The 105,000-nt window shown below is 45.6% G+C and overlaps 2 protein-coding genes across 3 annotated transcripts; both read left to right on the top strand.

The window, feature by feature from the left end:
- Nucleotides 1-22,458: 22,458 nt before the first annotated feature.
- Nucleotides 22,459-25,382, top strand: LOC123762674 (uncharacterized). Of its 2 annotated transcripts, none has more exons than XM_045749337.2 (4): nucleotides 22,459-22,785; nucleotides 23,844-23,970; nucleotides 24,252-24,330; nucleotides 24,468-25,382. In XM_045749337.2, exons 2-4 carry the CDS (start codon nucleotides 23,848-23,850, stop codon nucleotides 25,217-25,219), a joined length of 954 nt encoding a protein of 317 aa, XP_045605293.1. In that variant the 5' UTR covers nucleotides 22,459-22,785; nucleotides 23,844-23,847; the 3' UTR covers nucleotides 25,220-25,382. The 2 variants fall into 2 exon arrangements, with proteins under 2 accessions (XP_045605293.1, XP_045605292.1); XM_045749336.2 differs by lacking the exon at nucleotides 22,459-22,785 and adding an exon at nucleotides 23,311-23,348.
- A 162-nt stretch (nucleotides 25,383-25,544) lies between these two features.
- Nucleotides 25,545-74,964, top strand: LOC138369095 (putative uncharacterized protein ENSP00000383309). The gene is made up of 4 exons (XM_069332029.1): nucleotides 25,545-25,668; nucleotides 41,566-41,889; nucleotides 53,059-53,658; nucleotides 74,351-74,964. The coding sequence occupies exons 1-4, from the start codon at nucleotides 25,545-25,547 to the stop codon at nucleotides 74,962-74,964; spliced, it is 1,662 nt and encodes a 553-aa protein (XP_069188130.1).
- Nucleotides 74,965-105,000: the final 30,036 nt, after the last annotated feature.

The following is a 105,000-nucleotide window of genomic DNA, read 5'->3' on the forward strand; positions in this document are numbered from 1 at the left end:
AGTTTGTTAGAGACACGGAGTTACCAAGACCTGGAACTAGCCGGAAACGCATTAACCGGCTGGTCAGTTACCCGGAGGTAGAATGAGTAAAGGAGGAAGTTACCTCACTCTCGTAACCTTTAGCAACTGTTTTACACTTAGGCAGGACCATCCTAACACCCTAACACCACCCTAACACCACCGTAACACCACCGTAACACCACCCTAACACCACCGTAACACCACCGTAACACCACCCTAACACCACCGTAACACCCTAGCAGCCTAACAACACTAACACCCAATAACAAATGAAACCCTCCAACAACACAGTTTAAATACAAGTTAGCTTTACGACAGATTTAACATTATAAGCATTAGATTAAAACCTCCCATGAATAATGGATGTTATATGTCGCAAACTTCTAGGAAAAGGAAGAGGGGAGAAAGTGTGAGAGATTTTGGAGAGGGAGAGGAAGTAAGATGAGAGAGAGAAAGAGAAAGAAAGTAAGATAGGGAGAGATAAAGTGAGAAAGAGAGAGGGGATATGGTGAGTGAGAGGGGCAGAAAGAAAGACAGAGAGACAGAGAGAGAGAGACAGAGACAGGGACAGAGAGAGTGAGAGAGAGAGAGAGAGAGAGAGAGAGAGAGAGAGAGAGAGAGAGAGAGAGAGAGAGAGAGAGAGAGAGAGAGAGAGAGAGAGAGAGAGAGAGAGCTGCTACCACCAACACAACCCCAACAAAAGACCATAGACTGATGCAAACATAAACGCTGCCATCACATGATTTAGATTTTATTCTAAAATTCCTGGATCAGAGACTGGGGAGTGAAGCAAGAGAAATTATATCCTAATACTCGTTCTGGTTGGGGACACGACTAGGGACACGACTAGGGACACGACTAGGGGACACGACTAGGGACACGACTAGGGACACGACTAGGGACACGACTAGGGGACACGACTAGGGACACGACTAGGGGACACGACTAGGGACACGACTAGGGACACGACTAGGGGACACGACTAGGGACACGACTAGGGGACACGACTAGGGACACGACTAGGGACACGACTAGGGACACGACTAGGGACACGACTAGGGGACACGACTAGGGACACGACTAGGGGACACGACTAGGGGACACGACTAGGGACACGACTAGGGGACACGACTACGGACACGACTAGGGGACACGACTAGGGACAAGGAGCCGTATTCTTCTCAGCTCTATTGAGTCCAAACGATTTAGTGCTCACAGTAGAGGGGGAATTAAATGAAACATTATACTCTGGACCCTCGAGTATTGGTCATTAACCTCGAATCGCCCGGGAAGGAATAAATGTCAATTAGGAAAGCTAGGTCAAGAGGTCAAGGGGAAGGTCAGTCCACTACTACGTTGGACTGATACAGAAAACACTCTAGGTGGGGAAGGGGGTGTTAGGAGTTTAAAGATTATTTAATGCCTCAAATGAGGTATCCTAGCTATGATTCCCCAATCGTGGTAAATAGAAGTCATGATATCTAGTTGACAAGGACAAGATAGCCGTATGTATGCCCACAGAGAACTTCACTCTGCATGATGTTCTTCATGTGGCACTCTCACAGGTTCGTGCACTACACACACTCCTAATCACAAATCACAGAATGCCAATCCTCACTCGGAAGGCCATTCTCTCTACTTCCATCATTTATATAACTGCTGCGGGTAGTGTAAAGGTCCTCCAGTGTGTCTTTTCATGTAGGTTGGTGATCACAAGCGGATTAGCAAGGCCGCAATACATCTGATAACGTCATTATCTCACACACACACTTGGCCTGACCTGACCTGACCTGGTCGCTGTTAGCACTTATAGGAGGTGTGGTCATTGTTTCTACTGATAATCCGGTGGTCAATGACACCATACGTGTTCTCCCCTGTTCTACAGTTGTGCTTAGAACAGGGAGGAAAATGTTCTCTTATTTTAACCACAGCACCTTAACAGCCTTCTGACACTACCCAACCACTCTTCATATCACACTATCACCCTTGAACACTAACACCACAGCACACCTTAACACACTATCACCACCCTAACACCACAGTACCATCCTGGCCCCTCTTACCACCCTAACATCAACTAATATTATTAAAAAAAAAACACCCAGTATAAACAATATGTCAATTTAAAAGAAAAAACGATAATAATAATAATCAAAGCGAAGCCTACTTAGCCATTAAGATGGAGCTGAGGCAAGGCATTATGGGTACCGAGGAGCCATTACCCAGAGCCGGAGCCTACCGCCTTGTATAGGTTTCCGATATTCATTAAGATATAAGAAAATTCAATAGAAAGTTGGGTTCAGAGGAGAGGGAGAGAGGTAGCAGTAGCGAGGCTTTCCGCGGGTGAAACAGAACTAGCAGCGAGGTTTCCCCTCGGGTGTTTACCTCTCCATTAGTTTACCTCTCCTCTGGGCGAGGCAGCGGAGGTTTGAGAGGGTCGGGACTTTCCTTCCCGTAGATGTCGAGTCCCACCTACCCGGAGCAGCTGGTTGTAGGGTGCCAGAGGCACGTTGAGCTCACACACGAGGACCTGAAGGGGTTTCATCAAGCGATTGCTACCGGGAAAGGCAATGGTTAGGAGCAACGGTAAGCAGGTCATATTGGGCAAGTAAGATGACTGCGCCCACACGCACAGCAAGCAACAATTATTGGCTGCCCTCCCCTCGTCATCAACAGATGGTTGTCCTCCTCTCGTCATCAACAGATGGCTGCCCTCCCCTCGTCATCAACAGATGGCTGCCCTCCCCCTCGTCATCAACAGATGGCTGCCCTCCCCTCGTCATCAACAGATGGCTGCCCTCCCCCTCGTCATCAACAGATGGCTGCCCTCCTCTCGTCATCAACAGATGGCTGCCCTCCCCTCGTCATCAACAGATGGCTGCCCTCCCCCTCGTCATCAACAGATGGCTGCCCTCCTCTCGTCATCAACAGATGGCTGCCCTCCCCTCGTCATCAACAGATGGCTGCCCTCCTCTCGTCATCAACAGATGGCTGCCCTCCCCTCGTCATCAACAGATGGCTGCCCTCCCCTCGTCATCAACAGATGGCTGCCCTCCTCTCGTCATCAACAGATGGCTGCCCTCCCCTCGTCATCAACAGATGGCTGCCCTCCCCTCGTCATCAGTGGTGAAGGGTCTTGCAGATAATTAAGACCCTTCCTCACCCTAGTACACTTTTGGTTCCCCATTTACGACTTTCAATTGAAACTTTTCCAGTAACGTTTCAATTGTGTCGAGATTTACAGCCTTATCTGCCGGCTGGTGGCACTGTGTAGTGTGCTTGTTGGGCTGGTGGCACTGTGTAGTGTGCTTGTTGGGCTGGTGGCACTGTGTAGTGTGCTTGTTGGGCTGGTGGCACTGTGTAGTGTGCTTGTTGGGCTGGTGGCACTGTGTAGTGTGCTTGTTGGGCTGGTGGTAGTGTGTAGTGTGCTTGTTGGGCTGGTGGCACTGTGTAGTGTGCTTGTTGGGCTGGTGGCACTGTGTAGTGTGCTTGTTGGGCTGGTGGCACTGTGTAGTGTGCTTGTTGGGCTGGTGGCACTGTGTAGTGTGCTTGTTGGGCTGGTGGCACTGTGTAGTGTGCTTGTTGGGCTGGTGGCACTGTGTAGTGTGCTTGTTGGGCTGGTGGCACCTTGTAATGTGCTTGTTGGGCTGGTGGCACTGTGTAGTGTGCTTGTTGGGCTGGTGGCACTGTGTAGTGTGCTTGTTGGGCTGGTGGCACTGTGTAGTGTGCTTGTTGGGCTGGTGGTAGTGTGTAGTGTGCTTGTTGGGCTGGTGGCACTGTGTAGTGTGCTTGTTGGGCTGGTGGCACTGTGTAGTGTGCTTGTTGGGCTGGTGGCACTGTGTAGTGTGCTTGTTGGGCTGGTGGCACTGTGTAGTGTGCTTGTTGGGCTGGTGGCACTGTGTAGTGTGCTTGTTGGGCTGGTGGTAGTGTGTAGTGTGCTTGTTGGGCTGGTGGCACTGTGTAGTGTGCTTGTTGGGCTGGTGGCACTGTGTAGTGTGCTTGTTGGGCTGGTGGCACTGTGTAGTGTGCTTGTTGGGCTGGTGGCACTGTGTAGTGTGCTTGTTGGGCTGGTGGCACTGTGTAGTGTGCTTGTTGGGCTGGTTGCACTGTGTAGTGTGCTTGCTGGGCTGGTGGCACTGTGTACTGTGCTTGCTGGGCTGGTGGCACTGTGAACTGTGCTTGCTAGACTGGTGGCACTGAGTAGTGTGTTCGCCTGGATGTGCTCGCAGGGTCGAACATCCGTACTTTAGTGCAGTGACTTTTTCACTGCACTAATGCACTAATTTTTTTGTTTTCCTTATATATACATTTTGAAACTGTGCATCGAACTGGCTTCGACAACTTCCTCATCTGGTCAGTTTCACTCATTTACGACTCTTAAATAATTCAAACATTCATCTGTGCTTCCATTTTCCAATTATGTCCTCTCGTTCTACTGTTTCATAATTTGAAAACTACTTCTAAATCTATTTATTCCTTATCTGTTCTGCCATATTCCTTCTTTCCCCTTAGTAGTGAGGTCCAGTTCCCTTAATCTTTCTTCATAACTCAGTCCCCTTAACTCATGAACGAGCTTCGCATATTTTGGTAGATTTTCTAATTTTTGTGTTGGTTTGGGTTGGGGTTCCACGCCGAGGCAGCATACTCAAGAATGGGTCTCACAAAGGATGTATAAAGGGTTCGGAAGGGATCTATGGTTAAGTTCCTGAAGGATACCAGACATTTGTTTGCCAGTTTGACACATGACTCCTTTGTTATGCTGGTGACGTGTGACTCTGGTGTTAGACCTCAAGGTATGTCCATTCTTAAGTTTCTCTCTCTTTTTTAAAAGCGTGTCCTTAAAACCTTATCTTCCTCCTGTACTGTATTCGAGGTCTTGCTCCAACTCCTATCTTCATAATCTTGTGTTAGTCAGGGTTAAAGTCTAGCAGCCAATTCTCAGACCATATTAGGAGATTGTTTAATTGACCATTTAATGTATTGCAGTGCTGAGTGACTTCATTAGCTTAACATCGTCAGCAAACATTGATATGAATGAGCTCTTATACTTCCTCTGCCAAATCATTTACGTTTATTGGGAACAGGATGAGTCCTAGTGTGTGTGTGTGTGTGTGTGTGTGTGTGTGTGTGTGTGTGTGTGTGTGTGTGTGTGTGTGTGTGTGTGTGTGTGTGTGTGTGTGTTTACTATTTATGTCTGCAGAATAAAAATATTAGCTCTTGGACCACGCCTTTCTAACCAATCTATTTTTCCTCTATTATGTCTACTACAAATATTTCTCTCTAACACACACACACACACACACACACACACACACACACACACACACACATATCGGGGCCTGGTAGCCTGGTGGATAGCGCGCAGGACTCGTAATTCTGTGGAGCAGGTTTGATTCCCGCACCAGGTAGAAACAAATGGGCAAAGTTTCTTTCACCCTGAATGCCCCTGTTACCTAACAATAAATAGGTACCTGGGTGTTAGTCAGCTGTCACGGGCTGCTTCTTGGGGTGTGCGCGGTGTGTGGAGGAAAAAAAATAAGTAGTTAGTAAACAGTTGAGAGGCGGGCCGAAAGAGCAAAGCTCAACCCCCAACAAACACAACTAGGTGAATACAACTAGGTGAATACACACAAGTTCACTTGTGTGTGTATCCCTCCCTGTCCCTTGTGTTCACTTTCTGTCCCTCCTTCCCTTGACACCCCACCCCTCACCTCAGTATCCTCTGAGACCCTAATAACCACCTCACAAATCTTTACACTTATGGAATAGCTTGCTCCATCAGCAGAACGCTAACCAAGAAGGGGACATGAGAATGAACCGAAGAAAGTGAGCTTCAAGCTTCACGTAGAGTAACATAGATGGGATTACAAATAAAACAGTGAAGTTAGGGAATGTGCACTAGAAGAAACCCCAGACATAATAGCACTCACAGAAACAAAGCTAACAAAAACCATATCATATGAAGTGTTTCCACAGGATTACTATGCAGTGAGGAAAGAGAGAGAAGGAAGAGGAGGAGGTAGTTCTGCTGCTAAGAAAAGGCTGGGGTTTTGAGGAGATTGTTATTCAGGGCTTTGAAGGCTTCAGTGGCTACTTAACAGGTACCATAGCAATTGGAGAACAAAATCTTACACTGGTAGTCATCTAACCCATCACCAAATGACAGAAGACCCAGACAGGAATATGATAGAAACAACATGGCCACCATTAATATAATAGAGAGAGAGCAGCTTATGTCGCTAGCAGGAACGGATCCGGACTAATCATGAGAGACTTCAACCATGGGAAAATAGATTGGGAGAACAGAGACCCACATGGAGGACCGGACACATGGAGAGCTAAGCTGCCGGCCGTGGCAACAAGAAACTTTCCAAGCCAACACATCAAGGGACAGGCAAGAACGAGAGAAGATAAGCCAGCAATGCTTGATCTGATATTTACCCTAGTGGTATAGTATAGTATTGTATAGGCATGCATCAGTCTCAGGTCTCAGGAAATTATGGAGTTGCGCTCTGGTTGTCGGTCTGGAGTGAACTCTCAGAAGTTCAGAGACTTGGACTCTCAGAAGAGTCCAAGCCAGAGAGGGTAGGTTGATACGGAGGAGACACAATGTGTATATATCTATATGGGTCTAGATATACATCTAGACCAGCTAGATCCAACGACCAGCTATATATATATATATATATATATATATATATATATATATATATATATATATATATATATATATATATATATATATATGCCTGAAATGGGATTTTTAATTCTGATTCCAGAACATTAACTGGATTAAAGAGCAATTTTTGTAATGCATAAAGGGTAATTATGTGAAGGATTAAATCTTTTTCCATTACTGGTGAGGGAAATGAAATGGTAGAAAAATATAAGCAGCTGTATTAGACCCAACGACCAGCTAGACCCAACGACCAGCCAGACCCAACGACCAGTCAGACCCAACGACCAGCTAGACCCAATGACCAGCCAGACCCAACGACCAGCCAGACCCAACGACCAGCTAGAACCAACGACCCCCTAACCCCTAACCTCTCTTACCACGCCCCCTAACCCCTAACCTCTCTTACCACGCCCCCTAACCCCTAACCTCTCTTACCACGCCCCCTAACCTCTCTTACCACGCCCCCTAACCCCTAACCTCTCTTACCACGCCCCCTAACCTCTCTTACCACGCCCCCTAACCTCTCTTACCACGCCCCCTAACCTCTCTTACCACGCCCCCTAACCCCTAACCTCTCTTACCACGCCCCTTAACCCCTAACCTCTCTTACCACGCCCCCTAACCCCTAACCTCTCTTACCACGCCCCCTAACCCCTAACCTCTCTTACCACGCCCCCTAACCCCTAGCCTCACTTACCATGCCCCCTAACCCCTAACCTCTCTTACCACGCCCCCTAACCCCTAACCTCTCTTACCACGCCCCTTAACCCCTAACCTCTCTTACCACGCCCCCTAACCCCTAACCTCTCTTACCACGCCCCCTAACCCCTAACCTCTCTTACCACGCCCCCTAACCTCTCTTACCACGCCCCCTAATCCCTAGCCTCACTTACCATGCCCCCTAACCCCTAACCTCTCTTAACACCTCCCCTAACTCCTAGCCTCAACATTCAACATACCGTTCGTCCACTGAACAAAATCGTTAACTGCTGTCATTGCCTTGATTGGACGAGGGATGAATTAGTTTACCAGTAATTCTATTATGTTTTGTCATCTTTTTCAATGTGTTATCTCTGTAATGTTAGTCTATAAATATACTTTGCGTGCTACAGAACTGATGAAAGTTACTTTGATAACATACATCGGAAGCTGGTGATATGTAATTGTTCACCAACTGGGTGAACAAGAACTCCTGTAGTCCGCACATTTGTACGACAACTCCCTCTTACGTACACCTGTTGCACAGCATACGGTCCGTTCACCTGTTACACAGCACCTCGATCCGTTGAACATCTGTAGTTCAATGAAAACACAAGTAGCAATCACTTCAACGACACAAACATCTTGCAAGGGAATAACAGCTTGTGACACAAAGTGGAAGTCAATACAATGAAATCGCACTCACGTGATATATCATGAGGAAATCGTTGAAACAGGGCGGAGTCTGTTTGATTCCACCGCCCTGCTCCAAAAAAGTTTCTTATGGAAGTCAATACATTAAAGTTATGTGCAATTATATAGACGGGGAAAATCAGACCTGCGTCGCTACATAATATTAGTGTGTAGTTCGACCTACAACACCCCAAATGTGTTGTTGGTGTGTACTTACACACCCACTAAGTTTAAGTAACGTAATTACTTACAATCATGACACAACTCTGATTAGCATCCGCAACGTATTCATGAAAAATTACATCAGCAACAATATCAGTGCCATCAAGAGAGTCAAGCTACTACACACGAGCGTGGCTCATATCTCGACTCAAAGATAACGTAAGATTTTAAGGGTTGACAGATGCTAATCTTCTTGTTTGAGGAGCTGTTCACTTGAGACAGTTAAGCAAGTCCCAGCTGTGTCTGATTATAAGTGACAGGATGAACAACCCAGCGGGTTTTCTTCCTATTGGGGAGTATTGTACATGCCGCAATGGCGGTGTGTCCACTCACAGGATGAGTGACGCTGCCCAATACTGTCACTATGGCGGTGTGTCCACTCACAGGATGAGTGGCGCTGCCCAATACTGTCACTATGGCGGTGTGTCCACTCACAGGATGAGTGGCGCTGCCCAATACTGTCACTATGGCAGTGTGTCCACTCACAGAATGAGTGACACTGCCCAATACTGTCACTATGGCGGTGTGTCCACTCACAGGATGAGTGACGCTGCCCAATACTGTCACTATGGCGGTGTGTCCACTCACAGGATGAGTGGCGCTGCCCAATACTGTCACTATGGCGGTGTATCCACTCACAGGATGAGTGGCGCTGCCCAATACTGTCACTATGGCCATGTGTCCCTCACAGGATGAGTGGCGCTGCCCAATACTGTCACTATGGCCATGTGTCCACTCACAGGATGAGTGGCGCTGCCCAATACTGTCACTATGGCGGTGTGTCCACTCACAGGATGAGTGGCGCTGCCCAATAAACTCGCCCCTCGGGGCAAAATTTAAAATTTAACCATCTGTACCACACTGCAGGTAACAGGGAACACCAGGGTGAAATATTCTAAAAACAATCTCTAAACATTCCTTCATATTCTACAAGAATGAAAACAAGTGATGAACCTTAATGTATCTGATGTAATTCCCTTCACCTGGGCTCTAGGAGACTCGAACCTTGGACCCCCCACATATGTAAGGCCGAAGCTCTATCGACCGAGCTATTGAGTAGTCTTAATAAGGAAAGTTTCAAAAAGTTTTATCTGGTGTAATGATCATGTCACCCGTAAACTCACCTTCGTTAACAATCAGATAATGTTATAATGTTGACTTCTTATTGTTACTTATTATTGTTATAATCTAAATAAACTTGTTATAAACACGAGAGGATTATCTTCCAGACAAACCGCAAAAATCTGGACCTAAACTGAAATGTTTCCAGAGCGACTCCAGCACTGTAGAGCCAGGGGAGTATTGAGCACTGTTGAGCCAGGGGAGTATTGAGCACTGTTGAGCCAGGGGAGTATTGAGCACTGTCGAGCCAGGGGAGTATTGAGCACTGTTGAGCCAGGGGAGTATTGAGCACTGTTGAGCCAGGGGAGTATTGAGCACTGTTGAGCCAGGGGAGTATTGAACACTGTCGAGCCAGGGGAGTATTGAACACTGTCGAGCCAGGGGAGTATTGAGCACTGTTGAGCCAGGGGAGTATTGAGCACTGTCGAGCCAGGGGAGAATTGAGCACTGTCGAGCCAGGGGAGTATTGAGCACTGTTGAGCCAGGGGAGTATTGAGCACTGTTGAGCCAGGGGAGTATTGAACACTGTCGAGCCAGGGGAGTATTGAGCACTGTCGAGCCAGGGGAGTATTGAGCACTGTTGAGCCAGGGGAGTATTGAACACTGTTGAACCAGGGGAGTATTGAACACTGTTGAGCCAGGGGAGTATTGAGCACTGTTGAGCCAGGGGAGTATTGAACACTGTTGAGCCAGGGGAGTATTGAGCACTGTCGAGCCAGGGGAGTATTGAGCACTGTTGAGCCAGGGGAGTATTGAGCACTGTTGAGCCAGGGGAGTATTGAACACTGTTGAGCCAGGGGAGTATTGAGCACTGTCGAGCCAGGGAAGTATTGAGCACTGTTGAGCCAGGGGAGTATTGAACACTGTTGAGCCAGGGGAGTATTGAACACTGTTGAGCCAGGGGAGTATTGAACACTGTCGAGCCAGGGGAGTATTGAACACTGTTGAGCCAGGGGAGTATTGAACACTGTCGAGCCAGGGGAGTATTGAACACTGTTGAGCCAGGGGAGTATTGAACACTGTTGAGCCAGGGGAGTATTGAACACTGTCGAGCCAGGGGAGTATTGAACACTGTCGAGCCAGGGGAGTATTGAACACTGTCGAGCCAGGGGAGTATTGAACACTGTTGAGCCAGGGGAGTATTGAACACTGTTGAGCCAGGGAAGTATTGAACACTGTCGAGCCAGGGGAGTATTGAACACTGTTGAGCCAGGGGAGTATTGAACACTGTTGAGCCAGGGGAGTATTGAACACTGTCGAGCCAGGGGAGTATTGAACACTGTTGAGCCAGGGGAGTATTGAACACTGTTGAGCCAGGGGAGTATTGAACACTGTTGAGCAAGAAGAGTATTGAACACTGTTGAGCAAGAAGAGTATTGAACACTGTTGAGCCAGGGGAATATTGAACACTGTTGAGCCAGGAGAGTATTGAGCACGGTTGAGCCAGGGGAGTATTGAGCACTGTTGTGCCAGGGGAGTATTGAACACTGTTGAGCCAGGGGAGTATTGAACACTGTTGAGTCATGGGAGTATTGAACACTGTCGAGCCAGGGGAGTATTGAACACTGTTGAACAAAGAGCTATACACGAGACCAACTGTGTTTTAGCAAGCACTATGTGATATATTTTTTAAGGACTCTAGGTATTGCGAGCGTGTCAGGGGGATGTTGTGGGGTCTTGGTAAACCTCTTTGACCCTCACCTCCATCTGAGGCGCCTTGTTTTCTTATCATCAAGGGTGTCTTTGGGTCCGCGGGAGGTGAGCGCCGCTACTCCGCCTCGAGGCTTAGTAAGCTTCACTTGACAGGCAGGCTCAAAGGCGCACGTGGACCTCAAGTTAATTAATTTCGGGCAGTGAATAGTAAACGAATATCGAGCGTAGGCACCAGGCCACAGATAGGCGCCAGAGTCTGAGGCTGAAGACGACAGGTGATGGACCGAGACTTAATACTCTGAACGGATCTAAGTCTGTTTTACAAGTTTAATGTTTGCGAGCACATACGCACGCGCGAACACACACACACACACACACACACACACACACACACACACACACACACACACACACACACACACACACACACACACACACACACTTGTGTGTGTGTGTGTGACTTCAGTGACTTCACACTTCAGAATCTTGTACACCACATATGTAAGACCAATCCTGGAGTATGCGGCCCCAGCATGGAGCCCGTACCTTGTCAAGCACAAGACGAAGCTGGAAAAGTCCAAAGGTATGCCACTAGACTAGTCCCAGAACTAAGAGGCATGAGTTGCGAGGAAAGGCTGCGGGAAATGCACCTTACGACACTGGAAGACAGAAGAGTAAGGGGAGACATGATCACAACCTACAAAATCCTCAGAGAAATCGACCGGGTAAACAAGGATGAACTATTCAACACTGGTGGGACGCGAACAAGGGGACACAGGTGGAAACTGAGTACCCACATGAGCCACAGAGACGTTAGAAGGAACATTTTCAGTGTCAGAGTAGTTAACGGATGGAATGCATTAGGCAGTGATGTGGTGGAGGCTGACTCCATACACAGTTTTAAATGTAGATATGATAGAGTCCAGTAGGCTCGGGAATCTGTACACCAGTTGATTGACAGTTGAGAGGCGGGACCAAAGAGCCAAAGCTCAACCCCCGCAAGCACAAATAGGTGAGTACAAATAGGTGAGTACACACACACACACACAAGGAGAAGCCCCCTGCACTAAACCAAGCAACCTTGGAGGAATTTGACCTCACCAGTGATGAGGTCAAAAGGTGTCTGTTGGAGCTGGATGTGACAAAGGCTGTTGGGCCTGACAGAATCTCACCATGGATACTAAAGGAAGGTGCAGAAGCACTAAGTGTGCCACTCTCTATGGTGTATAACAGGTCACTGGAAACAGGAGTCTTACCAGAAAGTTTAAAGACAGCTAACGTGGTCCCAATATACAAGAAGGGTGACAGGCAAAAGGCACTGAACTACAGGCCAGTTTTCCTAACTTGTATACCATGCAAGGTGCTGGAGAAGATCGTGAGGAAAAGGCTCGTAGAGCATCTGGAGGGAAATAACTTTATAACACACCACCAACATGGGTTCAGAGATGGTAAATCGTGCCTCACAGGTTTAATAGAATTCTATAACCAGGCAACAAAAATTAGGCAGGAAAGAGAAGGGTGGGCCGACTACATTTTCCTGGACTGCCAGAAAGCCTTTGACACAGTATCCCATAAAAGGCTGTTAAAAAAGTTGGAGCAACAGGCAGGAGTAAAAGGGAAGGTGCTCCAGTGGATAAGGGAGTACTTAAGCAAAGGGAAACAGCGAGTAACGGTAAGGGGGGAGACATCAGAGTGGCGAGATGTCACCAGCGGAGTCCCACAGGGCTCAGTACTTGGACCCATCCTGTTTCTAATATATGTAAACGATCTTCCGGAGGGAATAGACTCGTTCCTCTCAATGTTTGCTGATGATGCAAAAATTATGAGAAGAATCAAGACGGATAAAGATAGACAGAGACTACAGGATGACCTGGACAAACTGAAGGAATGGTCTAGAAAATGGCTGCTAAAGTTCTAATCAGGAAAGTGTAAGGTAATGAAATTAGGCAAAAGGAGCAGGAGGCTGAACACAAGGTACCATCTGGGAGGTGAAATCCTGCAAGAGTCAAATAGAGAGAAAGATCTGGGGGTTGATATCATACCGAACCTGTCCCCAGAAGCCCACATCAAAAGGATATCATCATCGGCATATGCTAGACTGACCAACATAAGAACTGCCTTTAGAAAGTTGTGTAAGGAATCGTTCAGAACCCTGTATACCACTTAAGTCAGACCAATCTTGAAATATGCAGCTCCAGCCTGGAGTCCATGCCTAGTTAAACACAAAACAAAGTTAGAGAAGATTCAGCGGTATGCCACCAGGCTCGTCCCGGAACTGAGAGGAATGAGCTACGAGGAAAGGCTAAAGGCGCTGAACCTCACGTCCCTGGAAAACAGAAGAGTAAGGGGAGGCATGATAACCACCTACAAAATTCTCAGGGGAATTGACAGGGTGGACAAAGACAAACTCTTCAGCACGGGTGGGACACGAACAAGAGGACACAGGTGGAAACTTAGTACCCAGATGAGCCACAAAGACGTTAGAAAGAATTTTTTCAGTGCCAGAGTAGTTAATAAATGGAATGCACTAGGAAGTGATGTGGTGGAGGCTGACTCCATACACAGTTTCAAATGTAGATATGATAGAACCCAGTAGGCTCAGGAATCTGTACACCAGTTGATTGACAGTTGAGAGGCGGGACCAAAGAGACAAAGCTCAACCCCCGCCAGCACAATTAGGTGAGTATTAGGTGAGTACACACACACAAAAAAGAAAGAAAAAGAAAACAGTTGATTGACTGTTGAGAGGCGGGCCAAAAGAGCTCAATCCCCGCAACCACAACTAGTTGAGTACAACTAGGTGAGTACACACACACACACACACACACACACACACACACACACACACACACACACACACACACACACACACACACACACACACACACACACACACCTAGAGAAGCTGAAGGAATGGTCAAACAAATGGTTGTTAGAGTTTAACCCAATCAAATGTAATGTAATGAAGATAGGTGTAGGAAGCAGGAGGCCAGATACAAGGTACCATCTGGGAGATGAAATACTTCAAGAGTCAGAGAAAGAAAAAGACTTGGGGGTTGATATCACGCCAGACCTCTCTCCTGCAGCCCATATCAAGAGGATAACATCAGCGGCATATGCCAGGCTGGCCAACATATGAACGGCATTCAGAAACTTGTGTAAGGAATCATTCAGAACTTTCTATACCACATATATCAGGACAATCCTGGAGTATGCAGCCCCAGCATGGAGTTCATATCTAGTCAAGGATAAGACCAAACTGGAAAAGGTTCAAAGGTTTGCCACCAGACTAGTACCCGAGCTGAGAGGTATGAGCTACGAGGAGAGACTACGGGAATTAAACCTCACTTCGCTGGAAGACAGAAGAGTTAGGGGGGACATGATCACCACATTCAAGATTCTCAAGGGAATTGATAGGGTAGATAAAGACAGTCTATTTAACACAAGGGGCATACGCACTAGGGGACACAGGTGGAAACTGAGTGCCCAAATGAGCCACAGAGATATTAGAAAGAACTTTTTTAGTGTCAGAGTGGTTGACAAATGAAATGCATTAGGGAGTGATGTGGTGGAGGGTGACTCCATACACAGTTTCAAGTGTAGATATGATAGAGCCCAATAGGCTCAGGAACCTGTACACCTGTTGATTGACGGTTGAGAGGCGGGACCAAAGAGCCAGAGCTCAACCCCCGCAAGCAAAAATAGGTGAGTAAACACATACACACAAAGAGTACTGGGAAGACGGGACACCACAAGCATATCTCTCATCCTGTAACTGCACTTAGGTAATTACTCACAGCTACTGGTGACTCGCTCCCACTAACTTCCAACACAGCCTGAAACGCTTTATTACCCAACTGCCGTGTGGGTGATAAACAAGGTACAATAAGCCTCCCCTCATCGTACTGTGAGGATCTCATACCTGGTCCTGCCTCCCTCACTACACACAAGGAACATCCTCAAGCCGAGTACACGTAACCCACAAGAGTCACCTGTGCCCCCCTCACAGTACCCAGTGGAATCAGTTACCCTACGGGCCCACGGAAATGCTGACATTACCAAGTTTCTTGTAGAAACTTGGTAATGTCTTCCAGGACTGCCCCTGGCTCTGCAGTCTTGTTACACCACACCCAGTACCCCGTTAACAACCCCCTCCTACACGTACGAGGCTCTTAACCTCAACGAATTCCCCCCTCAACTGCATTAGTTTCTAGATCTTCTAAACACTAGAGTACCTCGATCTCACCCCCTCGTAGTAGTAGTAGTAGTAGTACAGAAGGTGAGTACGGAAACTACTTGGTGAAATATCCATAAAAACATTCAACAAAAATATAGTACTTTTGTAGCCTCGTTCACACAGGAAATCTCCTTTTGAATATAATGGTGATCAGAGCTAGGTTGAGGGCCACAGGGCTAGCAACACTGCAAGACGTGGCAGCTGGCTGCTTGATCTCGTCCAGACCTTTCAAATACTGAACAATTTGAGAGATATTGATCCAGACCATTTCCTGAAAAGGTCAGACATAACACTAACAAGGAGAAATGGCTTCAAGCTCAACAAGTCACATTGTAAGACGGAAAACAGGAGATGCTTTTTACGCCCATTGGGTTATAAACGTTTGGAACCGCCTACTCGCCGAAGCCGTAAATGCCAAAATACTGCTGAATTTCAAAATTCAGCTAGATAAAATCATCAGGGAAAATCGGGAGCGGGGGGAGGGGGATTTTTGACAAACCACCGGCTTCCTGTCCTTGTCGAAGCCACTAGAGAGATAGTGGCTGTCAGGTAAATTCCGGGAAATCTTATCAATCCATTAAATGAACATTAATGGGCAACATCAATTAATAGGGCAATCGCCGACATAATTATCTGACACTTGCGCAGCTCTCATTGATTATGGTTCACAAGGTTCCGAATGTTTCCATACACAAGAAATCAAACAGAACCTTATACGCCACGTATGGCAGACCAATCCTGGAATATACAGCTCCAGCGAGAAGGTTATATTTAATCAAACACAAGACGAATTTAGAGAAAGCTCAGATGTACGTGTACGTGTGTACTGACCTAATTATACTCGCCTAATTGTGCTTGTGGGGGTTGAGCTCTGGCTCTTTGGTCCCGCCTCTCAACCGTCAATCAACTGGTGTACAGGTTCCTGAGCCTATTGGGGTCTATCATATCTACACTTTGTCAACCACTCTGACACTTAAAAAGTTCTTTCTAATATCTCTGTGGCTCATTTGGGCACTCAGTTTCCACCTGTGTCCCCTTGTGCGTGTGCCCCTTCTGTTAAATAGCCTGTCTTTATCTACCCTATTAATTCCCTTGAGAATCTGGAATGTGGTGATCATATCCCCCCTAACTTTTCTGTCTTCCAGCGAAGTGAGGTTTAATTCCCGTAGTCTCTCCTCGTAGCTCATACCTCTCAGCTCGGGTACTAGTCTGGTGGCAAACCTTTGAACCTTTTCCAGTTTGGTCTTATCCTTGACTAGATATGGACTCCATGCTGGGGCTGCATACTCCAGGATTGGCCTGACATATGTGGTATGTCAGGTGTGTGTGTGTGTACTCACCTATTTGTACTCACCTATTTGTGCTTGCAGGATCGAGCATTGACTCTTGGATCCCGCCTTTCCAGCTATCGGTTGTTTACAGCAATGACTCCTGTCACATTTCCCTATCATACCTAGTTTTAAAAGTATGAATAGTATTTGCTTCCACAACCTGTTCCCCAAATGCATTCCATTTTTCCACTACTCTCACGCTAAAAGAAAACTTCCTAACATCTCTGTGACTCATCTTAGTTTCCAGTTTCCACCCATGTCCCCTCGTTCTGTTATTATTACGTGTGAATATTTCATCTATTTCCACTTTGTCAATTCCCCTGAGTATTTTATATGTCCCTATCATATCTCCTCTCTCCCTTCTTTTCTCTAGTGTCGTAAGGTTCAGTTCCTTCAGACGCTCTTCATATCCCATCCCTCGTAACTCTGGGACAAGCCTCGTCGCAAACCTCTGAACCTTCTCCAGTTTCTTTATGTGTTTCTTCAGGTGGGGGCTCCATGATGGCGCGGCATACTCTAAGACTGGCCTCACGTAGGCAGTGTAAAGCGCCCTAAAAGCCTCATCATTCAGGTGTGTGTGTGTGTGTGTGTGTGTGTGTGTGTGTGTGTGTGTGTGTGTGTGTGTGTGTGTGTGTGTGTGTGTGTGTGTGTGTGTGTGTGTGTGTTCGCTTGTGTATGTGACCGTATGTGTCCCAAACACTACACGTATTACATAGAATTACATCCTTTTAGAGCATCGAGTCTCGCACTATCATCGCCCGCTGTCATTCTCTTTATATACAGCATATAAGTGAGTCTAATATACGGCTTCGTCGTCAACTCACAATCGAGGATCCCAGGTTCGATTCATAGGCGAGACAGAAATGGTTGGTCATTTTCCCTTTCTCATAATCCCTCTGACACCTAGCGGTAAATAGGTACCCGGGAGTTAAGCAACTATTGTGGGATGCTTCCTGGGGAAATGTCAGTAGTTCTGCCTTGGGAAACCTCGATACCAGTCTAAAGTAATATATACACAGGGATCATGTCCCCAACAAAAAGAATTATCCAAATATAAAGGGTGCCCCAGAATTTATTATATATTTATATCAAATCAGACGAATCTATTAATATAATGTAAATAACGAGTTAAAATTAGTCGACTTATGGGTGTCAACCAACAAGCTCACGGCAAACTTAGAAAAGACCTACTATTTGGTAGCAAGTCATTGAACCCAATACAGCTTCAGACAGACCATGCAAACTTTAATAGCAGAACTGAAGGGAAGTTGCTTGGCTTATACAAAGACAAATCAACACTCACATGGCCAAGAAAAAGTATCTAAAAATCTTGGTATACTCTTTAAAATCAGGTATTATGTCCCTCTCTTCCCCCCCTCCCCACACTCTGTTCTTTTCACACTATACTACTCACTAATCTATCTCTATCTAACTTACAGGATCTGTGCATGGAGTTCAACCATTGCAAATTACCTCAAGCCCATCATCCCGCAGAAAAACAACACGTACACAGCCCCTCTGTTCAAATCCTGAACGTGATAAACATACACTCCATTTATTCTCTCGTATTATTTACATTTACCAAATCCTCAATTCTAATCCTGTACCGAAACTCTTCCTAAATGGATGTAATATATCCCATGAACATCACACCAGAACTTAATCTCGCTGATATTCCCAGAGTCGGACTAACTCTACACAAACACGACATGCAAATAAAAGAACCAAGTATATGGAACTCCCTTCCTAATGAAGTAAAAAACTATTCAATCTATTCTTTATTCAAAAGTAGAATACTGAAGTACCTACAGTTTCATCACCTCAGTGAACACCCCTTCCTGCTAACTCACCCGCTACTTTACTATACTCAAATCCAACTACACCAATATAATTTCTTTTATCGCCACTTTATATTGATATTGATATAGTAGTTACAATCACAACTACAAGTAGTTACAAGTAGTCACAAGTAGTTACAAGTAGTCACAATCGACTTGAGAATGATCCAGGACGGACCGAAACGTCGTCGTCCCTTCACATTCTAGTGTGTGGTCTGGTCATTATATGAATTCAATTTCCGTTATCATAAACCTGTCATTACATTTATTTTATTCAGAATTGACTACTTAATTTAACCTAAATATAAATTCATTGCAATTTTTTTGTTACCTTTAGGACCTGCCCGAAGCGCAGTGCGTGCTTGTGAGTTTGCAAGAATGTACTAAATCACCAACATGTGTACTGTCACAACCATTGTTCTTGTATATAAATAAATAAATAAATAAATAAATAAATAAATGTAGAGTGTGGATCATATGTCCGTCTCTCAGTCAGTGAAGTTAAGCACAGTTGGGACTGACAAGTTCCTAGATGGGTGGCTACTAGGACAGTCTCTCTCTTGTCTAGGGACACCCTTATATACCGAAAAGATTTCTTGTTCCTCGGAGCGGATTACCAACACGCAGCAATGGTTGCGACAAAATTGTTACCCCTTTTGATACAACAGCTTTATCGTTTTCTTTGAAGCTATTGTGTAGAAAACGAGTTGCAAATATTACAACAGCGCTAACGTTAGAAAATAATATACTTGTAATTGAAAAAGGAAGTAAAAATCCAAGCCAAGAATCTAAAATATGCCATCTGTAATCAGTACAAACATTACCAGAGTCCACTATAACTGGAGGCCTCCCCCGGCGCGGGTGTGGGGAGTATAATATACAAATTCTCAGGGGGAATTGACAGGTAAACAAAGATGGATGATTTAACACGGGTGGTACACACACAAGGGGACACAGGTGGAAGCTGAGTACCCAAATGAGCCACAGAGACGTTAGAAAGAACTCTTTCAGTGTCAGAGTAGTTAACAGATGGAATGCACTAGGAAGTGATGTGGTGGAGGCTGACTCCATATACAGTTTCAAATGTAGATATGATAGAGCTCGAGAAAGTCATGAATTTGTACACCAGTAAATTGACGGTTGAGAGGCGGGACTAAAGAGCCAAAGCTCAACCCCCCGCAAGCACAACTAGGTGAGTACAGATACCAGAGGTAAGATGATCAACACCTGTATAACTTGATAAGCTTGACGAGGAGCTCCCACCTCATAACACACACACACAATGATTGGGAATGTACAGAGGTTTCGGGCAAGGCTGGCCGATAAGTGCCAGCCAGCCTTATTATTAAGTGCCCTCACTTAATAATAAGTGAGGGCACTTATTATTATCAGCATCTGTATTTTAACAAAATTCACTGAAAGTTGCACAACAGGTAGGAGCAGCAGTAAAAAAATAAAAATAAGAAGCTAGCCAAATTCTTGGAATAATTTAGCGTACCTTTAACTTTAAGGTAAAGAAAATTGTGATTCAATTGTATAAATCTCTGGTGCGCCCCATACTGTATCCAAGCTTGGAGACCACAACTAGGTGAGTACATCTTCAGAAGGACATAGCTGCTCTGGAGAAAGTGCAACACCGGCCAACAAAAACCATTCCAGAACTAAGTCAACGTTTGTATCAGGAACATTTGAGGGCCACAGGACTAACAATGCAAACCAGGCATGATAGAGCGGATCTCATTAATACTTTTAAAATACTGAACAATTTGGAGGATGCTGATCCGGACAATTTCTTCAAATGGTCAGATGTAACACAAATAAGGAACAATGGTTTCAAGCTCCACAAGCCACAATGTAGGACTGAGAACAGGTGATGCTTTTACACCCACAGGGTTATAAACCCATGGAACCGCCTACCCTCTGAAGCCGTAAACGACAAAACTCTGGTAAATTTTAAAATCCAACTGGAAATGCTCATCAAGGCAAACGGGGGGACAAAGATTGGAAGAGACCAAACTGAGTACCTACACACTGGGACCCTGACGACAGGCTGTGTTGTGATGAGCGCGGGTACTTGTCTTCTTTTCATATAATATATGGCAATAATACTTTATATCATGTTGTACATTTTAGGCCGAGGCTACGTATGGGGATTAGGTTCAGTTGACAATTGTTTGTATTTGGCAACCCGTCCTCGACTCAAGTCCATTACATCCAGCGGTCGACCCCACAGACGCATTCGTAAATTTTAACATGCTGTTCATTCAAAACGAGAATGTTCTCAAATATAAATTAATATTATAAAATATTAGCATATTGTGCATATATAGGCATAGGTTAGGTTAGGTTAGGTGTTTAGGTTCTGTTGGCGATTATTTGTATTTGTAGTACGTGGGTGAAGTATTTATAGCGTTGTGATTCAAACAAAATTCGACCATTTGGTCACCACTTGGTCCGGGAGACATCTCCCGTCACGCAGGGTGCAGTTGCGCCTCCACAGATCTCCAGTATCATCTTTTGATACTGGTAATGGCTCGAAAGGGCCACCACTTACGGGCTATTCATGCCCGTGCCACCTCTTGGGTGGCTTAATCTTCATCAATCAAACAAAATTCGTTAGTGAAGCACTTGTTCCGGAAGTGTTCGAACGCCAGCAGTTGTGATTCGTGTGTAAACCATTTTAAATTAATAAACAGGGGGTTTGGCGGGTGCATGGAATTCCTTTTGGGTTTTTGTTTGGAGTACGGGCTGTAGCTGCAGCCCGTCCTCCAAAGAACCTAAACACCTAACCTAATCTATCCTATGCCTATATATACACAATTTACTAATATATTATAATATTAATTTAAATTTGAAAAAAATCCTGTTTTGAATGAACAGAATGTAACTATTTATGACTGCGTCTATGGGGTCGACCGCTGGATGTAATGGACTCAAGTCGAGGACGGGTTGCTGTAAATGCCTCACCCACGTCCTACAAATACAAATAATCGGCAACAGAACCTAAACACCTATCCTAACCTAACCAGTTCCTAAATATGCACAATATTCTAATATTTAACAAAATTAATTTATATTTGAGAAAAGTTCTGTTGTGAATAAACAATGTTAAAATTGATGAATGTGTCTTTGGGGTCGACCTCTGGATAGAATGGACTTGGTCTGAGGACGGGTTAGGGGCTGTGGGGTGAAGCGTTCACAGAGTTGCGATTTGAACAGACGACGAGAGCGAGGCACTGGTCAAAATAGGTTCGAGCATTCTCAGTTGTGAGTACAGGCAGCTTTCATCTACAACAGCCCGTCCTAATCAACAAAAGCTAAATGCTTGTTAATCCAGCAGCCAGCCCCCCCCCCCCCCGTTTATGAATGAAAAACACCTTACACACGACTCGGAACTAATGACATGCATTTTCCTCGAGCAGTGCTTCGTTCACGTCGTCTGCTCGAATTTCACCTCTATAATTGCTTCATCCACGTACTGTAAATATCAATAAAGGGCAACAGAACCTAACCACATAAGTTAGGCCGAACAATTCAACACATTGTTTATTACGGTATTCAGAGGAAAAGAGTTAAGCACAGATAACCCTCAAACCCGTGCCACCCTTCTTGTCAGTTTCGAAAAACATTACATAAAATAAACCTACCATAAAATATAATGAGCAATTTGGCCAGTAGTTGTATTCAACCGAAGAGGATGTAATACCGCCGTAAGTGTCACCTGCGATAAACTCAACATGTCCTAATTGCTTTTAATGTAAAATATCACGTTACCATAGATTGAGTCAAGACAGATGACGATCACGTCAAATGGACTGACCCAAAACTCGAGGCATTCTCGAACGGGTTCACTGAAGACCGCTACTCGAAATAATGAATCACCAACCAATACAAACCGCAACACTCAAGGGTACAAACAATGTGTTCGCCAAACGTTTGGCACAAGACGGCTCTGCCAGCCACAGGGTTCTACACATTCATTAAATTCTACTATCGTGCACTTGTTTAAATCTTATCTTTGTCTCGGAGACGTCTTGCAGTTGAAACGACTAAACATGGTTCACAATCTGCGCTTGAATCTGCCACGGAGTAATGAGTGAACAAGTAAACGTTCAGAGTTAACAGTGAGGTAACGAGGTGCGTGTCGTGGTCGTGCCCAGAGTGATCTGACCGCTGTCCTGTTAACTCCACGCTCACAACAACATTCTACAGGAACATCTGGTCTGGACTGGTCACCTCGTGCACATATATTTTCCGTTGGTTCCATACAGTCCTACAGAGATATAACATGTGAGTCTCGAAATACGATAAACGCCATGTCTATCGGGTGGCGACCAAGTTGTTGTCTATGGGGTCCTAGTGTGTTCCACGCTCTACGTGGGTGTTATCTGGTTGATCCCTGATGGTCCAGGTGGCTGGCCACCGTTCCCTCACCCGATCCTCGTATCCCAGCTCCTTGTTCTCGTATCCTGAAGTCCTATAGTCATACTGGCGTAACGCTTTCTCGTAATTCTCTTACCTTACCAGGGGCCACTGGTGAGACTGCAGTCCCCACTGTCTCCATCCGCCCTCGTGGGGTGGTCCTTGATTACTCCTCCACCCCTCCCCACCCCACGTTCTCCAGCCCCCCCGTGTAAAGGGGTGTCTTGTCCAGCTGTCCAATCCCCCATTTAGGGGGGAGGGGGGAGTCTCTCCGCACGGGAAAAAACTCATTGGGCACTTTTTCTATCGTCTTGTGGTAAACAGGTACCACCCGGGAGTTAGTGTGGGGTTGTATCGTGAGGAGGGTCGGTAGTTTAACTTGGCAGCACCTCGATTGATGATTAACTGATGAAGATTAATCCACCCAAAAGGTGAGCAGGGGCATGATTAGCCCGTAAGAAGCCCTCGATAAACGGCCTAACGTATAGACACAGGCAGCTTGTTTCCAACCCAATGAATTAAGAGTTGGTGGGTAGTGTAGCTTTCGCCGCGGGGCAAAGATAAATGGCGCTGGACTCCAGCTTTCAGTGATAAACATTCCACAGGCAGTGGAAAAGCTGCACTTATCAAAGTCTTGGTCGGGACGGCTTGATTATTCGCTAGTCCTTAGCTGTTCACCCAGCACTAATCGGATACCTGGTTGCAAACAGACTGGCGGGCCGTGTTTAAAGGGAGAAAGTGGGTAAGGCTTACAATGAGTTATGGGAAGCGAAAGCTCTGCAATGTCTATACCTTTACCCTTAGGTGGGAGTGGGTGAAGCTTCTAATGTTAAATTAATCATGGGGGACCACATTTTACTGTATATGGTAACCTATGGTACATGATAGTGTACAATATCGTCTTTCAATGACCTTTGTTCCCTCAGCACAATGACCTATATCGTCGCTTCGGTGTTGTGGCCATTGGTGGGCATCACGTCTTTCTGCTTATCTGTGTTTGGCGTCGTCTTAATCTGCTTCTTCCTAGACCTCTACAGGAACAGGGGTAACAAGGTGAGGATGGATAAACTTGCCTTATAGACCTGGGTATTTAAGTAGGTATATTTCGGTATTTAATGGTTTAAGTTTTGTATTTTCCTTGAATGCACTTTCTTAAATTTAATTTTCCCTCTTACTAACAAATTTTATCGCATTAAAGTTCAAGTATGTTTGAGACAAGAAATACATTTCAAAGGGATAGCTTAGGCTATTTCTACCCTCTTATCGCATTCATTTTTTTTTTTTACTACAAATTGGATAAAAAGGGCAATTGTAAAGTGGTTTTTCATTGGCAGGAAGAGCAGGCGGTGTGCTCGACCACAGGTAGCAGCGTAGAGGTGCTCACCTTAACCTACCTCCCCTCAACTTCACTGGGTACGTCTTGTCTTCATTTCTCTACGTTTAAATGATTAGGTCAGAGTTCAGTAGTTTCAATGGGTAGTATGATTGTGTAATTTCACAGGGCTACCAATTTCGGTAAATTCTTTCATGTTTCCTTTTCCATTTTACAGGATTTCACGAGACTGACGAATTTTTGGTTCGAAATAATTCCCGGTCGAATCTCCCTCTTCACGGAACTCCGTTGAGGTGCTCGGCGCTCTTGCCAAGAGCCAGGTACTCTCCTGGCTTCGGAAGATTGAGTGAGGTGACAAAAACAAATGAAGATAATCTGCCTTTTCCTTCGAAATTCGGTTGCGAAAATGAACCATGGGCGTTCACAAACTTGGGGTTCAACGATAGCGATGATAGGGTTCACTTGCAGGTTCCGGACGAGGACGTGGGGTCGGGTCGTGTCAGGTCCTCACCGCTGGGGAAGGGAGCAATCGCAAAGAAAGGTGTAAAAATCCTGGTTGGTGGGAATCGTTCGGAAAAAATGCCAAAACTCGACAATACCAAGAAGGTAGAGAAGCGGCTACCAGTTGGAGGGAGACCTTTGGAGAAGGCAAATTTAAAATCTGCTCAGGCCTCGTGCTCGCTCGTCAATCCTGGCGGAGACGGCTCTAATAACTCTTCGTCAATTATGGCAGCGTTGGACGACTACGAGAGCGACCTCACTGACCAACTGCAGGACTTAACGGACGACGATAGTGTGATAAAGTTTAAGAGTGAAATTAAACTTGCGTTTAAAGATGTGGAAGACGAGACGCCAGAGAAGCCAGTCCACTCTGGATGGTTTAAGGAAGAAAATGACGCCCCTTGCAACACTTTTAAAAGCACCGTGTTAAGTGGGAAAAGAATCTTGAGTGCCAAAGGTCCCTCATAAGATCTCTACAGGTTCTGATGATCTCGCTCAGCACAGTGAGGTGCAGAAACTCTTGGTTTATCAATCCTTTAAATGTGCCAGGCGTGATACCTAATTTTTTATTTTGGACCCACTTGTTATATTATAATGTATATGTGAATAAATTTTTTTAACTTTTTAATAATTGATATATTCTTGTCGAAAAAATATTGGTTATAATTGAAGGAGCCAGGTGGGTATCCTGTACTTTTATGCTGAAGATGCTTTACTTATGTATATAGCTCAATGTCTAGCTTTGGTCTTTAGATACACATTGTGGTACTAAGCGTGTAGGACCGAGCACGAGATGCCAGTCATCTTGACACAGGTCGTGCGGCTGGTCCAGTGTAGAGACGCTGCTGCTCCACGCCAGATGGCCACCGACGCCGTGGGCAAACTTGACCATTTAACGGCTAATAGTTGCAGCAAAAGTTTGTGTTAAACATAATGTATTATCAGTGGAAAGGGCCGTATCCTCGAGGGTCGTCTGCAACATGTTTTCAATAGTTAAAATGAGAAAATTGTAAATAGTGGAAAATACGCTTGCGAAATGCTGTTTTTTTTCCCAGTTAGAATGCATTTGTCAATAGCCAGTAAATGTTTGGCCTTGTGTACGACAAACATTACAAAATGATTCTTTGGTAAACTCGCGAATTAGTGCTCGCTTGCTTTAGGGATCGTAACTGGAAACATTTTAATGTGTTTTTGCTGCCTCTTAAAACTTTGATGCACTTTGTTTATAGTGAACATCTTGTGGAAGCGGCGGCGACGATGATGGAGTAGTTTATAAACCACCGCCAGCCCTAGTTACTGGCGAACAAAGTTTTCCTGACAAGTAATTTTAACCAACTATTAAAAAAAGACTGAATTTCTGGTAACCCAAATTGGTAGAAAATTAGTTTGGGCTTTTGGCATGAGGAGAAATATATATACTCTGGTGCTTGCCATTGGTGAACTAGTGTTGTGTAATTACTCGATCTGACATTATGCACAAAAATAAAACTTCGCTTGCTAATTTCTGGTTCCGCGCTGTTGATTGATTTAGTCATTCATCATGCATTTCATAACCATACCGTGGTCGGTGATGGAAAGGGTTAGAGGTGCAAATGAGCTGCTGAATGGGCTGATTTAGTTTTATTTTTGTCAGATTTGTTAAACCAATCAGTTTTTTTTTGTGGGGGGCCGGGGGGGGGGGGGGGGGGCAACGTTCGCTCTCCGCAAGAGCCACCAAAGTTGGTTATTAGAACACTTTCTTTGAGGAAAGTTCTAACATGTGTGATGGAGGAGACAAACCTGATCACTATGAATGAAATGGCACAATACGGCAGGTGATCGTAAGTAATTGTCTGCTCTATTCATTAAAAGTAATCGCGTAAATTACGCATGTCGCAGCATCAGCGTCCCCCCCCCTCCTGATCCCTAATCACCACTGGAGAGAATCACCAGAGATCTGCAGATAATCTGATCCTTTTAATTTGATGATTTAGGGTGGGAGGGAAGGGGAGCTGGAGCCCTTTGAATACATAATATAATAACCGCAGTTAATGGGAAAAACTAATGCGCTGATCTTGAAGACATCCAGATGTTCCCTTTCCAGCAATTAGTCGTCAATTAGCAAAATTACAACTTCCTAGCCCGGCCCCCGGAGCAGGCGAGGCATCCTACCCGAGCTCCGATAGCAATTAAATTTAATTAGTTTATTACGAAATTAAAAACAAGTATATGGAATTTTGTTGCCTTTTATACATAAATTTAAAAATACAACTTATTTAAACAAGTTTTTACATTAACAATAAAATTGGATTAAGTAACTTAAAAGAAAACGCACGCGTAGTCCAGTTATGAGTCTAAGACCACTTTGATTCCGCGGTTCAGAACCTCTGATCTCCGGTTAGAGGTTCACAAATCTGACGTCAATTGAGTTGTTCTCTGAGGCTGCCCAGATGCTCTTTTGCTGGATGTCGAGACCGAGCAGTTCCAGGTATGAACCATGTTCTGGTAACGATACATTCACATCAGATCTACCTCAACGACGTTGACTCGTTGGTACATCAACACCAATTAAGTCTGCTGGCAGGAGAGCCTACCAATACGTAATCTCATCCTTGTTGTTTACTGAATGTTCGTCGAATACTGCAGACTTAATGTGATGATTAACTTCGGTCTAAACATACTTTTAGAGCATAAAAGTTCACTACATATGGAAAATTTCTCAATCTTTCCACTCGTGGTCAAAATAAAATAAAATGTCCGGACTACATCCTAAATAGTTGCTATATAAGGATTTAAGCCAGGAACCAGGAGTTTTAAACCCCTTAAGTTATTCAGCGCCGCGCGCGTGTGTCTCGTGTTCTGTTAGGTTAACCAGGGTTATCCTTCCAGTGCTCTCGTTCCTCAACTGAAGTCAACATTTTTCTTGCAGTCTTGGGAAGCCTTGAGGCTACTTGCTACCACGATCCTGCTCTACTGCAGCCGTAAGCTCTTTAAGACAAATCTGTTAACTTCTAGCTGACCTAAGCTGCAGTAAACTGTGTGTTTGTGTGTGTGTCGAATACCTTCACTTTGCATAGCTCGACCACTCCTGTGTGTACTTGCGGGGGTTGAGCTCTGGTTCTTTCGTCTCGCCTCTCAACGGTTAATCAACTAATGTACAGGTTCCTGAGCCTACTGGGCTCTATCATATCTACACTTAAAACTGTGTGTGGAGTCAGCCTCCTCCACATCACATCCTAATGCATTCCATTTGTCTACTACTCTGACACTGTAGTGTCAGGGTAGTAGACACACAGTGTGTGTGTGTGTGTGTGTGTGTGTGTGTGTGTGTGTGTGTGTGTGTGTGTGTGTGTGAAAAAATTGTGTAACTTCCCTCACAAGATTGTTACAAGCTTAGCTAAATGAACTATGGGGGGATTAGATCCTGAACCGATTATGTGCCTCTGTAACCCTTTTCACCACCGCCCACGGGATGGGTATGAGGTGCATAATGAATGACTAAGCTTGAGAAAAAACTACGTATTCTTAATCCTTGGAGTGTGTGTCCACAGAGCTTGGTGATGCCAGAGGCACAATGTCGGGCACGTGACCCCGATTTTGTCTCTTGCTCTAGTCTTCCAAAGAACTTCCAAAGTCGTTTCTGAAACGACTTCCCATAAAGCTTCTTGAAAGTCAAGTCAGACATGCCAGCCTGGAACTTTTGTAAACCAGAAAATAAAAGTTTTACTAGAATTTTGTTTAAGTGGGTAGTAGTGTGGCAGTATTATTTTGGAACTAGCTATGACAGGCCCAAGGTTGGGAACACAGGCGCTATAGCATGCTAAGATGCATGCAGTCCCCGTGGTGCAGTGGTTAAGACGCTAGCCTGGCGTTTCGCGAGCGTTTTGTTCTGGGGTCCCCCCTCCCTCCTTTTTAGGTGGGGGGGGGGGGAGACGCAGGGGGAGGAGTGGTGAGCTGGGGGGAAGGGTGTCGGGCAGGGGGTGGGGGGGTGATGGGATTCGGTCTGTTATTTAGTTTGGTATTGGGCTTTAAGTTCATAAGCTGTTTTTCTTTTTAGTATAATTGGAGAGTTACAAGTGAAGGAAGAAGAGCATAAATGGGGAATGTAACATGACTTACGATAGCAGGTTGGCTGTCCGCCTTGCTGACACGATACAGGCGGGCTGTCCGTCTTGCTAACACGATGTGTGTGATAGCTATGTTGAAGGCTAGGAATAACTCTTCAGCCAGACAATCTACCTTACAGGGTAGACGCACATCGCAGTCTTACCAAACATATTGAACAGAATAGAAAGGCCACCGTCCCCTCCTCCCCTATCTTCCTCCCCATCTCCCAGGACGGCAAACATCTCTAGGTCTAGAAAATGGCTAAAGTTTAACTCGGAAAAGTGTAAAGTAATGAAATTAGGCGAAGGGAGCAGGAGGCTGAACACAAGGTACCATCTGGGAGGTGAAATCCTGCAAGTCAAATAGAGAGAAAGATCTGGGGGTTGACATTACACCGAACCTGTCCCCAGAGGCACACATCAAAAGGATATCATCAGCGACATATGCTAGATGGGCCAACATAAGAACTGCCTTTTAAAACTTGTATTAGGAATCGTTCAGGACCCTGTATACCACTTATGTCAGACCAATCCTGGAGTATGCAGCTCCAGCCTGGAGTCCATACCTAGTTAAACACAAAACAAAGTTAGAGATGATTCATAGGTATGCCATCAGACTAGTTTCAGAACTGAGAGGTATGATCTAAGAGGAAAGGCTACGGGAGCTTTTTTTTTATTTTTTGCAGGGATATTCCAGCGCGGGCCCTAAGCCTCTGGCTGGCCCACTAAGTGTTGCTTGTTTCTGTTTTACTTGGGCGGAGTATGAGTATTTATGACTCGTATGGTCGCTTCAGTAAGATTTTGCCCCATGTGTTTAACAACTTCTTCTGCTCTGTTGAATCTAAGTTGAAATCTTAATGGGTTTGTAACTGTGCACTGTGTTAGATAATGTTCCAGTGGTCTGTCGGGCATTTCTCCAGTGTTGACATTTCCGCTGGAGCTGCGGGAGCTAAACCTCACGTCCCTGGAAAACATAAGGGTAAAGGGAGACATGATAACCACCTACAAAATTCTCTGGGAATTGGCAGGGTTTACAAATATAAACTACTTAGCATGGGTGGAACATGAACAAGTGGGAAACAGGTGGAAACCTAGTACCCAAATGAGCCGCAGAGACATTAGAAAGAATTTTTTCAGTGTCAGCGCAGTTTACGAATAGAATGCATTCATTCCATTCTTAAATTGAAAACATGCATTCCAGAATGCATTTGGTGGAGGCAGACTCTATTCACAATTTCATATGTAGATTTGATTGAGCCAAATAGGCTCCAGAAATCTGTACAGCAGTTGATTGACAGTTGAGAGGCGGGACCAAAGAGTCAAAGATAAAAGATTGGGGTAAGAGGTAGGGAAATGTAAAAGGCTAGCACAACTAGGTGAGTACACACACACACACACACACACACACACACACACACACACACACACACACACACACACACACATACACATACACATACACATACACACACACACACACACATACACATACACATACACATACACACACACACACACACACACACACACACACACACACACACACACACACACACACACACATACACATACACATACACATACACATACACACACACACACACACACACACATACATTTACACACATGTTGGGTGTCTGGTAGCTGAGTGGACAGCGCGCAGGACTCGTAATTCTGTGACCCGGGATCGATTCCCGGACCAGGCAGAAACAAATGGGCAAAGTTTCTTTCACCCTGAATGCCCCTGTTACCTAGCAGTAAATAGGTACCTGGGAGTTAGACAGCTGTTACGGAGCTGCCTCCTGGGGTGTGCGTATGTGTGTGTGTGTGTGTGTGTGTGTGTGTGTGTGTGTGTGTGTGTGTGTGTGTGTGTGTGTGTGTGTGTGTGTGTGTGTGTGTGTGCGTGTGTGTGTGTGTGGAAAAAAAATAGTTAGTAGTTAGTAACAGTTGATTGACAGTTGAGAGACGGGCCGAAAGAGCAAAGCTCAACCCCCGCAAGCAGAACTAGGAACTAGGTGAATACACACACACACACACACACACACACACACACACACACACACACACACACACACACACACACACACATCAGCGGCATATACCAGGCTGGCCAACATAAGAACGGCATTCAGAAACTTGTGTAAGGAATCATTCAGAACTTTCTATACCACATATGTTAGGCCAATCCTGGAGTATGCAGCCCCAGCATGGAGTTCATATCTAGTCAAGGATATGACTAAACTGGAAAAGGTTCAAAGGTTTGCCACCAGACTAGTACCCGAACTGAGAGGTATGAGCTACGAGGAGAGACTACGGGAATTAAACCTCACTTCACTGGAAGACAGAAGAGTTAGGGGGGACATGATCACCACATTCAAGATTTTCAAGGGAATTGATAGGGGAGATAAAGACAGTCTATTTAACACAAGGGGCGTACGCACTAGGGGACACAAGTGGAAACTGAGTGCCCAAATGAGCCACAGAGATATTAGAAAGAACTTTTTTAGTGTCAGAGTGGTTGACAAATGGAATGCATTAGGAAGTGATGTGGTGGAGGCTGACTCCATACACAGTTTCAAGTGTAGATATGATAGAGCCCAATAGGCCCAAGAACCTGTTCACCTGTTGATTGACGGTTGAGAGGCGGGACTAAAGAGCCAGAGCTCAACCCCGAAAGCACAATTAGGTGAGTACACACACCCACACACAGTAAATAGGTACCTGGGAGTTAGACAGATGTTACGGAGCTGCTTATTGTGTGTGTGTGTGTGTGTGTGTGTGTGTGTGTGTGTGTGTGTGTGTGTGTGTGTGTGTGTGTGTGTGTGTGGAAAAAAAAAAAAAAAATAGTAGTTAGTAACAGTTGATTTACAGTTGAGAGGCGGACCGAAAGAGCAAAGCTCAACCCCCGCAAGCACAACTAGGTAAATACACACACCCACACACATATCCACAGTTACACATTAACGCTTACTCTAACAACCTTCACATTTACAAATTCGTTGGTTACTAGACCTAATGTTAAGACAGAGTGAAGAGGACAACACGAGTGCTTGATCGAGAGGTTCCTTCTCTAAAATGTCAATTTAGAGCACTGTGTGTGTGTGTGTGTGTGTGTGTGTGTGTGTGTGTGTGTGTGTGTGTGTGTGTGTGTGTGTGTGTGTGTGTGTGTGTGTGTGTACTCACCTAATTGTACTCACCTAATTGTGCTTGCGGGGGTTGAGCTTTGGCTCTTTGGTCCCGCCTCTCAACTGTCAATCAACTGGTGTACAGATTCCTGAGCCTACTGGGCTCTATCATATCTACATTTGAAACTGTGTATGGAGTCAGCCTCCACCACATCACTTCCTAGTGCATTCCATTTATTAACTACTCTGTGTGTATGTGTGTGTGTGTGCGTGTTTACCAATCGGTGCCAATTGGGGGTGCAAGATCAAGCTTTAGAGGTCTGCCTCAAGGCTATTGTTGGTGTTGTGATCAAGGCCATTTAACCTCTGGAGGGTTATGAAGGTTGCCACAATCACAATAGATTTCTGACCAGCCAGTTTACCTTTTTTAGTTTGAACACAGTTCAGAACAAAGGTAAACTCTGTGTATACACATCAAGAAATGGAGTATAGCTCTTGGTGTAAACCCCCCTTCCCCCTTGGTGCAATAATCTCTGGTGCATTGTACTTTTCCTGGTTCCATTAGTGTGTCGTGTTGGAAGGTGGCTTCCAGGACCGTATTCACAAACTCGTTCCACTTGGTTTCCGCTCTTCTCTCCTGAAGATCATCTCCGCACACACATCTCTTGCTCACTCGCGATTACAGCTTCCACCTGTGCTCCATGCTTCCAACGCCCACATGAGCCGCATTTCCCTATCATAAAGCTTCTCAGGCCCACATAAGTTTCCTCTGTCACAAAGCTCCCGCCGCCCATCCCCACACTGTAGCACGCATGCCCAAGCCTGTTCCGTTCCTTTTTTACTCCAGTCTAAGTTATTCCGCGTCCAGAGGCAGCTCCCGGCAACGTCACGCGCCCATGTTTATGGTCACCCAGGCCGCCTGCTGAGGGTTCCAGAGAAATGTCCCTGGAACATCATGGAACTCCAGCACCGCAGTGATGCTAGAGTGTATTCACACTCCACGCTAACACCGCCATACACGCCCACACCACTAAACCCTCTCATACTTCACTACAGTCACACTACACTACTTCCTCCCACACTGCGTCTGCTCCTCCACCCCCCCCCAACACACACCACTCACGTGGAGGGAGAAAATAGAAAGGTTTCATTTATATAAATATCATGACACAACATTTTATGTAGAGTACTACTCAATCGTTAATTAAATGTAGCTGTGACAGAGAGAGAGAGAGAGAGAGAGAGAGAGAGAGAGAGAGAGAGAGAGAGAGAGAGAGAGAGAGAGAGAGAGAGAGAGAGAGAGAGAGAGAGAGAGAGAGAAACATATAAAAAGGAAAACAGAACTTTCCACTCCTTTTCACCCAATGTCAGCAGCAAAGGCTATAGTGTTTGCTTACTTCCCCCGCACCAGCCATCTCCCGACTCCTCGCCACACCAAACATGCGCCCACACCCACGACCTCTCTTCTACAACCTGCTGGGTAACCCTCTCCTTCACTCTTCCATCGTCTGGCTCCCCTCTCTACCGTTCCTGAACCTTCACCATCCCAGCTGAACTCTGTTGCTGAGAGTCCTTTTGAGTGTTCGACAAGGAGCTCGGTGATGATTGGGAAGGGAGACTTGTGCATCTGCTCCTGCTAGGATGAAAATGGATAGAAATAAAACTAAAGAAATCTTCTAAAGAAAGAATATCAGGGGGAAAAATGCTGTTAGTATAACCACACAGCACTGTGCTGGGTATGCAGACTAGGAGCTGGGATATGAGGTCGGGCTGGGATATGAGGTCGGGCTGGGATATGAGGGGCAAAGTCCTGGGATTTGAGGACAAAGTAGCTGGAATATGAGAAGAAGCAGTTAGGTTAAGATAACATGGATCTAGGAAGTGAGGACAAGGAACTAGGATAAATGAAGAGAAGAACGGATACGAAGACAATTACATTGTGGTTACGAAGACAAGGAGCTAGGTTGTGGCCTCTTGGATCATCGGGGATCAAACGTCGTTTTCTTTAAGAGACTTCCTGGATTATTTATGTTACAATGTACATATTTTCATCATTCTGGTTATTGCCACAAACAATATAGTGAGGTGAATAATGCTCATCATGAACATCATTGTAGTCGCTGTATTCATCGCAATCATCATCGTAATTGACTTCTTATTCGTCATTAATCTTCCTGGATTGACTTACTGATTTTGAGAGTCAATTATGATTTTGTGTACATAGTGACCTGGCAGCATAGTCTGTTTTACGCTGTTCATTCACCCGTTTGGCAAAACGGGCCGTTCACTACCGTTGTTCATTCACCCGTCTGTCACGATAGCCTGCCAGCGTTTGACTTATGTATACACGATTGATATGTTTATTGTTAAATAGTCTTCAAGTGTGTTAGTTATTGAGATAATTAATATTAGAAACCGGAACATAGAGGGTAAAATTATGTTGCGGAAATGTTGACTAATAGCGATTCGGAGGCACTGAGCTTGAGAACTACGGAGTCCTAGTCACTCGGTTATCCGGACACGGGGTCCTAGTCACTCGGTTATCCGGACACGGGGTCCTAGTCACTCGGTCATCCGGACACGGAGTCCTAGCCACTCGGTCATCCGGACACGGGGTCCTAGCCACTCAGTCATCCGGACACTAAGCTCCCAGCAACCGTGTGCATCTAAGGAGCTCCCAGAACCTCCTCTGACGATATTTTGAGAAAACAACACGTAGTTAGAGACGCTTCCAAGCAAGACTTCCAGCAACGCATTCCTCCACGTGTCTCAGTCCTCCATGTGTCTCAGTCCTCCACGTGTCTCAGTCCTCCATGTGTCTCAATCCTCCACGTGTCTCAGTCCTCCATGTGTCTCAATCCTCCATGTGTCTCAGTCCTCCACGTGTCTCAGTCCTCCATGTGTCTCAGTCCTCCATGTGTCTCAGTCCTCCATGTGTCTCAGTCCTCCATGTGCCTGAATCCTACATGTGTCTCATTCCTCTATGTGCCTGAGTTCTACATGTGTCTCATTCCTCTATGTGCTTGAGTCCTACATGTGTCTCATTTCTCCATGTGCCTGAGTTCTACATGTGTCTCATTCCTCTATGTGCTTGAGTCCTACATGTGTCTCATTCCTCCATGTTCCTGAATCCTACATGTGTCTCATTCCTCTATGTGCCTGAGTTCTACATGTGTCTCATTCCTCTATGTGCTTGAGTCCTACATGTGTCTCATTTCTCCATGTGCCTGAGTCCTACATGTGTCTAATTCCTCCATGCGCTTGAGTCCTCTATGGGTCTCATTCCTCTAAGAGTCTCATTCCTTCATTTTTTTTATTAATACATGAGGTACATCTGCATTAGTGCAGCTACCCTAGACTATATGAAGTGGAGTACAGTGTGTCAAAAAAGCTAACTAGGTGATGCTAAAAAATCCCCATCACACAGGATGGTTAGTCATACAGAGGCATGTGATAAGCAGTTTGCACTGGCAGACTCCGGATGCATTTTGAGGATATCATCAACACAAGATTGAATAAGGCAGCAGTGGTAATACAAGTCCCCATCTCGAAGGATGGTTAGTCATACAGAGCCATGTGTTTAATAGCCTGCACTGGCAAATTTTGGGTATACTGTGAGGATATATTCAAAAATACGAGAGTGAATAAAGTAATTGCAAAGCTCCAGGTACCTCATGCCAACTGGTCTGAAAGGTCTAATAACTTTCCTTCAAGCATCCCACCAGCTTCAACACTCTACGGACAACAATCGCCTGATTTCATCATGTTTCAATTTCATACTTTTTTTTTTTTTTTTTTTTTGTGATATATACAAGAGTTGTTACATTCTTGTAGAGCCACTAGTACGCGTAGCGTTTCGGGCAAGTCCCTGGAATACGATCCCCTGCCGCGAAGAATCGTTTTTTCATCCAAGTACACATTTTACTGTTGCGTTAAACAGAGGCTACAGTTAAGGAATTGCGCCCAGTAAATCCTCCCCGGCCAGGATACGAACCCATGACATAGCGCTCGCGGAACGCCAGGCGAGTGTCTTACCACTACACCACGGAGACTGCCACGGAGATCTACTTCATGTAGATCGCAGGAGTATGGTTACACCCTGATATTTCGAAAAATATTTAACTTAGGCCTACCCTGCCCGGCCAATGACCGTCCCGTACCCTAGACATCTGCCCCCTCCCATCCAGCCTGGGGCAGACCAAGAGACACATTCTCTTATAGATGTTAATGAAAAGATGATGGATTCCTCAGAGATGGTTGGCTTCCCCAGATTAGGGGAAGTATTAGGACTCAATATCTCAAGCCATTAAGAGGATTAAGGAAGAAAAAGAGATTATATTGACAGAAGAAAGGTTGCTACATTCTTTCACGAAAGAAGTTGATGAACTTTGGGGGATGATATTAGTAAAATAAAAAGTTAATTCGCAAGATAACTGACCTTTCCCAGGATGCAACCTCTCAACAGCTGTCTAACTTTTTGGTCCCTATTTACTGCTAGGGAAGAAGAAAGATATCAGGTGAAAGGAAATGTTACCTACAATTTCTGTTACCCCTCCCCCCGGGAATCGAACCCGGGATCTTCGATTGCGAGTCGAAAACGAAGCCAACTGTACTGCGAGACCTGAGTAATATAAGAATGTGTATAATGTTCGATAATTAAAGATATATAGATGGATGCATACAAATATAGATGGATGGATAGATGGATAGAAAAATAGATGGATACATGGATAGGATAAATAGTTGAATGGATAGATAAATGAGAGACAGATCCTGACAACGCCGGGTATAACCTTCCTAGTATATTATGCCTGAGTACAGCATACATCCAATTGTATTCGTTATCAGAGTGAGAATATAACCAACCCTGAGTGTAGAATCCTAAGCTACTCTATCCCTTTGAGATGTATTTTTGTTGTCTCAATGAACGTACTTGAACTTGATAATTCCCTCCTTTCCAGGAAGAATCATCTTTAGCGATTATGCCAGTAAGAGGATGTGGTCTGGCAGCTCTCCTGGCGGTCAGAGATTAATGACCATGACGTAGCCAGTGTGGCCTGAGTCGCCAGCGAGCGAGGTCGTATAATTTGATTAACTAGTCGAGTGGAAAGGTCTTCATCAAGGTTTTTCATTAAGGAGATGTCTAATAATAAAGTAATGAAAAAGATATATGTAGAGTGGAAGCATCGCCCTCATCTCCAGCATGAGGGAAATAGAGGAAGACGCAAAAGGAGAGGAAATAAGAGAAAATGTGGTGGAAAACAAAAGACAGATTCTAATTAGCATGCAGGGGGTCAGAGACTAGCTCGTCTCAGGGCAATTCTGTGGTCTTCCAGCTCCCAGGGGCTGTTTCTCTCAGCCCTCAACGACTGTTTTTTCCTCTCTCTCTCTCTCTCTCTCTCTCTCTCTCTCTCTCTCTCTCTCTCTCTCTCTCTCTCTCTCTCTCTCTCTCTCTCTCTCTCTCTCCACCATCTCCCCACTCAATCTTAGGAACTGCTTTTTTCTCTTTTTCACTTCTTCATATTTATCGAGACAGCTTCATGATGGCGTCTCAGACTTTCCTTTTTTCCGTTCTCAAACACTTCGCCTCGTTGTGGCGCGTTTGTCGTTGCTATCTAGTCCAGCTGTCAGCTTTCATCGTTAATTTAGATTTTTATGTCGTGGTGGGTTTTCAGGTTGTGTTATCCGTTATGTGTTATCCGTTATCTGTTATCTCTATCAACATCAGAGGCCCGAGACTGTTCAACACGCTTCCACTACACATAAGGGGCATAACTGGCCGACCCCTCACAATGTTCAAGAGAGAACTTGACAAACACCTCCAAAGGATACCTGATCAACCAGGCTGTGATTCATACGTCAGGCTGCGAGCAGCCGAGTCAAACAGCCTGGTTGACCAGTCCAGCAACGAGGAGGCCTGGTCGACGACCGGGCCGCGGGGACGCTAAGCCCCGGAACAACTCCAAGGTAACAAGGTAACTCCGTCTGCAAGTCCACCAGCCCGAGTCTATGAGTCTGTGAGTACATCTGTGCGTGAACTCATCTGTTAGTCCTCCTGAGGGTGAGCCCAACAGTCTGTTCGCCGGATCGTCTTTATCTTCCTTTTATTCACTCAGCCTTTATATCCCAGCTCCTTGTCCTTATATCGCAGCTCCTTGTCCTCATATCCCAGCTCCTTGTCCTTATATCCCAGCTCCTTGTGCTCATATCCCAGCTCCTTGTCCTCATATCCCAGCTCCTGGTTCTCATATCCCAGCTCCTTGTCCTCATATCCCAGCTCCTGGTGCTCATATCCCAGCTCCTTGTCCTCATATCCCAGCTCCTTGTCTTTATATCCCAGTTCCTTGTGCTCATATCCCAGCTCCTTGTCCTCGTATACCTTTCAAGTTCTATATAGTCATACTGGCTTTGCGATTTCTCCTTCGTATATGGCGGGGTGTGGAAGGGGGAGGGTGGAGGTGGTTGTGGTGGTGGCGGGGTGTAGAAGGGGGAGGGTGGAGGTGGTTGTGGTGGTGGCGGGGTGTGGAAGGGGGAGGGTGGAGGTGGTTGTGGTGGTGGCGGGGTGTAGAAGAATTGTGAGGGTTGAGGAGTGGAATAGTGGTGGAGTAGCGTGAGGTGAGAATGGAAGAGTGATGACCGGTATCAATATCTTACGGTCGAACTTACCTGTCACCTGTCCCTTCTCGTAATACTTATTTCTCATCTTTACTAGTTTCTTATTTCAGACATATTTAATATTCAGACAACTTAATTTAAATTTCTCTGTAATATGGCGCAAATTTTCTGTAAATTATTTTTTTTCGTCCTTTAAGTTAATTTGAAATTTATAATTATTGAACTTAAATTTTTTTTGTAATGAGGTTGAACTGGCCATCTGTCAGTCTGGATGTTTTCCTCCTCCTCAAGTGCCTGACTAGACATGTTACTGTGTTTTATCACTCTCTTTTCTTCTCAGCTTCTGTGAGAGTTTGGTTCCTCTTGCCTGAACACCTCTCCTGCTGGAGGCGTTCTTGTGTGGCGACCCCGGCGGCCAGGTCATCACCAAGTGCAAGTTTTCATAAGTTGCTTCCTTACCCACCAACCTCGGAGCTCTGAAGAAGTTGGCTGCTGGTCTTGGGGTCTGACTTAAGGATCTTTTGCTTCTCGATCCTCTCATCCTATTATCTTTTGCCACCCGCATCCCACTTCCTCCCTCCCACTCTCGTGTCCACCCCCCCCCCTTCTCCCTCCCTCTCTCTCTCTCCCTTCCCCCCCCAACAAACCCAAAAAGCCGTGAACAAGAAGCTTTGGGAACGCTCAAGGTGACTCCAGTCTTTACCATAAGCTTGTCATCGAGGCGAGAGTTTTTGCTGCTCTTACTCAAGACTTGACACGACTCTGCGTCTTCTCTACGGGGGTTGTCGTGCAACTTCACAACGCCACATGTCGACAACGAGATTAATTATATTCATGACGGTATATGCTAATGTATGTTTGTTGGACTCGAGCTCCTTCTCCTGTGTTCTTCACGTCCTGGGCTCCGCTAATCGGGCGCTGGTCGTTAATTGCAATGGATCCTAACACTTCCGTTTTTGTTTTACCAAACCTATTATTGTACCTCTGGGAAGAGTGAGCCTCACATACATCCCTGTTGTGTCATGTCGCTTTCTCTCTACACTGGGGAAGTGTTTCCTTACACTCCTGTGGACTGTCTCGGTTTCTAGTTTCCACACAGGCTTCCTCCTCTCACTTCTCTCTGTGCTAAACATTTTGGGTTTGTCCCCATTGTCAATGTATTTAAAGATGTGAGGTGAATGCGAGTGGGACAATGGAGAGTAGGGGAGGGGGAAGGGTTGAGTGTGAGTAGTAGTTGGGAGGGGAGGAGGGGAGAAAAGGTGAACTAGGGTTGTTAGGGAATAACAGGGGCTTGAAAAGGTGAAGTTGGCTGGAATGGCTCACGAAAGGAAAATGTAAAGGTAGTGGAGGGGGAGCATGTTGATTGGGATGGGTTGGGTTGGGGTGGAATAGGACTGGACAGATATGGAGGGATAGCGAATCAAACGTCTTTGAGTTCCTCGTCTCTAGGTATTCTGAAATTTGATTTGCATCTGTCCTGCCTGCAGTTCCTCTGGCTGATATATTTATCATCAACTGTTTCTTATGTACCATTATACTCTCCCTCTCCCCTCTGCCTGCGTCTAACATATCTTGTCTTGACAGATATTTCGTCGTTCAGATTTCTGTGAATGAATATATGTATTTTCGCCCCATCAATCTCTGATGAACACTGAGATACATTGTCAGTGGATGCCTTCTGAGGCGTCCAGGGTCCATATATTTTGTCAACATGTTCCCCCTTCTCCCTCGCTTCGCCTTCTCGCCTGCTTGGCACCTCCTCCAAGCTTTTAATTACTATCAGCCTCAGTTTTTACCAGTGCTTCTTAGCATGGTCCTCGGGGCGGCTGGGACATCTATAGCTCAACCAATAATGTTATTTTCCTGATGTGTATTGCTCTGAACTCTACTTCTATAGGTTGTTTCATTAGTGGGGCGGAATCCTGCAAGTTGGTCTTTAAATATTTAAAATATTTCTTGTCTCTTCCTTATGTGTTCCTTCATAGTGCGAGGAGGATAGACACAGTCTAAGCTACTCCAGCCCTTTGAGATGTATTTTATTGTCTCAATAAACGTACTTGAACTCCGTAGAGGCGTTTTCTTATTTTCTAGATCCATTCTGCATCTGCTATTGCCAGAATGTCTGTTGGTTATTTATATCACTAGTGCATTTGTCTATGTGCCATACTGATACCATGATTACCTGGCGAAGATTTCGGGGTTCAATGTCCCCGCGGCCCGGTCCCCGACCAGTTCTTCTGGGAATGACCATACTATGCTACCATATTACCATGACCTTTACTACAGGTCAAAATTCAGCCGCAAAAACTGATACTCAAGAATAATGGGGGGGGGGAGACCTTTGAGAAGCCGCCGGCTTCCTGTACCCATCGAGGCCACTAGAGTCGGTGCTCCTCCCCTCAGGTAACATTAGGTAAATACCTATTACTTTGATAAATGGTGCCTGAGTACTTAATTTTTCCTCGTCTCTTTCTCTCTGGTTAATATTTGCTGAACCAAATGTGCTTCTATTCGCCTGCTACGACCTGGGTTAACAGGTGCTCTCTCTCTCTCTCTCTCTCTCTCTCTCTCTCTCTCTCTCTCTCTCTCTCTCTCTCTCTCTCTGTCTCTCTCTCTCTCTCTCTCTCTCTCTCTCTCTCTCTCTCTCTCTCTCTCTCTCTCTCTCTCTCTCTCTCTCTCTCTCTCTCTCTCTCTCTCTCTCTCTCTCTCTCTCTCTCTCTCTCTCTCTCTCTCTCTCTCTCTCTCTCTTCAGTAGTAGGTACCGTCAAGTGTTGTGTCTTCGGGAGCGTTCCTGTTTAATTCACACTATCAAGGTCTCAGTTCCCTCATCAACTGCACTCTTCGGGTAGTTCTTCGAAAATTTTACGATTTACTGTAATTTGGAAATAGATTCTGCCTTTAAGGAAGTGGTGATACGAAAGAAATATTGGCGAGGCTCAGCAGTGTCGCATGAGGAAATAGTCGTTAGCTTTATTGGTGTCATGAAAAGCACAGTTGAGCTGCCAACAGTCAGGTCAGGGGGACGTGGGCTGCCAACAGTCAGGTCAGGAGGCCGTGGGCTGCCAACAGTCAGGTCAGGAGGCCGTGGGCTGCCAACAGTCAGGTCAGGAGGCCGTGGGCTGCCAACAGTCAGGTCAGGGGGACGTGGGCTGCCAACAGTCAGGTCAGGAGGCCGTGGGCTACCAACAGTCAGGTCAGGGGGACGTGGGCTGCCAACAGTCAGGTCAGGGGGACGTGGGCTGCCAACAGTCAGGTCAGGAGGCCGTGGGCTGCCAACAGTCAGGTCAGGAGGCCGTGGGCTGCCAACAGTCAGGTCAGGGGGACGTGGGCTGCCAACAGTCAGGTCAAGAGGCCGTGGGCTGCCAAACAGTTAAAGAAGCCCCCCCCCCCATAATCTTTGGTCAGGCTTTGTACTTAAATTTTGCTTGTCTATTCACAAACGTCAAAGCTTCAAAGTAACATAAACATAAATAAAACAAGATGAATTGTTTAGTCGTTTATTAGCAATAGAACACGTAGGTAAACAATGTAAGCCCAGACAGAGTCCCCAGTAACGAAAATACAGATAAAGTCCCAGTGAGGACAATCCAGCCAGAGTGCCAATAACGACAGGCCAGATGGGGTCCCAACGAGGCTTGGCAAGGTACCCAGCTTCGTTGGTACAACAGTTTCCCCACACTGGTGGAGTATTAGGCGCGATATGACACCGGGACGGGCCATGTAGTGTCCACTGTACTCAGAACTCGCTGGATAATGCCAGAAGACTAAAGAAAGAGGTCGTTCCCAGAAGTGAGTCTAAGAACTCGTACTTGGAGATCGATCCAAGAGGGCGTTCCAATACTTTGTTCCTAGAGTTCGATCGCAGAGGCCGCTCCAAAGGATCGTACACAGAGGTAGTTCCAACGGGCTGTACATAGGGGTATAATTCCAACGGATCGTACACAGAGGTAATTACAAAAGGCCGTTTAAAGAGGTAGTTTGAAGAGGCTGTTGGGAGAAATCATTCCAAGTTGTTGCAAGAACTTGTCTCTAAATGTGTGTTCTAACAGACCGTTCGCAGAGGTCGTTGCACTTTAGACTGTACAAGCAAATCTTGAATTACAGGACGTAGTCAAATGTTGTAAAAATATCTGTTTCTTTACAGACAGTTGAGGAACGTTGGAGTCTTTAAATAGGAGACGACCAGTATACCAGAATATTGTGATCGAGTGTAGAGAGAATGTTAAGAAATTAGACAAAAATGGGTATAAAGTAAGATTCATGTGGATCCCTTCACATGTGGGAATACTGTTGAATGAGGCAATTGATGAGACAGCGAAGAGAACCTCGGAAAAAAACTCTTGTCGATGTTGTACGTCAGACAACTTTGACACAAATAAAGACAAGAATCAAGATGATCCAAGAGGATGAAGAAAAAGTTAAGAAAATGACAATGGTGGACAGTAATAACACACTTAAGAATTATGCAATAATAAATACAAACTCGTCCTTTACTTATGGAAGAGGAAAGTCTACTTGGAAGGTTTCAATTTACATAAGATTAAGATTAGGATACAAATATATCTGGCAATACGGTGTTGATACCAATGAAAAAGATAAGGAGTGTAAATTATGTAGTATGCCACACGCCCACACCTTAGAATATTATGTATTAGAGTGTCAACTTATTGATAACTATAGAAATAAGTAGTGTACCACATCAAATTGTTTGGATGTGTGATAATGGTATGACAGACAGTATACTTAGGAGCTACAAGTATTTTGCTCCAAGAGTGTAACACTTATATGCTGTGTTTACTATATTAACCTACAATGTTAAATGGGATTCTTGTATTGTGATTTTTGGATTTGTACTCACTGGATTTGTGCGCCCCTTGAGGGCCTTGCAGTAGAGGAGGACAGAAATAGCCTAACTTACTCTATCCCTCTGAGATGTATTTTATTGTCTCAATAAACGTACTTGAACTTGTACCCGCTCAACGCCCCTCGAACACGCGTTCTCCGTCTCACACCATCTTCTACCTGAGGGAAAATCTAGTTTGCGACGAGCTACAGTTTACCTAAAGATCTCCTCCTCCTCGAGTTAAGGCCGTAATTCCGCCGTAATAAAGCCTTTATTAACCTACTGCCTCACCATCTCGCTCCAAGATATATCAACTTACCCAATATCAACGCAATAAGGCGTTGATTGACTACGCTACATATTCTTTCCTTGAAGTTCGAATATAGGAAAGTAGGTCGGGGCGTGTAAGGCGAGATTATATACACTCGGGGGAGAATACAGCTTTGGAGATACGCATTATGATATTTTGGGTCTAGATCATAATATATTGAATATGGGTCAAGTTTCGTTGCGCCATGTGAGGCGTTTAGAAAACGGGTCACGAATGAAACCTCTCTTGCAAATTGATAAATAAAATGTGGTCCTTTGTGTATTACAGCAATTATATTAAAAAGCGCGCTCGCGCACACACACACACACACACACACACACACACACACACACACACACACACACACACACACACACACACACACGCACACACACACACAGTTGCAAATCCTGCCTAACCAACGAAGTTAAGCTATTGAGTTTTATTGATGCACGATCACTTCTGTGGAGTGGTATTACGTGGAGGCTGTCACGTTCCGAGATCCCAGCTTCTTGTCCTCATATCCCAGCTCCTTGTCCCCATATCCCAGCTTCTTGTCCTCATATCCCAGCTTCTTGTCCCCATATCCCAGCTCCTTGTCCTCATATCCCAGCTCCTTGTCCTCATATCCCAGCTTCTTGTCCTCATATCCCAGCTTCTTGTCCTCATATCCCAGCTTCTTGTCCTCATATCCCAGCTTCTTGCCCTCATATCCTAGCTTCTTGCCCTCATATCCCAGCTTCTTGTCCTCATATCCCAGCTTCTTGTCCTCATATCCCAGCTTCTTGTCCTCATATCCCAGCTTCTTGTCCTCATAACCCAGCTCCTTGTCCTCATATCCCAGCTTCTTGTCCTCATATCCCAGCTTCTTCCCCTCATATCCCAGCTTCTTGTCCTCATCTCCCAGCTTCTTGTCCTCATATCCCAGCTCCTTGTCCCTATATCCCAGCTTCTTGTCCTCATATCCCAGCTTCTTGTCCCCATATCCCAGCTCCTTGTCCTCATATCCCAGCTCCTTGTCCTCATATCCCAGCTTCTTTTCCTCATATCCCAGCTTCTTGTCCTCATATCCCAGCTTCTTGTCCTCATATCCCAACTCCTTGTCCTCATATCCCAGCTTCTTGTCCTCATATCCCAGCTTCTTCCCCTCATATCCCAGCTTCTTGTCCTCATATCCCAGCTTCTTGTCCCCATATCCCAGCTTCTTGTCCTCATATCCCAGCTTCTTGTCCCCATATCCCAGCTCCTTGTCCTCATATCCCAGCTTCTTGTCCTCATATCCCAGCTTCTTTTCCTCATATCCCAGCTTCTTGTCCTCATATCCCAGCTTCTTGTCCTCATATCCCAACTCCTTGTCCTCATATCCCAGCTTCTTGTCCTCATATCCCAACTCCTTGTCCTCATATCCCAACTCCTTGTCCTCATATCCCAGCTTCTTGTCCTCATATCCCAGCCTCTTGTCCTCATATCCCAACTTCTTGTCCTCATATCCCAGCTTCTTGTCCTCATATCCCAGCTTCTTGTCCTCATATCCCAACTCTTTGTCCTCATATCCCAACTCCTTGTCCTCATATCCCAGCTTCTTGTCCTCATATCCCAGCTTCTTGTCCTCATATCCCAGCTTCTTGTCCTCATATCCCAGCTTCTTGTCCTCATATCCCAGCTTCTTGTCCTCATATCCCAGCTTTTTGTCCTCATATCCCAGCTCATTGCCCAGTTCTATGTATTTCACCCTGACTTGGATTATTACCGTGATGAATACTCCATTGTCTCTCTTTTTCCTTCCTCCGTCTTTTCCTCACTCATTCGTTCCCTCTTGTTTGCTCTCTGGGCTCCTCCTGTTCCCTTTATTCGTTTTCCGCCTCTCGTTATAACCTCTTATTCTTGTCTTATAGGAAAGGTTAAAATCCCACCTTTTCATCTCATCTTCGGAGGATTTTTTTTTTATTTCTTCCTTAAGCAACTTCTTTCGCTACTTTGCCTTCCCGTGTTTCTTTGTTTTTCCTTCGTGATTCCCTTCATATTTTCTTGCCCTCTCTGCTGGTTTCTTTCTTCCATATCTCGTTTTCCCTCCTTCTCTCCCTCCCGGTCTCTCTTCCTTCCTTCCTTCCTTCCTTCCTTCCTTCCTTCCTTCCTTCCTTCCTTCCTTCCTTCCTTCCTTCCTTCCTTCCTTCCTTCCTTCCTCCAGTTCCTCCCCAAGACAGGATGTCTTAGTAGTACAAACAGACGCGCCAAAAAAGAAAACACTCGGCATAAGAAGCAGGCAACACCTTGCCTACATTTTCTTAATTCTCTTGGATCTGATTTTTGTCTTACAAAACTTGAGCAGCAGCGTGAAGGATGTGCTGCAGGGCATGAGAGGGGCGAGCGAATGAGAGAGAAATTGGTGGAGTGAGGGAGAGCCTGAATGAGCAATGGAAAGAGCCCTAAAGTGGGTGAGAGAGAGAGTATCTGGGTGACTGGAGGCAGAGTGTCACAGTGAGAGGCTAGATTGGGATGGAGGAGAGTGACAAGCGGTGTACCGCAAAGACCAGTACTTGGTTTGAGGGTCTTTGGGTCTGGGTGTGGCCTGGCCCTGGATTACCACTCCCAGGTGTTGCTGTGTTCTAACTAAACAACCTTGGGGTCCTATCAATTATCTTTCCACGGATTGCACTTGCATAGTGCAGAAATAAGATCTTTAGAGAAGTGTACATGATTGGATGAAGTTGTTGTTTGATCAGAATGATTATTCTTAGAGTTGATTTTCCATGCTGTTATGGCAAAACTTAACTCAGGTGGCGACCACACAGTTTCAGTCGCCAATTACTATTATTCCTTAATTTATAAAAAAATAATGTTACTGTCAATTTTCCATTTAGTACATATAACTTGTGCGTTTATGCAAGTGTGTCGTATATATGAGGCTCGCGTTTTCTCTAGTGAATGTGACTGAGTTGATGAGAATGAACATCTGATCTCTTACCATTAGCTAGTATCGTTGGGGGTTAATATGTTGTAGAAATAACTCCCGACTTTCAATCCTTTTAACGATCTGCCATGGTGTAGTGGTTAGTGTACTGGTTATGCCAAGGTGTGTGATGCACCTCGCTTTCTAAGGTACGAATCCTTCACAGGAGAAGAGTTCTTGGTGATATAAATATATATATATATATATATATATATATATATATATATATATATATATATATATATATATATATTTAGAGGGGGGCGGAAGATTTGTAATTTTGGAGAAACTAGAACGCGAAATTGTTTCATATTCTCACGGAGTGACACGGCGTACAGGAACGTTCACGCGGAGTCACGAAATACCAATCTGTTCACTTGAACAGTCCCAGAGAACCGAAATGTTCACTCGAACAGGCACGAAGAACCGGAACAAGTAACCAAAAGTGGAGAGTAAAGTTGGTGCTACAATTAGTTAAATAAATATTACCTTCTCGTCAATCATATTTAATCACACGCTTGAAAACATTTCCGTCTTCCTCGTCTCGCAGGAAGCTTTACCCGCGCGGGCAAACACCTTGACGTTACCGAGGAGTAAAATTGTTCTTTGTGTTAACGGGCAGCAGGAAGTGTCGGGAGACTGTGCCAATTTGTCGGAGGATTGGGGGGACCGGCGCTCTGGGGTGGGGCTGAGCAGAGAGGGGTGGAGGTTTGGCAGCGTTGAGGTTGGGCTGACCTGGGGGTTGAGCTGAGCTGGGGTGGCAATGAGAGCTAGGTTGGAACGCAGCTGAGTTGGAGCTTTGTTTGCATCAAGCTGAGGCAACTCACCAGTCTTGCAGAACTCTTTCTGCTAGTGAGAAGTCAGACTGTCTTCACCTCACTTTTCTACGTGTGTCTGTACCTCTCTGAGGTCACAGACATGTTTCCTGGTCTTCTGCGTTACACATTTACCTGGCTTAAAACAGTTTAAGAAGCAAAACTTGTCTTCGCTTAGTTCACACTGGTGTTTTGGACACGAAATCAGACTGTACAATATGAATTACGTCTCTTGATCAATAGTCAACACCTTGTGGGGAAGGTTGCCTGTGAACCAGGTCGGTTGTTCAACAGCTCTAATTTTCATTTCCCCATCACCCAGTCTGAAGGATGGGGCCCTGGATGGGTTCAGGCGTAAGAGGATGAAGGACAGGCATAATTCCTATCCCCCATCCCTGACGGACGGAGAAATTGATGGAGGAGAAGCTGAAGGATGGTACCAGACAAGGAGGAAGAAAGGAGGCATGGCAGGGAAGGATATGAGAGAGAGAGAGGAGGAAATAGTTATTGATTAGGTAGCGGGTAGCTTTGATTGGAAGGAGAATCTAGAGGCGTGGCAGAGGTGTAAAGTTCTCTGTCAGTCTTGAATGTTAATTTTTGATGTCGCGCTGTTTGTTTTAGTGGTATTAAGGCATTGTCTTGTCCCCACCTCCATGCAAGTTAACCCTAACATCTTCCACTTACACTTAGTTGGTTCCACTTACTGCCACGGGGCTCACCTGCCTGTCTAGTTCCCAGTCGTGTCCTCTCGCCATCCTACTGCTCAAACAAAAAATTCTGTCAACACCTATTTATTCGACACTGTAGTTTGTCGTTCTAGATCATGTCCGCTTCATTTGTTTCAGTCTCATTAAAATTGTGTGCATTCAGTCATTCTTCAACGCTCGTTTTGGTTTTTGGGTGCTGTCTTGATAAGAACTTTTGTACTTTGTCTATCTTCGTCTGCTGCGTCTTGAGGTATGGGCTCCAGGCTGGTGCAGCATACTCCAGCACTGGTCGGGGGCTCCAGGCTGGTGCAGCATACTCCAGCACTGGTCGGGGGCTCCAGGCTGGTGCAGCATACTCCAGCACTGGTCGGGGGCTCCAGGCTGGTGCAGCATACTCCAGCACTGGTCGGGGAACTCCAGGCTGGTGCAGCATACTCCAGCACTGGTCGGGGGCTCCAGGCTGGTGCAGCATACTCCAGCACTGGTCGGGGGCGCCAGGCTGGTGCAGCATACTCCAGCACTGGTCAGGGGCTCCAGGCTGGTGCAGCATACTCCAGTATTGGTCGGGGAACTCCAGGCTGGTGCAGCATACTCCAGCACTGGTCAGGGGCTCCAGGCTGGTGCAGCATACTCCAGTACTGGTCGGGGAACTCCAGGCTGGTGCAGCATACTCCAGCACTGGTCAGGGGCTCCAGGCTGGTGCAGCATACTCCAGCACTGGTCAGGGGCTCCAGGCTGGCGCAGCATACTCCAGCACTGGTCGGGGGCTCCAGGCTGGTGCAGCATACTCCAGCACTGGTCGGGGGCTCCAGGCTGGTGCAGCATACTCCAGCACTGGTCGGGGGCTCCAGACTGGTGCAGCATACTCCAGCACTGGTCAGGGGCTCCAGGCTGGTGCAGCATACTCCAGCACTGGTCGGGGGCTCCAGGCTGGTGCAGCATACTCCAGCACTGGTCGGGGGCTCCAGGCTGGTGCAGCATACTCCAGCACTGGTCGGGGAACTTCAGGCTGGTGCAGCATACTTCAGCACTGGTCGGGGGCTCCAGGCTGGTGCAGCATACTCCAGCACTGGTCAGGGGCTCCAGGCTGGCGCAGCATACTCCAGCACTGGTCGAAGAGCTCCAGGCTGGTGCAGCATACTCCAGCACTGGTCGGGGAACTCGAGGCTGTTGCAGCATACTCCAGCACTGGTCGGGGAACTCCAGGCTGGTGCAGCATACTCCAGCACTGGTCGGGGAACTCCAGGCTGGTGCAGCATACTCCAGCACTGGTCGGGGGCTCCAGGCTGGTGCAGCATACTCCAGTACTGGTCGGGGGCTCCAGGCTGGTGCAGCATATACCCCAACACCGTTGTTGTATATAGCGTGTCCACACTATATGAGCACGTACATATACAGCTGTCATAAGTATAACAATACATACAGTACTCTGATGCAATATATTCTATTGTCTCTCAAAACAAAACAGAACAACTTCTCTTTTGAACCTCTCGCGCTAAAATTAATAATAATAAAACTCCAATTAAACGATACACAAAATGAGTATTGAAATAGTGGAATAATATTTTAACGAAACCGCCAGTATCTTAATATATTTTCATGTAAAGTTATTATATTTTAAACAGATATTTGCGTACGCTTTACGTGTTGGAAATTGTTGAACGGTATATTTCCTTGGCCCGGTCAACGGAGATGAAATAAAATATTTTATTTTGTAATTTTAACTTTTATTGCATCTATGGAAGGGTGTGTGTGTGTGTGTGTGCGTGTGCGTGTGTGTGTGTGTGTGTGTGTGTGTGTGTGTGTGTGTGTGTGTGTGTGTGTGTGTGTGTGTATTCACCTAGTTGTGCTTGCAGGGGTTGAGCTCTGCTCTTTCGGCCCGCCTCTCAACTGTCAATCAATCAGCTGTTAAGTGCTTAATTGCACGCTAGTTTCACTATCAGCTATCTTACCCTGTCAGAGTAAAAGAAACAAATGTATGTGTATGTATGTATGTGTGTATATATATATATATATATATATATATATATATATATATATATATATATATATATATGTCGTACCTAGTAGCCAGAACGCACTTCTCAGTCTACTATGCTAGGCCCGATTTGCCTAATAAGCCAAGTTTTCTTGAACTAATGCTTTTTCGACTATCTTACCTACCTAACCTAACCTAACCTAACATTTTCGGCTACCTAACCTAACCTAACTTATAAAGATAGGTTAGGTTAGGTTAGGTAGGGTTGGTTAGGTTCGGTCATATATCTACGTTAATTTTAACTCCAATAAAAAAAAATTGACATCATACATAATGAAATGGGTAGCTTTATCATTTCATAAGAAAAAAATTTGAGAAAATATATTATTTCATGAAAACTTGGCTTATTAGGCAAATCGGGCCATGCATAGTAGGCTGAGAAGTGCGTTCTGGCTACTAGGTACGACATATATATATATATATATATATATATATATATATATATATATATATATATATATATATATATATATATCCAGGTGATTAATCAGGTGAAACCTGATTAATCTTTGTATGTAAAGGGATTGGGTGGTTATAGATAGGAGCTATATATTGCATCTGGTACAACTTTATTCACATTTTCTCATGATTCTGCAGTTCAGATACTTGGCCAGGGAGGTAGAGCGATGGCCTCGCTTCTTGTAGGGTCGGCAATCGATGTTCGATAATCCGAGGAAGTAATGCGGTGCAGGGAGAGACTAAGGAAGTATTGTGCGCGAATGAATAATGAATTGTGCCAGTGTTAGTGAAGGGAGGAGAACGGGAGGGAGGGATGGGAAGGGGAGCTGGGGGGATATAGGAGAGGGGGATCAAAAGGGGACGTACGTGTGACCTCTGACTTGTAAATGTGTGACTTCAGATCAGTGAACTTTCACCTGAGAACGTGTGTGGTCATGACCTGTGAATATGTGACCTCAGACTTGTGACCTCTCCTGCGAACGCCTGACCCCTGACTTGTGAACTTGCGACCTTTCCTGTGATCTTGTGACCTTTGACCTGTGTACGTATACACGAGAGAATACATATCCTACCAATATTTGTTTTTTTTTCAGCATTACATGATTCTCTGACAATAAATCTTAGATGGTTCTCAGAACTCTGTCCTCACTCCACTTGGGTTCAGAACACTGATGCATTCGTCAACAAACAGGCACTTAATTAAATGGATTAATCATAGAGATTAGTGATGATTAGTTTTTATTTTGTGGGGGAGGGGGAGGAGGGCAGTTTTTTTTGTCTTTCAGCTATATTTTATAAACTGAAAAAAAATAGCAATGGGATGATGTAGAGTTTTGCTAGTTAATGGCAAGAAGGAACAGCCTGGATTGAAATAATATATTGTATTAAGCGTTACAAGATTAACGCTTTTAAACGAATAGTGGCGGAGATACACTCACACACATACACACACATACACACATATGCACACACACACAAACACACACACACACACACACACACACACACACACACACACACACACACACACACACACACACACACACACACACACACACACAGAAGTCTTCTGTCGCTGGAAGACAGAAGAGTTAAGGGAGACATGATCACCACATTCAAGATTCTGAAGGGAATTGATAGGGTAGATAAAAACAGGCTATTTAACACAAGGGGCACACGCACAAGGGAAAACAGGTGGAAACTGAGTGCCCAAATGAGCCAGAGATATTAGAAAGAGCTTTTTTAGTGTCAGAGTGGTTGACAAATGGAATGCATTAGGAAGTGATGTGGTGGAAGCTGACTCCATACACAGCTTCAAGTGTAGATATGATAGAGCCCAATAGGCTCAGGAATCTGTACACCTGTTGATTGACGGTTGAGAGGCGGGACCAAAGAGCCAGAGCTCAACCCCCGCAAACACAACTAGGTGAATACAACTAGGTGAGTACACACACACACACACACACACACACACACACACACACACACACACACACACACACACACACACACACACACACACACACACACACACACACACAGGTGGAGTATGCAATCCTGGAGTATGCAGCCCCAGCATGGAGTCCATATCTAGTCAAGGATAAGACTAAACTGGAAAAGGTTCAAAGGTTTGCCACCAGACTAGTACCCGAGCTGAGAGGTATGAGCTACGAGGAGAGACTACGGGAATTAAACCTCACTTCGCTGGAAGACAGAAGAATTAGGGGGGACATGATCACCACATTCAAGATTCTGAAGGGAATTGATAGGGTAGATAAAGACAGTCTATTTAACACAAGGGGAACACGCACAAGGGGACACAGGTGATATGTAGATATGGCAGAGCCTGATAGGCTCAGGAATCTGTACACCTGTTGATTGACGGGACCAAAGAGCCAGAGCTCAACTCCCGCAAACACAACTAGGTGAGTACAACTAGGTGAGTACAGGTGGAAACTGAGTGCCCAAATGAGCCACAGAGATATTAGAAAGAACTTTTTTAGTGTCAGAGTGGTTGACAAATGGAATGCATTAGGGGGTGATGTGGTGGAGGCTGACTCCATACACAGTTTCAAGTGTAGATATGACAGAGCCCGATAGGCTCAGGAATCTGTACACCTGTTGATTGACGGTTGAGAGGCGGGACCAAAGAGCCAGAGCTCAACCGCCGCAAACACAACTAGGTAAGTACAACTAGGTGAGTACACACACACACACACACACACACACACACACACACACACACACACACACACACACACACACACACACACACACACACACACACACTTCGATGCCTCAACCGTGATCCGAGCGAGGCTTCGGGCTGCGCCACTGTCGCGGAAATTGCCAATCATCAGTTCTTGGTAATCTCTTGTCGGTATCAAGGCTTCTGGTGCTGAGAAACTGCCACGGACGGCGCCGCCACACGGACGATGCCCCAGGAGACGTCACTACAAGCAGCTATACGGACGATGCCCCAGGAGACGTCACTACAAGCAGCTGTACGGACGATGCCCCAGGAGACGTTACTACAAGCAGCTATACGGACGATGCCCCAGGAGACGTTACTACAAGCAGCTATACGGACGATGCCCCAGGAGACGTCACTACAAGCAGCTATACGGACGATGCCCCAGGAGACGTTACTACAAGCAGCTATACGGACGATGCCCCAGGAGACGTTACTACAAGCAGCTATACGGACGATCCCCCAGGAGACGTCACTACAAACAGCTATACGGACGATGTCCCCCAGGAGACGTCACTACAAGCAGCTATACGGACGATGTCCCCCCAGGAGACGTTACTACAAGCAGCTATACGGACGATGTCCCCCAGGAGACGTTACTACAAGCAGCTATACGGACGATGTCCCCAAGGAGACGTCACTACAAGCAGCCACTCGGTCACAGCTCTCAGGAGACGTCATAGTCGACATCAGAACCAAACTCCGGAAGGTAACGAGGCCGGGATATAGCACTAAGCAATTACAAAGCACTTGGAACGAATTTCAGAATAAGGATTTAGGATAAAACGAGAGAAAGGACTAGTGCCCCGTCCACTTGGGAGGTCGGGAATTGAACGCCGACCTGCAAGAAGGGAGTCCGTCGCTGTACCGATCCGTTCAAGTCTTTGAGTCACTTCTGAAGGTCTCGCTTCATGCAAGTCGGCGTTCAATCCCCGACCCGTCCAAGTGTTTGGGCACTATTCCTTCCCTCCGTCCCATCCCAAATCCTTATCCTGATCCCTTCCATGTGCTATATAGTCGTAATGGCTTAGCGCTTTCTCCTGATAATTGCCTTGCCTTGGTCGCTCACTCATTTTCATACTCTAACTTTTCACATTTACCAAAAAGCATTGTTTCCGTGTTGTAGTTCATCACTGGAATGTAAATGTTGACATGTTTTGTTCGCTCACTAATGCGAGTCAGTGTTTGATACATGTTTACAGGAATTCATTAACGCGAATCATATTATTTCAGTATAAACAGCAACGGTAATGAAAGTGAGTCCACAAATTTAAGGGACATTGTTATATAGAGCACAACGAGACACTTGACAAGTGTAGCTGAATATCCGTCCAGAACAACGTGGCCTCAAGCGTTGTTCGTCTAAGCTTCGGCCGACCCGACCCGAATTATCCCCAAAATCAGGCTTTACGGAAATAAATCTGGCGTGTCTAGTTCTAGATGCTGTTAGTTAAAGGTCTGAAGAACAGTGAAGCAAGAGGACGCCAGGCGCCAGAGGCGGGGCCACTGTTAACGAGTACAGATAACGAAGGTGACTCTGGTAATGTATATGTTCTTTGTGGAATGCACCCGTCATAGAATACATCCTTAATGGAATACACACGTATTAGTAGTAGTAGTAGTAGTAGTAGTAGGCATCCATCAGTCTCAGGAGACTGTGGAGTTGCGTTCTGTTTGTCGGTCTGAAGTGGCCTCTCCAGGGCGCAAAGCCAAGGTAAGTTGATATGGAGGAGAAGCTGTTACCCATGCAGCAGGTCCCCCCCCCCCCCCCCTCCTCTCTACGTCATAGAATACATCCATAATGTAATACACCCGTCAAGGATTACATACGTGGGATAAATAAGCGTGTCAGTCATGGAATATATCCTCAATAGCAAAGTAATTTAGTAATGAAATTTTTACTCCCATATAAAAACATTTAATCTTTTCTCTGTATAAATGACGATCACATGACAATAACAAATTATGAAAAAACTACAGATTACATTATAAGGCTGAAGAGAAATACGTTTCAGAAATATCCCGCGGGTACATGGGAGGGGACGAGGGGATATCCCGCTGGTACATGGGAGGGGACGAGGGGATATCCCGCGGGTACATGGAACGGGACGAGGGAATATCCCGCTGGTACATGGAACGGGACGAGGGAATATCCCGCTGGTACATGGAACGGGACGAGGGACTAACGGAATGAGAAGAGGAAATAACGGAACAAGACAAAGGAATAACGGAATGAGAAGAGGAAATAACGGAACAAGACAAAGGAATAACGGAATGAGAAGAGGAAATAACGGAACAAGACAAAGGAATAACGGAATGAGAAGAGGGAATAACGGAATGAGAAGAGGAAATAACGGAACAAGACAAAGGAATATCGGAATGAGAAGAGGAAATAACGGAACAAGACAAAGGAATAACGGAATGAGAAGAGGAAATAACGGAACAAGACAAAGGAATAACGGAATGAGAAGAGGAAATAACGGAACAAGACAAAGGAATAACGGAATGAGAAGAGGGAATAACGGAATGAGAAGAGGAAATAACGGAACAAGACAAAGGAATATCGGAAGAAGACAAGTGAATCACAAAACGGTTCGAAGGAATAACGGAACGAGGCGAAGGAATAAATGAACGAGACGAGGGAATAACGGAATGAGACGAGGTAATAACGGAACGAGATTGAGTCAATAGGGTTACCCAAGCCAACGCCAGACACAGAGAAGCCACCTGAGCCAGACGAAGGGGAAACAGGCCAAGAAACGTTTGTGAGACCCCAGCTTGTGAGAGCCTGTGTAGAGAGTCACCATCAGACTGTTGGTGCAGGTCCATGGTCATGACGGTGATCACTCGTGGAAAAGTAAAGGGGGGAAACGATTGACTTAAATGGATGAAATGGTATATACACAAAATACACACAAATTAATATAATCTGAACAAATTTAGATCCAGTAAAGACCCGGGTTTGGAGTTGATTGACTTAGGGAACAAATTACTGGGTAAAACAATGAATGTGAGGACGTGTTATTGTTTTAATCGCAGGTTAGATATATCTAAGAATGAGTGTGAGTGGGTATATATATATATATATATATATATATATATATATATATATATATATATATATATATATATATATATATATATATATATATATATATATAACTATAATATAGATATATAACCATTTGTTACCCTCTCAAGGGCCAATTGACCTGCGGTCTCTGCTATTCTTGTATTCTAGACCACATAGCACAGACCAGAGATGTTCGTCCGCTCATGAGGAAACATCTTAAAGTATCTTGTATGTGCTGATCATATCTCCTCTATTTTGTATATCTTTCTTATGAAGTCAAGTATATTTAAGTTTTTCTAGTAACTATTTAAACCACGCAGTTTCGGTAATAGTCTCGTGGTATTAGCTGTGTTCTTCTTCAACTTTGATATGTGTTTGTTGAAATATGAATTACTTACTGTTGAAATATGAATTACTTACTGTTGAAATATGAATTACTTACTGTTGAAATATGAATTACTTACTGTTGAAATATGAATTACTTACTGTTGAAATATGAATTACTTACTGTTGAAATATGAATTACTTACTTTTGAAATAAGAATTACTTACTGTTGAAATATGAATTACTTACTGTTGAAATATGAATTACTTACTGTTGAAATATGAATTACTTACTTTTGAAATAAGAATTACTTACTGTTGAAATATGAATTACTTACTGTTGAAATATGAATTACTTACTTTTGAAATATGAATTACTTACTGTTGAAATATGAATTACTTACTGTTGAAATATGAATTACTTACTGTTGAAATAAGAATTACAGACCACGATTGGTCTGACATGATAAACAAGGTCCAGTGAGGAAAATATATTTATGATAGCAGTTCTGGTGCAGGCGAAGAGTCACGATAACGTGGCAGAAGACGTGATAACCAGACCACACACCAGAAGATGAGGAAACGACATTTCGATCAGTCCTCGGCCATTATCAAGTCCAGGACGGAGCGAAACGTTGTCGTCTCTTCATTTTCTGGCCCAACCACTTGGGCTGGACGGAAGAGCGACGGTCTCGATTCACGCCGGTCGGCGTTCAATCCCCGACCGTCCAAGCGGTTGGGCGCCATTCCTTCCCTCCCCGTCCCATCCCAAATCCTTATCCTGACCCCTTCCATGTGTTGTATAGTCGTTATGGCTTGGCGATTTTTTCTGATAGTTCCCTCCCTCCCTCTTCTTTTTCTGATGTGTAGTTTGCTCTCCCCCCCCCCCCTAGGAGCCGGTGGCTGAGCGGACAGAACACTGGGCGCGTGATCCTGTGGTCCCAGGTTCGATCCGGGCGCCGGCGAGAAACAATGGGCCGAGTTTCTTTCACCCCTGATGCCCCTGTTACCTAGCAGTAAATAGGTACCTGGGAGTTAGTCAGCTGTCACGGGCTGCTTCCTGGGGGTGGAGGCCTGGTCGAGGACCGGGCCGCGGGGACACTAAGCCCCGATATCATCTCAAGATAACCTCTAGATAATAGTTGTGATCGTGGTAACCTTGTAGCCAGTGAGAGGTGCGGTGGGATACGAACACGAAGGTCTCTTACTTTGTCTTACGTTCCCCCTCTTCTTCCCAGAACACAGATTAATTTTTTGTTTTAACACATTGGTATTATACTGTCATAGCCACGTGTAGTGCTCTGAGGACATTATCAGGTGGGGGAGCTTGACCTTGGACGCCACAGATCTCCAGTATCAGCTAATGATACTGGTAATGGCTCCAAAGGGCCACCACTTACCAGCTATTCATGCCCGTGCCACCTTTTGGGTGGCTTAATCTTCATCAATCAATCGACCTCGGACGGTACATCTGTCAAAGGGTAACGCAGGTGTTTTAAGGCCTGCTTAGCGTGGACAAACACCGCGCGAAAAGTCAGGTGTGCACTTAGTTGTGCTTGCTGGGGTTGAGCTCTGGCTCTTTGGTCCCGCCTCTCAACTGTCAATCAACTGGTGTACAGATTTCTGAGACTACTGGGTTCTATCAAATCTACATTTGAAACTGTGTATGGAGTCAGTCTCCACCACATCACTGCTTAATGCATTCCATCTGTTAACTACTCTGACACTAAGAAAGTTCTTTCTAACGTCCCGTGTGTGTGTGTGTGTGTGTGTGTGTGTGTGTGTGTGTGTGTGTGTGTGTGTGTGTGTGTGTGTGTGTGTGTGTGTGTGTGTACTCACCTATTTGTGTCTGCAGGATCGAGCATTGACTCTTGGATCCCGCCTTTCGAGCCATCGGTTCTTTACAGCAATGACTCCGGTCCTATTTCCCTATCATACCTAGTTTTAAAATTATGAATATAATTTGCTTCCACAACCTGTTCCTGAAGTGTATTCCATTTTTCCACTACTCTCACGCTGAAAGAAAATATCCTAACATCTCTGACTCATCTGAGTTCCCAGCTTCCACCCATGTCCCCCTCGTTCTGTTATTATTCCGCGTGAATATTTCGTCTATATCCACTCTGTCAATCCCCCCCCCTCCCCCGAGTATTTTATACGTTCCTATCATATCCCCCGTTCTCCCTTCTTTTTTCTAGTGTCGTAAGGCACAGTTCTTTCAGGTGCTTCTCATATCCCAGCCCTCGTAACTCTGGGACGAGTCTCGTTGCAAACTTCTGAACCTTTTCCAGTTTCCTTATATGCTTCTTCAGATGGGGACTCCATGATGAGGCGGCATACTCTAAGACTGGCCTCACGTAGGCAGTGTAAAGCGCCCTCAATGCCTTCTTACTTAGGTTTCTGAATGATGTTCTAACTTTTGCCAGTGTAGAGTACGCTGCTGTCGTTATCCTATTTATATGTGCCTCAGGAGTTAGATTAGGTGTTACGCCCACTCCCAGGTCTCTTTCTCGAATCGTTACAGGCAGGCAGTTCCCCTTCATTGTGTACTGTGCCTTTGGTCTCCTATCACCTAGTCCCATTTCCATAACTTTACATTTGCTCGTGTTGAACTCCAGTCGCTATTTCTCTGACCATCTATGCAACCTGTTCTGGTCCTCTTGGAGGATCCTGCAATCCTCATCTGTCACAACCTCATCTCTGTGTGTGTGTGTATGTGTGCTTCTAACATATGCTTCTAACACACACACACACACACACACACACACACACACACACACACACACACACACACACACACACACACACACCAGTTGATTGACAGTTGAGAGGCAGGACCAAAGAGCCAAAGCTCAACCCCCGCAAGCACAACTAAGTGAATACACACACCCACACACCCACACACATCCACAGCCCATAGAAGCTGTCTAACTTTCTGGTATATATTTACTTCTAGGTGAACATAACCATTAAGTGAAGGAAAGTGTGTATGTGAATATATGTGTGTGTGGGAGTATGTGTTGTACATGTATATATGTGTGTGACCTCCTGACCTTACTAGTTACATGATTTACCGTGTTAAGAAAATAATGAAACAAATATATGATTTAATTATTAATAAAAGTGTATGAAACATTTGAATTAAAAAAAATTATGTGAGCATAGAAAGTGCCGGGAAAGATGGCACTCCCAAGGCCCAGTGCCTGTCTGTCCTGATTTATTCTCACTTTCCGCAAACCAAAAAGACATATTTTTCCCCCCAAACACAAGAAAAGGAAACATTAAAGCTGGAACAGCTTTTCGCGAAGATTATCCGTTTTCTTTCTTTTTGAGGGGGTTTTCTGCCAAAAATATTACGTTCACCCTTTTTCTCTTGTTTGGTTTCTGATAAAACTTTTTTTTTCCACCAAAAGCATTATGTTTACCCATTTTTGGGGGGGAGGGGGGAGCTTTCGGTAATAGTATTATGTTGTTGTTTTTACTTTAGTTTCGGCTAAAAGTGTTGTTTAAGAAAGCACTTGCTTGTTTCAGTGAGTCGGGTGTGGTCCTGGAGTACCTGGTTCCTTGTTCTAAAGTCTTCAGGCTCTCAGCCTATCACCAGCCCGTCCTCATATGTTGCGGTCAAGTGCTCGTTAATCCAGAGGCCAAACCCCCCCCCCCCCCCATCCTCCCCCTTCCCTTCCCTCCTTGTGAATAGGAATTTGTTTGAACACGACTCACGACTGATGAGGTTCGAATTATTCTCGAATATCGCTTCGTTTTCTTTCCATGTTCGAATCGCCTCTCCATGGAAGCTTCACCCGCGTACTGTAAATGCAAATAATCACTAACGAAACTTAAACACCCATTCTAAAATACGTCTAAATATGCACAATATGTTATTAATATATAACTATACATATTCCTCTAAGGGGCTAGAGGAAGCCCCCCGGCGGTGCTCGGGGTAAGGGACGCCACATCTTCACTATACATTTCCTTCATCACTGCCATCATGTACACTACACACGGCCTAACTTATCACCACTACAATCTTCACCGACCCCCCATCTGCAACCATCATCGTCACAGCTTTCTCTTTCCTTTCTCTCACCTTTCAGACCCTTTGTATCCTTCCCTATCCTTCACTACCTTCTCTCCCCTTCACCACCTTCCCTATCCTTCACCACCTTCCCTCCCATTCACCACCTTCCCTATCCTTCACCACCGTTCCTACCTTTCCCCATCTTCTCTACCTTTAACTACTTTCCCTCTCCCCTTCACCACCTTCCCTACCCTCCTATCGCTTCGTCACTTTCTCTGCTCTTCACCACTTTACCTTCATCACTCTAACCCTATTCAACACACACACCGTCATCATTAAATTAACTACAGGAGACAACCTAACATTTAATCATCATGTTGAGAGTAATATGCCTGATGAATCTTAGTGAGGATGGAGTCTGGTATGTAGCGAGATTGGAAATTAGTATCATTTGTCATTTCATGCATAAAGGGAAGCATGGGGTCAACCCCGACCCGCCTGTGACCATACCCGACCAAAGACCAATCACCCTGCAAGGTTTCGTGAAGGTATATCCCCAAGGGTGTGGCCTCAACCTTCGAACAGACAAAAACATTCTCTTGTATAGATATACATTGATTAATTTATATTAGAGACCATTCCTATTATGACTGCATAGTACGCTAAAATACGGGAATGCGTCTTTGGGGTCGGCCGCCGCTTGGACGAGCATAGCCCGAGTACGAGGTTTCCCGTCTACAAATTTCCACCACATCCCCCCCTTCTCTTCCTGTCCCTTCCTTACCCCTTAACTCCCCTCCCCTTTCCCTTGCCTCTCTCTCTCTCCTCCCCTTATGCTTCCCTCTCTCCTCTCTCTCTCTCTCTCTCCCTCCTCCCAGAACATACAATCCCAACCAACCCACAAAGTAATCACAACATTATTTATGCTATTGTTACTTTGATGCAACCTTGTAACAACATAATAACGTTAACAAATCCCTGTGTTTACGTCGTGTGTGTGTGTGTGTGTGTGTGTGTGTGTGTGTGTGTGTGTGTGTGTGTGTGTGTGTGTGTGTGTGTGTGTGTGTGTGTGTGTGTGTGTGTGACGGGATATTAATTAAACCAGATGAAACACAGACGAAAAATTGTCTGGAAAGAAAAACTACAATATCCGAGTGACAGGAGTCTCTGAGAGTAGCAATAGGAGCCGATCCTTCCTAAAAAAAATAGGGGGCATGGGGGACGACCCAGAGCTCCTCTGTGACACACTCCGTACACTCACGGATCACCGTGGAAAGTTGTGTGAGACTAGCCCCTAGCTTCTGGCCTCGGACAAACAAACATTCTATTTAATGAATGTAGATTACTAGATGTGGTACCCAGGGATGACTCTGTCTATCTCCCTTATCCCTCTCTCCCTCCGGTCCCTTTCCCATTCACTCCCTCCATTTATATCCTGTTTTCTCTCCCTACCATTCTCGCCCCCCCCACCCCTACCTTCTCTCCCTCTCTACGTGTTCTCTCTCCCTCCCTTCCTCCCGTTCTTTCTCTTTGCCTCCCAAGAATACTCTTTACCACCCTCTTCTTCTTCTACTCTCTCTCTTTCTCTCTCTCTCTCTCTCTCTCTCTCTCTCTCTCTCTCTCTCTCTCTCTCTCTCTCTCTCTCTCTCTCTCTCTCTCTCTCTCTCTCTCGACGGTATAGCGACGTTCTCGCATCATGCAGGTCGGTGTTCAATCCCCCAACCGTCCAAGTGGTTGGACACCATTCCTTTCCCCCGTCCTATCCCAAATCCTTATCCTGACCCCTTCCACGTGCTATATAGTCGTAATGGCTTGGCTCTTTCTCGCAAGTTCTCTCTGCACGAACATTATCAGTTAAGTGGCAAATCACACACACACACACACTAACGTGATGTGTGTGTGGAACGTGATCACGTGATTATCTTTTCCAGACGAACACGTCCCACAGATAAGTGAAGGTCACGAACGGGTCGTGTTACCTGACACACGAGTCTGTTATGAACTCAGTAGCATCATTTTTACATATACTGGTTCATACTCCTTTATATAATATAAAGAACTTTTAACTGAAATTCAACACGCTGGAAATCGGTATTTTTGCTGGGGAAAAAAATTGATTCGGATTACATATAAGAATTGTTAACACAACTATTTTACGTTGTTTATAATTGGCCCTCGTGATCCTCCTCCCACTCCTGTCCCCCGCCTTGGGGCACTGAGAAAGTACCCAGTCAGTACGTTCTTCTCTGGCAGGTACTTCCCCCATCCCGTCAATGGGGCTTGTTCTCTTCCTTGGCACTTCCCTTTCGTCGGCATTTTGGCCCTTCCCTCCGTCGGCGTTACTTTCCTCGTTGGCACTCTTACCTTAGTGAACAATCTGGCACTGCTCTAGATACCATACATACATAAATACATACATAAATATGTATATAAATACATACCTAAATAAGACACGTATTGTTCTAGTTTCACCAACTAAATAACTAAAAACTTATATGTACACAGAATAATAATAATAATAATAATAATAATAATAATAATAATAATAATAATAATAATAATAATAATAACAGAGAATATTAATGTGTACTAAGAGTGGCCGAGACGGCAGAACAGCAAAGAAGAGGAACGGGCGAACTAGCCAATAAATGCGGCCAGGAGTCGAGAGGAAACACTCGACCGTACGACAGAGACACGTTTATCATTATACAAGGAGTAGGGAGGGAGAGGAACGAGAGCGCTTGCGCCGTAGGTCCAGCTGGTCCATATTAACGGCGGAGTCTATATGGGCAAGCGAGCATTCCCACCCCGGCGTCCGCTGATGTCGGTTCGCTCAGCAGCCGTCGCTCTCCACCACCTTCTCTATCCTCCTGTCCCTATCTGTCCTGTCCCACCCACCCACCCCCAGCGCCACACCTCATCCCTCACGCCACACCCCCCACGCCACACCCCAGCGCCACACCCCAGCGCCACACCTGTCCCCCCTACACGTCCTTCATTTGCCTTACTGACAAAGTTTGACTCCACCAGGTTCTATTTGTGAGAGTTGGACTGTGTCAAATGTTTTCGGGGACACCGTTTAAAAAGAGATGAGTGACTTGGGCGCGTAAGTGCATAGGGAAACTGTGAGTGCTAATCCAGTCAGTGAGAATGTTAACATGAGATCATTGGATGAGTAACTGGAGAAAGGAAAATGAGATTTGAAATATCAGAAAAACCTCCCTCGTTCAAAATGAAAGTTCGACTACCATTACTCAAAGCAATATATTGAAAAAACTTATATTCAGAGAAAGGCTAATTGACGAGACACTTGGAAACTTCGTTATACTTTGGAGATAGTATTTTAACTGTTGTGAATGTGTATCCGGGTGAGGTGCTAGTGCTGAAGAGTCTCCCAAGGAGCATATTGGTGATGTTGTGGACTGGTAACGCTACGGGCTCACCATAGCCCGTGCTACATGGACACTTCGTTCTCAGTAGCTAAATCTAAAACAACATCAGCTGGTACCGTGTAGCGACCCCCACCCTCGCTTGTCACCACTGCTGCCACAAGTGTTGACACCACTGCTGCCACAAGTGTTGACACCACTGCTGCCACAAGTGTTGACACCACTGCTGCCACAAGTGTTGACACTACTGCTGCCACAAGTGTTGACACTACTGCTGCCACAAGTGTTGACACCACTACTGCCACCATTATTGGCACCTTCCCTGCCACCACTCTTGACACCACTACTGCCACCATTATTGGCACCCTCCCTGCCACCACTCTTGACACCACTACTGCCACCATTATTGGCACCCTCCCTGCCACCACTATCGGCTTATACCATGCGTCAAAGCTGCCCGCTATTATCACCCTCCTCTGACATCCCATCACCGCTAATCCTGCTCCTGGAACTGATTCGGCTGAGGCTGTAGCCGCTACCGTCACCCTCGATAACTCTCCCGTCATTAAGGAATGTTAACTTACAGACAAAAACGCTGTGAGCTGGAGTAACTGAAGAGCGGAAACCTGACACAAAGCAGGAGTAAGAGCTGGGGAACCCGGGCCCGCCGCTCTCACAGGGTGAGTTGTATTCCCATTGATTCAAATTTTGTAGTGATGTGATGTATACAATGATAACATATATAACAGAGGGCGTAACACTGCGAGGACTTTTCTGAGAGTCCTACAAAACAACAGGGACTCTCAAGCAATATTTGATCTATTCCAGAATGCATGATAGCCTACGCAATGAGGTTGATACTCGGGGTGGATCTTTACTGTATTCTTTGTTGACAAACAAGCTGGCGCCTCGTAGAGGTATGATGTGACATCCCTCGACGACCCTTTTAAAGGTCACGCGACCTCGTGTAAGCACTGGGAGGAGACCCTGTGACATCAAGCGTCAGCGAGATCGGCCGTGATTGGGCGGGGGCCAATCACCTGCTTGCTTGACGTCACAAAGTGAGAGCGCTCTATACCTCGGTGCTCTCTGAATATTGTATGACACATGCCAAGCTTAACCAAGGACGCTCATCTTGTTTGACACTAGTGATTATCGCCTAATTATAATTTCTAAGCATTTTTAAGCGAATCTTCGACCGTGGCTGACACAACTAGAGACGCCAAATGTCCCGGGTGTATACGTCTTGCGTCACGAGTTCTCACACACACTGCGTCACCAGACCTGACGCACTGTGCGTCCGTGCCTTCAGCGAGAGACATTTGGGCTCCTATATCGCCTACCTCGGGCCGGCACGCTATGTAACACGGGACGCTCACCGCTACGATTGATAGTGTGTAATTGTGTGGTTAAATTGAGCAAGGAAGCAACCCGAGAAGCGCTATGCAGGGAATCTGCATGCAACGGCAAGATCTCTCTTACACAACGGTGAATGCAAACACACACACACACACACACACACACACACACACACACACACACACACACACACACACATCACAGAACAGGGTGCTTTATTGAATAAAAAACACCAAAAGGGGCAACTGTTATAGTTATCCAACGTATATATATATATATATATATATATATATATATATATATATATATATATATATATATATATATATATATATATATTATTGCTCTTGCTGATGTATGGAGCAAATTACCAGGTAACAATGCGGGATCGCTCGTTTCAAGCGGCGGTGATTACACACACATGAATTTGTAGGGATAAAATTACGAGTTGCCTTATATGAGTCAATAGGCCTTCAGCAGCACTCATTATGTTTACGTTTTTGCGTAAATGATATCACCCCTTGCCTCCTCCTCCCCCCCATTCCTTGGCGGCCCGGAAGATATCAAGTCGACTCTCTGTCGCCAGGTTTAAGCATGAATTATCGTTGCATCTTTTGTTGCAACAATATCGGTGATCTGCTATAATTCACTAGACGGGTACCCGGCAGTGACCGGGTCTTCCTCCTTCCCCCCCTCCCCTCTATGCCACGGGGGCTACATCACGATAGCGGGTAGAAAAGTGGGTAGAAGAGCGGGTTGAAATGGGACCGGATTTCTCTTACTGATCCAGTGGCATAGAAATACGTATTAATGTAATCTCCAGCCAAGAAGGACTATTCTACCCTTTCTCCTTCACGTGGTACAAGCCACATGAAGGAAAGATTCAGCACTTTCCCCTCTGCATGTGGTACAAGTCTGCCTGTTCCAAAATTGGACTGGAAATCCTTATATAAGGAGTTCTGGATGCAAATGCCCAAATGCGTGGACAATTCTCTCTCATTGTCACGAAATATTCGTTTGCTCAGCAGGTCGTTGTTCGTTGTGTCCAGTAGCCTGTAACTGGTGCGTTACTGGCCTGTAACTGGTGCGTTACTGGCCTGTAACTGGTGCGTTACTGGCCTGTAACTGGTGCGTTACTGGCCTGTAACTGGTGCGTTACTGGCCTGTAACTGGTGCGTTACTGGCCTGTAACTGGTGCGCTACTGGCGCGTTACTGGCCTGTAACTGGTGCGTTACTGGCTTGTAACTGGTGCGTTACAGGCCTGTAACTGGTGCGTTACTGGCCTGTAACTGGTGCGTTACAGGCCTGTAACTGGTGCGTTACAGGAGTATTCTGCAAAGTTGGTGTGGCAAGTGGTGTGTGACAAGTGCGGTGATGAGGAGTGCCTGGTTGCAGGTGTTGAGTGTGTGGCTGTAGGTGTTGAGTGCGTGGCTGTAGGTGATGAGTGCGTGGCTGTAGGGGTTGAGTGCGTGGCTGTAGGTGTTGAGTGTGTGGCTGTAGGTGTTGCGTGCGTGGCTGTAGGGGTTGAGTGCGTGGCTGTAGGGGTTGAGTGCACAACAGAGTTGCCCCGGCAACAGGAGCCGGCAGAGGGGGGGGGGCGGTGCACGCCACACCGGCCCAGGGACACAGAACACACCTCAACACGCAACACATCTCAACACGCAACACATCTCAACACGCAACACACCTCAACACGCAACACACCTCAACACGCAACACATCTCAACACGCAACACACCTCAACACGCAACACATCTCAACACGCAACACACCTCAACACGCAACACACCTCAACACGCAACACATCTCAACACGCAACACACCTCAACACGCAACACATCTCAACACGCAACACACCTCAACACGCAACACATCTCAACACGCAACACATTGAGGCAATTGACGTAATTGACGGTAATAGAGGCTCTTGTGGACGCTGTTTTTGTCCTACGTGTATACACATAGCAATAGAATACTAATAGATTACAACAGCATACGAATAGAACACTACGGGCTCGCCATAGCCCGTGCTACTTGGAACTTTTTGTTCCAAGTAGCAAATCTTAAACAACAACAACAACAACATCATCCAATAGTACTGAAGAACAAGGCGTGAAAACCAGAAGCACAGATGAGCCTTAGAGATAGCAGAAAATGTTATCTTAGCGTAATAGTAGAAAATGAAGTAGAATGAAGTAGATGATGAAGTAGAAATAGAGGCTATTCATATTCATAATTGTTAAGTAGATATGAGAGGAAACTATTGATCGCTAATCATTACAGTAGATGGCCAGCGACTTGAATGACGGGGTTCAAGAGCTGAAGCTCGGTTCTACAAACTCAAATAGGTAAATACACACACATATAATTAGTGACGAGTGTCACCGCATGGCACTCTTGATGGTAGAAAGGCGGGACTTAAGAGCAGAAGCTCGACAATCACGTTTAGGTGAGAACATATAGGTGACTACACACAATGGGCCTCGTAGCCTGGTGGATAGCGCGCAGGACTCGTAATTCTGTGGCGCGGGTTCGATTCCCGCACGAGGCAGAAACAAATGGGCAAAGTTTCTTTCACCCTAAGTGCCCCTGTTACCTAGCAGTAAATAGGTACCTGGGAGTTAGTCAGCTGTCACGGGCTGCTTCCTGGGGTGTGTGTGTGTGGTGTGGGGGAAAAAAAAAAATAGTAGTTAGTAAACAGTTGATTGACAGTTGAGAGGCGGGCCGAAAGAGCAAAGCTCAACCCCCGCAAAAACACAACTAGTAAACACACACACACACACACACACGACAGTTGAGAGGCGGGACCAAAGAGACGAAGCTCAACACCCGCAAACTCAACTAGGTGAGTACAACTAGGTGAGTACACACTGTTTAAGGGGCCGGTGGCTGAGCGGACAGCACGCTGGACGCGTGATTCTGTAGTCCCGGGTTCGATCCCGGACGCCGGCAAAAAACAATAGGCAGAGTTTTTTTTCACTCTATAGCCCTGTTACCTAGCAGTAAATAGGTACCTGGGAGTTAGTCAGCTGTCACGGGCTGCTTCCTGGTGTGTGTGTGTGTGGTGTGGAGAACAAAAAATAGTAGTAACAGTTGAGAGGCGGGACCAAAGAGCCAGAGCTCAACCCCCGCAAGCACAAATAGGTGAGTACAAATAGGTGAGTACAAACACACACACACACACACACACACACACACACACACACACACACACACACACACACACACACACACACACACAAAATATATATCATATTGTACGCGACAAATTCAGGCCCTGGCTATCTAAATTACACGCTATCATAACCCCAGTGTTCAGCAGTCCACACTCCCACCACGGCCAGCTCATTTACATACAACCAACACAACAGCCAAGAGAGAGAGAGAGCTCAGCCCGAGCCTGCTGACAGGAGTTAGAGACGCCGCTAATAATCAACAGGACGAGACACAGGGAAACAAGGGATTAATATTAAGTAGAATGGAAGGTAAGGGGGGAGGGGGGATAGTCCATGGTGTAATACCAAGCAGGTGGATGAGGAATAGCTGGCGAGGTAATATCGAGCAGGACACAAGGTCTGGAAGGGTTATTTTGAGAACACGGATGGGGAAATGTCTCACCGACGAACTCTCAGTGAATGCGTACATCGTCTGCGCGCTGAATCCCTCCTCTGCTCATGATGGGGCCATACAACTGAGCAGCCCGTCCTCCTACGGTTTCCCAAACGTCAGGACAACGGTAAATTTAAAAGTATCCTCTCCTTACCTATCATATAGGTAAGGAGACCTAGACTACAGACCTATCATATAGGTCTGTCGCAAAACAGAAAACGGGACAGACAGTACGTCACTTTCGTGAGCCGCTTCCATTTTCAAGAATGAAAATTTTTGGCCTTATATAACGCATATACGATCGAAATGCGACGTTGTTTGTAACTGGACAGATTGACCTGAGGAGGTCCTCCAAGTGTCAGATGATCGCCCGTCCACAACACTTTGGCCGGAAAGGGTGTATCCTGCTGTACAAAGCTGGGATGAAGAGGTAGGTTAGGTTACGACTGATCTAGTCAGGTTAGGTTGGGGTTTACTGGGTTATTTTAGGTCAGGTTATATTAGGTTAGTTTTCTTGCTTAAATCTTGTTAAGCACAAGTTCTATATAATTGACAACCTTCATTACACGAACAAGTTTATTATTAAAGCAAACTCACGTTCATATAAAGTGAGAAGCACCCTAGGGAGCGTATAGTGGTAGTAGGTATCCTTCAGTCTCGGGAGACTATGGAGTTGCCCCCTAGTTGTCAGTCCTGGTGCAGCGTCTGGTGTGACTGATGAGGCCAATCCGAGAGTGGCAGTCCATCCCACGAAGTCTGATTCTGGTCTGTATTCCTGCCTACCGGCTTTCCTTCTGTCTTTTTCCCTCCGATTTCTCGGCAAGTGACTCCTCGAACTTGGAGAAATCTCTTTGAACAGACTGCCTCCAGACTGAACAGTCTGCAGCCAGTGTTTCCCACGTACCAAGATCGACGTCCATGGCTTTCAGTCCCTCTTGCATACGTCTTTGTACCGTAGCTGGGGCTTGCCTGTTGAACGCTGTCCCTGCGTCAGCTCTCCATACAGGAGATCCTTGGGGATCCTGCCGTCGCCCATTGGCATCACGTGTCCGAGCCAGCGCATTCGTGTCTGTTTTAGCATTGTGTACATGCTGGTGATTCTTGCTCTCCCCAAGACGTTGTTGTCTGTCACCTTGTCCTGCCAGGTGATGTCCAAGATGTGTCGAAGGCAGTGCATGTGGTAGGCATTCAGCTGTCTTTCCCGACAGGCGCGGAGTGTCCAAGACTCACTGCCATAAAGGAGAGTGCTCAGGACACAGGCTCTGTAAACCTGAATCTTTGTATACTCAGTCAGCCTGTTGTTGGTCCACACTCTCTTTGTCAGTCTGGACATGGTAGTAGATGCCTTACCGATGCGTTTGTTTAGCTCCGTATCAAGAGAGTTCAGTTTCCGTATCAGTTGGTTCAGTTTCACTTGGTATATAACCTTGCTAACATACTTTGGCTTCGTTAACATCCCTCGGCTTCGCTAACAACCACAGACCTCACTAATAACTACCGACCTCGCTAACAACCACAGACCTCTCTTATAACCACCGACCTCGCTAACAACCACCGACCTCACTAACAACCACCCACCTCACTAACAACCACCCACCTCACTAACAACCACCCACCTCACTAACAACCACCCACCTCACTAACAACCACCCACCTCACTAACAACCACCCACCTCACTAACAACCACCCACCACACTAACAACCACCTACCTCACTAACAACCACCCACCTCACTAACAACCACCCACCTCACTAACAACCACCCACCTCACTAACAACCACCCACCTCACTAACAACCACCCACCTCACTAACAACCACCCACCTCACTAACAACCACCCACCACACTAACAACCACCCACCACACTAACAACCACCCACCTCAATAACAACCACCCACCACACTAACAACCACCCACCACACTAACAACCACCCACCTCACTAACAACCACCCACCTCACTAACAACCACCCACCTCACTAACAACCACCCACCTCACTAACAACCACCCACCTCACTAACAACCACCCACCTCACTAACAACCACCCACCTCACTAACAACCACCCACCACACTAACAACCACCCACCTCACTAACAACCACCCACCTCACTAACAACCACCCACCTCACTAACAACCACCCACCACACTAACAACCACCCACCTCACTAACAACCACCCACCACACTAACAACCACCCACCTCACTAACAACCACCCACCTCACTAACAACCACCCACCTCACTAACAACCACCCACCACACTAACAACCACCCACCTCACTAACAACCACCCACCTCAATAACAACCACCCACCACACTAACAACCACCCACCACACTAACAACCACCCACCACACTAACAACCACCCACCTCACTAACAACCACCCACCTCACTAACAACCACCCACCTCACTAACAACCACCCACCTCACTAACAACCACCCACCTCAATAACAACCACCCACCTCACTAACAACCACCCACCACACTAACAACCACCCACCACACTAACAACCACCCACCTCACTAACAACCACCCACCTCACTAACAACCACCCACCTCAATAACAACCACCCACCTCACTAACAACCACCCACCACACTAACAACCATCCACCTCACTAACAACCACCCACCTCACTAACAACCACCCACCTCACTAACAACCATTGCCCTCGCTGCTAAATCGTGGTGGGAATCTACTAAAATATTCGGTGAAAACTCATTAAAATTTGAATTAAAATATTGACTGCAGATGCGAGCTGATAATCGGGTTACTCTCACTTCATTATCACCTCTAATTTATATTATATAAATAATATTATATAAATTTATATATTATACAAATTTATATTATATAAATTTATATTATATATATATATATATATATATATATATATATATATATATATATATATATATATATATATATATATATATATATATATATATATATATATATATTCGTCAGTGGCGTAGAATGTTAAGTTACTAATATTACTTATAATGAGCAATAAAGTGTGCATGTGTGTATTTAGTATCTGCGAATGCAGAATCGAGCTATTAGCTCTTGGACCCCACCTTTCTAACCAATCTAGTTTTCCTCTATTATATCTACGACATATATTTCTCTCTAACACACACTACACTGGCAAAAGTTAAAACATCATTCAGAAACCTAAGTAAGGAGGTATTTAGGGCGCTTTACACTGCCTACGTGAGGCCAGTCTTAGAGTATGCCGCCTCATTATGGAGTCACCATCTGAAGAAGCATATAAGGAAACTGGAAAAGGTTCAGAAGTTTGCAACGAGACTCGTCCCAGAGTTACGAGGGATGGGGTATGAAGAGCGCCTGAAGGAACTGTGCCTTACTTACAAAGAAGAAGGGAGAGGGAGGATATGATAGTAACGTATAAAATACTCAGGGGGGCTTGACATAGTGGACATAGACGAAATGTTCACACGGAATAGTAACATAACGAGGGGACATGGGTGGAAGCTGGAAACTCAGATGAGTCACAGAGATGTTAGGAAGTTTTCTTTTAGCGTGAGAGTAGTGGAAACATGGAATGCACTTGGGGAACAGGTTGTGGTAGCAAATACTATTCATAATTTTAAAATCAGGTATGATAGGGAAATGGGATAGGAGTCATTGCTGAAAACAACCGATGCTCGAAAGACGGGATCCAAGAGTCAATGCTCGATCCTGCAGACACAAATAGGTGAGTATAAATAGGTGAGTACACACACACACACACACACACAGGGGCCTCGTAGCCTGGTGGATAGCGCGCAGGATTCGTAATTCTGTGGCGCGGGTTCGATTCCCGCACGAGGCAGAAACAAATGGGCAAAGTTTCTTTCACCCTGAATGCCCCTGTTACCTAGCAGTAAATAGGTACCTGGGAGTTAGTCAGCTGTCACGGGCTGCTTCCTGGGGTGTGTGTGGTGTGGAAAAAAAAAAATAGTTAGTAAACAGTTGATTGACAGTTGATAGGCGGGCCGAAAGAGCAAAGCTCAACCCCCGTAAAAACACAACTAGTAAACACACACCCATCCCCCAGGAAGCAGCCCGTAGCAACTGTCTAACTCCCAGGTACTTATTTACTGCTAGGTAAATGGGGCATCAGGGTGAAAAGAAACTTTTTTCCTATTTGTCTCCACCTGCACGGGGGATCGAACCCGGAACCTCAGGACTACGAATCAGAAGCGCTCTCCACTCAGCCGTCAGGCGTCAGTCACCTTCAGTTAATGCTTTTCTCTTATCACATTTACAAATAAAGTTGCGTATTAAGTTAGACAAATAAGCGTTGAAGTCATTGTACTTATTGATGGGTATATAACACTGAAACGGTTCTCTCTGAAATATGTGTCGTATTTGTGTGTCTTGTTTCTTCTATGACCCATCGTTCTCTTACTAGCTTTGAACAAGTCTTCTTGGTCTACATGGTCAATTCCACACAGGATCTAATATGTCGTTATCATGTCCTTCCTTATCACTCCCTGTCCAGTTTCCTCAGTCTTCCTCGTAACTCAAGCCCTTCAGCTCAGGAACGAGCCTTGTAGAATATCTTTGGAACTTTCATAGTTTCGAATTTCCTGCTACACGGGACTGTCCCATGCCAGTGCTGCATATTCTTGATTGGGTCTCACGTAGGTTGATTCTAGGGTCTGAAAGTCTTTGGGAAACAAGGCAGCCAGGAGGCTTCGTAACGTATACAGTGATAGATGTACCTGTGATGGAGTGATGGAGATGCTACAGTGATGGCTGTACGTGTGATGGAGTGATGGAGATGCTACATTGATGGATGTACCTGTGATGGAGTGATGGAGATGCTACAGTGATGGCTGTACCTGTGATAGAGTGATGGAGATGCTACAGTGATGAAGGTACCTGTGATGGAGTGATGTAGATGCTACAATGATGGATGTACCTGTGATGGAGTGATGGAGATGCTACAGTGATGGCTGTACCTGTGATGGAGTGATGGAGATGCTACAGTGATGGCTGTACCTGTGATGGAGTGATGGAGATGCTACAGTGATGGCTGTACCTGTGATGGAGTGATGGAGATGCTACAGTGATGGATGTACCTGTGATGGAGTGATGGAGATGCTACAGTGATGGCTGTACCTGTGATGGAGTGATGGAGATGCTACAGTGATGGCTGTACCTGTGATGGAGTGATGGAGATGCTACAGTGATGGATGTACCTGTGATGGAGTGATGGAGATGCTACAGTGATGGCTGTACCTGTGATGGAGTGATGGAGATGCTACAGTGATGGATGCACCTGTGATGGAGTGATGGAGATGCTACAGTGATGGCTGTACCTGTGATGGAGTGATGGAGATGCTACAGTGATGGATGTACCTGTGATGGAGTGATGGAGATGCTACAGTGATGGCTGTACCTGTGATGGAGTGATGGAGATGCTACAGTGATGGCTGTACCTGTGATGGAGTGATGGAGATGCTACAGTGATGGATGTACCTGTGATGGAGTGATGGAGATGCTACAGTGATGGAGGTCGTGTGTGTAGTGAAGAGGTGGGGTGTGCTCTTTACCCTGGCTGGGGCGAGTTCCTGTCAGCCATGACACCGTCACTCACCCTGCAGCCTCCAACACCGTCACTCAGCCTGCAGCCTCCAACACCGTCACTCAGCCTGCAGCCTCCAACACCGTCACTCAGCCTGCAGCCTCCAACACCGTCACTCAGCCTAAGGCCTCCAACACCGTCACTCAGCCCGCAGCCTCCAACACCGTCACTCACCCCGCAGCCTCCAACACCGTCACTCACCCCGCAGCCTCCAACACCGTCACTCAGCCTGCAATCTCCAACACCGTCACTCATCCCGCAGCCTCCAACACTGTCACTCACCCCGCAGCCTCCAACACCGTCACTCACCCCACAGCCTCCAACACCGTCACTCACCCTGCAGCCTCCAACACCGTCACTCACCCCGCAGCCTCCAACACCGTCACTCACCCCACAGCCTCCAACACCGTCACTCACCCCACAGCCTCCAACACCGTCACTCACCCCGCAGCCTCCAACACCGTCACTCACCCCACAGCCTCCAACACCGTCACTCACCCCACAGCCTCCAACACCGTCACTCACCCCGCAGCCTCCAACACCGTCACTCACCCCGCAGCCTCCAACACCGTCACTCACACCACAGCCTCCAACACCGTCACTCAACCTTCATTTTCTCAAAATTGTGTATGAAGTAAAGTTTTCGATCCAAACATTCAACAATTTCTCCACTCAGTGCTCTTCCCTCCAAGCATGTGGCCATCCGTTCGATCCCCCGCCCCCCCCTCTCTCTCTCTCTCTCTCTCTCTCTCCCTCTCCCTCTCTCTCTCTCTCTCTCTCTCTCTCTCTCTCTCTCTCTCTCTCTCTCTCTCTGTCTCTCTCTCTCTCTCCCTCCCTCTCCCTCTCTCTCTCTCTCTCTCTCTCTCTCTCTCTCTCTCTCTCTCTCTCTCTCTCTCTCCCTCTCTCTCTCTCTCTCTCTCGAGTTACTCAGGTGTCTACTTCGGGATAAAGCAAAAGTCTTCAGCTTCGTTGCACTGAGGTTGCCTACTGACAATTATATGAACACTGTTGTACGATGTTCAATATTGGGGAGATGATTGGAGGGGGTGATGGAAGGGTGAGGTGGGGACGGGGAGAGGGGACAGTCTCGTGGGGTGAATTGGATGGGGGGAGAATGGGGTGGGAATGAGGGGAGAGTGGGGTGGAAATGAGTGGAGAGTGGGGTGGGAATGAGTGGAGAGTGGGGTGGGAATGAGTGGAGAGTGGGGTGGGAATGAGTGGAGAGTGGGGTGGGAATGAGTGGAGAGTGGGGTGGGAATGAGTGGAGAGTGGGGTGGCAATGAGTGGAGAGTGGGGTGGGAATGAGTGGAGAGTGGGGTGGGAATGAGGGGAGAGTGGGGTGGGAATGAGGGAGAGAGAGTGGGGGGTGGTGCCCAACCGGGTGTCACCTGTCTTTGGCAGTGACGGATCTTCACTGCCACAGGACTCGACCAAGATGCAGCTTCCAAGGTCTTTTCTCTATCATGTGTCTACAACACGACCATGTGGCCTCGGGTAGGCAGCTGGGGAGGTGAAAGTGTGACATTGGGGGCTGGACTGGTTGTCCACTTGACAGTGGGGGGCTGGACTGGTTGTCCACGTGACAGTGGGGGGCTGGACTGGTTGTCCACGTGACAGTGGGGGGCTGGACTGGTTGTCCACGTGCCAGTTGGGGGCTGGACTGGTTGTCCACGTGACAGTGGGGGGCTGGACTGGTTGTCCACGTGCCAGTTGGGGGCTGGACTGGTTGTCCACGTGCCAGTTGGGGGCTGGACTGGTGAGCCTCAATAAGATACAGAGACAGGTCTCCAGGTCCACCCCTGCGTCGAACTTCAACTCTCTTCCCATGTCGTTTTCTTAAAATAAAACCTCAGCGACATTTTCTCTCATGTAACATACATGACGCCTCACCAGTACCAAACTATTAAGACGTTGACGTTCGATCACGATAGGGAAAGGATCTATCCTCGGCTAACTTTGCACCAAACACACGCAAAGCTTGAATAAGTCTTGCGATAGGTGAGCAGACTCGCCAGGAACCCCCAACCCGGCTGTGATACTCAATGACACGAATATGAAAACCTCTCGGAAGAGATGAAGAAATAATTAGCCATTCATGAGACGCGTCTAACTGAGGCGACACGAGCCTCGCTCGTAATGAGCTGTCGTGAAAGGTATTTCCTTATTATAGCTCTACCTAAAAAAATAAAATAAAAAAATATGTTTTGTTTGATTTGGGATGGGACGGTGGGGAAGGAATGGTGCCTAACCACTTGGACGGTCGGGATTGAACGTCGACCTGCATGAAGTGAGACCGTCACTCTACCATCCAGCCCTATTGGTTGGACTCTGAGAGAGAGATAAAAAAAAATACTGAGGTAGAAATACAGAGAGATAGAAAGAAAAAGAGATAAAGATACAGAGAAAGATACAGAGGCATAGAAAGGTAGGAAGACAAAGAGAGAGAGAGAGAGAGAGAGAGAGAGAGAGAGAGAGAGAGAGAGAGAGAGAGAGAGAGAGAGAGAGAGAGAGAGAGAGAGAGAGAGAGAGAGAGAGAGAGAGATAGAGATAATGGGAAGTTAATCACATGGGAAGCCATCGCAGCAGTGAGCAAAGCGATCACAAGTTTTGATTTTACTTTCGACAAATTTACACGCTTAAAATATTGTTGACTGAGAACTTGTCAGTCTCAACACGTGGACACGTCCCCCCCCCCCACACACACAACCTGCCAGAGTGTCTGTTGAGGGAACTGATCAGTATGTTGAAGAACACAGCACTCACTGTGTCGATCACTGTGTCGATCACGGTGACGATCCCTGTGACGATTACTGTGACGATCACTGTGTCGATCACTGTGTCGATCACTGTGACGATCACTGTGACGATCACTGTGACGATCACTGTGTCGATCACTGTGACGATCACTGTGACGATCACTGTGACGATCACTGTGACGATCACTGTGACGATCACTGTGACGATCACTGTGACGATCACTGTGACGATCACTGTGTCGATCACTGTGACGATCACTGTGACGATCACTGTGACGATCACTGTGACGATCACTGTGACGATCACTGTGTCGATCACTGTGACGATCACTGTGACGATCACTGTGACGATCACTGTGACGATCACTGTGACGATCACTGTGACGATCACTGTGACGATCACTGTGTCGATCACTGTGACGATCACTGTGACGATCACTGTGACGATCACTGTGACGATCACTGTGACGATCACTGTGACGATCACTGTGTCGATCACTGTGACGATCTATCTAATCAAAACGGTGTACATGGGGAATACGACCACTTAAGTCGTACACATGAGAAATATAACCACTCATTTCTACACTTGAGGGTGTTGTTGTTGTTGTTGTTTAAGATTCGCTACTTGGAACAAAAAGTTCCAAGTAGCACGGGCTATGGCGAGCCCGCAGCTACACTTGAGGGATTATGACCGCTCAGTTGTAAACATGATGGAATATATCCACTCGATTGTAAAATATACGTCATTATCTATATTTTGTAAAATAATTAACTTTTGCTTAATAAAATACAATCATAATATCTTTAACATCAATAGAGGGTTATACAAGCTGTTATTTATTAGAGAGATTGCAGATGTAGTAAAAATTTAGCATTTATGTTACTGATGAAAAATGTTTAATAGGCTATGAATTATTTAGCATAATTTTGTAAACAATTAAACAGTATCTGAAAGCTTTTCAAGCATGATAATGGAATCAAAGCGTCCAGTTAAAATCAAAATATAGTAATAAAAAAATGTAAATACAATATTGACCCTTCAGGAGTTAATTAGCTGAAATGATGCATTATAGCGGTAATAATGAACTGCAATGATATATTATCGCTGTAATCATTAACACTGACAATAGCTATAATAACTGCAATGACACATTATGGCTGTAATTAGTAATGGAATTGACTCATTAGAGCGTGTGTCTTCATCACTGTCTCCAGGCTGCGACTCTCTCCAACAAGCTGAACGTTATTACCAAGAATAATCTTAAAGTGGAAATAACCAAGCACTAAGTAATTGTCATTTACCACAGAGTTGTTCTTGTATTCTCAAGAGTTTAAGGAGGTGGGGGGGGGGGGGGGGTGCTGGTTCAGTGTTTCCATCCTAAACACTCATTTAGGGCCTTAAGTCCTCTTTAATCCATGAATAGAACAATCGAGTACCACTGTGAACACTGAACACTTCAGAGGACCTTTTTTTTATCCTTCAAGAATCATGGTTGTCCCGTATACATGACCATCATCTCAGAGTGCAGACAGCATGGCCTTCACTCAGCTGCTAAATAATCACAATTTGCACTCATTCTGAAATGTGATAGGCCAAGTCATAAGGGCTCATCCGCTGTCTTGAGGCAGCAATTAACAGCACTCATAAGTTATTACGAGTTCGCTGGCACACACTAGACGGACTATTGCTGGTCTTCTGTGACTGCTGATACACTGTCTTCCTGCAGATAACCTCTCAGGAATGTGACGTTACAAGAGATCTCCATTTTTGTTGTTGATATAAAGATGCAGAACTTGCTACTCTCTGTGTCTTGGCTGCTTGTGCTCAACACGTTGTCAGTTAGCACAATATCCACCTAAGTGATAAGAAAAGAAAGGACACAAAGACAGGGAGGGGGAGTAGCTCTTCTAATAAAGCTGAAATGGAAGTTTGAAGACCTGGAAAACTGGGGTACCAATAAAAGCACAAGCTCCATTCATGGGACTCTGATAGCAGATGGGAGGAAAATTGTGATCTTGAAAATCTACAATCCCCCCCACCAAACAGTAGAAGATCCCAGGCCGGAGTATGATGACAACAACAAGACGTGCATAGATGAACTGCAGAGGACAGCAACAATAGCTCACAGAATGAGAGCGAAACTGCTGGTCATGGAGGACCTAAATCATGGAGAGATCAATTAGGAATCAAAGAATCCCCATGGCGGGGAGGAAACGTGGGGAGCGAAGTTAGTAGACGTTATAGATACTAATTTCTTAACACAACATGTGAAGGAAGACACAAGGGAAAGAAGATAGAAAGATACACCGAGCCTATTAGACCTGATTTTCACCCAGATCATAGAAGACATCGAGAATTTGGAACATGAAATACCTCTAGGAGCTAGTGACTATTGTGTCCTAGTCTTCGACTACATGATGGAAATTAAAATTGTGACCACTGGACAAGATGTCTGGGAAAGGAGAGTTGACTACAGGAAAGGGGACTACAGGAGGATAAGGAACTATCTGTGAGAAGTGCAGTGGGAGGAAGAAATTAGAGGAAAAACAGTCCAAGATATGATGGACCTAGTCATATGGAAATGAAAAAGGTTATAGAGAGATTTATACGAACAGTAAACGAAAAAAGTAGAAGGGAATATAATAACCAATGGTTTAATAGGCAGTGTCAGGAAGCAAAAATGAGAAGCAGGAGGAAGTGGAGGAAGTACAAAAAACAAAGGGCCAAAGACAACAGGATTAGATGTAACAAAGCTAGGAACGATTACTTTAACATAAGAAGAGTATCGGAAAGAAATTATGAGAACGATATTGCGATCAAAGTGAAAAAAACAACCTAAGTTACTACACAGTCATATAAGAAGAAAAATGTCGGTGAAGAACCAAGTGACAAGACTAAGGAAAACAGAAGAGGCATATACAGAAAGTGACAAGGAAATCTGCGAGGCACTGAATGGAAGTTTCCATAGAGTGTTCACAACCGAGCCTGACCAGCTCCCATTGTTATTACCCTAGATGAAAGACTATCCGATATAGAGGTGACAGCAGAGGAAGTAATGAAATGGCTGACAATACTGGATGCAACTAAAGCAGTTGGAACAGACAAAGTATCATCGTGGATACTAAAAGAGGCAGCGCAGGCCCTCAGCGTGCCTCTGGCAAGGATCTTTAATGAATCACTTATGTCGGGAGAATTGCCCAGTTGCTGGAAGAAGGCAAATGTCGTACCAATTTTCTGGATAGGGAATAGGGAGGAGGCTCTTAACTACAGACCTGTATCACTGACAAGCATCCCTTGCAAAATACTTTAAATAATAATTAGGCTTAGACTGGTTGCACCCATAGAGAACATTAGGTTTGTAAACAAACACCAATATGGGTTCTGGACAGGGAAATCATGCCTAACAAATCTTTTAGAATTCTATGATAAAATAACGAGAATAAGGCAGGCCAGAGAAGGACGGGCAGACTGCATATTTCTGGACTGTTAAAAAAAAACTTTAATACAGTACCGCACATGAGACTGCTATTCAAACTTGAGAGGCAGGCGGGAGTAAGCGGAAAGGCCCTAGCATGGGTAAGGAACTACCTAACAGGGAAGGAGCCAGAGAGTAACAGTAAAGGGCGAGAAGTCGGACTGGCGAACAGTAACGAGTGGAGTACCTCAAGGATCGGTGCTGGGACCGGTTGAATTTCTAATATACGTTAAGGAGCAGGTTGTGGAAGCAAACTCTATTCATAATTTTAAAATTGGATATGATAGAGAAATGGGACAGGAGTCATTGCTGTAAACGACCGAAGGCAAGAAATTTGGGATCCAAGAGTCAATACTCGATCCTGCAGGCACAATTAGGTGAGTACAAATAAGTTAGTGAGTGCACTTGTCCAATCACCCGCCCACACACACACACACACACACACACACACACACACACACACACACACACACACACACACACACACACACACACACACACACACACCTGTTCACCCACCCGCCCACTCACACACAATTTGAAATGAAGGTATCCCTGAAATGAAACCTTTTTTCCCCTCTCCATGTCATTAACTCTATATAACCCGTTTTTATATAGCTTCGTGTTCCAGGAAGGCAGCTCCAGGGTCAGGAAGAGACGCATGTTATCATTAAATTTGATGCAGTGTAGTAGGGACACGTTACGTTATATTTAGTGATTCCTTGTGTGAGAATACAAGAACTAAGGTGTTTATAAATGGCAATGAAATAAATACAAAATTAAACTAGTGAAGCAGCAGTACGTATTTAAGGCGAGAAATCTTCGCGTAATGGCGTCTTTCGAGGGAGGAGATCAGGTCTTTGAAAACCCTGGGCAACCAATCAGACCTGACTAATGCACGGAGAGGGGCTATAATCGCTGAGTGAGTCCCTCTCCTGCGTGTATAGTTCCTGGCCGACTCACTCGGGTGGAAATTGCATGTCGAAAATTCGACAGATAAGTAACATAGACTCGTAATGAAAGCTGGAAGCTGGCGAGATGTCACAGAGCGTGTGGCAGTGTCGTGAAGATAATAGTGAGCTTTGGTTTGAGAAGTAACCTGGAAGAAGGAAGAGCCCGGTGGACATAATATACAAGAGTAGCGTTGAATCAGTCTAATCAAACTTTGCAGGGTGACATACCCCGTTTCGAAACTACCTTTCAACTTCGCTAAATAACTAGATTCCATCCTTACTTAGATTCATGTTGCATAATATTTTCAAGATGGTTAAATGTTAGTGTCTCGCATGTAGTTTACTCTTGTTTATGAGGACAGTGTGTAGGTAATGTGGTTACAGCGATGGTTACAGTGGTGAGTGTATCAGCACAATCGACTTGAGAATGGTCTAGAACGGACTGAAACGTCGTCGTCCCTTCACTTTCTAGTGTGTGGTTTGGTCAACATATTTCAGCCACGTTATTGTGACTCCTCGTCAGCATACAGTTATGAGGTCTGTGCGTATAGCGAAGCTGCTGTGTACTGATGTAGATGGTTGTAGATGGTGTAAGTGGCCGGCGGTGCCCGGGTATAAGGATGGACAGTTGTGCATTTCTAGTTACACTGAATCTTTGGTCAAAGTAGAGAGCCGTAGAATAAAAATAATTATCGTGAACTCTTTCGACCAGATTTACCAAGAACATTTTTTACATTTGTTTCTGTCGTGTTTTGTCCAGTCATAACTTTCAATCATATTTTCCACTTCACGATGAAATTCCTTTTATAGAACGGAACGATATTGCCGGGAAGAAATTAATGCCTTTTCCACTCGATTGGTTATTCCATCTCTCCATAACTTATTCCATAACTAAAAGTTCACTAGTTCATACAAATTAATCACGTGGCTTTGAACCCTAAGCGTCACAAAACAGCGAAGGATATCACCACTTTTTATTATTTCTCCTCCACACCAACAAACACAGCCACCTGCGTGTTTTTCTCCCCCTCAGTAACTAGATTCCGATTTTCATCCCCTTGCAATATAGCGCTCAGAGGCAGCTTTTTCGATCCACGTGAACTTTTGTCCTATAGTGCAAATGTGTACTATAATACTCTTGCTTTATGCAGGGTTTACTGTAGAAAAAAGACACTTTGTAAATGTCCTTTATATGAAATTTACTCACATTTGGATATGTAAATGTATATGACATTTATTATTATTATTATTATTATTATTATTATTATATATACGGAACGGGTGATCTAAAGGACTAAATTGAAATTGCCTGTTCAAGTATTTTGCTCACAGGTCATGGATACCTGGAGGGTGTGGTTGGTAACTTGTGGCTCCTGGAGGGTGTGGTTGGTATCCTGTGGCTCCTGAAGGGTGTGGTTGGTAACTTGTGGCTCCTGGAGAGTTTGGTTGGTAACTTGTGGCTCCTGGAGGGTGTGGTTGGTAACTTGTGGCTCCTGGAGGGTGTGGTTTGTATCTTGTGGCTCCTGGAGGGTGTGGTTGGTATCCTGTGGCTCCTGAAGGGTGTGGTTGGTAACTTGTGGCTCCTGGAGAGTTTGGTTGGTAACTTGTGGCTCCTGGAGGGTGTGGTTGGTAACTTGTGGCTCCTGGAGGGTGTGGTTGGTAACTTGTGGCTCCTGGAGGGTGTGGTTGGTAACTTGTGGCTCCTGGAGGGTGTGGTTGGTAACTTGTGGCTCCTGGAGTGTGTGGTTGGTAACTTGTGGCTCCTGGAGGGTGTGGTTGGTAACTTGTGGCTCCTGGAGGGTGTGGTTGGTAACTTGTGGCTCCTGGAGGGTGTGGTTGATATCCTGTGGCTCCTGGAGGGTGTGGTTGGTAACTTGTGGCTCCTGGAGGGTGTGGTTGATATCCTGTGGCTCCTGGAGGGTGTGGTTGGTAACTTGTGGCTCCTGGAGGGTGTGGTTGATATCCTGTGGCTCCTGGAGGGTGTGGTTGGTAACTTGTGGCTCCTGGAGGGTGTGGTTGATATCCTGTGGCTCCTGGAGGGTGTGGTTGATATCCTGTGGCTCCTGGAGGGTGTGGTTGATATCCTGTGGCTCCTGGAGGGTGTGGTTGGTAACTTGTGGCTCCTGGAGGGTGTGGTTGATATCCTGTGGCTCCTGGAGGGTGTGGTTGATATCCTGTGGCTCCTGGAGGGTGTGGTTGGTATCCTGGAGGGTGTGGTTGGTATCGTGTGTAAGGGAGCAGGATGCAGCATCACGACATACACCATGAGACAGAGAGACATTTGATGTTCTAAATACTTTGTTGTGGTAAAGTTTACACTGAAGAGACAGTCTTGGGAATATTGTCAAACTTGTTGCCAAGAATTCTGTCAAGTATTCTCACATCCACGACGACAAACCGTGAACTTACTATTATTTCCACTTGGACTGGACGGTAGAACGACTGTCTCGCTTCATACAGGCCGGCGTTCAATCCCCGACCGTCCAAATGGTTGGGGACCATTCATTTCCCCCCCCCCCCCCCGTCCCATCCCAAATCCTTATTCTGAACTTTTCCACGTGCTATATAGTCGTAATGGCTTGGCGCTTTCTCCTGATGTTCCTTCCAGCATAAACGATAAGAAACGACAAATTAACTGGTAATCCCACCATTCCTAACCCCCGTCCCATCCCAAATCCTTATCCTGGCCCCTTCCCAGTACTATAGTGGTAAAGGCTTGGCGCTTTCGCCCTGATAAGGCCTCTCCCCCTTCCCCACCACGAGGATGTGGGATTACTCACTCTTACTTCTAAGAGTGAGAGCAGTGAGACGGTCTAGAACCAACTCTTTGCAAAACACCATTGTTTTTGTGCAATAATGATATGTAACATTTTAACATTTTAAAATTTTGAAAGTTACATTTTGTAACATGTAACATTTTAACAGAGCAAAGGTGGAGAAAACAAAGCAAACAATACAACTGGATAATGTCTATTGAAACACCTTGCGTTTTACTTCACGCATATTACTGACCCTTTCCCAAGATGCCACCCACAATAGTCGACTAACTCCCTCGTACTTATTTACCGCTATGTGAAGAGTTTGAAAGATCAGGTTAATAAAAAGAAGTTACTAAATGTTTCGTTCGATCCGGTAATCCAATTCGGGTCAAATAAGTTGTTGAAATCTCACATCTATCTAATCAAAACGGTGTACATGAGAAATATAACCACTCATTTCTACACTTGAGGTTGTTGTTGTTTAAGATTCGCTACTTGGAACAAAAAGTTCCAAGTAGCACGGGCTATGGCGAGCCCGCAGCTACACTTGAGGGATTATGACCGCTCAGTTGTAAACATGATGGAATATATCCACTCGATTGTAAAATATACGTCATTATCTATATTTTGTAAAATAATTAGCTTTTGCTTAATAAAATACAATCATAATATCTTTAACATCAATAGAGGGTTATACAAGCTGTTATTTATTAGAGAGATTGCAGATGTAGTAAAAATTTAGCATTTATGTTACTGATGAAAAATGTTTAATAGGCTATGAATTATTTAGCATAATTTTGTAAACAATTAAACAGTATCTGAAAGCTTTTCAAGCATGATAATGGAATCAAAGCGTCCAGTTAAAATCAAAATATAGCAATAAAAAAATGTAAATACAATATTGACCCTTCAGGAGTTAATTAGCTGAAATGATGCATTATAGCGGTAATAATGAACTGCAATGATATATTATCGCTGTAATCATTAACACTGACAATAGCTATAATAACTGCAATGACACATTATGGCTGTAATTAGTAATGGAATTGACTCATTTGAGCGTGTGTCTTCATCACTGTCTCCAGGCTGCGACTCTCTCCAACAAGCTGAACGTTATTACCAAGAATAATCTTAAAGTGGAAATAACCAAGCACTAAGTAATTGTCATTTACCACAGAGTTGTTCTTGTATTCTCAAGAGTTTAAGGAGGTGGGGGGGGGGGGGGTGCTGGTTCAGTGTTTCCATCCTAAACACTCATTTAGGGCCTTAAGTCCTCTTTAATCCATGAATAGAACAATCGAGTACCACTGTGAACACTGAACACTTCAGAGGACCTTTTTTTATCCTTCAAGAATCATGGTTGTCCCGTATACATGACCATCATCTCAGAGTGCAGACAGCATGGCCTTCACTCAGCTGCTAAATAATCACAACTTGCACTCATTCTGAAATGTGATAGGCCAAGTCATGAGGGCTCATCCGCTGTCTTGAGGCAGCAATTAACAGCACTCATAAGTTATTACGAGTTCGCTGGCACACACTAGACGGACTATTGCTGGTCTTCTGTGACTGCTGATACACTGTCTTCCTGCAGATAACCTCTCAGGAATGTGACGTTACAAGAGATCTCCATTTTTGTTGTTGATATAAAGATGCAGAACGTGCTACACTCTGTGTCTTGGCCGCTTGTGCTCAACACGTTGTCAGTTAGCACAATATCCACCTAAGTGATAAGAAAAGAAAGGACACAAAGACAGGGAGGGGGGAGTAGCTCTTCTAATAAAGCTGAAATGGAAGTTTGAAGACCTGGAAAACTGGGGTACCAATGAAAGCACAAGCTCCATTCATGGGACTCTGATAGCAGATGGGAGGAAAATTGTGATCTTGAAAATCTACAATCCCCCCACCAAACAGTAGAAGATCCCAGGCCGGAGTATGATGACAACAACAAGACGTGCATAGATGAACTGCAGAGGACAGCAACAATAGCTCACAGAATGAGAGCGAAACTGCTGGTCATGGAGGACCTAAATCATGGAGAGATCAATTAGGAATCAAAGAATCCCCATGGCGGGGAGGAAACGTGGGGAGCGAAGTTAGTAGACGTTATAGATACTAATTTCTTAACACAACATGTGAAGGAAGACACTAGGGAAAGAAGATAGAAAGATACACCGAGCCTATTAGACCTGATTTTCACCCAGAACATAGAAGACATCGAGAATTTGGAACATGAAATACCTCTAGGAGCTAGTGACTATTGTGTCCTAGTCTTCGACTACATGATGGAAATTAAAATTGTGACCACTGGACAAGATGTCTGGGAAAGGAGAGTTGACTACAGGAAAGGGGACTACAGGAGGATAAGGAACTATCTGTGAGAAGTGCAGTGGGAGGAAGAAATTAGAGGAAAAACAGTCCAAGATATGATGGACCTAGTCATATGGAAATGAAAAAGGTTAAAGAGAGATTTATACGAACAGTAAACGAAAAAAGTAGAAGGGAATATAATAACCAATGGTTTAATAGGCAGTGTCAGGAAGCAAAAATGAGAAGCAGGAGGAAGTGGAGGAAGTACAATAAACAAAGGGCCAAAGACAACAGGATTAGATGTAACAAAGCTAGGAACGATTACTTTAACATAAGAAGAGTATCGGAAAGAAATTATGAGAACGATATTGCGATCAAAGTGAAAAAAACAACCTAAATTACTACATACCCATATAAGAAGAAAAATGTCGGTGAAGAACCAAGTGACAAGACTAAGGAAAACAGAAGAGGCATATACAGAAAGTGACAAGGAAATCTGCGAGGCACTGAATGCAAGTTTCCATGGAGTGTTCACAACCGAGCCTGACCAGCTCCCATTGTTATTACCCTAGATGAAAGACTATCCGATATAGAGGTGACAGCAGAGGAAGTAATGAAATAGCTGACAATACTGGATGCAACTAAAGCAGTTGGACCAGACAAAGTATCACCGTGGATACTAAAAGAGGCAGCGCAGGCCCTCAGCGTGCCTCTGGCAAGGATCTTTAATGAATCACTTATGTCGGGAGAATTGCCCAGTTGCTGGAAGAAGGCAAATGTCGTACCAATTTTCTGGATAGGGAATAGGGAGGAGGCTCTTAACTACAGACCTGTATTACTGACAAGCATCCCTTGCAAAATACTTGAAATAATAATTAGGCTTAGACTGGTTGCACCCATAGAGAACATTAGGTTTGTAAACAAGCACCAACATGGGTTCTGGAAAGGGAAATCTTGCCTAACAAATCTTTTAGAATTCTATGATAAAATAACGAGAATAAGGCAGGCCAGAGAAGGTTGGGCAGACTGCATATTTCTGGACTGTTAAAAAAGCCTTTAATATAGTACCGCACATGAGACTGCTATTCAAACTTGAGAGGCAGGCGGGAGTAAGCGGAAAGGTCCTAGCATGGGTAAGGAACTACCTAACAGGAAGGAACCAGAGAGTAACAGTAAAGGGCGAGAAGTCGGACTGGCGAACAGTAACGAGTAGAGTACCTCAAGGATCGGTGCTGGGACCGGTTGAATTTCTAATATACGTTAAGGAGCAGGTTGTGGAAGCAAACTCTATTCATAATTTTAAAATCAGATATGATAGAGAAATGGGACAGGAGTTATTGCTGTAAACAACCGAAGGCAAGAAATTCGGGATCCAAGAGTCAATACTCGATCCTGCAGGCACAATTAGGTGAGTACACTTGTCCAATCACCCGCCCACACACACACACACACACACACACACACACACACACACACACACACACACACACACACACACACACACACACACACACACACACACCTGTTCACCCATCCGCCCACTCACACACAATTTGAAATGAAGGTATCCCTGAAATGAAACCTTTTTTCCCCTCTCCATGTCATTAACTCTATATAACCCGTTTTTATATAGCTTCGTGTTCCAGGAAGGCAGCTCCAGGGTCAGGAAGAGACGCATGTTATCATTAAATCTGATGCAATGTAGTAGGGACACGTTACGTTACATTTAGTGATTCCTTGTGTGAGAATACAAGAACTAAGGTGTTTATAAATGGCAATGAAATAAATACAGAATTAAACTAGTGAAGCAGCAGTACGTATTTAAGGCGGGAAATCTTCGCGTAATGGCGTCTTTCGAGGGAGGAGATCAGGTCTTTGAAAACCCTGGGCAACCAATCAGACCTGACTAATGCACGGAGAGGGGCTATAATCGCTGAGTGAGTCCCTCTCCTGCGTGTATAGTTCCTGGCCGACTCACTCGGGTGGAAATTGCATGTCGAAAATTCGACAGATAAGTAACATAGACTCGTAATGAAAGGTGGAAGTTTGCGAGATGTCACAGAGCGTGTGGCAGTGTCGTGAAGATAATAGTGAGCTTTGGTTTGAGAAGTAACCTGGAAGAAGGAAGAGCCCGGTGGACATAATACACAAGAGTAGCGTTGAATCAGTCTAATCAAACTTTGCAGGGTGACTGGTGATTGTTGGGGGGGGGGGGGGTGGTCATAGGCGGGGAGGGGGTGGGGGGAGGGAGGGAGGGAGAGGTTTGGGAAGGGAGGGAGGGAGGGTTACAGGTTAACCACCATACCCCGTTTCGAAACTACCTTTCAACTTCGCTAAATAACTAGATTCCATCCTTACTTAGATTCATGTTGCATAATATTTTCAAGATGGTTAAATGTTAGTGTCTCGCATGTAGTTTACTCTTGTTTATGAGGACAGTGTGTAGGTAATGTGGTTACAGCGATGGTTACAGTGGTGAGTGTATCAGCACAATCGACTTGAGAATGGTCTAGAACGGACTGAAACGTCGTCGTCTCTTCACTTTCTAGTGTGTGGTTTGGTTAACATATTTCAGCCACGTTATTGTGACTCCTCGTCAGCATACAGTTATGAGGTCTGTGCGTATAGCGAAGCTGGTGTGTACTGATGTAGATGGTTGTAGATGGTGTAAGTGGCCGGCGGTGCCCGGGTATAAGGATGGACAGTTGTGCATTTCTAGTTACACTGAATCTTTGGTCAAAGTAGAGAGCCGTAGAATAAAAATAATTATCGTGAACTCTTTCGACCAGATTTACCAAGAACATTTTTTACATTTGTTTCTGTCGTGTTTTGTTCAGTCATAACTTTCAATCATATTTTCCACTTCACGATGAAATTCCTTTTATAGAACGGAACGATATTGCCGGGAAGAAATTAATGCCTTTTCCACTCGATTGGTTATTCCATCTCTCCATAACTTATTCCATAACTAAAAGTTCACTAGTTCATACAAATTAATCACGTGGCTTTGAACCCTAAGCGTCACAAAACAGCGAAGGATATCACCACTTTTTATTATTTCTCCTCCACACCAACAAACACAGCCACCTGCGTGTTTTTCTCCCCCTCAGTAACTAAATTCCGATTTTCATCCCCTTGCAATATAGCGCTCAGAGGCAGCTTTTTCGATCCACGTGAACTTTTGTCCTATAGTGCAAATGTGTACTATAATACTCTTGCTTTATGCAGGGTTTACTGTAGAAAAAAGACACTTTGTAAATGTCCTTTATATGAAATTTACTCACATTTGGATATGTAAATGTATATGACATTTATTATTATTATTATTATTATTATTATTATATATACGGAACGGGTGATCTAAAGGACTAAATTGAAATTGCCTGTTCAAGTATTTTGCTCACAGGTCATGGATACCTGGAGGGTGTGGTTTGTATCTTGTGGCTCCTGGAGGGTGTGGTTGGTATCCTGTGGCTCCTGAAGGGTGTGGTTGGTAACTTGTGGCTCCTGGAGAGTTTGGTTGGTAACTTGTGGCTCCTGGAGGGTGTGGTTGGTAACTTGTGGCTCCTGGAGGGTGTGGTTGGTAACTTGTGGCTCCTGGAGGGTGTGGTTGGTAACTTGTGGCTCCTGGAGTGTGTGGTTGGTAACTTGTGGCTCCTGGAGGGTGTGGTTGGTAACTTGTGGCTCCTGGAGGGTGTGGTTGGTATCTTGTGGCTCCTGGAGGGTGTGGTTGGTAACTTGTGGCTCCTGGAGGGTGTGGTTGGTAACTTGTGGCTCCTGGAGGGTGTGGTTGGTAACTTGTGGCTCCTGGAGGGTGTGGTTGGTAACTTGTGGCTCCTGGAGGGTGTGGTTGGTAACTTGTGGCTCCTGGAGGGTGTGGTTGGTATCTTGTGGCTCCTGGAGGGTTTGGTTGGTATCTTGTGGCTCCTGGAGGGTGTGGTTGGTAACTTGTGGCTCCTGGAGGGTGTGGTTGATATCCTGTGGCTCCTGGAGGGTGTGGTTGATATCCTGTGGCTCCTGGAGGGTGTGGTTGGTATCCTGGAGGGTGTGGTTGGTATCCTGTGTAAGGGAGCAGGATGCAGCATCACGACATACACCATGAGACAGAGAGACATTTGATGTTCTAAATACTTTGTTGTGGTAAAGTTTACACTGAAGAGACAGTCTTGGGAATATTGTCAAACTTGTTGCCAAGAATTCTGTCAAGTATTCTCACATCCACGACGACAAACCGTGAACTTACTATTATTTCCACTTGGACTGGACGGTAGAACGACTGTCTCGCTTCATACAGGCCGGCGTTCAATCCCCGACCGTCCAAATGGTTGGGGACCATTCATTTCCCCCCTCCCCCGTCCCATCCCAAATCCTTATTCTGAACTTTTCCACGTGCTATATAGTCGTAATGGCTTGGCGCTTTCTCCTGATGTTCCTTCTAGCATAAACGATAAGAAACGACAAATTAACTGGTAATCCCACCATTCCTAAACCCCGTCCCATCCCAAATCCTTATCCTGGCCCCTTCCCAGTACTATAGTGGTAAAGGCTTGGCGCTTTCGCCCTGATAAGGCCTCTCCCCCTTCCCCACCACGAGGATGTGGGATTACTCACTCTTACTTCTAAGAGTGAGAGCAGTGAGACGGTCTAGAACCAACTCTTTGCAAAACACCATTGTTTTTGTGCAATAATGATATGTAACATTTTAACATTTTAAAATTTTGAAAGTTACATTTTGTAACATGTAACATTTTAACAGAGCAAAGGTGGAGAAAACAAAGCAAACAATACAACTGGATAATGTCTATTGAAACACCTTGCGTTTTAATTCACGCATAGTACTGACCCTTTCCCAAGATGCCACCCACAATAGTCGACTAACTCCCTCGTACTTATTTACCGCTATGTGAAGAGTTTGAAAGATCAGGTTAATAAAAAGAAGTTACTAAATGTTTCGTTCGATCCGGTAATCCAATTCGGGTCAAATAAGTTGTTGAAATCTCACAAGTACCAACTTGACACACAAAAAAGTCCAAAATCTTTGACTTTTCCATGAAATCTCCGAGGCAGCGTCCCGGGCCTTATGGTGTGAGATTTTGTCCAATCCACTCTGCTCCCGGCTTTAAATTTCCATTGTTTTTGTGTTTTTTTTTCAGAGAGTGTGTTGACTCTGTGTTCCGTTTCCTAAAATTCGGGTTTTGTATTGCGGGAATCCTGATATAGAATATGGATGTGGACGTGTTATTCTTGGAAAGGGGGGGTTTCTCGTGTCAATATTTAGACTCCTTTCACAATTCTCTCTTTCTCTGTTTCCTTCTATTTTTGTTATGTAAGCTATTCCATTTGTATATTTAGAGCTATGAAAGAGAATAGGTGATTGTCAGCCTGTTCGAAGTTGGGGGCCTGACGCTTCAGGTTAGACTCATAAAACTTTCCAAAGTGACTGGTCACCCTGCAAAGTTTTGTGAGTGTCAGCGGCGAGGAAGGTTTTGAAAGAGAAAGAAGGTAGTGATAACAATAATAATAATAATAATAATAATAATAATAATAATAATAATAATAATAATAATAATAATTGTAGTTGGGGTACCCAGCGGTGTCTGGGTAGTACAAATAATGATAGGGACGAAGATGGTGTGTAGGGAGGAGAGTTACAGTGATGAAGATACTGAAGAATACCGAATAATTTCTTACAACAAAATCTAGTTTGCTACAAACACAACGCCAAGTAACCCCCCCCCCTCTAAGTTGTCTATATTTGTTTGTCTGTCTGCCTCCCTCTTTTCCCCATCCCCCCACAAGTTGCCCAACTACTTGGGCTGGACGGTAGAGCGAGGGTCTCACTTCATGAAGGTCGGCGGTCAATCCCCGACCGTCTAAGGAGTTGAGCACCATTCCTTCCCCCCGTCCCATCCCAAATCCTTATCCTGACCCCTTCCAAGTGTTATATAATCGTAATGGCTCAGGAGAAAGCCCTATCACTTTTTCCCGATAATTACATTACAAAGACCGCACTGTTTGGGGCGTCCCCATCATATGGGTATTCGGCGAAGATGCTTTTAAAATCAGTGCCTGGGTTTGTGGGTACGAGGCCCCGACCAGTGCCTGGGTTTGTGGGTATGAGACCCCGACCAATGCTCGGGTATGTGGGTACGAGACCCCGACCAGTGCTCGGGTATGTGGGTATGAGACCCCGACCAGTGCTCGGGTATGTGGGTATGAGACCCCGACCAGTGTTCGGGTATGTGGGTATGAGACCCCGACCAGTGCTCGGGTATGTGGGTATGAGACCCCGACCAGTGCTCGGGTATGTGTGTATGAGACCCCGACCAGTATTCGGGTATGTGGGTACGAGACCCCGACCAGTGCTCGGGTATGTGGGTATGAGACCCCGACCAGTGCTCGGGAATGTGGGTATGAGACCCCGACCAGTGCTCGGGTATGTGGGTACGAGACCCCGACCAGTGCTCGGGTATGTGGGTACGAGACCCCGACCAGTGCTCGGGTATGTGGGTACGAGACCCCGACCAATGCTCGGGTATGTGGGTACGAGACCCCGACCAGTGCTCGGGTATGTGGGTATGAGACCCCGACCAGTACTCGGGTATGTGGGTACGAGACCCCGACCAGTGCTCGGGTATGTGGGTATGAGACCCCGACCAGTATTCGGGTATGTGGGTACGAGACCAGTGCTCGGGGTATGTGGGTATGAGACCCCGACCAGTGCTCGGGAATGTGGGTATGAGGCCCCGACCAGTATTCGGGTATGTGGGTACGAGACCAGTGCTCGGGGTATGTGGGTATGAGACCCCGACCAGTGCTCGGGTATGTGGGTATGAGGCCCCGACCAGTATTCGGGTATGTGGGTACGAGACCCCGACCAGTGCTCGGGAATGTGGGTATGAGACCCCGACCAGTGCTCGGGTATGTGGGTACGAGACCCCGACCAGTGCTCGGGTATGTGGGTACGAGACCCCGACCAGTGCTCGGGTATGTGGGTACGAGACCCCGACCAATGCTCGGGTATGTGGGTACGAGACCCCGACCAGTGCTCGGGTATGTGGGTATGAGACCCCGACCAGTACTCGGGTATGTGGGTATGAGACCCCGACCAGTACTCGGGTATGTGGGGTACGCAAGTATGAGGCTGCACTCCCTCCCAGTACTCAGGTATAAGGCGATATAAGATATAGGCGAGTACATATCCCTCTGAATACGTAATAATCCATATAGGTGAATACAAACAGGTGAGTATACACGGTATATCTATCTTATCATCTCACCACAGATAACAGGAGGCTCAGGTGAGAGGCAGGTAACGCTTATGGGACATTTCAGAAATTAATTTACTGCAGGAAGCGTCCATTAAGCTCTAGAAACTTAATTGAAAGTGCGCTCTCGCCTCCTCTAAAAGCCCACTTCAGAGCCTTCACTCCGTCATAGATTATATTGATCAGTATATATATTTAATAGTCGAGTGCAGTGCAAGTAAAGAATTACGGTGAATTTCAATATTACTTTGATCCCAAGAGTAAGTGTTTTCCTGGGGGGTATGAAGCAAGGGGAGGAGGAGGAGGAGGAGGAGGAAGGGAAATTGCAGGAGGAGGAGGAGGGAGAGGAAGAAAAGGTCGAGGATCTGTTCCAATAAGAAGGAAAGGAGGGATTCGAAGATTGAATACGATTATAAATGTGTGATTGAGAAAGAGAGAGAGAGAGAGAGAGAGAGAGAGAGAGAGAGAGAGAGAGAGAGAGAGAGAGAGAGAGAGAGAGAGAGAGAGAGAGAGAGAGAGAGAGACTTCAAGCACGTCACTGGCCGTCGATGCACATCTTGTGTGGCCTGGTAGTAGGGAGGAGGAGGAGAGGAAGACTCTGGAAAGTTGTATTCCCTAAGTTTCCGCCACGACCAGGGCAACTTGAGCTGCTATCTGAGGACCCCGAGCCCTGATCTAAGAGCCCGAACCCTGATCTAAGAACCCGAACCCTGATCCGAGGTCAAGTATCTATACACACAAAAATGCATCAACACACACACACAAAAGAGTAAGGGGAGATCACTACTTACAAAATTCTCAGAGGAATTGACAGGGTAGATTAAGATTGACTGTTTAACACGGGTGGTACGCGAACAAGGGGACACAAGTGGAAATTGAGTACCCACATGAGCCACAGGGACGTTAGATATAACTTTTTCAGTGTCAGAGTAGTTAACGGATGGAATGCATTAGGCAGTGATGTGGTGGAGGCTGACTCCATACACAGTTTCAAATGTAGATATGATAGAGCCCAGCAGGCTCAGGAATCTGTACACCACTTGATTGACAGTTGAGAGGCGGGACCAAAGAGCCAAAGCTCAACCCCCGCAAGCACAATTAGGTGAGTACAATTTGGTGAGTACACACACACACACACACACACACACACACACACACACACACACACACACACACACACACACACACACACACACATACACACACACACACACACACACACACACACACACACACACACGCCCATCAGAACTAATGACAAGACCGTCAGAATACACAAACATACAAATTAGGACATGTCGTATTTCCCTTGTCATACATGCATGAGCCTGCCAGCCAAGCATTTGTCAAAGCTCCTGATTCCTGACGTGTCCACGTGTCCTCACGTGTCCACGTGTCCTCACGTGTCCACGTGTCCTCACGTGTCCACGTGTCCTCACGTGTCCACGTGTCCTCACGTGTCCACGTGTCCTCACGTGTCCACGTGTCCTAGTGTCCTAACGTGTCCACGTGTCCTCACGTGTCCACGTGTCCTCACGTGTCCACGTGTCCTCACGTGTCCACGTGTCCTCACGTGTCCACGTGTCCTCACGTGTCCTAGTGTCCTAACGTGTCCACGTGCCCTCACGTGTCCACGTGTCTTCACGTGTCCTCGTTTACATTAACAGATCTTTGTTTTAATTTTTTGTCCTCGTAATTTCTTTTTAATCTCAGAATATGTTTTTTAAATTCTCGTTAATCCTTTTTCAGTGTTTCTTTTACAGTTCATAGTTTTTTTTTTAATCTCCTTCATCCACCCTTTGTATTTGTGAGTTCCCGTTTCTCTTATGTTTAAGCTTGCGTCTTTCTTCTCTCCCTTCTCTCTCTCTCTTTCTTTCTTCCTTTCTTTTCCTCCTCTGATTGCCTTCTCCTTCTTATTGTTTATCACTTTTTACTGTCAAAATTGTCTTCTTCTTCATGTTTGTTTCGTTTTCTTCACGTGATCATCTTCTTGTGTACCTTGTTTTTACGTTCCTATCAGTCTCCTCCTTCATCTTCTGCCCCCTCCCCCTCCTCATCTCATTTTCATCTTTGTCTCAGCTTTCCTGTTTGATTTGCTTCCCCTCTTTCCAGCAATCTTCGAATTCCGCCTGTGACAATGTGTGACAGAGACAATACAGGGTGACAGATCAAGGCTGTTTCTTGCATAAAATCCTATTAGTATAAATCGCAGATCTTAGCCTTTGATTGTGGCTGACCAGTTACAGCTGGTCAACCACCTCTAATGCTCCGTTATTCTCACTAACTTAACCACAACAAACTCACTTCTCTTCCCACCAGCAACACCTTTGTTCGCATTCGCCCTGAAAGAAGGTTTTCTCATACATCATTATAACTTTGAAACTTACCACCATAAATCTGCATCATTCTTTACTTTAAGAACTGCATTATCTGCATGTATAAAAATTAACATACTATTATTACTTGTGTCACAAACTTGGTACGCTCTTGTAAAATATTCCACCCTTGACCTTCCTCATGACAGCTATCATAACAGACAAACTATCAGAAGAAAGCGCCAAGCCATTACGTCTATATGGCACTGGGATGGGATAAGGATAAGAATTTGGGATGGGACGGGAAAAGGAATGGTGCTCAACCACTCGGACGGTCGGGGATTGAACACCGACCTGCATGAAGCGAGACCGTCGCTCTACCGTCCAGTCCAAGCGGTTAGGCACCATTCCTTTCCCTCGTCCCATCCCAAATCCTTATCCGAATTCCTTCTAAGGGCAATAAGAGTCGTAATGGCTTGGCGCTTTCTTCTATTCGTTCCCTTCCCTCATGACTGTATTCATATGTATATTAAACAACGGGGTGACACCACACATACACACCCCTAGAGTATGCATATATTGTCATATATTTTCTCTTCGATTTTGTTCTCCAAACACTGTGACCACTATACATCCTCTACAAATACATGTATGATGCTATACAAATAATATTCCATTTTATTTTTTAGCAGTGGTACGATCATAACCATTTTCTAGTCCTTAAATAACAGTTATTCTTTGCCTTATCAAAATTCAACCCAGTTGAATTCAATCCTAGCGCTTGAGATTCGTAGTCCAGAGGTTCCGGGTTCGATCCCCAGTGAAGGCGGAGACAAATGGGCAAAATGTTTCTTTCACCCAGATGCCCCCTGTTACCTAGCAGTAAATAGGTACCTGGGAGTTAGACAGCTGCTACGGGCTGCTTCCTGGGGGATGTGTAACAAAAAGGAGGCCTGGTCGAGGACCGGGCCGCGGAGGACGCCTAAGCCCCGAAATCATCTCAAGATAATTGCAAGTTGTCTAAACCTCCTCTTATTACCTTCCCTCAGAACATTTAACGATGTCTTTATATATCTCATCAAGACCCGCAGCTTCTTGATTCATATATGCGTTGTAATCACATAATTTCCCCCCACATATACCCGGTACATATTTCCCGGTACTCTGTATGGAGCACTTCACACACACACACACACACACACACACACACACACACACACACACACACACACACACACACACACACACACACACACACACACACACACACACACACCGGCGTAGTCAAATACACTATTACTATTAGGCACTAATGTGGTGGAGGCTGACTCCATACACAGCTTCAAGTGTAGATATGATAGAGCCCAGTAGGCTCAGGAACCTGTACACCTGTTGATTGACAGTTCAGAGGCGGGACCAAAGAGCCAGAGCTCAACCCCCGCAAGCACAAATAGGTGAATTAGGCAATTAGGTAAGTACACTCACATCTCCACCTCAATCATTTCCACACATTTTTTCCTCTTCAATACATTTCTTCTGTATTCTATTCCATTACCCATCTCATTCTTGCATGTTTCAGTTCCCTCCTTTGTTGCTGTCATTCTGATTAATAACAGCAGACCCCACCAGAGACGGAAGACTTGGTTCAAATATAACTTATATTTACAGAAGCAAAGCGAGACTGAGTAGATTCTTACAGTCTGTTCAACAGTCAACAGTTATATTGGACGTCGTCAATCTCTTGACAAGACAGGGATAGAACCAATCTGTCTGCTGGAGGATAGTGAGATAGAATAGGGAAGACCGAGGTAAATAGGAGAGAGATAAGATGAAAGAAAGATAGCAAGAGAACAACTCTAAGGTGAAAAGAATGAGAAGCAAAAATTGGATAAGATAGAGGAAGTAGGAACAAGTACTTGAGGGCAAGAAGGAGGAAGAGACGGAGGAAGGAAATACAAGATAATGAAAAAGTCAACAAGAGAGTCTCTCTCTTGTCTTTGGGAGAGAGGAATGTCTTTGGGAAGCTTATCTATATTGCCCCGAGTCAGAAGGTGCTCCGGAGAGAGGCCCTGACGACCGTCGACGCCACCCGAGGGAGGAAATGATCACTAAGTTATCTCGTCATTCGTGGCCAGGCGCCGGGTGTGATCTTGGGCCAGAAAACCTTTCAGTTCGATTGAAAATTCACTATTTATTTAAATCAGTCCTGGTCATAAGAAAGAGAAGAAAGGCCTAAAAAACTAGTTCGTCGGACAAAACTCGCAAACAAGCAAAACGCAGGAGAAAGTGAAATTGGTAACATATAGAAGTTTTGAACAAATTTGAGAAACTGAAAAATGGATATTGACAAGGAAGAGACGATAAATCAAAGACAAGTCTGGGATGTTTAAGGCAGTGTCGAGTTTAAGGCAGTGTCTGGGATGCTCCCGGACGCAGGTTCGAATCCTCGTCACGGCCCTTGTGGATTTGTTTACAAAGCAAAGAAATAGGCAAAATATCAGTAATTGCCAAATTTTGTAAATGAATTTTGACTGCATTTACTCACATTAGTCAGTAAATGTGAGAATCATAGCGAAGAAGGGACAAGTGAGCAAGATGAAATACGGATCAGATAGGAGAAGAGGACAAAAAAATGGAGGAGAATAAAAATCATATTATGAGGAAAAATGAGGGAGGTGGAGGAGACAAAGCAATAAAGTTAGCTGCCACACTGAGACCATCCAGGACATATAGACTGCCATCCCATCACAGGAGACAAAGGCCGCGTCCTCAACATCATCACAATCATCCTCAACATCCTCACAATCATCCTCAACATCCTCACAGTCATCCTCAACATCCTCACAATCATCCTTAACATCCCCACAATCATCCTCAACATCCTCAACATCCTCACAATCATCCTCAACATCCTCAACATCCTCAACATCCTCACAATCATCCTCAACATCCTCAACATCCTCACAATCATCCTCAACATCCTCACAATCATCCTCAACATCCTCAACATCCTCAACATCCTCACAATCATCCTCAACATCCTCAACATCCTCAACATCCTCACAATCATCCTCAACATCCTCAACATCCCCACAACCATCCTCGACATCCTCACAATCATCCTCAACATCCTCACAATCATCCTCAACATCCCCACAACCATCCTCGACATCCTCACAATCATCCTCCACAAATCGGTTCAACAGAGTGAGTCTTTCTCAACAGCTCCGCCAAACTGGGCTTTCGGGTGTTTTTCAGAATAAACAAAAATGAAAATATCTGACATAAATTAGAAAAAATATGGTTCATACGAGCAACGCCTGACTGACAATGGTCATACATTTTATAAGTTTTTTTTTCAGCTTGTATTATTTATGTGTTTATGTGTATTTGAATTCTCTTTGAGCTGAGTTTGCAGAACCGGGCGTCAGCTCTTGGGAGTTGCCTTTCCAGCAGTCAGTCGACTACTATAAGAGCTCCTGACCCTCATGTTTCTTGTATCGTCTATTAAAACAATAGATCGAGCTTCATTTGTTTACTGTTCTATTTCTTCCACTCGCCGCTATTTTAGCAGCGACACTGAGTAGTAGCGAGAGTGGGCAGCATGTGAAGCCGTGTATAGTCCCCCTGGAGCCGACGGAGGTAAACACAATATGTTGACATCAGAGTCAAGGAGGCACGAGGTCTTAAAGGTACCCAGGTACCTTTAAGTACCTGGAATAAGGTACCATGAATAAGGTACCCAGCTGGGTTGAATTTTCTTTGTGATTGGTTCTATTAGTCGGACACGTGCTTATGTTTATTTACGTTGCTTTTTGCCCCTGTCTCTCTGTCGAAGGAAACACTAGAGGCGGAGATAAAGGAGCGGTGGCTGCCTATGAGCAGGACGATCCTGAATAAGGTAAGCGGAGCGGATAGTTTTGACAGCCTTTGTGAAGCCGTCAGGAGTTTATGGACAAGGTTCCCAATTCATCCGTACCATTCCTTTAATTTATCTATCGTTCACGTGTGTTTTACAACCAGGCCAGAGGTCGTGAATTTCACCCCACACGCTCCGAGGAGGTCGTAAACCTAATCCTCACGCTCCGAGGAGGTCGTAAACCTAATCCTCATGCTCCGAGGAGGTCGTAAACCTAATCCTCACGCTCCGAGGAGGTCGTAAACCTAATCCTCACGCTCCAAGGAGTCGTAAACCTCATTCACACGCTCCGAGGAGGTCGTAAACCTCATTCACACGCTCCGAGGAGGTCGTAAACCTCATTCACACGTTAGCGACGTTAGCGGGAGCGGAACATGGCTACAGAACCCTAGCGACGTTAGCGGGGTGGAACATGACTACAGAACCCTAGCGACGTTAGCGGTGGTGGAACATGGCTACAGAACCCTAGCGACGTTAGCGGTGGTGGAACATGACTACAGAACCCTAGCGACGTTAGCGGTGGTGGAACATGGCTACAGAACCCTAGCGACGTTAGCGGGGTGGAACATGGCTACAGAACCCTAGCGACGTTAGCGGTGGTGGAACATGACTACAGAACCCTAGCGACGTTAGCGGTGGTGGAACATGGCTACAGAACCCTAGCGACGTTAGCAGTGGTGGAACATGGCTACAGAACCCTAGCGACGTTAGCGGTGGTGGAACATGGCTACAGAACCCTAGCGACGTTAGCGGGGTGGAACATGACTACAGAACCCTAGCGACGTTAGCGGGGTGGAACATGGCTACAGAACCCTAGCGACGTTAGCGGTGGTGGAACATGGCTACAGAACCCTAGCGACGTTAGCGGGGTGGAACATGGCTACAGAACCCTAAGCGACGTTAGCGGGGTGGAACATGGCTACAGAACCCTAGCGACGCAGGCAGGGGTGGAACATGACTATAGAACCCTAGCGACGTTAGCGGGGTGGAACATGACTACAGAACCCTAGCGACGTTAGCGGGGTGGAACATGGCTACAGAACCCTAGCGACGTTAGCGGTGGTGGAACATGGCTACAGAACCCTAGCGACGTTAGCGGTGGTGGAACATGGCTACAGAACCCTAGCGACGTTAGCGGTGGTTGAACATGACTACAGAACCCTAGCGACGCAGGCAGGGGTGGAACATGGCTACAGAACCCTAGCGACGCAGGCAGGGGTGGAACATGGCTACAGAACCCTAGCGACGTTAGCGGTGGTTGAACATGACTACAGAACCCTAGCGACGCAGGCAGGGGTGGAACATGGCTACAGAACCCTAGCGACGCAGGCAGGGGTGGAACATGGCTACAGAACCCTAGCGACGCAGGCAGGGGTGGAACATAGCTACAGAACCCTAGCGATGCAGGCAGGGGTGGAACATGGCTACAGAACCCTAGCGATGCAGGCAGGGGTGGAACATGGCTACAGAACCCTAGCGATGCAGGCAGGGGTGGAACATGGCTACAGAACCCTAGCGACGCAGGCAGGGGTGGAACATGGCTACAGAACCCTAGCGATGCAGGCAGGGGTGGAACATGGCTACAGAACCCTAGCGACGCAGGCAGGGGTGGAACATGGCTACAGAACCCTAGCGATGCAGGCAGGGGTGGAACATGGCTACAGAACCCTAGCGACGCAGGCAGGGGTGGAACATGGCTACAGAACCCTAGCGATGCAGGCAGGGGTGGAACATGGCTACAGAACCCTAGCGATGCAGGCAGGGGTGGAACATGGCTACAGAACCCTAGCGACGCAGGCAGGGGTGGAACATGGCTACAGAACCCTAGCGATGCAGGCAGGGGTGGAACATGGCTACAGAACCCTAGCGACGCAGGCAGGGGTGGAACATGGCTACAGAACCCTAGCGATGCAGGCAGGGGTGGAACATGGCTACAGAACCCTAGCGACGCAGGCAGGGGTGGAACATGGGCTACAGAACCCTAGCGATGCAGGCAGGGGTGGAACATGGCTACAGAACCCTAGCGATGCAGGCAGGGGTGGAACATGGCTACAGAACCCTAGCGACGCAGGCAGGGGTGGAACATGGCTACAGAACCCTAGCGATGCAGGCAGGGGTGGAACATGACTATAGCGCAACATTGAAGATAAGCCGTCCTTACAGGACTTTAACGAGAGTTAGGAACATTTAGGCTTTTCCCCGACGTCTGGTCAAGGCTCGTGGGACAGTTGCCAGGTTAAGGGTGCAGCCTCCTTGCAGCCTGAGATGCAACCTTCGCTCTGGGGGGAAATTTTGATGATAACGCGTAGCCTGGGATAACAGGTAGTCTGGGATAACATATAGCCTGGGTTAACAGGTAACAGTGGATAAATGGTTGAATGGGATAACAGGTAACAGTGTATAAATGATTGAATGGGATAACAGGTAGCAGGGGATAAATGCTAGTATGGGATAACATATATAGACTGGGATAACAGGTAGCCTGAGATAACAGGTAGCCTAGGATAACAGGTAGCCTGCGATTCCATCGGAAAAATAACGCAAGAACAATAGTTGAAGCAGAACTCGGAAATATGCAATTTTTTAAATTATCAGTGGAAAGCACCAAGCCATTACGACTTTATAGCACTTGGAAGGAGCCAGAATAAGGATTTGGGGACGGGACGGGGGAGAGGAATGGTGCCCAACCACTTGGATGGCCGGGGATTGAACGTCGACCTGCATGAAGCGAGACCGTCGCCCTACCAATATGCTAAGAGGCGACTGGAACGTCCAGGAGAATCAAGTTTATCGTTCGGCTCGTGTAGGATTACTGGAGCCTCTACATCGTGAGATATTCTGGCCTCTCTAGTCTAGTAGAGGCTATCTTCTTCTCCTCGTAATGGCTTGGCGCTTTCCCCTGAAAATTGCCTCATGTAATTTATTGACGATGAGAGTATTGAGTCAAATCGGGTACAGGACTGAAGGGGGGAAAAGTGTAAAAGGTAGAGAAGGAAGGGAACTAGAGGGAAGGAGGGTGAAAGGTAGGGAAGGTGGATAAGGTAGGGAAGATAGTAGAGGGTTAAAGGCCGTAAAGGTAAGGAACGTGGTTAACGGTAAGGAAGGAGGTAATGGGTAGGAGAGGTGGGTGAAGGGTTAGTAGGGTGAAGGAGAAGGAAGATAATGAAGGGGTAAGGAAAGTGATGAATGTAAGGAAGGTAGTGAAGGTAAGGGAAGGTAATGGTGATGATGGTGGGGTACCCGGTGGTGCCCAGGCAGCGAAGATAGTTACAAATGATAAAGGCAGTGTGTGTGTGTGTGTGTGTGTGTGTGTGTGTGTGGTGTGTGTGTGTGTTTGTGTGTGTGTGTGGTTGTGTGTGTGTGTGTGTGTGTGTGTGTGTGGTGTGTGTGTGTGTGTGTATGTGTGTATGTGTGTGTGTGTGTGTTTCACCTAGTTTTCACCTAGTTGTGTTTGCGGGGTTGAGCTTTGCTCTTTTGGCCCGCCTCTCAACTGTCACTGTTTACTAACTACATTTTTTTCCACACCACACACACACACACACCACCCCCCAGGAAGCAGCCCGTGACAGCTGACTAACCTCCCAGGTACCTATTTACTGCTATGTAACAGGGGGCACTTAGGGTGAAGAAAACTTTGCCCATATTGTTTCTGCCTCGTGCGGGAATCGAACCCGCGTCACAGAATTACGAGTCCTGCGCGCTATCCACCAGGCTACGAGGCCCCTGTGTGTGTGTGTGTGTGTGTGTGTGTGTGTGTGTGTGTGTGTGTGTGTGTGTGTGTGTGTGTGTGTGTGTGTGTAGTGAAAAAAATAGTGTAGTGAGTATGTGGCCTCCATCACCGCAGCAATACCGTGTACCCGTCTGCTTTATAAACTCTATTCTTCACACGTCAAGCCTAAATAAAATGGGTGTGAACAATATTTGTAAAGTGTCTTCTAAATATACTTGTGATTACTTCTAGTTCGTATCCCCCGCTAATGCCAAAATGAGCAAATAAAACCAAAATGCGTGGAAATAAAGGGATCAAAACACATTCTTATGGGCTCTTAACAATATGTTTACAGCTTGGAACGATATTTTCACCTTTAGACGGCCGACAGCCGAGAGGTCTTTGCGTGTCTCATCGCGAAAGAAGAAGAGAGAGATATCCGTGAAGGACTTAAAAACTGAGATAGACAGATATCCTCTGTTTCTGAATTTTCCATCAAGACACGAACTCCTGTTTGTCTTGCACGTATTCTCGGGTTCAGCTTATTCCGGTGCATGATTCTCCTGGGTTAATTAGCAGAGGTTAATTAGCAGCGCTGAGTCACAGCGCTGTGACTTTTATTCCGTAGTGACCAGAGTTTATAGTCAAGGCACATATGACAGGGAGAGGGATCCATCTCTAGACTGTCGATTTTGTTGTACAAGTGTGAATGTGTGGTTTATTGGGTAGTTTTGTGTGTGTGTGTGGTGTGTGTGTTGTGTGTGTGTGGTGTGTGTGTGTGTGTGTGTGTGTGTGTGTGTGTGTGTGTGTGTGTGTGTGTACTCACCTATTTGTGCTTGTGTGTGTGTGTGTGTATGCGTTTGTGCGTGCGTGTATGCTCTCGTAGACGTGCTTCCAAGGTCGAGCAATACAAGGTTTGCGCAATGGATCTGTTTTCTCGTTTTCTGGTCATATTTATCAAGGTCTGGATTTAGTTTGCTTCGACACCTTCGTCATCTAATCCATGCCGTTTATTTGCGTTTTATTTACCAACAGTTCCACTCTTTTTTTACGTCAAGGTTCGTGTCTTTAGATCTTTTCTTTGCTATCATCTGCTTTGTTAGGCATTCCATCATCATTTGTTAACCGGATCTCTTGGCTCTTCATTGTTTGTATGTCTTTTCTTCTGTGAACTTACAGCCTAATGATGGCGAATTGACTA

Source organism: Procambarus clarkii, chromosome 27 (genome assembly GCF_040958095.1).
Source record: "Procambarus clarkii isolate CNS0578487 chromosome 27, FALCON_Pclarkii_2.0, whole genome shotgun sequence".
Taxonomy (NCBI): domain Eukaryota; kingdom Metazoa; phylum Arthropoda; class Malacostraca; order Decapoda; family Cambaridae; genus Procambarus; species Procambarus clarkii.

Coding starts and splice junctions, on each gene's coding strand:
- LOC123762674 (XM_045749336.2), top strand. CDS start 23,326: ATGAAGATTAATCCACCCAAAAG. Junction 23,349..23,843: donor AAGATTAATCCACCCAAAAG/GTGAGCAGGGGC, acceptor TTGTTCCCTCAG/CACAATGACCTATATCGTCG. Junction 24,331..24,467: donor CCTCCCCTCAACTTCACTGG/GTACGTCTTGTC, acceptor TCCATTTTACAG/GATTTCACGAGACTGACGAA.
- LOC138369095 (XM_069332029.1), top strand. CDS start 25,545: ATGCCAGTCATCTTGACACAGGTCGTGCGGCTGGTCCAGTGTAGAGAC. Junction 25,669..41,565: donor GGCTAATAGTTGCAGCAAAA/GTTTGTGTTAAA, acceptor TGTCATGAAAAG/CACAGTTGAGCTGCCAACAG. Junction 41,890..53,058: donor CGTGGGCTGCCAACAGTCAG/GTCAGGGGGACG, acceptor GCCAATCATCAG/TTCTTGGTAATCTCTTGTCG.